Source organism: Hyperolius riggenbachi, chromosome 12 (assembly GCF_040937935.1).
Source record: "Hyperolius riggenbachi isolate aHypRig1 chromosome 12, aHypRig1.pri, whole genome shotgun sequence".
In the NCBI taxonomy this organism is placed as follows: domain Eukaryota; kingdom Metazoa; phylum Chordata; class Amphibia; order Anura; family Hyperoliidae; genus Hyperolius; species Hyperolius riggenbachi.
The window spans coordinates 21,437,333-21,581,511 of NC_090657.1; the positions used below are offsets into that span (position 1 = coordinate 21,437,333).

The 144,179-nt window shown below is 46.1% G+C and overlaps 2 protein-coding genes across 7 annotated transcripts; both read left to right on the top strand.

The window, feature by feature from the left end:
• Nucleotides 1–28,899: 28,899 nt before the first annotated feature.
• On the top strand, nucleotides 28,900–96,486 carry LOC137541331 (sterile alpha motif domain-containing protein 9-like). 2 transcript variants are annotated; one of them, XM_068262582.1, is made up of 3 exons: nucleotides 28,900–28,928; nucleotides 75,032–75,070; nucleotides 91,340–96,486. In XM_068262582.1, the coding sequence occupies exons 2-3, from the start codon at nucleotides 75,067–75,069 to the stop codon at nucleotides 96,094–96,096; spliced, it is 4,761 nt and encodes a 1,586-aa protein (XP_068118683.1). In that variant the 5' UTR covers nucleotides 28,900–28,928; nucleotides 75,032–75,066; the 3' UTR covers nucleotides 96,097–96,486. The 2 variants fall into 2 exon arrangements, with proteins under 2 accessions (XP_068118683.1, XP_068118682.1); XM_068262581.1 differs by lacking the exon at nucleotides 28,900–28,928 and adding an exon at nucleotides 69,398–69,482.
• Nucleotides 96,487–121,190: 24,704 nt separating this feature from the next.
• ZNF207 (zinc finger protein 207) lies at nucleotides 121,191–141,872 on the top strand. 5 transcript variants are annotated; one of them, XM_068262626.1, is made up of 12 exons: nucleotides 121,191–121,357; nucleotides 124,755–124,881; nucleotides 124,961–125,099; nucleotides 125,801–125,965; nucleotides 129,268–129,342; nucleotides 131,421–131,498; nucleotides 131,583–131,737; nucleotides 137,362–137,454; nucleotides 138,304–138,546; nucleotides 138,708–138,879; nucleotides 141,259–141,440; nucleotides 141,631–141,872. In XM_068262626.1, exons 1-11 carry the CDS (start codon nucleotides 121,317–121,319, stop codon nucleotides 141,417–141,419), a joined length of 1,449 nt encoding a protein of 482 aa, XP_068118727.1. In that variant the 5' UTR covers nucleotides 121,191–121,316; the 3' UTR covers nucleotides 141,420–141,440; nucleotides 141,631–141,872. The 5 variants fall into 5 exon arrangements, with proteins under 5 accessions (XP_068118727.1, XP_068118726.1, XP_068118728.1 ...); XM_068262625.1 differs by having other exon boundaries at nucleotides 121,193–121,357; nucleotides 141,259–141,872; XM_068262627.1 differs by having other exon boundaries at nucleotides 121,194–121,357; nucleotides 129,268–129,343; nucleotides 131,428–131,498; nucleotides 141,259–141,872.
• The last annotated feature ends 2,307 nt before the right edge of the window (nucleotides 141,873–144,179 follow it).

Sequence of the window (144,179 nt, forward strand, 5' to 3'; positions counted from 1 at the left end):
GGTGGGTGCTGCTTGGGGGTCAGGAGAGGTCACTGGGTGCTGCTGGGGGGGGGGGATCATGAGAGGTCATCAGGGTGCTGCTGGGTGGGCAGGAGTCAGGAGAGGTAACTGGGTGGGTGCTGCTTGGGGGTCAGGAGAGGTCACTGGGTGCTGCTGGGGGGGGGATCATGAGAGGTCATCATTGAGTGCTGCTGGGTGGGCAGGAGTCAGGAGAGGTAACTGGGTGGGTGCTGCTTGGGGGTCAGGAGAGGTCACTGGGTGCTGTTGGGGGTTGGGAAGAAGTCACGTGCTGCCTGGGGGGTGAGGGTCAGGAGAGGTCACTGGGTGATGCTGGCCTGGGGTGGTTCTGGTGGTGAGAAGTCATGGTCCTGCTGATGGAGTGGAGGCACCATCTTACCGGCTGCTGACAGCGTCCCAGTCTTCATTCCTGCCACCACTAGTATTTCTGTCACGGCCATAGTCGGATGGGGGCAGAGCTTCGATTCGGTGGGGGCGGAGCTTCCCATGGCCGTGGCTTCATCTGCGTGCAACTGAAGAACCTGGAACCAGGCCAATATCTCCTCCCCTTCCCTCTCTGTGAGTCGCAGCATGACCCGGGGAAACCTATGGTGGAGGATTCAGCAGTTTCTTCCCTTCTTCCTCCTCACGCTGGAGTCACGCTGCGAGGAGGGCGGGGCTCCTTTAGCTAAGCATGCTTGCCACCATGCCTCTCCACCTTCCGCTGCAAGACACACCCCACTCTCTTCCTAGCATTCTAAGTGGTCCATAGTGGTGGCAGAGAGATAACTTGCCCGCAGCTTTAAAGGGGCCATGCCGAGGGTAATTTTAATGACACGGAGCGCGCCCTGTGCTTTGTGGGCGCTCCAGGCAGTTGCCTGGAATGTCAGTGGCTAGAGGCGGCCCTGCTCCTAAGTAATATGACTGTAGCTCTAAACATTGCACTGCTATGGAACAGTAAATATCCCTAAATGAACTGACCAGCAAGCTTAAAGTTTTGCTTTAATTCGTAAGCTCAACACTAACTTTTCCATCCATGCCCAGCCAATGACGAGGCTCTCTGCTCACTTGGGTGTATAGGTTGAATGGGATGGGTAAGGATTAGCTTTCAAGTTGAAGGGAACCTGTAGTGAGGGCTGAGACACACTGCAGAGCGCTTTTTCAATCCATTTTCATTTTTTAAAACGCACTCCCATTTACTTTACCGCCATTTTAATGCAAGTCAGTGGGAGTGTGCTTTTAAAAATGAAAACGGATCGAAAAGCGCTCTTCAATGTGTCTCAGCCCTAAGAGGAATATGGAGGCTGCCATCTTCCTTCTCTAATTAAAAAAAGGCAGTTGCCTGCCTTCTGTGCTGATTCTCCACCTCTAATACTACAAGTCACTGGCCCAGAATGAGCCTGCAGATCAGATAGCTTTGACTCTGCTCTGACTCCGCTGGCTGCATGCTTGTTGCAGGCATGTGACTCAAAGAACAACTCAAGCTGAAAGCTCAGCATAAAACCTAGGCAAACAGCATGTTTATAGAGGAATGAAGATGGAAGCCTTCATGTCCCACTTACACGTATATACTTGAGTATAAGCCCACCCCCGACTTTTGCCTAAAAAAATAAATTAGAAAAAATGATTGACCCTAGTATAAGCCGAGGGCTGCAGGAGCTACTGAAGACCTCCTAGGGTTCTCTGATCACTATATGTCATTGGACTCTCCACTTAAGCCTATTCAGTTTCAATTTTCTTTATGCTTCCTTCCTTTTGCCCCATGATATTGGTCCTACTTTGTTTGGATATATCTCCTTAATATGTCCTGGCTTGCTGGAGGATATATGCTGATCTGTGTTTCACCTCGAGTGTCCCCCCGCCATGTGGCCCCTGGAGTGGTATGCACGAATCAGTGGTTTCCCCTCAAGTGTCCCCCGGCATGTGCCTTCTCCACTACCTCACCTGCCAGAGTGGTATGAGCAGGACAGGTTTTGCTGTTGTGTGTCTCGCGACATGTACCCCCCCAGAACTGTATGTTCTCACGGCATGTGCCCCCCGTTAGATTAGTAGTAGCAGAGCAGTTTTTGCCGCTGTGTATCTTCTGACACGTACCTCCCCAGAGCTGTATGTGCTGACCTGCGTTTGTCCTTAGGCTTTTTGTGTTCTCTGACATCTGCGGAGCTTCGCACAGTGGGCCAAATTTATCAAAGCATACCGACAGTTTTTTCTTCTTAAACTGTTCTAACCAGCAGGAAGTACAGTTCTGCATGATAATAACATTCCTAAATTCTACTTAATGGCAGCAGTTTAGTGTGATTTTCTAGAGCTTCACTACAGAAAAGTGCAAATTCTTAATAGCACTTCTACGCAGCTTGTGCAGTGCAGGCTAGACATGATTTGTGAAGGGCTCCTCTCCCCTGCTGCCAGGTGTCCTGTGAAGCTGTTCTGTGCTTAAAGGAGTTATCAGGTCAATTTTAAGAAAATAAGTGCTACTTACCCGGGGCCTCCTCCAGCCCCAATCTCCCAGCTTGTCCCTCGCCGCAGCTCTGCCGTCAGCCGTTCATCGCCGCTGCCACCCAGTCCCCGGCGATGACGTCAGGCCGACCTCCAGGTCGGCCTGTACTTCGCCTGTGTGAGCGGCGCTGTCAATCACTGCCACATGGACTGGATCGGACTGCGCCACGTCATCGTCAGGGACTGGGAGGCTGCGGCGACGAATGGCTGATGGTAGAGCTGCGGCGAGGGACATGCTGGGAGATTGGCGCTGGAGGAAGCCCCGGGTAAGTAGCACTTATTTTCTTAAAATTAGCCTTGATAACTCCTTTAATCCTCCCAGTGCTGGGCATTAATCATCTGTTTCAGTTCTAATACATTTATATTATATACTTATTTACATTACATCTTGTTAGTTAACCTAAAATCTACCGTAAATAATATATTTATGCTATTATAACTACTCTTTTCTGTATCAATGCAGCAGATGTATTGGTTACCACAGCAACAGTAATTTCCCGCACACACTACACTGTCTGAGAGACCTTCCTAACTCCTCCTGTTTATTTATTATTTATTTATTTATTGTATTTATAAAGCGCCAACATATTACGCAGCGCTGGACATTAATTTAGGTTACAGACAATATTTAGGGGTGACAAACAGCAATATGACAATACAGGAATACAAGAAAACCAGATCACACAGCACAGTATGAGTACAAGGTAATGCTTAGTCAGTCACTGGATGGGAGCATGGAGTTAGGCAAGTTAGGTTCACTCAAATGCATAGCATGGGTGCACAGTAATAGAGGTGCATGATCAGGTAGGACACAAAAGGAGTGAGGACCCTGCCCAAAGGCTTACAATCTAGAGGGAGAGGTAGGGACACGAGAGGTAGGGGACCAGAGTTCGGCTGTGGGTTTAGAGCAATTGTGAGGGGTGGTAGGCAAGAGTGAAAAGGTGAGTTTTGAGGGCCTTCTTGAAGGTGTTGAAGGAGGGGGCTGCCCTAATGGGTGGAGGTAGGGAGTTCCATAGTGTCGGAGCGGCTCTTGAGAAGTCTTGGAGGCGTGCATGGGACTGGGTGATGCGGGGGACGGTCAGGCGAAGTTCATTGGAGGAGCGGAGTGAGCGGCTTAATGTGTATCTCTGAGTAAGATCAGAAATGTAGGTTGGACAGGTTTTGTGGATGGATTTGTAGGTCAGACACAATATCTTGAATCTGATTCTGGACTGGATAGGAAGCCAGTGGAGGGATTCACGGAGGGGAGCCGCCCTGGTGGAGCGATGGGAGGAGTGGATAATTCTGGCAGCCGCATTCATGATGGACTGCAGTGGGGCTATTCGGGTCTTAGGGAGTCCAGACAGAAGGGCATTGCAGTAGTCGAGGCGGGAAATTATGAGGGTATGGATGAGGAGTTTGGTGGTGGCAGGGGTCAGGAAAGGGCGAATCTTACAGATGTTACGAAGGTGGAAGTTGCAGGACTTTGTGAGGTTTTGGATGTGGGGAGTGAAGGAGAGTGCGGAGTCCAGGGTGACACCCAGACAGCGGGCTTGAGAGGTAGGGTGAATAGTAGTGTGGTTAACAGTGACCTGCACATCTGGGAGGTCCAGGGATGACCGGGGTGGGAAGATCATAAATTCCGTTTTGTCTAGATTTAGTTTTAGGAACCTAGCGGACATCCAGGAGGAGATGGCAGATAGGCAGGAGGAGACCTTGTCCATGGTAGTGGTGGATATGTCAGGGGTGTGGAGATAGATTTGGGTGTCATCTGCATACAGATGATAGTTAAAACCCATGGAGGAGATAACCTTGCCAATGGAGGATGTGTATAGGGAGAACAGTAGGGGGCCAAGGACCGAGCCTTGGGGGACTCCCACTGAGAGGTGGTTGGGGGTGGACGAGGACTCATTGAAGGAGGTCGTGAAGGAGCGGTTGGAGAGGTAGGATGAAAGCCAGGTCAGGGCGAGATCGTGAATGCCCATGGATTGGAGGGACTGGAGGAGTAGGGGATGATCTACTGTATCAAAAGCTGCTGAAAGGTCAAGGAGGAGGAGAATGGTGTATTTACCTTCAGCTTTAGCTAAGGCAAGGTCATTGACCACTTTGGTGAGAGCCGTTTCGGTTGAGTGGGCAGGCCGAAATCCAGATTGCAGTGGGTCTAGTAGTGAGTTGGCATTGAGGTACTGGGTCAGGCGTTTGTGAACCAGACGCTCAAGGAGTTTTGAGGCGAAGGGGAGGAGGGAGATCGGGCGGTAGTTGGAGGGTAGCGAGGGGTCGAGGGAGGGTTTCTTGAGCAGAGGCAGTACAGTGGCCTGCTTGAAGTCTGAGGGGAAGGTGCCTGTGGATAGGGAGAGGTTAAACATGGTAGTGAGGACTGGGGCCAGATCCGTGAAGTGAGGCTGAAGTAGATCAGAAGGGATAGGGTCAAGGGGGGAGGTAGTGGTATGGGAAGTCTGCAGTAGGTGGTTGACCTCCTCAGTGGTAGTAGGAGTGAAGGAGGTGAGGGGAGGATAGGGTGGAGAAGGAGTAGGTTGTGAGCAGGTGGGAGGTGAAGATTGAAGATTGGATATTTCCTGACGGATGGAGACTATTTTGTTGGTGAAGTGGGTGGCTAAATCTGTGGCAGAGAGGGAGGAAACAGAAGGTGGGGGGGTGGGTTTAAGCAGGGAGTTGAAGGTGCTAAAAAGACGCCGGGGATTGGAAGCTTGTGCTCCGATGAGCTTGGTAAAGTATTCCTGCTTCGCATGAGCAAGGGCAGTGTGGAACTGCTGCAGGTTAGTCTTGTACTGTAGGAAATCCTGGTTTAGTCGAGTTTTCCGCCATTTTCGTTCAGTGGCGCGTGTTTCCCTCTGGAGGTTGCGAGTATGGGTAGTGCGCCAGGGCTGGGGGTTAGGGGGTCGGTTGCAGCGGAATATTGGTGGAGCAGCTTTCTCTAGGGCTGATGAGAGAATTTGGTGATACTTGTGACGCCGTCGATATGACATATCGAATGCGTCATGGAGTTACCAACGCTAGTTCTTCGCAAACCAACCAAACTGACAGTTTTTGGTTTAAATACACTTTTTTTTCCCTTCGCCAAAGGGCTGGAGACATCTTTTCAGGGTCAGGTAATTAGCCTCCTGTTGAAAAGATTCTCTGCCAGCACAGGGGACCCCCTGAGGTGTTTATGACCTCATCCATCAGGTGAAGGGTAGATATCAGTTGACAGAAGCTCATAAATTGTAGCTTTCTCCAGCCTGATCGGCACCGACACACCAGGAGTCCGACACCTAGCTGCCTTGTGGCCTGAGTTGAAAGGAGACAGGAATGATCCTTATCACGCCATCTGGGCACCCAAAGATTCAACAAAACTGTAGAAACTGTATTTAATAAATAGGCACAGTTTGGTAATATTTCTGGTGTTCCCAAGATCGCAGTTCCCTCAAATTCACGGAGTTTATTAGATTCCACATGACACTGGTCCTGAGAGATTTTCAGCCCTCTGGATCTTTCGGAACCAGTGCCAGTAAGGTGAAAGGGGGGGGTGGTGCTATTAGCGATCCAGACTCCTCGTGTTTGGTATTAGCAGATTCACACACTTACGCTGATTGTGAATATTCATTCGGGTTCTTGATATTACCTACGGGCATGCTGAGAGCGGGCAAAATATGAATTGGCCCAAAACCTCTCCCTGCCTAAGGGGGCATTGCCTTATTCAAATTGCAAGGCTGGACTTGTATGTGTCATAACTCCTCCCACCTACAGTGAGGAACAAAACTGACATGATCCAAAAGTCCAGGGTCCTTTACCTTTAATCTGACGCCTAGTAACATCCTGGCAGCCCGCAGGGACACGGGCCAACCTCCATCTTTGAACTTTCTAACAAAGGCCTGTTGGCCGCATGGCAACCGCCATTTTGGGACTTTCGCCAAAGACTTGCGATTGCCGCATGGACTACCAATAACGGTATTTGAACTGTATATAATCAGACATTCTGTTTCTCTTCCTCTCTTCTCTCTGTCAATCAATCTGTTCTAAAATAAGCTGTGTGTATGTAGTTTAGAAATAAACTAACGATTTTATCGTTCAGTCTTGTGCCTGTTCTGGTCATCTGATTGCTGCTATAACGAATCTGCCCTCTGAAGAGTCAGTCATACTACCGCATTGTTTTATGATTTGCTTATAAATTGTTGATTTGCTAGCTAGGTTGTAAATAACCGTTTCTTCCTTCTAGGATTAGCTAGTACCAGATTTCCTGTGCGAAATCGATAACTTCGTTTCTCGATTATAAATACAATTTGAGATTGCATCATATAGGGACCCAGTAACCTTTCTTTAACGTCACATTGCTCACAGTCTTTAAGCCGTCGGAAGTGACTATTCCCCGAACGGTGACTTGAGCGTGTTGAACGTGATTGGGCTGGCTACCGTATTATGATAGCGTTGGAGACTGTCCGCTCCATACAACCGGACAGTGGTGGCAGTGTATTTATCCGATTTCCAGCGCGAAATCGATATTTTTAGTTTACAGATTGTATATACAATCAAAATTGTACATGTATGGGCACCTCCAACCAATCTTAACCGTTTACTATGCACACAGTGAATTTGCCTCCAGCAGTCTCTAGTGCATGAGACCTGCATGGCAACAGTGGCCTAGTAATACGGGATTGGTGGATGTTTGTCCCATTACATATTGTCGGCAGCTGCGCGACCAATCTTTATTGTCAGTCTGTTCACCGTACTTCCTGCGTATGCTAACGGGAGCAGATTAGACGGGATTGGCACGCTCTGTCGCCTTTTCTTCTTACCTCTGACGATCCAGCAACCGGTCTCGTTGTCCGTCTGCGCCCGTACTTCCTACGTACGCTAACGGGAGCAGATCTCGACGGGATCGCGGGGGCTGGATTGTCACAATACTGAGATGCAGCAAGATTAGGACAGGTTAGGGTGGGGAGAGTGGAGGATAGGCCATGGAGGGAGTCAGCAAGGACGCCAGGGTTGAGCTTGCGTAGGTCTCGCTGCCATCGACCAGGTGGGTGGGCGGGTAGTTTGGAGGTGCCTTCCGTGAGGAGGTTGAAGGCGAGAAGGTAATAGTCTGAGGGTGGAAATGGTGCGATGTCGAGGTCTGCAATGGTGGTGGATTTAGTGAATATAAGGTCGAGAGTGTGACCTGCAGTGTGAGTGGGGGTGTTGGCGTGTTGTACTAGGCCATGTGAGTTGGCAATGGTGAGTAGCCGGGTCGCAACAGAGTTCTTGGGTTCATTGATGGGTATATTGAAATCCCAGAGGATGATGGTGGGGAGGTCAGAGGAGAGGATGTGTGGGAGCCAGGAGGCAAGGTTGTCGAGAAATTGTCGTGTGGAGCCCGGAGGGCGGTATAAGACTGCAACAATGGCTGGGAGGGGATTGTAGAGGCGGATAGTGTGGGCCTCAAATGATGTGAATTGTAGGGAGGAAGGTGGAGTGAGGACACGGAATGTGCAGGATGGGGAGAGGAGCAGACCCACCCCTCCCCCGGTCCTGTTGTCTGGTCTGGGGGTGTGACTGAGGTGAAGCCCCCCGTATGAGAGGGCAGCCTCTGCGGCAGAGTCAGAGGGGGTGAGCCATGTCTCAGTGAGTGCGAGGATGGTGAGGGATTTGGAGAGGAAGAGGTTGTGGACCTCTGTAAGTTTATTGCGGACGGATCTGGCATTCCAGAGACCGCAGGGTAGGGGGAGCATGTGCTTGTGAGTGGGATGGATGGAAATGAGGTTGGGGCGAGGATGGATGTTGAAGTTGTTTGTGGACAGAGAGCTGTGAAGCGGGTCAGCAGGGGATGCTTGTCTGGCAGCAGGCTGTGGCCCAGGGTTAGGCGATATATCACCAGCAGCAAGTAAGAGTAGGAGGGAGAGAGTAAGCAAATGTGAATGGGATTTAAATGTTTGTGAGGTTTTTGAGCTTTACAACAGTTTAAGAAGGAATCTGCACTGAATCTAGTGACCTCTTAACCACTTAAGGACCGCCTCCAGCCGATGGGTGGCGGCAAAGTCCGGGCCTAAACGACCGCAATACGCCCATTGGCGGTGGCGGCTGCGGGCGTGGTTATGCAGCGATCGCGTCATTCGTGACGCGATCAGCCGCCGGCGACTGGCTCCGCCCCCCTCGCGCTGTAACCCGCCGGCCGTTCGGAAACGCCGGCGGGTTACTAGCACCCGGATCGCCGCATGTAAACGGTATAATAGGCTTTGTAATGTATACAAAGCCTATTATACTGGCTGCCTCCTGCCCTGGTGGTCCCAGTGTCCGAGGGACCACCAGGGCAGGCTGCAGCCACCCTAGTCTGCACCAAGCACACTGATCCTGCCCCCCCTTCCCTCTGATCGCCCACAGCACCCCTCAGACTCCCCCTGCCCACCCCCCAGACCACTGTTTGCACCCAATAACCCCCCCAATCACCCATCAATCACTCCCTGTCACTTTCTGTCAACGCTATTTTTTTTAACCCTAAACTGCCCCCTGCTCCCTCCTGATCACCCCTCCACCCCTCAGATTCTCCCCAGACCCCCCCCCCCCTGTGTACTGTATGCATCTATCCCCCCTGATCACCTGCCAATCACCTGTCAATCACCGCCGTGTCACTGCCACCCATCAATCAGCCCCTAACCTGCCCCTTGCGGGCAATCTGATCACCCACCCACACCAATAGATCGCCTGCAGATCCGACATCAGATCACCTCCCAAGTGCAGTGTTTACATCTGTTCTCTACTCTAAACACCCACTAATTACCCATCAATCACCCATCAATCACCCCCTATCACCACCTGTCACTGTTACCCATCAGATCAGACCCTAATCTGCCCCTTGCGGGAACCCAATCACCCGCCCACACGCTCAGATTGCCCTCAGACCCCCCCTTATCAATTCGCCAGTGCAATATTTACATCTGTTCTTACCTGTAATAACCCACTGATCACCTGTCAATCACCCATCAATCACCCCCTGTCACTACCACCCATCAATCACCCCCTGTCACTGCCACCCATCAATCAGCCCCTAACCTGCCCCTTGCGGGCAATCTGATCACCAACCCAAACTAATAGATCGCCTGCAGATCCGACATCAGATCACCTCCCAAGTGCAGTGTTTACATCTGTTCTCTCCTCTAAACACCCACTAATTACCCATCAATCACCCCCTATCACCACCTGTCACTGTTACCCATCAGAATAGACCATAATCTGCACCTTGCGGGCACCCAATCACCCGCCCCACACGCTTAGATTGCCCTCAGACCCCCCCCCCCCCCCCCCTTAATTTGCCAGTGCAATATTTACATCTGTTCTTCCCTGTAATAACCCACTGATCACCTGTCAATCACCTATCAATCACCCCATCAATCACCCATCAATCACCTCCCTGTCACTGCCACCCATCAATCACCCCCTGTCACTGCCACCCATCAATCAGCCCCTAACCTGCCCTTTGAAGGCAATCTGATCACCCACCCACACCATCAGATTGCCCCACCCCTACCATTAGATCACCTCCAAAGTGCATTGTTTACATCTGTTCTGCCATCTAATCACCCACTGATCACCCATCAATCAGCCCTGTCACTGATACCCATCAGATTAGACCCTAATCTGCCCCTAGGGCACCCAATCACCCGCCCACACCCTCAGAACGCCCTTAGACCCCAGCCCTGATCACCTCGCCAGTGCATTGCTTGCATCTATTTCCCCCCACTAATCACACCTTGAGACACCCATCAATCACCTCCTGTCACCACCTGTCACCCCCTAGCACACTTACCCATCAGATCAGGCCCTAATTTTCCCCGTGTGGGCTCTTGATCACTCGGCCAAACCCTCAGACCCCCTTCCGATCACCTCCCCAGTGCATTGATTGTATCTATTTTACCCTCTAACCACCCCCTGAGACACCCATCAATCACCTCCTGTCACCCCCCTAGCACTCCTATCCATCAGATCAGGCCCAATACAACCTGTCATCTAAGAGGCCACCCTGCTTATGACCGGTTTCACAAAATTTGCCCCCTCATAGACCACCTGTCATCAAAATTTGCAGATGCTTATACCCCTGAACAGTCATTTTGAGAAATTTGGTTTCCCGACTACTCACGGTTTTGGGCCCGTAAAATGCCAGGGCAGTATAGGAACCCCACAAGTGACCCCATTTTAGAAAAAAGACACTCCAAGGTATTCTGTTAGGTGTATGACGAGTTCATAGAAGATTGTATTTTTTGTCAACAGTTCGCGGAAATTGATTTTTATTGTTTTTTTCACAAAGTGTCATTTTTCACTAATTGTGACAAAAAATAAAATCTTCTATGAACTCACCATACAATGTGTCATTTACAGAGATATTTCTCCCACCCAGCATTGTTATATGTAAAAATACACCACAAAACACATTATACTACTTCTCCTGAGTACGGCGATACCACATGTGTGACACTTTTTTGCACCCTAACTGCGCTAAGGGGCCCAAAGTCCAATGCGTACCTTTAGGATTTCAAGGGTCATTTTGCGGCATTTGGTTTCCAGACTACTCCTCACGGTTTAGGGCCCCTAAAATGCCAGGGCAGTATAGGAACCCCACAAGTGACTACATTTTAGAAAGAAGACACCCCAAGGTATTCTGTTAGGTGTATGATGAGTTCATAGAAGATTTTATTTTTTGTCACAAGTTAGCGGAAATTGATTTGTATTGTTTTTTTTTCACAAAGTGTCATTTTCCGCTAACTTATGACAAAAAGAAAATTCTATGAACTCACCATACTCCTAACAGAATACCTTGGGGTGTCTTCTTTCTAAAATGGGGTCACTTGTAGGGTTCCTATACTACCCTGGCATTTTAGGGGCCCTAAACCGTGAGGAGTCTAGAATCCAAATGCCTCAAAATGACCTGTGAATAGGACGTTAAGCCCCTTAGCGCACCTAGGTTGCTAAAAAGTGTCACACATGTGGTATCGCCGTACTCAGAAGAAGTAGTATAATGTGTTTTGGGGTGTATTTTTATACATACCCATGCTGGGTGGGAGAAATCTCTCTGTAAATGGACAATTGTGTGTAAAAAAAAATCAAACAATTGTCATTTACAGAGATATTTCTCCCACCCAGCATCTGTATGTGTAAAAATACACCACAAAACACATTATACTACTTCTCCTGAGTACGGCGGTACCACATGTGTGGCATTTTTTTGCACCCTAAGTGCGCTAAGGGGCCCAAAGTCCAATGAGTACCTTTAGGATTTCACAGGTCATTTTGCGACATTTGGTTTCAAGACTACTCCTCACGGTTTAGGGCCCCTAAAATGCCAGGGCAGTATAGGAACCCCACAAATGACCCCATTTTAGAAAGAAGACACGCCAAGGTATTCCGTTAGGAGTATGGTGAGGTCATAGACGATTTTATTTTTTGTCACAAAGTTGGTGAGTTCATAGACGATTTTATTTTTTGTCACAAGTTAGCGGAAAATGACACTTTGTGAAAAAACACAATTAAAATCAATTTCCGCTAACTTGTGACAAAAAAAAACAAAAAACGCACCTGTTTCTATGGAAACAGCCGCTCGTTCAAGCGGCTGTTTCCTGTCCGTTCACTCCGGGCGGCTCCGTGAACAGCCTGCGAGCCTCCATTAAAGCTGAATTTCATGCTTCTTGGTCAGCAATGCAGTTTAGGAGGCTTTTTAACATATTTTATGGAATCATCTTTACTTACACATCTTTCATACACTTCAGGTACTTCTTAAAGGAAAGTCAGATTTAGTCTATAGGTCACATCTGTTAAAGAACAACAATTCAAATTATGAGGCAAAGTTCCCTACAAGGAAGCTATTGAGCCCAAATATGATAGTAAATTTCCAGAATGAGCTCTAGCATATTCTAAGTGACATCACAATGATCAAAAGCTCTGCCCTGGCTCACTACTCCCTACTACTCTTTACTCACTACCCCAGCTGTGTTTGGGGGGAATCATGCTTGTGACCACAGAACATTTTTCTGATTTGATGCAGACTTTGTTCTTATTTGTATGTAGATTGAAACTGGACCAGTTAGAATCCACAGCAGTCTGCATACAAAATGTATCTACATTTATACCAATAGTCACCTCATCGTGATCCCTAACTTTTTACCCCCATATATTGTTCAATGGTAAAAACAGGCTCTGGCATACTAGATACGGTAGTCTGCTGCCACCCTAAATTTCCCAAAAATGTAGAGATTCACATTCATCTGAACACCATTGAAGTCTGTGGGGGAAGGGGGAGGGATTCTGGTGGTTTTCTGATGTCTGAAGAACAACGTCTACTTCATGAGGAGCCCACGATGGCCCATATTCAATTCATTTTTTCTCCCAAGTTTTCACTTTAGTGATCTTTTCACACCTTATCAATAAATGCCTTTTAAACCACCAAAAAGTAAGAAAATACTCAAAATTATTTTGATAGTACTTTTTTTCACTTACGTTTTTATAGATTTTAAATTAAAATGTGCTAAAAACGTGTCTTGAAGAGAAGATCAAAAATGATCTCCTAGGAGTACAGGCGGGAGAAAAAACAGATAGGATGGATAGAATAAACCGTAAAAGAAAATTATGGAGATTGACGGAAAAGTTCAAAATACTGTGTTTAGCTGAGTCCAATGAGCGGTAAAGTCTTTGTGCAGAATAATTCAAAGCATTGCATTTTGGCCAGTGTCCTGCTAGCCTGTCGGTAGATGGAGTTCAACAGTACAGTACAACAGAGATCTGTGGTACCAGAGTACCAGATCACTTAAAGGACTCGTCCTGATGGGAGGGGCTGATATGGGAGCTGATGCCCTCCCAGCAAGAATGGAAATGTCAGCCCCCTATCAGACAAGGGGAAATCTGGCAGAATATCTGTTATGCTAAGAACACATGATACAATTTTCAGACAGATTTACTGTCAAATTGACTATTTAGAACAGTTCCAATCTGATTTCCAATCGATTTTCCAGATAAGTGAAAGGAAAATCGATCGAAAATTTGTCAGGGATCAAATCAAAACTGTTGAAAATAGTTGATCTGAAAGTAAATCTGTCACAACATTGTATTTTGTGTACCTACACACTTTGCATTCAATAAAGTGTTATGAATTCACACATGTGAAAAATGAGTATTAAACAGTAACGCATTACCTTTATTAGTGGCTGGATGTGCAGTCCACCTGTAAGTCTCTCAGTATGGTGTTGATTCATTACAGTTATGTTGCAGTGCATGCCCAGCACACGACAATATTACCATTACTTCCGCATGTAAGTACAGCAAAAACGCTTGTAGTGTAACTCATGGAACTCCAGTAGCATGACCATTACTATGGTAATGCGTGAGCTACCGTAGTAGCGGGCGCACTACTGGAGTACCACTGGTCACGCTGTTAGCGTAACTCACAGTACATACACGCAGAAGTAATAGTAATATTGCCGTGCGTTGTGTGTGGTAATATTACTGTTGTTTAATGAATCATCCCCTATGTGAGTAATGGTTTGCCCAATGTTTCCTGTCACAACGGCGTGGCTAGTAGAGATGCCGCGAACCTCTGATTTTAGGTTTGCGAACCCTGTTCGCGAACTTTCGCGGAAGGTTCAGTTTACGCGAACTTTTGCGAACCGCAATGGACTTCAATGGGGAGGCGAACTTAAAAATTTTGAACATTTTCTGCTGACTAGAAAAATGATAGAAACGATATTTCAACGTGTCTAATACCTGGAGCTAGACATGGTTAATTGAAATACACATCAAAAGTCCCAGTAAAAATTCTGGATTTCATACTAAGCAGTGTTTTAAGGTCAGAAATCTCATTGAATGTTCACCTACCACACACTCAGACCTAGGTTCTATTCCCAGCCAAGGTATGTAAGCTGGCTTTTGAAATACTACAATTCCCTGGAAGATGAGACCCTCCTCCCTCCGGGAGGAGTGAGGGAGGAATAACAATCAGCTAGGAACAAACCTACAAGATCCTAACTAAACTCTCCCTAGCAGAGTCTGTCAGCAGCTGTCCCTTAACTAATTACTGTAGGCAGACGAGTGAGTAAAACGACAGGCGAACCTTGCCTTTTATAAGGGGGGGGGGGGGCTCCAGGAGTGAGTGTAGTCTGATTGGTGACAATATGGGTCAAAGTTCTGCTCAATGGAGCATTATGGGGCGAATCAAACTTCCGCAAAAGTTCGCCTTCGCCGGCGAATGCGAACCACCTAAAGTTCGCCTGGAACCATTCGCCGGCGAACCGTTCGGGACATCTCTAGTGGCTAGTATAACTGCTGTACCTACAAAACCATGAAATATGAATTCCAGGGTTACTGTAAGTTCAGCTGTCATGCTTTTAGGGAAACTTGTAGAACAGCTGTGTGGAACAACACAGATAGCATCATTGTGTCTCCCTTGAACTCTGGCAGAAGGTTTTACTACAGGCAATGGTGTGAATACTACTGCGGTTGGAGTTTTTTATTCTTAGGACAACAAATGTTTCTATCACACTACCGAATGGGAGGTAATGGTAATAAATCACAATTGCACAATGCCCAAACAGGGCTAGACCATAAGTACCAGAAACTTGGTCAATAGTAGACAACAACAATATGATCGCTGTAGTAATACATGGGAGGTTTCCTGTCTCAGGTAATGAGAGATAAAAGACTGTATATGGTCAGTATTGGTATGAACACTAAAGGGTGAGGAGGCCAGTAGAGTAAAAAAGGACCGTATTAAAATCGATAAAACACGGGGGGCAAGGGTGGACTTACCTCCCCAATTATTCAAACACAACCACTGTGATCAAATGTATGAAGAGCATTTAATCAGTACTCCAAAAACAAACAATTACAATTTTTTGGAGTACTGATTAAATGCTCTTCATACATTTGATCACAGTGGTTGTGTTTGAATAATTGGGCAGGTAAGACCACCCTTGCCGCCCCGTGTTTTATCGATTTTAATACGGTTCTTTTTTACTCTACTGGCGCCTCTGTTTCCTTATTACATATTGTTATCCACCTGGTGGATGGGTGTGGACACCCACTCTTTTTTTTTCCTACTACAGAGAGCGACTTTTTAACCTGAGTGGGGACAGGGTCAATATCCCCATATGTGCTTATAGTGGTTGCCTGAATCTTGGCAACCCATGTTTGTGAGTATATCTCTCATTATTTACTTTACCGTTCTCATCACCAATAATACACTATTGGGGGCTCCCGTCTCATTTTTTGTCTCCTTACATACTAAAGGGTGAGGGTCTTTGCTGATCCCCCCCCCCCCCCCCCCCACTGGTCAACTTGTATTCCCCGTGGGGTGTAGCTATCTCTGCCCCAGTGTCACCAATTGAGACCTACATCACAGTACAATTTCCTCTAAAAATTAATACCTATATAATGAGCACAATTGTGGCAGAAAAACACTGGGTGCAAGTTCCCCTAGTACTGGGGTGTGGTTTGCTCGCACACAGGTCAATGTAGATCAGCCACACTAGTTGCAAAGGACCCCATAGGGGTCAAGGATATAGGTAATCCTCCTTCACAGAAGGTAACTGGGGTAACACATATAAGTGGGAGCATGAGTGTCAATATTTACAGTGCTCTCAACAATTGTTTCACCCTAATACAGGGCGTCGTCAGGAGAAAATAGTGCACAACATAAAAAGCACAGTACAAAGATATCCCCACACCAAGTGTCAAAGTTTCCCCCAGCAATAGCCCAAGTCAGAGCTAATCGAGCTGTCAGCTGGATGTGCTTAAATAGCCACTACCCTGCCACACCCGATCTATCAGGTCCACCCCTTGCTTCTAAATTGTCATCAATGCAGGTTGGTGTGCGAATTCGCATGGGGGTTCGCATTGAGCCGCATGCGAGATTCGCATTCGCATGCGAATTTTTGCCGCAGCGATTCCCACCGCACAAGTGAAAATGCAGCCTCAGGTTACCAGCGTCCGCATTGGATATACGCGTTGCTATATACGCGTTGCTAGGGACGCATGGCAACCTGTTTGTACAATACCAGCGTCCGCATTGGATATACGCGTTGCTATATACGCGTTATATGCGCATGGCAACCTAAGGGATATGACATCACAGGATATGACACTAGCAGCCAGAATGAGGCTTGGAGAGCAGTGAGTAGATGTGTCATCACCGTTCTCTCATGCTGTGGATGGGGCGGCCCTGTGGGGAGGTTGTGCAAACAGGTAGGTTTACACAACAGGCAATATGGACAATTTAGAAGCAAGGGGTGGACCTGATAGATCGGGTGTGGCAGGGTAGTGGCTATTTAAGCACATCCAGCTGACAGCTCAATTAGCTCTGACTTGGGCTATTGCTGGGGGAAACTTTGACACTTGGTGTGGGGATATCTTTGTACTGTGCTTTTTATGTTGTGCACTATTTTCTCCTGACGACGCCCTGTATTAGGGTGAAACAATTGTTGAGAGCACTGTAAATATTGACACTCATGCACCCACTTATATGTGTTACCCCAGTTACCTTCTGTGAAGGAGGATTACCTATATCCTTGACCCCTATGGGGTCCTTTGCAACTAGTGTGGCTGATCTACATTGACCTGTGTGCGAGCAAACCACACCCCAGTACTAGGGGAACTTGCACCCAGTGTTTTTCTGCCACAATTGTGCTCATTATATAGGTATTAATTTTTAGAGGAAATTGTACTGTGATGTAGGTCTCAATTGGTGACACTGGGGCAGAGATAGCTACACCCCACGGGGAATACAAGTTGACCAGTGGGGGGGATCAGCAAAGACCCTCACCCTTTAGTGTTCATACCAATACTGACCATATACAGTCTTTTATCTCTCATTACCTGAGACAGGAAACCTCCCATGTATTACTACAGCGATCATATTGTTGTGTACATGGGATAGGTCTACTATTGACCAAGTTTCTGGTACTTATGGTCTAGCCCTGTTTGGGCATTGTGCAATTGACAACAAAAGTTTGCTTTCTTTAAACAGAAAGAATTTGCGATAATTCAGGTTTTAGTGAACTCTGAGATGTCTGCCAGTGCATCACTGCTGAAATATGCAAATCAACCATTGTTGTCCCTGGAAGCTAACCACACCCCCAGAACCGCTGCAATGCAATGATGTGTACCTGAATTATCGCAAATACTTTCTGTTTTAAGAAAGCAAACTTTTGTTTTCCATAGCATTTTAGTAAGGGGGCTTTTAGGACCATTGTAGCCCCTCACACACTCCTAGGAGCTCTGGTTCACTATGAGCTTGCTAGGTACTCTGTACCTCTGGGCCTTTTTATTAGTTTCCATCAGGCCCAATCCCAAATGGTTGGCTTGTTAGTCAGCAGGGAGCTTGGAAGCCCAGGAAGGCCTTTTGATCAGAGCTAAGAGCTAATTTTCATGGTTCCTCAACGTTGAACGCATTGTTACAGAATCTGTCAGGCTAGGTTCACAGTGGGACGCTGCGTTTTTCTTTAATAAAATAACCTATTTTATTTAGATCCATTCATTACAATCACCTCTCATAGGCAACTGCCTATGAGAGGGATTAGATTGTGAGCCACTCCAGGGGACAGCTAAGTGACAGAGCTGTCCCCCGTACAGCGCTGTACTAGATTGCCGTGCTGTACAAATGTAAATGGGCTGGCTTTTTTTTTAACAGCCTGCCAGCCGTGATCATGGATCCTCGCTCGCGCATCGCCAGAACACGCGCCGGTTTGTGCTGGAGGAACAAGGAAGCCGCTCTGCGGCCGCCATCCAGCGATAGGCGGTCAAGTTCTAGATTTTGGGGCTGGTGATTTTTTTTTTAATCCCTTCCAGGTGCATTCTGGCTTTGTCCACCTTCTCAAATTTTCATCACAATTTGAACCACCTCTCGATACCACCATTTGTGTCTATTAAAAATTTACAGCATGCCTGAAAAATAAAATGCTACCATATTAACCACTTCGGCACCATGGTACTGTATATCTACTCCCCTTTTTACTTCATTTCCCCACCCGGGGCGTAGATATACATTCCCCCTGCCGCTGACCGCGCTCCCGCTCGCTCGTGCGCGAGCTCCCATGCTCATGCACGCCGCCGTCCGCTTGCCTGGAGATCAATGAACGGGAAAACTGTTCCCGTTAGTTCACATGTGTTGAACTCCAGGCCTGGAGGGCCAGATCCATGCCAGTGTTTAGGATGGACTGAGAAAGAGAGGGATGTGTTCTACCTGATGGACCACAACTTTCCTGATTCAGACCCATCAATTAATTTGAGCTGTATCAAAAATGTGTGAGGATCTCGGCCCTCGTAGGACCGGTTTTACATACCTGCGTTAGTTGATCTATCTTCCCGCAGCAATGATCGGCATGTGAGAAGCTGCTCGATCATTGTGAAAAAAAGTTTCCCAGCCTCATTTCACTTCCTGTAAGCGTACTTCTTACGCTTACAGGACTCATTCAAAAAAATTACTGTGGCCATCTTGTGGCCAAATAGTAAAACTACATCCAAAAGCATTTTTCATATCTAAATGCATAGTTTTACATTATAAATCAATAACTCCCACACTTCCCAATTTTTTATTATTTTTTTTGTAATAAAAAAAGAAAAAATACAAGAAAATAAAATACAAAAATAGTTACCTTAGGGACTGAACTCTTTTTTTTCATATTTATGTCAAGAGGGTATAACACTGTTACTTTATAAACTATGGGCTTGTAATTAGGGATGGACGCAAAACTGAAAAAAATGTACCTTTATTTCCAAATAAAATATTGGTGCCAAAAATTTTGATAGGGACATAATTTAAATGGTGTAATAACCGGGACAAATGGGCAAATACATTTCATGGATTTTAATTACAGTAGCATGCATTATTTAAAAACTATAATGGGCGAAAACTGAGAAATGATTTTTTCCCCAATTTTTTTCCAATTTTCCCATTAAAACACATTTAGAATAAAATCACAGTGCCAGGGGGGTGCTTGGGGGTGCTCGAGCACCCCCTAGAATTGTCCAAGCACCCCCAAAGCACCCCCTGGAGTGAACTGACTTCAGGTGTCTAAAAGACGCCAAGTCAGTTCACACAGCGGCAGCCCGGAGCAGCAGGCAGGGCTACGGTAAGATGGCCGCCCGAAGCCCTGTTCTGCAGACTTTGAGTCTGCAGTGCATGGCTTCGGGCGGCCATTTTCCCGTAGCCCTGCTCTCAGCATGCAGGCAGGAAGTCTCGTGACATCGGGAAGAAAGAGGATCGTGGGCGCGCCACAAGGAGGTCGGGACAGGAGGTCGGGAAAGAAGGTCTTCTGGCTGTAGGTGAGTAAATGGGTTTTTCTTTTCTTTTTCAGGTGGTGCTGATTGTGGTCAAAACTGCTGAGGAAGGATTGTGCATATTGGGGTCATATCTGCTACGGATTGTGCATATTGGGGTCATATCTGCTACGGATTGTGCATATTGGGGTCATATCTAGTGATGCTCGGATACCCCTTTTTATTATTTGAGTTTGGTCGAATTCGAATAGTAAATTATTCGAATTCGGTGGAATATTCGAGTCGAATATTTTTTACTATTCGATTTGACCTCGGACTTCGAGCTCACTATTCGAGTCGGTATTCGAGCTCATTATTCGAGCTGACTATTCGAATTGGCCTTAAATAGCTTCCAACACTTGTTTTGAGGGTGAATGATGCAAGAAACATCTTTTTTTCCAAGTAACAACAGCAAGTGATTATGTGGGGATGTTCCTTTAAAAAAAAAAAAGGTGGAAGGAGAAGAGAAGTTGTGTCCAAAATTCTGTTCAGTAGTGTATAAACTTCTTCTTCTTCTTCTTCTTCTTCTTTATCTTCTATATCTTCTTCTTCTTCTTCTATATCTTCTTCTTCTTCTTCTTCTTCTTCTTCTTCTTCTATATCTTCTTCTTCTTCTTCTATATCTTCTTCTTCTTCTTTATTATCTTCTTCTTCTTCTATATCTTCTTCTTCTTCTATATCTTCTTCTTCTATATCATCTTCTTCTTATTCTATATCGTCTTCTTCTTCTTCTTCTTCTTCTTCTTCTTCATCTTCTTCATCTTCTTCATCTTCTTCATCATCTTCTTCTTCATCATCTTCTTCTTCTTCTTCTTTATCTTCTTTATCTTCTTCATCTTCTTCATCTTCTTCATCTTCTTTTTCTTCATCTTCTTCTTCATCTTCTTCTTCTATATCTTCTTTTTCTATATCTTCTTTTTCTATATCCTCTTCTTATTATTATTATTTTTCTATTTCGTCTTCTTCTTTTTCTATATCTTCTTCTTCTTCTCCTTCTTCTTCTTCTTTTTCTATATCTTCTTCTTCTTCTATATCGTCTTCTTCTTCTTCACTTATTTCTCTTTTATATATTTTTTTTAAAGAAATGCAGCTATTTTTGAGCGTAATAAATAGCTGGTGGCGCACGCATGTTGGAAGCGCCATTGTATGTGCTCCCTGGCAGTGGAAACACACAGACAGCAGGAGGTAAATTCAGCAGCAGCAGCAGGAGGAGGAGGATGATTGTGTGGCAGCAGGCAGTCAATGAGGCAAGCAGCGAGACATAATAGGCTGTGTGGTACCTAGCGGTGGTACCAGGCCGTAAATACACAGCATGAGGTTCCAAACAGCGGTCGTGAAGCCCACATCATGTCCAATACACAACTGGGACAACACAGTTTTCAACCCGGACACCTCTAAAAATAATATCACAAAGTATTAATAAAAAGTATATATATATATATTTTTTTGGTTTTTTTAAAGAAATGCAGCTATTTTGAGCGTAACAAATAGCTGGTGGTGCATGGTGGAAGCGCCATTGTATGTGCTCCCTGGCAGTGGAAACACACAGACAGCAGGAGGTAAATTCAGCAGCAGGCGGAGGAGGATGAGTGTGTGGCAGCAGGCAGTCAATGAGGCAGGCAGCGTGACATAATAGCCCTGGTACCTAGCGGTGATACCAGGGCTGTAAATAAACACAACAGGAGGTCCCAGACAGCGGTCGTGCAGCCCACATCGTGTTCAATACACAACTGGGACAACACAGTTTTCAACCCGGGCACCTCAGAAAAATTAAACCTTTTCTTTTTTTTTTTTAATGGTTTACTTTTTTTTTTTTACAGCAAATTACACAGATATAGCTATTGTTTGACGTAATAGCTGGTGGCAGAGTGGCAGCAGAAGGTAAAATCTGTGTACCCTTGGCAGTGGGAAACACAGACAGGCAGCAGCAGCAGCAGCAAGAGGAATGGAGGAGTAGTGTGAGTGTGGCAGCAGGTAGGTAGGCAGCGTGACATAATAGCCCTGGTACCTAGCGTTGATACCAGGGCTTTAAATAAATACAACAGGAGGTCCCAGACAGCGGTCGTGCAGCCCACATCGTGTCCAATACACAACTGGCACAACACAGTTTTCAACCCCGGCACCTCAAAAAAATTAAAAATTGTTTGTTTTTTTAATGGTTTACTTTTTTTTTTTTTTACAGCAAATTACACAGATATAGCTATTGTTTGACGTAATAGCTGGTGGCAGAGTGGCAGCAGAAGGTAAATCTGTGTACCCTGGCAGTGGGAAACACAGACAGACAGACAGACAGCAGAAGGGCAGTACACAGCAGCCCACTGTAGATGTAAAATGTGTGGCTGCAGGCGACGTAATAGTCAAAGTGAACCAGGCTGGCTTAGTGAGCAGGAGCCAGGAGGTGGTAAAGGGTGGTAAGGCACATTAACGATGGTTCTTCCGGCAGCCAGTTCATGTCCCCCTCTCGCCGACAACAGGGGCCAGGAACTCGCCTTCCACCCACGCCTCGTTCATCTTGAGAAACGTCAGTCTGTCCACAGACTTGTGAGACAGACATGAGCGTTTCTCGGTGACCACGCCACCAGCTGCACTGAAGCAGCGCTCGGACAGCACGCTGGAAGGGGGGCAGGACAGCACTTCCAGGGCGTACTGCGCCAGCTCGCTCCAGATCTCCAGGCGCTTGACCCAATACTCCATGGGATCAACAGGGGCAACGCTGTCAAGCCCGCTGTAGGACCCCATGTAGTCAGCCACCATGCGGGTCAGGTGCTGGCTGTGACCGGAGGAGGATGCTGCTGCATGCACCTCCTCTCTAGTCACTGCTGCCGGAGCCTCTACAGTCCTGTAGAGCTCGTTGCTGAGAGACAGCAGGTCTGTGGGGCGCTTGCTGCTGGATGCAGGCACCTGCTGCTGCCTCTGTGCTGACAGGACAGTGGGGGTGGAAGGCTGGGGGAAGGCTTCCTCCAAGCGCTCAACAAGGGCCTGCTGCAAGCTCCTTATTTGTTGCGCTGGGTCTCCTCCTGCAGGCGGCAGGAACTGGCTCAACTTCCCCTTGAGGCGTGGGTCCAACATCATGCTGATCCAGGATGTCCTCCCTCTGCTTCATCTGGATCACCCTGGGGTCCTTGCGCAGGCACGTCAGCATGTGCGCTGCCATTGGGAAGAGGCGGGCCACGTGTGCTGGCACATCGGCGGCAGTGCTGTCCTCATCCTCCTCCTCTGCCGCCTCATCCTCTCTCCACCCCCGCACCAACTCAGCTGCGCTGTGCTGATCCCCCTCATCAGCAGCAAGGTCAGGGACCTCCACCAAGTCCTCCTCCTCCTCCCCCTCAGAGGTGGACTGTGCAGCTGCTTGCCGCTCCTGCTGGTCCAAGGCTGCCGCTCCCTGTTCCAGCAAAACATCGAGGGCCCTGTTCAGCAGACAAACCAGGGGCACCCACTCGCAGACCATAGCATGGTCCCTGCTCACCATGTTAGTGGCCTGCAGAAAGGGAGCCAGCACTAAGCACACCTGCTGCATGTGTCTCCAGTCGTCATCGGGGACGATGGACGGGATGTTGCTGGTCTTGTCCCTTCTCTGAGCGGCGGAAACAGTGGCCAGGGCAAGGTACTGGTTGACAGCGTGCTTCTGTTCAACCAGACGCTCCAACATCGCCAGGGTGGAGTTCCAGCGAGTTGGAACGTCAAGGATCAGCCGATGGCGTGGCAGCTCCAGCTCCTTTTGCACGTCTTCCAGGCTCGCACAGGCTGCAGCCGAGCGCCGGAAGTGACGCACAACGTTCCTTGCCGTTTCCAGCAGTTCGCCCATCCCCTGGTAGGTGCGCAAGAACTTCTGGACCACCAGGTTCAGCACGTGGGCAAGACAGGGGATGTGGGTCAGGTTTCCCCTGTCAATTGCGGCAACCAGATTGTCCCCATTGTCGGCCACCACCTCTCCGACTCTGAGGCCTCTGGGGGTCAGCCAAATCCTCTCCTGCTCCTGGAGTTTGGCCAACACATGTGTTGCCGTCAGTTTGGTCTTCCCAAGGCTGACCAACTGCAGCAGCGCTTGGCAGTGGCGGGCCTTCACGCTGCTGCTGAGGCGGGGGGTTTGGCCAGGTGTGCCGGAGGATGGCAGAGGATCGGAGGAACCTGCTGCAGTTCCCCTGACCCTGCGGGGTGGCACCACCCACTGTGTTGCTGCTGCTGCTGTGCCCGCTGCTGCTCTCCCATCCTCACCCCCTTCCACCAAGCTGACCCAGTGGACAGTGAAGGACAGGTAGCGGCCTGTCCCGAAGCGGCTGCTCCAGGAGTCCATGGTGACGTGGACCCTTTCACCAACTGCGTGCTCCAGCCCTCGCTCCACATTGGCCATCACAAAGCGGTGCAGTGCAGGAATGGCCTTGCGGGCAAAGTAGTGTCTGCTGGGGAGCTGCCAGTCTGGGGCTGCACAAGCAAGCAGCGCACGCATGTCGCTCCCCTCCTGCACGAGCGTGTACGGCAGGAGTTGGGAGCACATGGCCCGTGCCAGCAAGCCATTCAGCTGACGCACGCAACGGCTGCTGGGAGGCAGAGCCCTAACCACCCCCTGGAAGGACTCGCTCAAAAGGCTCTGGCGTGGCCTTTTGCTAGCACGGGAATCAGCGGACAGAAGAGGCCACTGAGGACTGGCTGCCAGAACAGGCCTCAGTGTCGGCGGCAGGAGTTGCAGAGGGGGGAGGAGCAGTGCGTTTCCGCACTCCTGCTGGTGCTGCTGGAGGAGCAGGAGGGCGGGTGGCTGCTGTTGCTGCTGCTGAAGGCTGTGCAGTGATGGGTGTGGTGCCACTGCCAGCACCAGATGCCTTCAGCCTCTGGAACTCCTCATGCTGGTGGAAATGTTTAGCAGCAAGGTGGTTGATGAGCGAGCTGGTGCTGAACTTTAAGGGGTCTGCACCTCGGCTCAACTTCCGCTGACAGTGGTTGCAAGTGGCGTACTTGCTGTACACTGTGGGCATTGTGAAAAATCGCCAGATTGGTGACAAGAACAACCCCCTACGGCCTGGAGCCGCTGCTGCCTGTCTCCCTGTGGTGGTTGGGGGGGGGCTTGGGTGCGGCTGGTGGCGGTACTGTCAGATGTTGCTGCTGCTGAGCCTGAGACACCAGCAGGCTGTGGGACCTGCCTACTGCTGCCAATGCTTGCAATGATGCGCCTCCTTGCAAGGCCCACAAGCGCATCCTCCTCCTCCTCCTCAGAGCTGCTGACGACGACATCCCCAGGAGCTGGTGGCACCCAGTCTTTGTCTGTCACCGTGTCATCATCATCCTCCCCCTCCTGAAACATGTCCTGCTGGGATGATGACCCCCCCAAACTCCTCTCCTGATGCATGGATGGGCTGCTTGACTGTCGCCACAGTCTTGCTGTCCAATCCCTCCTCCCCCAAAGTGCCCATCAGCATCTCCTCCTCAAAATCGCCAACAACAGCAGACAATTTACTCATGATGCCTGGGGTCAAAAGACTGCTGAATGACAGATCGCCAAGTGACGGTGAACTGGCCTCCTCTCCAGGCCCTGCTGGGCGGCTGCTGCGAACAGGGGTGGTGGTGAGGGTGGAGGCCTCGGATGCAGAGCTGATGGCGGGCTGCTCTTCCTCCGTCATCAGTTGCACCACAGTGGCTGCATCCTTTTCCTCAATGGGACGTTTCCGACCCGGCTGGAGGAAAATAGGAGCAGGTACTACACGCTGCTGCTGCTGTGTCTCTGCAGTGTGAGTTGCAGATGCTCCTGCTGGGCGGCGCCCAAGGCGTCCACGGCCAGTGGCTAGAGGCGGAATGTTAGCCACTGACGCAGCTGCTGCTGCTGCGGAACTGTGCATGGTGGCGCGGCCGCGGCTTGCCACAATGCTGCTCCCTCTCCTCCTGATTCCCTTGCTGCCCTTCCCCTTGCCCAAACCGCGCTGGCTGCCACTTCCAGACATCTTTGATGTTTTGGGCGTAAACAAAAAAGTTTTTTAAAAGGGCGGGTGAAAAAGTGGGGTACTTTAATGGAGTGGGTTGGTGGGTGAGGTGACACTAATCACTAAGTGATTAGATCGCTAAGTGATTACTAGTACAGTACTAATACAAAATACAATAATTCAGTAATCAGTAAGTGTGAACAGTGAACAGTGAGTGTGTCCCCTAGTACACTAACTAGAAAATACAATAATCAGTAGTAATCAGATTCAGTAGAAGGAAATAGAGTGTGTGTAGTACACTACAGACAGTGCACGCACACACACACGCAGGAGCTAGCCTATGAACAGTGACTGAGTGTCCCTAGTACAGTAAGTAGTAACAGTAAGTACAACTAGAAATTACAATAATCAGTAGTAATCAGAAGGAAATAGAGTGTGTGTACTGTACAGACAGTGCACGCACGCACACACGCAGGAGCTAGCCTATGAACAGTGACTGAGTGTCCCTAGTACAGTAAGTAGTAACAGTAAGTACAACTAGAAATTACAATAATCAGTAGTAATCAGAAGGTAATAGAGTGTGTGTACTGTACAGACAGTGCACGCACGCACACACGCAGGAGCTAGCCTATGAACAGTGACTGAGTGTCCCTAGTACAGTAAGTAGTAACAGTAAGTACAACTAAAAATTACAATAATCAGTAGTAATCAGAAGGAAATAGAGCGTGTGTACTGTACAGACAGTGCACGCACACACGCAGGAGCTATGAACGAGCAAACAGTGACAGTGAGTGTCCTAGTACAGTTACAGTATACTACAAAATACAATCACTCAGTAGTAAAGGACAGCAGAAACACTGGTATAGATGAGAAATAAACTAAGAGAGGACAGGAGGACAGCTGTGCCCACACAGGCAAGGCCCTGAGGCCTAAAGCTGTGTAAGCTTGCCTGCAGCAGCTGGCTGTCTCTATGTAACACACAAGCTACTAACTAAAATACAATGTCTATCTAACTAACAACAATATAGGTGTATATAGGAGGTGTATGTGAGCAAAAACGCTAGGTGATTGACCACAATAAAGCTCTTGCTAAGCCAAAGCACAAAGGAGCAGATCTCTCTCTGTACAAAGTCAGGCAAGGACGGAAAAACCTAAAATGGCGGCCGCTATTTATCCTCTGTGATTGGCTGCCGTCAGAGGGCCTGGGAGCCCTCTGATTGGCTCTAAGGACATCAATCTGGGCTATGACGCTATTCGAGCTCGGTATTCGAGCTCGAATAGCGCTGTTTGCTCGAATAGCGCGAATAGTGAATGGGCTATTCGAATTAACTCGAATAGCCCATTCGAATAGCTGCAGCTATTCGAGCTCGGTATTCGAGCTCGAATAGCTGAAAAAGAGCTCGAATATTCGAGCTACTCGAATATTCGAGCTCTGCTGAGCACCCCTAGTCATATCTGCTATGGATTGTGCATATTGGGGTCATTTCTGCTACCGATTGTGCATATTGGGGTCATATCTGCTATGGATTGTGCATATTGGGGTCATTTCTGCTACGGATTGTGCATATTGGGGGTCATTTCTGCTACCGATTGTGCATATTGGGGTCATTTCTTTTTTTTTTTTTTTTTTTTTTTTTTTTTTTTAACTCAGATGCACACCACATGCAGAAAGCTTGTCAGCTAGAGGTTCATCAGCCTTAAGTGGCTGTGTGCCATCGCTGGGTAATGCTATCATCATCGTTCGGTTCCATTTTTTTGTAGCGCTTATAAATTTCTATACAAACTAAATAGATCGTTTAACTACCATTTCAGTGCCCAATCCTCCCCTCTCCAGCATGACTGCACTATTTCAATTGTCCCAGCTTGCTAACCTTCAGACGATGGGCAGAGGTTCTAGCTTCCGCATGTACGTATGCATATTCAACCCTCATCCATTCACTCTTAGTCCACAATCTTCCCACTCAGACTCACAAACACACAAAAACATACCGAAGCGCAATATATCCTGTTACCAGTCTCCACCACAGATTATCCACTCGCCTCAGGCTCCGTCTACCTTTGTCCCCAAAATGTGTGTATATTTATATTTTATTTATATATCTTTCTGTGATTTCTTGCCAGGTCTTACTGTACGGACTTGCCATTTCACATCCACCACAAACCATTTTGTCTTCCTTCGTATCTTGAACTACAGAGGCACTGCCACCACATAGCTGGTCCATTCTGCAGACCCATTCATCTAAGCTTGGGGGGGTTGATTCTTTCCACTTATCTACTATCATTTTTTTGGCAACCTTGGTACCTACTTCTTTAATTAAAATACTACCTTTACACCCACCCGTATCAGCAAATCCAAAAATAGCTTCTTCTGCAGATAGATCGAAGGTATCTCCTAGTAATTCTCTACAAAAATGGCTTATTTCATCCCAAAAGGTTTTAGCTATGGGGCATGTCCACCACATGTGCAGCTCTGTCCCGTCCTCCTGCCCACACCTCCAACATACTTCTCTATGGCCAGTGAATCTCTGAATGTGTGCTGGGGTAATATACCATTTAGCAGTAGTCTTGTACTGGATAAGTTGTAGTCCTGCATCCTGTATAGACCAGTTACTACGCCAGATCTTAGGCCATTTGCAACTGAGAGTAGGATTGATAGTTGTTTCCCATTTTGTACAGTACGTTGGGGTAGAATTATCTATCTCTCCTGGGCTATTAAGTCTATTTAGTTTAGATAGAGCCTTTTCCATTTTTTTATTAAGTAGGATGTGTTTTTCTAAAATATTCAGATCTTTCCTAATTTTAATAGATTTCGAGTGCACTTTTTGCAGGAAACTTCGGGCTTGAGTTAATCCCCAGGAGTTTTCCTGCCCATGATTACATAATAGGCTAGGTATTTTCAAAGTGTGGTCGCCCCTGAGGTTAATAATACGAGTTTCACTGCTTATTTTGTTCTTTATAAACCAAGACTTCTCCAAACCTGGAATAAAGTCTGGATTGTCTCTCAATGTGGTCAGAGGCGAGAGGCCTGTTTCTTTTTGCCATTTTAGAACAAACCAGTAAAATGAGCATGTTGGAGTGATAGTGTGAGGTCCGCCCCCCCGTATCGTCAGATGTCGCCACCTTCCTTCCGTATGTCTGTTTCCTGTTTCTGACTTCCGGTTGTCGGCATTCTGCTCTAGCGTGGAGAGACTGACAGCATGGCGTGGAGAGGCAGAAATCTGTAACATCTGAGAAGAGGAGAGGGCGATGAGTCGTAGAGAGTGACCCGTGGTTATCAGTCAGGTGACAGTGGTCAGCTTCGCTGAGACCCAGTTAAAGAGTTAAGGAGCTCTGTGGGGGAAGCCGCTGGATGGAGTCCTGGAATGCTTGGAATGCTTGACCCCTGGGCACTCCTGTGCATTTAATCTGCCATTCGTCCGCCTGAAAAGCCTCTGAAGTCTCTGAAATCCCTGAAGCTTCTGATCTGGTCTAAGTATTCTGTGTGATATACTGTGTGCTGCTGCGCTGACTGAATTGTTTATACTACTAGTGCTGCCCATGTTACATCTACTCTACCTATGCTGTGCTGTGCATTTCATCTGCAGATTTGCTGTGACACTTGCCTGTACTGCTCTGCTGCTCAGCTGCCTGTGCTACTGTACTGTGCCTGCCTGTGCTACTTGGTGCCTACCTGTACTGAACTGTACTGAACTGTACCTCTACCTGTACTGTACTGTACATATCTGTAGTCTTGCTGTGACGCTTACTGTATGTTGCTCTATGTTGCTCTTCTGCTTGAGTGGCCGGTATCTTGCCTGTGCTAGGCATATCCTCTTCATTTCTGCAGCTGTGCTGCGACATCTGCGTTGAGCTGATCATTTGTCTGTGCGGACTTTACTCTGTCTGTCTGATCGGTCTATGCTGTGCAGCTTTGCCCGGACACTTGCTATGTGCAGCTTTGCTGTTCTCGCTCTATAAGTGCCCGACAAGTGCCGCCACTTTTTTCAGTACTGCCGCTTCCACACCCACCACGGCATCTCTCTACATTTAATCATTTAAGCCGTAACAGTTAGTGGCAACGATCAGTGGTGTCAGTCATGTGTCAGTGAGTTACGATCTTGTGCTTTACCCACCCGCTGATTAACTGATTAATTAGTCTCTGCCGCTGCTACGCTAGCTAGTCGATCCTGTATTAAACAAGTGGTCTGTACAAACGCATTCCGACTTTCGCATAGATTACATTCACAAGTATAGGAAGGTAGGAGAAAAAGAAAAAGAGTGGGCTGTTTTTTTTTTTTTTTTTTTTTTTTTTTTTTAAAGCCCACTGTAGATGGCAACTGGGACAAGACAGAGACAGAGGGGGAGCCAGATAGACAAAGAAAAAAGCCTTATCAGCTTTGGTTTCCAATTATCTTCAGATACGTCTAAATCTATCAAGATGACTTCTGACAACTCACAGTCGGTATTAAGCCCATTGAAGCAAAACACAGGCATTTTGGGCCCGCAGGGGTCTGTAACCCCTAAAGACATAAACAAGCATATTAAAAAAATTTCAGAGTTTTGTGAGGCATCACAGCAAGCGGTCAAACACACAAAACCTAATGCTGCAGTGGCTGTAAGTAGCACACAGGCAATACAGCCGGAATCTAACCAAGTCATTGCTAGACCTGAAAATGACAATACTACTTATGACGAAAAAATAAAAAAAATGATGGAGGACTTCACGGTGAGGATTAAAGAAACTATAGTAGAAACAGTACAGGTTTCTATAAAAGAAGCAATGAGCAGCGAGCTCAAAGTGATCAAAGAAGAAATGCTACAGCTGTCAGAGAGAGTGAACAGTTTGGAAAAAGAGACAGACAATATTGTTAAACAGACAGATTTGCATAAAGAAGAAATAGGAGCGCATAAAAAGTGTTTGAAAGACCTTACACACAAGATAGACGACCTGGAGAATAGGAATCGAAGAAACAATATAAAAATTCGTGGACTACCTTCTAATATCCCTCCCAAAGATTTACAAGAAGTGGCTGGAAAAATGTTTAAAGAATTTACAGGCAACGATGCACCAGCTGGCATACTAATAGACAGAATCCACAGGATTGGCAAAGAAAAGAACTTTTCTGGCCTTAAAAGCACAGATGTGCTCTGTAGGGTGCATTTTTTTCATGAAAAAGAACAGATCTTGAGCAAAACTCGTACTTTAGGCGCTCTGAAATTTAATGGTTGGAGCATTGAGTTATTTCCAGATCTATCTAAGAGGACAATTGACCGCAGAAGGTTGCTGAAACCACTGCTGGAGAAAATTAAACAAAAAGGAGGAATTTATAAATGGGGTTTCCCCCTATCATTGAGAGCCACCATCGATGGGAAAACATGTGTTCTTAATGATGGCGAACCAATTCAGAAGTTCCTGTCTAACCTAGGTCTCCCCCCAATTGAGATTCCAGGCTGGGAAGATTTGTAGTCTGTGGGTTTTTTTTTTTTTTTTTGTTTTGTTTTTTTTTTGTTTTTTTTTTGTTGTTGTTTTGTTTTTCAAACACTTTACCGCTATATTTGCACGCAAAAGGAAGGTAGGCGGTAAATATCTGACATCGGGACTCTATTCCATTTGACGAGCATCAAGATGGAAATAGAGAAGTCCGACACATGTCGACAACATTTAGTTGTCAGTTCGGACAAGACCAATCTGATTGTGAAAAGAATGAGTGTATGTATGATTGAATTCCACCGATACCCACCTAGGTGTGCCCTGTTGCTGATGTCCCGTCCTCCTGCTCCGACACAGGCAGCAAATGGAGCGTCATGTAATGTTTTTTTTAATAATTATTTGATATGGCAGATAATTTGAGATTGCTTACACTTAATGTTAAAGGAGCAAATTCTGGATGTAAGCGTAGGAGAATTGTAGACGAACTAATAAAGAATAAAATTGATATAGCATTCATTCAGGAAACACATTTTAAAAAAGGGAAACTCCCCAAATTCTTTGATAAAAGGTATAAAGAGTGGATCGTTAATTTGAATGAGCAGAAAAAAGCCTGTGGAGTAGCTATTGTGATAAGATCAGGTCTGGACTTCACTATAGACCAAATTTACAAAGATAAAGCAGCAAGGGAGCTAATTGTGCTTGGGAAGGTCAATGGCATCCGTTTGACATTAGCAAATGTGTACGCGCCAAACAAAGGCCAAGTAGCCTTTCTAATTGATTTTTTTAAGAGAGTGAGAGAAAAAGCCAGAGGTAGGGTCCTTATTGGTGGAGATTTCAACCTAACGATTGACCCAAAACAAGATACCTCACAAGGCTTTTCGCACATTTGCAAACGTGATATTATAAAATTTAATAATGAACTTACAAATTATAAACTCGTAGACACATGGAGGATTAAAAACCTTGAAGAAAGAGATTACACCTTTTTTTCCAATGTACACCAAAATTACTCCAGACTAGACTATTTTCTTATCCCAGAAAACTTTATTACATCCATTATAGATGCCACAATTGGGCACATTACCTTCTCAGATCATGCCCCTGTCATATTAAGGATTAATCTTGGTTCAAAAATCCCGCAAAACAAATTCTGGAGATTAGATAAAACTATATTAGAGGAAGAAGAAACTAGACTTTTGATAACTAATGCGATAAAGGAATTTATTGAAATTAATTTACCAACGGCGACAACACCATCCATCCTTTGGGATACACTAAAATGTGTTGTAAGAGGAATTTTAATTAAACTGAGTAGCAGAAAAAAAAAAGATAAACAAAAAAAGATTACCGAGCTAATAAATAGTTTACACTTAGCAGAAACAGAACATAAATCTTGTCTATCGTCTAAAGCACTACTCAATTTATCAAAAATTAAGACAGAATTAAATGTACTGCTTGATAATAAATGCATAAAGGAGTATAAAGACTTTAAAAAACATTATATACAAGGAAAAAACAAACCGGGTAAAATATTAGCAGATTTACTAAAAAAGAAAACGCACACAACTAAATTTATTCAGCAAATCAAGAATACAGATGGCAGATTAGTCGAAGGTACGGAAAATATAGGTAAGGTGTTCTCTCTTTTTTATGAAAGATTATACAACATGGATATTCCAAGACTCCAGAATACAAGGGATTACTTGGAAAAAATCAATTTGCCCAAATTAGACACTATAGACCAAGAAATGCTTGGCTCATTAATAAAAGAAAGTGAATTTATAGATACTGTGTCCAAACTCCAGAAGGGAAAGAGCCCTGGTCCTGACGGTTATTGCGCAGAGTTTTATCAGTACTTCGCTCCAGTCTTGGCCCCTATCTTGTGTAATATGGTTAATAATGAGGAAGGAGCTGCTATCTTTTCTAAAGAGACTAACCGAGCAACCATAACGTTAATTCCAAAGGAAGGGAAATCTAACTTAGAATGTGCAAATTTCAGACCAATATCGCTTCTAAACTGTGATGTCAAGATTTATGCAAAAATCTTGGCAAATAGACTGGGCGGGGTTGCTGATGGAATTCTGGGCAAGCAGCAGGCCGGCTTTGTTAAAAATAAACAAACCCAAGATAATATTTATGCAGCAATAAATTTGATACATACATGCAGAAAAAGGGGGGTAGAAGCAATAATGATTGCTGTAGACGCAGAAAAAGCGTTTGACAGACTTTCGAGGGATTTTATATTCTTAATTCTCGAAAGGTTTGGCTTTGACTTCAATTTTATTAATAAAATTAAAAGACTGTATACGAATCAAAGTGCCGGAGTCAATGTTAATGGACATATATCTAGTAATTTTGACATAAAAAATGGAGTCAGACAGGGTTGCCCACTATCTTCTTGGCTATTCAATCTAAGTCTAGAAGCTGTTATCCAATTAATTCAGTTCGATAATCAGATAAAAGGTGTTAAAACAAATGAAGATGAGATCAAAGTGCTTGCCTATGCTGATGATCTGTTATTAATCCTGACTGACCCGATCCATTCTATTGCTAGGTGTGAGGAACTTTTTAATACATTCTCACTGTATTCCAACTTTAAGTTAAATCAAGACAAAACTACAATCTTGAATTTGGGGTGTTCAGTTGCTACTGTACAAAATATTAAACAAAAAAATAAATTTAAATGGAACGAGTGTGTAATTAATTATCTTGGAATCTCCCTCACTAAAGACCCTAAGGATCTGTTTAGAGCTAATTTCTCTAAAATTATAAAAGATTATAAGGAAAAACTTCAGTCATGGGATCGCCCTTGTTTTAACATCATTGGCAGGATTAGTATTATCAAAATGATTGTGCTACCCAAGCTCATCTTTTTATTGCGGAGTTTGCCGGTGACCATCCCAGGTTCATGGTTCCAAAGCTGGCATAAAATTTTTCAAAACTTTATATGGAGTAGGTCTAGACGTAGATTAAGCTACAAACTAATCTCTAGGGGGAAAGAGACGGGAGGCCTAGCGGCACCAAACATCCAGAATTACTACAGAAGTATACACTTGGCCAGAGTTCTGGACTGGAGGATAGAATCCTCTCCTAACAAAACAGGTAAAATATGGACGTTACTGGAAAAGGAGGAAGGTAAATTTAATTTAATTTTTTCATGGATACCAAGTAATATTTATAAAGTATATTCCACTACCTACCATCCGCTGATTAGCCCCACACTAAAAACCTTTTACTGGTTTGTTCTATATTGGGGTCATTTCTGCTACCGATTGTGCATATTGGGGTCATATCTGCTACGGATTGTGCATATTGGGGCCATATCTGCTACCGATTGTGCATATTGGGGCCATATCTGCTACCGATTGTGCATATTGGGGCCATATCTGCTACCGATTGTGTATATTGGGGCCATATCTGCTACTGATTGTGCATATTGGGGCCATATCTGCTACCGATTGTGCATATTGGGGCCATATCTGCTACCGATTGTGCATATTGGGGCAATATCTGCTACCGATTGTGCATATTGGGGCCATATCTGCTACTGATTGTGCATATTGGGGCCATATCTGCTACCGATTGTGCATATTGGGGCCATATCTGCTACCGATTGTGCATATTGGGGCCATATCTGCTACCGATTGTGCATATTGGGGCCATATCTGCTACCGATTGTGCATATTGGGGCCATATCTGCTACCTAGTTCAAACCTCACAAAAGAAATTTCTAAGACCGAAGGAAAATGGATCTATAATTTGAACACTCTCAATCCAGGAGGACTCAATATAGAGTTCGATTTAAATTGCGACATTTCCAATGACTAAAGTACAGTATATGCAGAGTAATGTAGTTCCAAACGAGAAAGAGAATCTTGGGAGTGGAGCTGCAGTGATGCTATGGCAGGATATTACACGGCTTTTGTATATTTATTGTCACATGAGGGGGTCGTTAGGCATGTTTCAGAACAGTAAACAGCCATATATATAATGACCACTAGATTGCAGGGGCACAGCACAGTACTAGACACAAGTTTTCTACACGGCCAGGTGAGGAGAAGTGTATAAACAATCCACTAGATGGGGTAATGCTTAATATCAATATAAGGATAATAATAATAATGGCAGTATTTGTATAGCGCCTTTCTCCTGTCGGACTCAAAGCGCTTGCGAGGCAGCCACTAGAGCGCACTCAGTAGGCAGTAGCAGTGTTAGGGAGTCTTGCCCAATGAACTCCTTACTGAAATAGGTGCTGGCTTACTGAACAGGCAGAGCCGAGATTTGAACCCAGGTCTCCTGGGATTCAGTATGAGGTTTTATCATTGCAACGATTTAGAATTAATGTCAAGATATGTAAACAATGCCCATTCGCCAGAGACGAGTGATTTAACCAATCACCAGCGAGCAGGCAGTATGTGAAGCGACGTTGCTAGTCGGGAGGCGGAGCCCCTGATGAGTCCGGAAGGGAGGACGAAACGTGCGTAGGGCGGAGCAAAGTGAGAACGTCGAGGCGTACACGCGAAAGTCAGCTGACCGGCCGGTCGGGAGTGAGGAGTACGCACCAGCGGCATACACCCTGCGACGAGAGGGAGGATCAGGAGCGGTTTCACGCGGACATCCTTCCCACACTACAGGCGAATGGGCACTGGCAAAGGATATTACTATATGCGATCTTAACACCGGGACGCGTAAGTGCAATCATAGATGCGCCCGGAGCTTCTGTATAACAGGATTACGCTATGTTATGTTTTTATGTCTTTTTATGGAGCTGTTTTTTATTGGAATAAATGAAGACTTGTGACGATTTGATGTTGTGGCAGTGACTGGCAGTGGGCCAAAAGTGTATCTTCCACCTGCAACTCGAGGTGGGCTACATCTGGTGAGCGTTTTGGCATACATAAGTTGGGGATTGTCACGGAATGAGCACTGATTGAGAGCACCTGACACGGATATGAATTGTCACTTGGTGGAACGTGCATGCAAAGTGAAGAGATTTATCTAAAGTTGTGGAACGGTATCACCCTATGTGAAGCTTGTATTGCAGGTCAAGGATAAAGTTTCTATTTTCAAAGTTGAAGGCACAGGTTTGAGGAGCGCAACAGCAATGTTATATTTGAATCTTCCTGAACTGGACTCTCTGTAGCGATCTCATATACTGGTGCAGTTAGTTACATGTTTAAAAATCCAACTGTGGCGCAGTGTTGTTCTATTGATATCTGCTACCGATTGTGCATATTGGGGCTAGAGTTGGGCCGAACGGTTCGCCTGCGAACGGTTCCATGCGAACTTCCATGGTTCGCGTTCGCGTCCCGCAGGCGAACCTTTGCGAAAGTTCGGTTCGCCCCATAATGCACCATGGAGGGTCAACTTTGACCCTCTACATCACAGTCAGCAGGCCCAGTGTAGCCAATTAGGCTACACTAGCCCCTGGAGCCCCACCCCCCTTATATAAGGCAGGCAGCGGCGGCCATTACGGTCACTCGTGTGCCTGCATTAGTGAGAGTAGGGCGAGCTGCTGCAGACTCTCATAGGGAAAGATTAGTTAGGCTTAGCTTGTTCCTGGCTGCATACCTGTTCTGTTCAGTGAGACCACTGCATACCTGTTCAGTGAACCTGCCACTGCATACCTGTTCTGTGAACCCACCACTGCATACCTGTTCTGTGAACCCACCACTGCATACCTGTACTGTGAACCCACCACTGCATACCTGTTCAGTGAACCCACCACTGCATACCTGTTCAGTGAACCCACCACTGCATACCTGTTCAGTGAACCTGCCACTGCATACCTGTTCTGTGAACCCACCACTGCATACCTGTTCTGTTCAGTGGACCCGCCACTGTATACCTGTTCTGTTCAGTGAACCCGCCACTGTATACCTGTTCAGTGAACCCGCCACTGCATACCTGTTGTGTTCAGTGAACCCGCCACTGTATACCTGTTCTGTTCAGTGAACCCGCCACTGCATACCTGTTGTGTTCAGTGAACCCGCCACTGTATACCTGTACTGTTCAGTGAACCCGCCACTGCATACCTGTTGTGTTCAGTGAACCCGCCACTGTATACCTGTTCAGTGAACCCGCCACTGCATACCTGTTGTGTTCAGTGAACCCGCCACTGTATACCTGCTCTGTTCAGTGAACCCGCCACTGTATACCTGTTCAGTGAACCCGCCACTGCATACCTGTTGTGTTCAGTGAACCCGCCACTGTATACCTGTTCTGTTCAGTGAACCCGCCACTGCATACCTGTTGTGTTCAGTGAACCCGCCACTGTATACCTGTACTGTTCAGTGAACCCGCCACTGCCTACCTGTTGTGTTCAGTGAACCCGCCACTGTATACCTGTTCCGTGAACCCGCCACTGCATACCTGTTGTGTTCAGTGAACCCGCCACTGTATACCTGTTCTGTTCAGTGAACCCGCCGCTGCATACCTGTTGTGTTCAGTGAACCCGCCACTGTATACCTGTTCTGTTCAGTGAACCCGCCACTGTATACCTGTTCAGTGAACCCGCCACTGCATACCTGTTGTGTTCAGTGAACCCGCCACTGTATACCTGTTCTGTTCAGTGAACCCGCCACTGCATACCTGTTGTGTTCAGTGAACCCGCCACTGTATACCTGTTCAGTGAACCCGCCACTGCATACCTGTTGTGTTCAGTGAACCCGCCACTGTATACCTGTTCTGTTCAGTGAACCCGCCACTGTATACCTGTTCAGTGAACCCGCCACTGCATACCTGTTGTGTTCAGTGAACCCGCCACTGTATACCTGTTCAGTGAACCCGCCACTGCATACCTGTTGTGTTCAGTGAACCCGCCACTGTATACCTGTTCTGTTCAGTGAACCCGCCACTGTATACCTGTTCAGTGAACCCGCCACTGCATACCTGTTGTGTTCAGTGAACCCGCCACTGTATACCTGTTCAGTGAACCCGCCACTGCAAACCTGTTGTGTTCAGTGAACCCGTCACTGTATACCTGTTCTGTTCAGTGAACCCGCCACTGTATACCTGTTCAGTGAACCCGCCACTGCATACCTGTTGTGTTCAGTGAACCCGCCACTGTATACCTGTTCTGTTCAGTGAACCCGCCACTGTATACCTGTTCAGTGAACCCGCCACTGCATACCTGTTGTGTTCAGTGAACCCGCCACTGTATACCTGTTGTGTTCAGTGAACCCGCCACTGCATACCTGTTGTGTTCAGTGAACCCGCCACTGTATACCTGTACTGTTCAGTGAGCCCGCCACTGCATACCTGTTCTGTTCAGTGAACCTGCCACTGCATACCTGTTCTGTGAACCCGCCACTGTATACCTGTTCTGTTCAGTGAACCCACCGCATCAGTGCGCATACCTGTGCAGTTAAGTGAACCCACCTACCTACGTGAGTGCACGCAGTGTGATATACCACTCCGTGCATACCCGATATGGACAAAACAGGTAGAGGAAGAGGTAGTGCCAGAGCCAGAGGAAGGCCACCCGGCAGGTCTGCGCGAGGTCGTGTAAATGTAATTTCGTGTGGACCTGGCCCACAGTACAGTGCTCGGAAGAAGGCACGTCCCATCACCTCCCAAGATTGTCAGGACGTGGTTGAGTATTTAGCGACACAGAACACCTCATCTTGCTCAGCCACCAGCGCTACTACTAGCACCACTTCCGCTGCATTTGACACTTCGCAAGAATTATTTAGTGTTGAAATCACTGATGCACAGCCATTGTTGTTACAGCCAGATGAATTTTCACCAGCTCATATGTCTGAGTTACGCGGCAACACTATGGGCTTGATTCACAAAGCGGTGATAACTCAGTTATCACGCCTAAAAGACTTTAGGCGTGATAAGCGGTGCAAAGCTGAGTTATCACCGATTTGTGCTGCTCTTCGCGCGAAGCTCCCGCGCGCAAAGTTTTGCGCGCGTAGCGCACCGCGCTGCGCGCGCAAAGTCCCATAGGGCTCAATGGACGCTGCGCGCGAAGCACGGCACACTGCGCGCGCAGCGCGGTGCGCTACGCGCGCAAAACTTTGCGCGCGGGAGATCGCGCGAGTTTCTTCTTATCACTCCTAAACTGAGTTTAGGCGTGATAAAGGGCTTTTCACAGGCGTGCAAACACTTTGCACCGCTTTGTGAATCAAGCCCTATGGATGTAACGTGTAAGGAGGATGAAGGACCTACTGATGATGGTGCATGTTTGGATTTATCTGAGGCAAGCGAAGCTGGGCAGGATGATTATGATGATGACGATGATAGGGATCCTCTGTATGTTCCCAATAGAGGAGATGAAGAGGGGGACAGTTCAGAGGGGGAGTCAGAGAGTAGTAGGAGGAGAGAAGTTGCTGAAAGAAGCTGGGGCAGCTCTTCGTCAGAAACAGCTGGTGGCAGTGTCCGGCACCATGTATCGCCACCTATGTACAGCCAGCCAACTTGCCCTTCAGCATCAGCTGCTGAGGTCCCCATAGTGCCCACATCCCAGGGTGGCTCAGCGGTGTGGAAATTTTTTAATGTGTGTGCCTCAGATTGGACCAAAGCCATCTGTTCGCTCTGCCAACAAAAATTGAGCCGTGGAAAGGCCAACACTCACGTAGGGACAAGTGCCTTACGAAGGCACCTGGAGAAAAGGCACAAACAGCAATGGGATGGCCACCTGGGCAAAAGCAGCAGCAGCACACAAAAGAAAAGTCACCCTCCTTCTCCTCTTCCTCCTTCAGGTGCATCATCTGCTTCTGCCGCTTTCTCCCTTCCACCTTCACAGGCACCCTCCTCCACTCCGCCTCTGCCCTTGAGCTCTTCCTGCTCCTCTGCCCACAGCAGCAGTCAGGTGTCCGTGAAGGAAATGTTTGAGCGGAAGAAGCCAATTTCGGCCAGTCACCCCCTTGCCCGGCGTCTGACAGCTGGCGTGGCTGAACTGTTAGCTCGCCAGCTGTTACCATACCGACTGGTGGACTCTGAGGCCTTCCGTAAATTTGTGGCCATCGGAACACCGCAGTGGAAGATGCCAGGCCGCACTTATTTTTCGAGAAAGGCCATACCCCAACTGCACCGTGAAGTTGAGAGGCAAGTGGTGTCATCTCTTGCAAAGAGCGTTGGGTCAAGGGTACACCTGACCACGGATGCCTGGTCTGCCAAGCACGGGCAGGGCCGCTACATTACGTACACAGCCCATTGGGTCAACCTGGTGGTGAACGATGGCAAGCAGGGCGCAGTGGACCAAATTGTGACACCTCCACGGCTTGCAGGCAGGCCTCCTGCCACCTCCTCTCCTCCTGCTACATGCTCTTCGCTGTCCTCCTCCTCCTTGGCTGAGTGGCAGTTCTCCTCTCCAGCTACACAGCCCCAGCTCCGCAGGGCCTATGCTGCATGCCAGGTACGACGGTGTCACGCCATCTTAGACATGTCTTGTCTCAAAGCAGAGAGTAACACTGGAGCAGCTCTCCTGGCTGCTCTTAAGAAACAGGTGGATGAGTGGCTGACCCCGCACCACCTGGAGATAGGCAACGTGGTGTGCGACAACGGCAGCAATCTGCTTGCCACTTTGCATATGGGGAAGCTGACACACATACCCTGCATGGCACATGTCATGAATCTAGTTGTTCAAAGATTTGTGGCAAAGTACCCTGGCTTAGCGGATGTCCTGAAGCAGGCCAGGAAGTTCTGTGGGCATTTGAGGCGGTCTTACACAGCCATCGCACGCTTTGCGGAAATTCAGCGGAAAAACAACATGCCGGTGAGACGCCTCATTTGCGATAGCCCGACTCGCTGGAATTCGACCCTGCTCATGTTCTCCCGCCTGCTAGAACAGAAGAAAGCCGTCACCCAGTACCTCTACAACTACAGTAGAATGAAACAGTCTGGGAAGATGGGGATGTTCTGGCCCGACAACTGGACACTGATGAAAAATGCATGCAGGCTCATGCGGCCGTTTGAGGAGGTGACCAACCTGGTGAGCCGCAGTGAGGGCACCATCAGCGACTTAATTCCCTACGCTTACTTCTTGGAGCGTGCTGTGCGTAGAGTGGCGGATGAAGCTGCGAATGAGCGTGACCAGGAACCGTTACGGCAGGAACAGGCATGGGACCAATTTTCATCAGACCCAGCTGTTTCCTCAACACTTGCGGCAGCACAGAGGGGGGAGGAGGAGGAAGAAGAGAAGTCATGTGCAGAAGACGAGTCAGACTCAGAGGATGATGAGCAAGGTGTTTCTTTGGGGGAGGAGGAGGAGGGAACGGCGGCAGGAGAACACCCGCAGCAGGCGTCGCAGGGGGCTTGTGCTGCTCAACCTTCCCGTGGTATTGTTCGCGGCTGGGGGGAGGAGGTTGACTTACGTGACGTCACTGAGGAAGAGCAAGAGGAGATGGAGGGTACTGGATCCGACTTTGTGCAGATGTCGTCTTTTATGCTGTCCTGCCTGTTGAGGGACCCCCGTATAAAAAACCTCAAGGGGAATGAGCTGTACTGGGTGGCCACACTACTAGACCCTCGGTACAGGCACAAAGTGGCGGACCTGTTACCAACTCACCTGAAGGTGGAAAGGATGCAGCACATGCAGAACCAGCTGTCAACTATGCTTTACAATGCCTTTAAGGGTGATGTGACAGCACAACGCCAGCAAGGTACCACTGCCACTAATCCTCCTCCCGTGTCCACGCAGTCAAAGACAGGACGCTCCAGCGATCTCATGGTGATGTCGGACATGCGGACGTTCTTTAGTCCAACGCCTCGCCGTAGCCCTTCCGGATCCACCCCCCACCAACGCCTGGAACGGCAGGTAGCCAACTACCTGGCCTTAAGTGTGGATGTAGACACTGCTGTGAACAGCGATGAGGAACCCTTGAACTACTGGGTGCGCAGGCTTGACCTGTGGCCAGAGCTGTCCCAATTTGCCATCCAACTTCTCTCCTGCCCTGCCGCAAGCGTCCTGTCAGAAAGGACCTTCAGTGCAGCTGGAGGCATTGTCACTGAGAAGAGAAGTCGCCTAAGTCAAAAAAGTGTTAAGTACCTCAACTTTATCAAAATTAATGAGGCATGGATCCCGGAGGGCTGCTGCCCGCCCCAAGATTAAGTCAGTCCCCGCACACACAGCATCTCTGCCTGCACGCCGTGTGACTGGCTGCCTGGCCTGCCCCAAGAAGACTAAGTCGCTCCCAGTCCCTCCACACAGCATGTCTGCCTGCAGGCCGCTTGACTACCTTCTCCACCACCACCAACAGGGTCCGGGACTCCAGGCAGATTGCTGAATTTTTTAGGCCGCTGCTAGCAGCGGCCGCTGTAATAATTTTTCTGGTGCGTGTACATGACTGCCTAATTTTTCTGGCTGCACTGCGGGCAGCTGCAACAACAAAAGAAAAGGCATGCACATGCGCCCATTCCCCTTCGTGATCATTACCTTGCCGTGGTGAAGGGGCTTGCGTACCACAATGAAGCAATGACCGGCGCTTAGATGAGTGTCTCGGGGGGCACACCCACGATAATAAGGTTGTTGCCTCATTGTGGTCAGACCAAATTTGATCAGCTGGACAGTCACTGTTCTGTCATTCAGCTACATCAGCCAGGCGACCATATGGACTGTAAAGCCACCAAAACCTGCACTCTCGCCATGGTGCGCACCAGTCCAGCACGGCCGTCACTACACAAACAGCTGTTTGCGGTGCGTTACACGGTGAGTTTGGTGTGTCAGTGTGAAGCAGTACCTTAATTACGCTACCTGATTGATGTATACACATGCAAGATGTTTTAAAGCACTTTAGGCCTGTCATTTAGCATTCAATGTGATTTCTGCCCTTAAAACGCTGCTTTGCGTCAAATCCAGATTTTTCCCGGGGACTTTTGGCGTGTATCCCACTCCGCCATGCCCCCCTCCAGGTGTTAGACCCCTTGAAACATCTTTTCCATCACTTTTGTGGCCAGCATAATTTTTTTTTTTTCAAAGTTCGCATCCCCATTGAAGTCTATTGCGGTTCGCGAACTTTAACGCGAACCGAACCTTCCGCGGAAGTTCGCGAACCCGATTCGCGAACCTAAAATCGGAGGTTCGGCCCACATTGAACATGTTTTTTGTTCAAATCTGCTCACATTACATGTATTTTCTTGAGAAAACCTGCACAATTATGTGAATTTTCTGGGGAAAGGGTCACCAAAACTTGGGCCCTCTGTCTTTGCGTTGCACTTTTAAAGGGAACCCGAGGTGAGAATAATATTGAGGCTGCCATATTTATCTCCTTTTAAGTAATACCAGCTGCCTGGCTGCCGTGTTGGTCCTCTGCCTCTAATTCTTTCAACCATAGACCCTGAACAAGCATGCAGCAGGTCAGGGGTTTCTGACAATATTGTCAGAACTGACAAGATTAGCTGCATGCTGGTTTCTGGTGTAATTCAGTTCACTACTACAGCCAAATAGATCAGCAGGGCTGCCAGGCAACTAGAATTGTTTAAAAGGAAATAAATATGGCAGCCACCATATCACTCTCACCCTGGGTTCACTTTAAATTACAGTTAGCCCCGCCCTCATCCGGTCATGACCACGCCCATTGTTTTGCCGCAGGTTGTAGCCACACCCATTTTTTGTCAAGGTCGTCAGCTCCCCCGGAAATTGCTCCAGCACCTGCATAGCACCCCCTAAAAAAAATTCCTGGAGCCGCCACTGATTCTTGGCATAATGTCCCACCAAAGAAAGCCTAATTGGTGGCAAAAAACAAGATATAGTTTATTTCATTGTGATAAGTAATGATAAAGTTATAGACAAATGAATGGAAGGAGCGCTGAAAGGTGAAAATTGCTCGGATGCTGAAGGGGTAAAACCCCTCAGTTGTGAAGTGGTTAACTACTCTAGGACCGCAGTGATTAAAATCTACATTATGTTTTGGTGGGCTCCAGGCTGGCAGGACGTAGATTTTAATCACCGTCTGCAGAGCGCATTCACCGTTTCCACTCAAACCCGACGTTTCTCCCCACAGCTAACAGGCTCTGCCCATCTCTATGACGGCAGAGCCATGTGAGCCGGTCAGGAGCCGATTTCCTTGACTCCTGGCCGTGTCTATCAAAGTAAGCCACTCCCATTGTTTTACATTGATAGACACGTTCAGGAGCCAATGAAAACGGCTCTTGACCGGCTCACATGACTCTGACGGCGGTTGCGGCGGGTTGCGCGGCGATTCGTTGGGATTCCTTCATTCTTGTACCAACGGTCTCTGGTCCTTAAAGAGAATCTGTATTGTTAAAATCGCACAAAAGTAAACATACCAGTGCGTTAGGGGACATCTACTATTACCCTCTGTCACAATTTCGCCGCTCCCCGCCGCATTAAAAGTAGTCAAAATCAGTTTTAAAAATTTTGTTTATAAACAAACAAAATGGTCACCAAAACAGGAAGTAGGTTGATGTACAGTATGTCCACACATAGAAAATACATCCATACACAAGCAGGCTGTATACAGCCTTCCTTTTGAATCTCAAGAGATCATTTGTGTGTTTACCTTCTGTCCCCTGCAGCTCTCATCCACTGAATACTAGTGACAGGCTGTGAGGCTGATCGTTTCTTCCTGTCTAATTCCTCAGTATGTATCAGCCAGCTCCTTTCATAGCCTAACAGAGGAAGATTTTTATCCAGCTCTCTTCTATCACTGATAAGATAGCAGAGATGCTGCTGGCTTATGGAAATAACACACACGCTGGAGTGTGCATAGAGGGGCCTGGAAAGGGGTGTGCATAAACAGACCAGCACTGAAGAGTTGGCAGTCTTCCAGACACAGGGCGACAAGTCTGATGGGAAAGATACATTGATTTATTACAGAGACAGTGATAGTAGAAAGTGCTGCAGTAAGCCAGAGCACATTAGAACAGGTTTAGGAACTTGTAGGATGGTAGAAAAAAACGTAATTTTTGTTACAGAGTCTCTTTAAGAGGGCAGGGACCGCTGGTACTTAAGTGGTTAAAATAAATGTTGAAACATTAACAATATGACATTGACTAAATATTGCTTAGCCATTTAAAAAAAAATTAGGACACCCGTTGGAAGCCTGTGTGTTGTTTTTGTAACCTCCTTAGACATATGGATATTTAATCTCAATTTTAGCAATGATCAGGATAAGAAAGTATACAAGGCACTAACCACTGCTTAGACAGTTTATTCAGCAAACCAGCACTGAAAAGACATTACGTCAAATGTTAAGGTGAGATACTGTACAATAAATATATAGAATATTAAGTGTTTGGTTTTTGTATGCAGGTACAAGCACTGGTATATATACTGAACGTGAGACACTGGTCTGACAGTGGTTTTGCAGGTAATCCTGCTTCCTTAGAGATCATACGTGTTGGTCTCCAAGAGAGCCTGTGAAATGGATGTCAGGCCAGTATCTCACCTTAAAGGGAACCTAAAGCAATTTCAATATTGTCATTTGACTAAATGCCAGTGTTCCTGGATCTTAGTAGGCAATTACCGTAGTGTCTGCAGTTTTTGAATCACCCTCTGTCACCCCCACTGCTATTGGCTCTGTTTTGCCCCATCAACTAGCCCAGTTGGCCAGTCTAAACAGGAAGTAGTATCTAGACCTTCCTTGGTCCTAGTACTGATCGCGTCTCTTTTCCATTGATGCACGCACGACTTGTTCTTGTGCTTGCGGTAGCTCATCTGGCGCGTTAGCGCATGCACACCAGCTGACTTAGCACTGCACAGCACTGGGCACGCCAGCTCCCCTCACTGTGCACTCTCGCTAGTACTGTATGGTGAAGATGGCCGGTGTAATCTCTGTTTGTGCTACCCGGAAGCTCCCTTCCACACTGAGTCGCACGCATGCTCAGTGTGAAGTTAATTATGCTGCTGGTGGTAGTATTTTACCACCAGCAGCATAATGAAATAGGAAATGTGACCGCAAAGTCTCCTACTGTGCATGCGTGGCAGCGCAAATTACAAGGCAGCACAATCAGACACAACACTGGCTGATGTTTCCTGCATATGTGTCTGCAAGCAGAAACACAGCTAGCCCCTTCAGAAGTCCTCAGGAGACAGTAAAATGTGTTTTTTATTTGGACGTTATTGATCTTTGTAGATGTTCAATAATCAATAAGGTACAGTTCTTTGGTACATCAAAATCAGTTACAAAAGATATAAAAACAGAATGATTAAATTGCTGTGTAATCTGTATATCGAATCTATTTGTTTATAGTAGTCTTCTTTGGGCTTATGTATGTGTGTATATGTGTCTGTCAGTAAAGAGAATGAATGAATGTGTGTGTGTGTGTCCAGACCATCCTGCTGGTTCTTATATATATGTTAGTTCTCAGTATTCCTACTGTTCTGCCTTTTGATTGGACCAACAATAATGCTATGATGTAACTTTTGAGTCTTCAACTACATATGGTAATATCATGAGCGAAGCCTCTTTTCCTAATTCAGAATAACCTAAGGTTGAATCACGTCACATAACAACCAGCTGTTGATTATGTAACCAAGATACAATTTCTGCACCCAGTAGAGTCGCTTGACAGAGATCTATTTTCTACACTATTAATGATGATTGGTCTTGACATCTGTGACCATAAATTCCACAAGGAAAGAAACATATGCTCAACAGACTTCTGAATGTTCATTCTAAACCAAGTTAGCATTATATACTGTATATCCATTGAACAATATTGTATAAGTATCACTATATTAAACAATAGCTTTGATATCTCAATCTCATGACATCGTACAGATATAATTTCTCATCCGGCAGGGCCCTTAGCCAAATGTAGAAATCAAAATCCGTCAATGATATATCATCCTTAAAAAGTTTGTATTATTGTTTGGAAATTTGCAATATTTTCTGTTTGTACTCTCAAACATATCCTTGACAATTATGTTTTTGCTCATTATTGATCAAAATTAAAAAAATATCATAAAAAATGTATCATTGAAGGACATGATACTGATGCCACTTTATATCATCTGATTTAAATTGACATAATTATGCTATCTATCTAGCCCTTTGCTTTCTGTTAAGGCCTTTGTTTTCAGATTTCAAAATCTCTAAATACAAACCATTAATTATAGAATTAATAAACCATTAATTATAAAATCAATAATTTTTACACTATCTCAAATGTGTTCATTAATGATTCCATCAACTTGCAAAATAACTTTGCATACAAAATATATTATCGAACTTTTCTCTATCAAAATATTCAATTTCCAAACAACAATAATCATAAATGTACCTTATTTAAAAATTATTGGATCTATATGTCAATTAAATGTAAAAACTTCCTTAAAAATGTTCACTATGAACCCTGTTCAATAACATAAACAAAACAAACAATTGAACATAAAACATCAATACAAAAATTCTTCTTCATATGAGTCAACTAAGTTGTATGTGTGTAGAGATATTACATTTCACTTCTCCAGTTCAGTTCATCTTCAATATATAAACTATGTAAAACTCAGTGTAACTCAGTTCATGAGGGAAAAAAAACTCTTCAAAGTTCTTCAGGACTAAGCCCTTCTGTTCCTTGCAAACTTCAGAAATGCCATTCATTCCTTCATCTCAATTGGCTCTTTAGCTTGTGTCTTGTGACCTTGCCACCTCTGCATGTCATCTCCAACCGTGAATGGATCATTAGAGATAAAATCTATAACAAGAAATGCAGTATCATAACTCTTGTCTCAAAAAATAACTTTAAACCTTTGTTCCACCTTTGAACAAACAAAATATTAAACTCCTATGACATTGTCTAAACAATTGCAATCCTTTGATGAGGACTCAAATTTTACCATGAACCTCAATACATCTTGTTTATCTAATAAACATAAGTTTCATAACCTTAGATAAACCTAATAAAAGTTCAATAAAAAAAACTACAATGTCATCTTAAAGCATCCCTCACACCTTATTGTGAGGACAACAAAGTTATATTTCCATAACATCATAATATATTGTAAATGTGTAATAGCATGTTAATTTGTGTGTGTGCGTTTACATAACATGCTAATCTCATGTGTATATATATATTTGCAATATCAAGTGTGACTACATCTTTTGTGTTTCTCACAGCATGAATCTTTTGTGTGTATTTATTATTTATTATTTATTTATTTATTGTATTTATAAAGCGCCAACATATTACGCAGCGCTGAACGTTAATTTAGGTTACAGACAATATTTAGGGGTGACATACAGCAATATGACAATACAGGAATACAAGAAAACCAGATCACACACCATAGTATGAGTACCAGGTAATGGTAAGTCAGTCACTGGATGGAGCATGGAGATTAGGCAAGTTAGGTTCACTCAGATGCATAGCATGGGTTCACAGTAATGGAGGTGCAAGATCAGGTAGGACACAAAAGGAGGAGGACCCTGCCCAAAGGCTTACAATCTAGAGGGAGAGGTAAGGACACGAATGCTAGGGGACCAGAGTTCAGCTGCGGTATTCTCATTTCTTTTATCAGGTGTGTGTGTGTGTGTGTGTGTGTGTGTGTGTGTGTGTGTGTGTGTGTGTGTGTGTGTGTGTGTGTTGCAAGTAAACTATATGTAACTCCTCTACCATAAAAATGACACCTTTGCATTTCTTACACAATAATATCTCAAAAATGATGAATACATCATTTCTATAAAGACTTTTCTGATGTATCTTGAAATAACTATTTTTAATTGTTCTTAAACTTTATTGTACTATTGCAGCTTAGATGACAACAGCTCAGATGATATAACTACAGCTGTCCCTTTAAATATACCTCATGACACTCCAAATATTTCATTACAACTGGGCGTTACTAAAGTACATAGAAACTGGACGTATTCAATTGCTAGTATCCAAAATAAACTGAATGAAACATGAAATCAACTTCTCTATAAGCAACTGATACTCTAATTATTCTAATGTCCCATTACTCAATTAATATCGTACCTTAGATTTAATCAATTTATTGAAAAGGGAGAAAAATTCACCACTACCTTTGATCTTCTTTACATATTTCTCAGGAAATGAAATTTAATAATTAAGGAGATAAAATACATGTATACAATAAATCACAAGTAAAAATAGTTTTTTTTTTATCACTTAAGCACATATAAAATAAACAAACAATTACTTTTATCAGAGTTTTCCTTTAACATGTTGTCCTTTTAGCTTAATTTTTAAACTTTCCTTTGAACTTAAATATTATATTGTGTACAGTTTAGGATATCAGTGCATACATTACTGTATTGATAGTTTAAAGTAATGAACAAAGTATACAATTTTATTTCAGATAGCTGATACACTAGCACAATGTTCACCTGTATAACAGTAATTAGAACTGGTACATCTGATTTCACACCTCTGACCGGAAAAAGACCATCAATTATTTTTTCATAAATTTCACCTTTCCTCCGGTAAGAAAAAGAGACCCATATGAAAATATATATAAGTACAAAGACATACTCATTCATGATCAACAACTTATGGGACTTTGCAATCAGAATATCATAACCTGCTTACATTAATCAAATCATTAAACACTGATCATATTAGACTGAACACACATATTGATTCTCAAAAATATTTTACCTTATAAAGTATCATAAATAATCTCAATTCTATAATGCATTTGATAAAAAACTTTTAACTATAGTCATGTGCTGCTAAATTTACCTTACACATTATTCCTTTTGATCAAATTCTTGGTGCAATCGTTACTTGCAACAATTCAAATTTATTTAGTCTAAATTAAACCAAATCATGTTATTTCACAGTAATATTACTAATAATAATAACTAATAATAATTTCCTGACTAAACCCACTAGTTTAAAACCTCCTATTAACAACTTTTATAAAAAAAAAAGATTGTTACAATATCTGTCTGTCTATGGTCACAAGCAATCACATCTTACTTATGAATGCTGACCCTTACCACAATATCCCCGTTAATTCACCTAATACAGAAACAGATATGTTTATAATCAAGCTATGATGCCTATCAATTCTATGCAATATTATTATAGGCTCAATTTTAATTAATTAAAATTTCTTAATATCGATTATAACATTCATGACTATATTTTATGCCCTTTATTAACCACTTAAGCCCGAAGGGTTGAAATTTTTTTACATCCGAGCAACTTTCACCCCCCATTCATTTGCCAATAACTTTATCACTACTCATCACAATTAATTGATCTATATCTTGTTTTTTCCGCCACCAATTTGGCTTTATGTGGGTGGTACATTTTGCTAAGAGCCACTTTACTGTAAATGCATTTTAACAGGAAGAATAAGAAAAAAATGGAAAAAATTCATTATTTCTCAGGTTTCAGCCATTATAGTTTTAAAATAATACATGCCTCCATAATTAAAACTCACGTATTGTATTTGCCCATATGCCCCGTGTATTTCACCGTTAAAATTATATCCCTATCACACTGTATGGCGACAATATTTTATTTGGAAATAAAGGTGCATTTTTTCCGTTTTGCGTCCATCACTGTTTAGAAGCCCATAATTTAGTAAATAATATTGATATACTCCTTTGACATGCATATTTAAAAAGTTCAGACCCTTAGGTAACTATTTATGTGTTTTGTTTTGTTTTTATTATTGTAATTTTTATTTTTTTTTAATTTAAACTTGTATGTGGGTATTTTTTGGTGTGGGAGGTAAACAGGGTTTTTTTTTTATATATTTATATGTTTATTTTTAAAACTGTTTTTTTTTTGGGTGTAATTTGCTATTTGGCCACAAGATGGTCAGAATCAAAAAGTCCTGGGAGTGATCGATCTCGCTCCCAGGCAGAAGAAAGGAGCCCAGAGCTCAGAAAAGCCGCAGCGTCTGAAGAGACGCTGTCTGCTTTTCTCCGGGGGGGTCCGATCAGCGAAAGGGATTTATAATCCCTTTCACTGATCGGTGGGCTAGCGGCCAGCAGCGGGGGCGCGCACGGGGGGGGGGCCCGCGGGAGCGCGTGCGACCCGCGGGAGTGCGCGCAGCCCAACTGGACGAGAAATCTCGTCCAGTTGGGCTTAAGTGGTTAATACTCAAATGAAAATTTAGGACAACACTTAAACTTGAATGAACTTTTTCATAACACATATAGCTTGCAATGCTAATACATTTAAGTGGCCTTATGCAATGATTTTATACTCCAATTTAAGTTTAATCAAAGAATAGCTGTAACATGAGACATGCTGCTGCAAAGAGATTATGTCATTTTTGGTAACCAATTCATAAAATACCAATTTTAAATACCCAGAAACATTTTTATTTTTCCTAGCTTTCAGGGTTGCAGGCTGCGCTTCTATTACATCAATATTACAGATATATTTCCTTTTTATATAAATTGTCACTTATACATGGTCTATACATTTTCTTTTTACTCAAGTGGCCAGTTAGACTATATATAAAACCCTTACTTTACTTAAAGAAGCTAGTATGTTAAGTTTGCTTCTATGATCCAATTACATTTTGATTACACTATCAAAAGCTAGCTAAGACTACTCCTGGGCTTTTCTTGTGGTTGAAGAGATGAGTGAACTGTGACACCACACTTACAAAATCCACACAGACAAAACTACAGGAAAGAACGTAACTGTAACAATTGGTGTCAGCACACAGAGAGAATCTGATTATTGGTTATCTGCAGTATCACCAACAATACAGATGTATACCTGATTATTGATGATCTGCAGAATCACCAATAATACAAGCATGACTAACCTCTGGGCACCTAATAAAGTGTAAGTGTTTTGGTGTAACAGTAAAAGGCTATCTCCCGTGGGGCGGGAGATACAGACACTACTGCAGCCAGTGGACACCTGAGGAGCAGGTGGCCTCCTGGCTGTGCAGATACTATCTATTTAAGAGGAGGAGATGGAGATAGTGAAGCAGCCAGGCATTCCTTGATAGTATAGGAATCAAACTGTACTGCAGCCAAAGAATCCCTGATGGTATAGGAATCAGACTGCACTGCAAAGAGGACTCTCTCAGGAACAGGTGGTCCTTGCAGCTAACAGACACTTGGTGGATTAGTGTCAAAGATAATACAGATAGACTGATCACTCGAGGAATGAGTGACAGCCAGAAGGGTCAGACAGGCCAGGTCGGCAACACATGAGCATATGAGGTACAGAGACAGAAGACTGATTCGGTAACCGGGTACAGCCAAGGTTTGGCAACTGGTAGACAGATAGGCAAAGGTACCGAATCAGAAAGCAAGAGAGAGATCAGGAAGGCCAGAGGTCATAACAGATAAACAACACAATCCTAGTCTGAGGTGTGAGGTCCTTGGTCTTGACACCCGGGAACTAGTCTGAAGAATAAGACAGTTTCCTAAGCTAGGGTGTGAGGTCCTTGGTCTCAACACCCGGGAACTGGTCTAAGATATAACACAGCAATGACACTGCAATCCTGATCTTGGGTGTGAGGTCCTTGGTCTCAACACCCTGGAACTGGTCTAAGATATAACACAGTAATGACACAGTAATCCTAATCTTGGGTGTGAGGTCCTTGGTCTCAACACCCTGGAACTGGTCTAAAGTATAACAGAGAATAACACACAAAGTAATCTGGCTAAGTGTGAATTCCCAGCTCCTGCTGGTTGTACACACTTTATGATCTGACTGTGGTCTTAGTGCTCACACATAAGTATTCGCAACGGCAGACAACCAGCAACTGAAAGGCAAGATCTATATATACCACAGCGCTCCTCAGCGCCGCCTCCAGCCACTCAGCCAATCAGGAGTTCCGCTGGAATCAGCTGATCGTCCAGATCAGCTGATACCTCTCCTACTGGCATAAAGGTCCTGTCCTCTAGCGCGCACGCGCGTAGCTCTCCATCTGTGTGCACTAGAAGGCCCAGGCAAACCAGACACATGTTGCTGTGCAGAAACCGCCGGTCTGAACGCGGAGACAGCCGCCCCGCCGCCAGACCGCGTGGCAGCATCTCCGCCATTCATTACAGTAACTAATAGCAACCACAGCCTATCAGTTATGTTCCCATAACTAGAGTAGCAGGAACACTGCTATTTACCAACGTGGTGATGGCAGAATCCAAACTATCAGGATAATGGACTTCACTGACCCACCGCGGATGCAGCGAACGTCCATCAGGCATGGAAACTAGGCAATGAACAATAATACAGAATAATAACAGGCTCAACTAATGGATAAATATATATTAGCAAGTCTGCGGATATATTTATCAAGAAACTAGCTTAAGCACAAGTAACAAGATCGCATTGAACTACAATAGCAGAACTATACAGAGTAGCACAGTGCCCAGCAGACAGTGTACTGACTGGTAATCATTCAATCCTGAGCTGGCTTGATTACCATTTGCTAGCTGGTTGTGAATGCAAAGGACTCCCATAGGAAATACATGCAGTATTATGTAACAACATGCCTGCAGGAAATCCAGGCCTATCTGGCAGTAGCTCAGCTGTAGCAAGCCATTGGTGGAATGATGACAGCATCCTGAGCTGCCCAGAACTGCAGAGCAATTGCAAATGACAATGGCTATCATTAATAAAAGCAGTGCGATAAAAAAAATCTGGGAGGGAAAATACTGCATTCGGTATTCTAAACTTCTGTGTGCTCATTCATAAAAATGTTTACAGTTGCGATATCAGTGCGGTGATCTCCCGAACTAGGCTGGCAGTGGGCTGGCAGTATGTTTGTGTAACATGAGAAGCTGACGAGTTGATACATTTTCTCCGTGAAGAGACAGCTTTACTATAAAAGAGACAGCCCCAGCTTCCCTTTAGATGTGCATTTTTTCTTAAACTGCCTCTGTTTGCTCTGAATCTTCTCTGAATCTGTCTATTAGTCTTTCTAAACAATCTATTTAATTGCCACAGCTTAGAAGAACTTCCAGAAATGTTACACATTCAGGCTTTCTGATGTGAAATTTATCAGAAAATAGGTACCCAATAGGTTAAAAAACACAGCCTGGGTATTCTGGAAATCCTTTTTTTGTTCTGCTCTCACTGCTGCTGCCTGGGAGATCTGTCTCCATTAACTTAGCTGTTATCCGCATGCTTATCGCCTCCTCCAAGCAATCGGTATTCTCCGTGCTGATACCGGCCTGCTCTAATCTTTATGAATAGACATTTAGTGACATGTGTTGAGATAAACACAATTGCTAACTTCCAGCTAGAGCAATATCCTGCCTCTATCCGGCCAGCAGACGCCAGTCAGCCAATCAGGTGTACTGTCATACACCCTTTGCCTGCCAGGGGAGGACTGGAACCCTTTGGCCTGGGGGGACAACACAACCTAGAGGCCCATTCACGGCAGCACCAGCCTGCGCACAAGCCCCCCCCTTAACTTCACTAGGACCCAATCCTGCACCCCTAACCCCAGCCTGCATTCCTCCCCCCCCCCCATTTCATTTCACTATGATCCACAGACTGCACATACTCATTCCTCCCAATACTATTTCGCTTCGCTATGACACCTCCACAACACACACAGGAATTGACAGGCGGCAGAAACATAGCCATTATGACAACCTGACCGGTGTCCAGCAGCAAGCAAGGGTCCCGCTTTCCACTTCCTCGCGTCTCTCAGCCAGGTCACAGCTGGTTGTCTCGTCTTACACACACAGGGGCGTAGGAATAGGCCCTGCAGCCCCTGCGCCCGCGGGGGGGCCCGGCCCCCCCCTGGGGCCCGCTTGGGGCCGTTTTGTGGGTGCTGGAGGGGTGGCAGCATGAGGGGAAAGCCTTGCCCACAGTCGGCGGGGAGAGGGGTAGTTCCCCCCTCTCCCTCACCTCGGGGCTCTCCCCTCTGTGCTCCCCTCCAGCTCGTAAGTGTCTGTGGGGCTGTGGTGGGCAGCGAGCGGCGGGCAGATACATACCTGCTTCCGTGCGTTCCATCGGAGACTTCTCCCTCTAGCGGCTGACGTCACTTCCGGAAGTGACGTCAGCCGCTAGAGGGAGAAGTCTCCAATGGAACGCACGGAAGCAGGTATGTATCTGCCCGCCGCTCGCTGCCCACCACAGCCCCACATTACTGCTGCCCTCATTACGATTTTCAGGTGTCTGCTGCCCTCATTACGATTTTCAGGTGTCTGCTGCCCACATTACGATTTTCAGGTGTCTGCTGCCCTCATTACGATTTTCAGGTGTCTGCTGCCCACATTACGATTTTCAGGTGTCTGCTGCCCACATTACGATTTTCAGGTGTCTGCTGCCCTCATTACGATTTTCAGGTGTCTGCTGCCCTCATTACGATTTTCAGGTGTCTGCTGCCCACATTGTGATTTTCAGGTGTCTGCTGCCCACATTACGATTTTCTGGTGTCTGCTGCCCTCATTACGATTTTCTGGTGTCTGCTGCCCTCATTACGATTTTCTGGTGTCTGCTGCCCACATTACGATTTTCAGGTGTCTGCTGCCCACATTACGATTTTCAGGTGTCTGCTGCCCTCATTACGATTTTCAGGTGTCTGCTGCCCTCATTACGATTTTCAGGTGTCTGCTGCCCACATTGTGATTTTCAGGTGTCTGCTGCCCACATTACGATTTTCTGGTGTCTGCTGCCCTCATTACGATTTTCTGGTGTCTGCTGCCCTCATTATGATTTTCTGGTGTCTGCTGCCCACATTACGATTTTCAGGTGTCTGCTGCCCACATTACGATTTTCAGGTGTCTGCTGCCCTCATTACGATTTTCAGGTGTCTGCTGCCCTCATTACGATTTTCAGGTGTCTGCTGCCCACATTACGATTTTCAGGTGTCTGCTGCCCACATTGCGATTTTCAGGTGTCTGCTGCCCACATTGCGATTTTCTGGTGTCTGCTGCCCACATTACGATTTTCTGGTGTATGCTGCCCACATTAGGATTTTCTGGTGACTGCTGCCCACATTGCGATTTTCTGGTGACTGCTGCCCACATTGCGATTTTCTGGTGACTGCTGCCCACATTGCGATTTTCTGGTGACTGCTGCCCACATTAGGATTTTCTGGTGTCTGCTGCCCACATTACGACATTCTGGTGACTGACTGCTGCCCACATTAGGATTTTCTGGTGACTGCTGCCCACATTACGATATTCTGGTGACTGCTGCCCACATTAGGATTTTCTGGTGACTGATGCCCACATTGCAATTTTCTGGTGACTGCTGCCCAGATGGCGATTTTCTGGTGACTGCTGCCCACATTGCGATTTTCTGGCCCACATTACGATTTTCTGGTGAACACTGCCCACGTTACGATTGTCTGGTGAATGCTGTCCACGTTACGATTTTCTGGTGAACGCTGCCCACATTACGATTTTCTGGCCCACATTACGATTTTCTGGTGAACACTGCCCAAGTTACGATTGTCTGGTGAATGCTGTCCATGTTACAATTTTCTGGTGAACTCTGCCCACATTACGATTTTCTGTCCCACATTACGATATTCTGGTGAACGCTGCCCACATTACGATTGTCTGGTAAATGCTGCCCACGTTACAATTTTCTGGTGACTGCTGCTCACGTTACTATTTTCTGGTGACTGGTGCCCACATTACGATTTTCTGGTGAACTCTGCCCACATTATGATTTTCTAAAGGCCCACATTACGATTTTCTGGTGAACTCTGCCCACATTACGATTTTCTGGCCCACATTACGATTGTCTGGTAAAATGCTGCCCACTTTACAATTAATTTACAGTGAAACGCTGCCCCATTACGATTATTTGGCACCTATGGGGGGGGCCCCATCCAAATATTCGCAGGGGGGCCCAGTGATTTCTAGTTACGCCCCTGTACACACACGTCCCAAATTTTGGAGCCATAAAAAAGGGACACCAACACCTGACCTATACCTTTAACCATGTCACAATTTAACAAGCTGCACACCCCCTCCTCTTTACAGTTCCCTGGTGTCTAGTGCTCCCCATGGGACTCTGTACCAATTTTTAAAAACTTTTTAAACTAAACTCTTCCTAAGGGAGGTTCGTTATAGGATACCTTAGCCCTAATTTAAAAATGATGCCCTGTGTGTATGGGGAGGGGCGCATAGGCTTACCACATCTCTTGTGGCCGTGCGTCTTCAACGGTTCACCCGCTGTGCCTCACGTTTCTGGTTGGCACCCTTTGACCTGGACATACTGTGCTGCACATGCGCAGTATGTCCTATTGGGCTTTCTGTGATGGCACTCGTCAGCACATGCCCGGTATGTGCTCCACCGGTGCCGTCACAGAAAGCCCAATAGGACATACTGCGCATGTGCAGGGCAGTATGTCATGGACAAAAGGTGCACCTCCCTACACACAGGGCATTATTTTTAGATTTAAATTAAGGCTAAGGTATCCTTTAATTGTGTGGGCTTTTGGGTGTGAGCAGGAGCTTAGTAGCCACCCCCCAGTCTATATGGAGGCCTCCATTTTGTCTCTCACCTTGCCAGAGAACCACAGTGATGTCCCTGACAGCTGTAATGCATACCTAGGAGGTGTAATACAAGCTGGGAGCTGTAACTGCATCAATTAACTACAATTCCCAGCATGCATTGTGGCTGCCAGGGACACAGAATGTCAATGTGGGAATTTCAACCTGCAGCACAGAGACCCATAAAATGGAGGCCTCCATATGGGGTGAGGGGGAAGGGGGGTACTAAGCAGCCCCCATAAGTATTTTACTTAGTAAATACACACGGCATCCAAAAGCCTACACAGGTAACAAACCTTGCTTAACATACTGAATATTCTGGTGATTAATGAAACAAACAGGTTGCTCACCAGTGTTAGTTGCTGATTTGATATGCAGAGCAAGCCTGTGCACCCTCAGGAAGGATCATCTACTTCTATAGGGATGCCTGCGTTCTCTCAGCTACTCCACGTCACAAAACTTCTCTCAATAAACATTCCTTTTAGCCTTGCAGGGTCGGGTGACAGCGATCTCTGCCTGTGCTGAATAGCACAGGAGACCTTGATGATAAGAGGACAGGACCAGAGAGTTGTGAGGCTGAGCTATAAAGTAGTAACGTATACAGCCTAACAGCCTAGAGACTCCAAGCTAAACAGAGCGCAGAGAGAGCAGAACAACTGCACAGCCAGAGTCAGCCTCACAACTCTTGGAGCACGCTCAGCCCATCACACAGATCTGCCACCAGAAAGAAGAGTGGCTGCGTGTGTTCAACTTTTAAACCTGTTCTGGCGCCTGGTACTGCAGCAATCGGAAGGCTGCTAGTCAGGGGGAGAGAGATCGTGGTCACTGCAGCTAGAGCCAGCCGGGTGTGTCTGCAGTACACTATTCCTGACAGCCAGGAGGACTGAGCCGGTGACCGGCCAAAGACAAACAGTAAGTCTGTGACGGGGGCGGGCCAGGCAGGGGGCTGGCTTTGAAGTGAGAGGCGCGGCTGCAGTAGTACACTAATTGCGAGGCTGCAGCTGCGCACACAGGCTCTCTGTCACTGCGATGCGGTCTGCATCTATCCTGCACAGCTCACCGGCCCTAATTACTTAGAACCAGGGCGGCCCGGGGGGCAATTGCCTCCCGTCCCCCCGGGCCAGTCCGCCCCTGTTGCCTGCCGTACCAAATCTAGCAGGAATTACATAAATTAGCATTCAGGTGGGAGGCTTCGGTTGGATGCAATCGTGAATTGCATCGTTTACAGGGACGCCCCGTGTAGGCACATCTCCCACACGGTCCCCTCCCTAACCACTCACCTGTCAACCGCATCCTAGAAGCTGCAAAAAAGAAATTTAAAATCACAAACACTGGTCCACATGACAGCCCAGGGGCCCCAGGTCTCTCTCACTCACTGGGGCCCCCAAACCACCATGCGACACCTAGAGGGAAGTGTGGGCAAGCCCTGGACCTCTCACCTCCAGGGAACTCACCCCACCACCTCTAAACTGAATGCCAACTGCAACAGACACAATTGCTAACTTCCAGCTAGAGCAATGTCCTGCCTCTATCCGGCCAGCAGACGCCAGTCAGCCAATCAGGTGAGAGGTCCAGGGCTTGCCCACACTTCCCTCTAGGTGTTGCATGGTGGTTTGGGGGCCCCAGCGGGTGAGAGAGACTTGGGGCCCCTGGGCTGTCATGTGGACCAGTGTTTGTGATTTTAAATTTCTTTTTTGCAGCTTCTAGGATGCGGTTGACAGGTGAGTGGTTAGGGAGGGGGCCGTGTGGGAGATGTGCCTACACGGGGCGTCCCTGTAAACGATGCAATTCACGATTGCATCCAACCGAAGCCTCCCACCTGAATGCTAATTTATGTAATTCCTGCTAGATTCGGTACAGCAGGCAAAGGGTGTATGACAGTACACTTGATTGGCTGACTGGCGTCTGCTGGCCAGATACAGGCAGGATATTGCTCTAGCTGGAAGTTAGCAATTGTGTTTGTTTGCAGTTGGCATTCAGTTTAGAGGTGGTGGGGTGAGTTCCCTGGAGGTGAGAGGTCCAGGGCTTGCCCACACTTCCCTCTAGGTGTCGCATGGTGGTTTGGGGGCCCCAGTGAGTGAGAGAGACCTGGGGCCCCTGGGCTGTCATGTGGACCAGTGTTTATGTGTTGAGATAATCACCGCACAAGGCGGTAATTTATCGCTCTGCTCTGGAATGTCAGCTTTTCATGAGGTAACGGCTTTTATGAATTGACATATTGCTAAGTGCTCAGGAAAGTCAGCTGTTTCCAGAATTACCGCATGCGGGAATGCTTTATGAATGATAGCCAATGTGACTCATTGTGAATGCACAACCGAATGCAGGCAGACAAGCCAGAACTTTCTGTTTGTGGCTCCACCGCAACGGACAGAACACGCCACAGCAGGAATCCTTACGCTATAATACAGTTCAAAATACCGTTATTGGAAGTCCTGGAAAACATCAAAGTCTCTGGTGATAAGTAATCTCAGATAGTGAAGGGCCCGTGTTCAGCGGGCGGGTCGTTGATGGGATTCAACCCTAGCTGAAGACAAAGTCTGTGGACGCTGTTTGCTGTGTGTCCCTTGCTTTTTGACTCCCTGCTGTAGCTGGGAGGGGTTATGACATGTACAAGTCCAGCCTTTTGAAATTGAAAGAGAGGCAAAAACTGGCAGGATTCTTGTTCTGCCAGTCTTTTGGTGCCCGTAGGGTCAATGAAAACCTAGATTGCATAATCATAATCCAGATAATTTTATGAATCATTTGATATGAAAGCCATTCAGGGTGCCCTCAAATTTTATTGGTTTATTTAGTGGGAATCCTGGATTTGCGCAGGGATTTCCCTGGACGTGTGTTAGAACATACTTAAAGAGAATCTGTACTCTAATATTCTTACACTAAAAAGCATACCATTCTATTCCTTATTTTCTCCTGTGCCCCTCTATGCTGTTTCTGCCACTCTCTGCTGCAATCCTGGCTTGTAATTAACAGTTTTAGGCAGTGTTTACAAACAAACTAACCAGCTTGTAATAGGCTCACATAAACAGAGTGTGTGAGTCATACAGAGTGTGCTGCAGGGGGCCTGCAGAGGGTGTGTTTCACTTCTATCCAATCACAAGCAGCCCTGCACATTCCACACATTCAAGCCTTAGCCTGACAGACATGACAGAGGAAAGGAGATAAGATTTATTACAGAGACAGTGCAATTAGGAAAGGCTGCAGTAAGCCAGAGCACATTAGAACAGGCATAGGAACTTATAGGATAGAAGAACTAAGGCTGAAAAATGTGTTACAGTCTCTTTAATGATGCCTGAAGAGTTTATTTCGTATCTTCCTCACCCATAAAATATTGCAAAAATATGATGATTTATTAAATATAGTTTTGGAGTTTGAACTGACCTTTTGTGAGCGGCCAGCTGTGTTGATAAGAGCGAGTCATGTTTCTTTTGAAGCCAGAGCAGTGGAACTAGGTGTCAAAATCCCTGCTGTGTCGGTTCCAGCCTAGCTGCTCAACCTTCCTGGCGGTAAGCCCGAGCTGAGCTCGGGCTATGCCGCGCAGGAAGATATCTCAGCCCCTGGTGGGGCGATTTGCTCACTTTAAAATGCTGTACGCGCAGCTAGCACTTTGCTAGCCGCGCGTACAGCCCCCCCCCCCCCCCCCCCGCCAGAGCCCTGCGCTGCCCGGACCAATGAGTTCCGGGCAGTGCTATGGGCTGGATCGGAGGCATCTGACGTCAGGACGTCGGCTGATGTCCATGACGTCATTCCGATCGTCGCCATGGCGACAGGAGAAGCCAAACAGGGGAGCGCGTTATATACACGTTCCCCTGTTTGCTTTTGATACTGGCGACGATCGCACTAGAGGGACACATGCGCCCTCTAGTGGTGTTTCATGTGGCTACCACTCTGGTAGCTTTACATGAAACAAAAAAAAATAAAAAAAAAGGATTTTTACCTAAGTGGCAAAAAAAATTAACCGCCAGGGAGGTTAAAGCTGCTTTTTATTAGGTTCTGTCCATCCATATCTGACCTGATCTGATGGATGGGGCTACGGCTACTAACCTTCCAGAGGGTCTTGTGGGAGCTAGGAGAAAGCCTTTTGATACCTATGTGGTTGGAAGGTCTGTTAATTAAAATTGTCATCTGGTTGCTGGCAGGGCCAGGGAGGAAAAACAACTTCAAATTGTCTGTTGGCTGTTTTAGACATTGCAAGGAAATGTGCACTGGGCAATCGCACAGCGTTTTTGAAAATCGTATGTCAACTGGGGACAGGCGTCACACTGCCAATCTTGTATCTGCTTTTACGAATTTTAACAACACTGGGAGATTCAAGTAATACAGTATAACAGAGCATTTAAAACTAAAGAAAATACTTTTCAAAATCTTTGGTAAAAAATAATTCTACACACAATTTCTGGTGAGTAATACATCAGGACATATTTATTCCAAACATTGCGTGATATACTTAACCTCCTTGCCGGTTATCCCAAGCTCAGCTCAGGGTAACCTGCGCAGGAGGATTTCTCAGGCCCCGCTGGGCCGATTTGCATAATTTTTTTTTCCTACACGCAGCTAGTACTTTGCTAGCTGCGTGTAGTACGCGATCGCCGCCGCTCGGCGCCGATTCACCGCTACCCGCCGTGCGAGCCGCCCCCCCCACCCCAGACCCCTGCGCAGCCTGGCCAATCAGTGCCAGGCAGCGCTGAGGGGCGGTTCGGGATTGCCTGTGACGTCCCGATGTCCATGACGTCGGTGACGTCATCCTGCCCCGTCGCCATGGCGACCGGGGAAGCCCTGCAGGAAATCCCGTTCTCAACGGGATTTCCTGCATACTCTGAACGCCGAAGGCGATCGGAGTGGGTGGGGGGATGCCGCCGCTCAGCGGCTATCATGTAGCGAGCCCTGGGCTCGCTACATGATTTAAAAAAAAAAAATTTTTTAAAGTGCGGCGCTGCCTCCTTGCTGGATTTTTTAGACCAGCAAGGAGGTTAAGTGGGTATGATCCGAATAAATCAACCAGCAAACTTATTTAGAATAAATCTATACAAAATCTTTATTAATCAATATTTATCAAATAAAATTTGCATTAAAAATGTGCATCCGTCCCGACTGCCCACCTCCCCACCTAGTGGACCGCCCCGCCCCCACATCCACTCCCTATCAGCCCTCCACACCCCAAAAAAACTGCAGAAAAAAGTATCAAAAATCATATGCATATGTTATTCTGCTGCTAGCAGCAAATGTAAAGCGTCCACCTGAGCTCAGAATAAAAAACATGTATAATGGACCACAAAGCTCTGTGCAGTTCATCAACAAGCAGTATGATCCATAAAAACACACTTGATCTTGATAGATATTAATTCCACACGTTTCACAGGTGTATACAATTTCAGAGGGAATGGATACAGTCCAGCATATGCAACAGATCAGAGAGACTTGGCAATTGATCAGCAATAGTAGCAGAGAACACCTCTCCAGACAGTCCTGCAAAGCAGCAAGCCATGCGATGAAGCACACACAGTGTAATGAAAGCAGTCAGCTCAAGCAAAGCTCAAAAGTAAATGATGAAAACAGCATTGGCTCAATGTAGCATAAGCATCCGTGCAGCCAGCATTAATGTAAATCACATGTACCAGTGTTCCTGCATGTGGCGTAGGGAGTCTTCCACCATTGATGCCCATAGGGCTGCTTACGTCTCCTGGTGCTGGAGTAAAGGTCTGGCAAACGCTGGTATCCAAGAAGGACTGGTTGGGCTGACAGCCCTGTGGATCGCCTAGGAAGACGGGATGCCTTGGCGGAGGCCGATGGCCAGGCAGGTCCACGGTGAGGGAGTGCTTCAGGTTGGGACGCAGCACATGCGTACCCTCGACCGGTTTTGCCGGACTTCCGGCTTCCTCTGGAGATACGTCAGTTCCCCGTGCTGTCTCCAATTTATTCCCCCCATCGGGCGGAGAGTGTGGCGCAAGCCACGCCCGCCCCCATCCGCGGCCAATGGCGGGCGGGAAGGCGAGGCCAGCCGACACAGCGGGGCGGCGTAATCCGCAACACACCCGATACGTCAGCACAGCCACGCACACCCGCCGGGCGGTGGGGCGGAGCAGGCAGACACCCCGAGAAAGCACAAAAGCAGCCATCCCGACGCGTCCGCCAGGCCCCGCCCCCACGCCCGGACCGCCGCCGAAGGGTCGGGCGAGACCAGACACCACAGCCCCCAGACCCCACCAGGGAGACAAGAGCATCGGGGACAGCCACTGGTAAGAAGTCCCATTTTCCATAACAGTATCATATATCAAAAAAAGCATCAAACTTGTAAATACAACCTCAACCATAGAACTATATAGGTGGCAGAAACAAATGCAAAATATAATTGTAATGAATATAGCCCAGGGGTTTCCTCATGAACACAACCCACGTTAGTGAGTATGTTGTTCAATCCCCCCGGGGAACAGGGGATCTATGCATAATACATCCACATAAAATTTGTGTCTGGCAGTGTGCGGTGGGACGGCCCTAAATTCCCACGAGCACCAGTATATTCTTATATCGGCAAAAACGAAGCATAGCTTACCTGCTCGTTCAAACCGGGGGGCTTTGTGGCCTCCAATTCAAAAATACATCGCGACTCTTTCTCTAACAATAGGCGGTCCATGTCCCCACCTCTGGCGGAGGCATGGATCCGATCTAGGCCAGCGAATCGCATTTTGTTGGGATTGCCCGCGTGCACTGTTTTAAAATGCCTAGCTACAGGGGTCAGACTGGATACGTTTTTACTCCTAATACTAGTGACATGATCTGAAATACGTGAACGTAGCTCACGTTTCGTTTTGCCTATGTAAAATGCACTACAGGGGCACACAAGAAGGTAAACGACTAGAATCGTGTTACAATTGGCATAATGAGCCAGCTCCCAATCTCTACCATCCGGCAGTCTGATGGATTTACCCACTTGTATGTACCTGCACATAGTGCAGCCACCACACGTATAAGTACCTGTGACTTTGCAATGTTTCCCGTTATCAACAGGGTCTACAAAATGGCTGCTTACCACCCTATCCCTCAAAGAGGGTGCTCGTCTAAAGGAGAATAGGGGTCTAGTGGGAATAAATCTATTCAATTTAGGATCGTTGGCTAGAATATGCCAATGCTTCTCAATGATGTTCACAATCTTGAAGTTTTGAGCTGAATATCTAGTGCAGAAACGCACCGTGGATTCCGTCTCCCGCGTAAATCGAGGGCCAGTCGAGAGCAAAGATGCTCTCGTACTGGCATCCGCCCTCCTAAACGCCTTCCTCAATGTGCCCTCCGGGTACCCACTTTCCCTAAACCTCCTCCTCAATTTATCTGCTTCTTCCATAAAAGATGAATCCTCCGAACAGTTGCGTATTACATGTAAATATTGACCAATGCGAATCCCACGTACAGTATGTGTGGGATGGAAGCTGTCCGCCCTCAAAAGGGAGTTAGTGGCAGTATCCTTTCTATATAGACAGGTCGATAATTGGCCATTTTTATCGATGAGGATAGAGATATCAAGGAAGGGGACCATGGAGGGACTACATTGCACAGTGAATTTCAAGTTCACACAGTTATCGTTTATTGTTTCCACAAACTGGTCCAAGAGAAACCGGGCTCCTGTCCAGAACATGATGATGTCATCGATGTACCTGTGCCACGCCAAGATGTGGCACAGGTACATCGAGAGACCATCATCTGCGAATAGATTGCGTTTCCACTCCCCCAGGTACAGGTTAGCATATGACGGGGCACACGTGGTCCCCATCGCCGCCCCCTGCCCCTGGAGGTAGTGGGATCCCTCAAACATGAAAATGTTCGTCAACAGAAACTCAAGTAAAGTCAATAGGAACCCACTGTGTGCAACACTCTGTATACCCAGCTCGCTCAGGAAGGTCCCCACAGCCCGCATTCCAAGTGCATGTGGAATGCTTGAATATAGGGCCTCCACATCCAGGGTCACTAACAACATCCCCGCAGGACGCTGTACTCCATCCAATACGCGCAATAAGTATGATGTATCACGGATATATGACGGCAAAGCCTGTACGTGTGGCTGCAAAAAACGGTCCACGTATATACTGATCTTCTCCGTTAAAGAGCTACGTCCGGAAGCTATCGGACGACCCGGTGGTCTGTCCAGCCTCTTATGCACCTTAGGTAGGGCATAAAAGGTCGGACAAATTGGATTACCATCTTTCAAAAATAGCGCAGTATTATCATCAATCACATTCCTCATGACTGCGTCTATAATCGAAAAAAGTTCCTGCTGGCATTGAGTGACCCTGGATGCGGGGACCCTCTGGTCGTTTTCTGAGAATATCGAGGCACATGCCTCTATACATATCTACCGACATGATAACCACGTTGCCCCCCTTGTCGGATGGTTTCACAATCCATTTTTTATTTTTGATTAATTCATCCAATGTCTCACTCTCCTCTGGTTTGAGATTGTCCACTGACGACTTACTGCCCCTTAGTTTAGACAGGTCTCTTTCCACCACGTTTATAAAAGTTTTCAGATTGGGACTTAAATTAAAGGGAGGAAATTTGTGTGACCTGTTTCTCAACCCGACATCATCCAGTCGAGGAAGGAAGAACCGGGGGCCCGGCCCAAAAGGAGCCATATCTGTGTCCTCGGTTGAAGCAGAGTTCTCCAGGGCTAGCTCATGTAGTGACTGTAGAGCTATCATATCCTCATCCGACCAAGGTCTGTCGTCCCGGGTTAGCATTAACTGCTTTCGAGAATTATCATACAGAAATTGCAGTAGGATCTTGCGACCAAAGAGGTGCAAGTCCACAACAGTCTCAAATATATCTGCATTATGCGTAGGACAAAAGCCCAACCCTATGGACAACAGCATAAGGTATGGATGGGGAATGATTTCTCCTGTTAGATTGATGACTTGTGAGTCATCTTCCTTCACAGATGGCTCCGATGGCCAGGAACTGGCCAGCTTACACTCATAGAATGCACCATTAATTCTACTGTGTATTAGCGGGTCAATGAGGAACACATGAGACCTTCTGTTAGGGTATAAAAAAACACCTGAAGTGAGAAGGATATGGAAGCTGCCATATTTATTTCATTTTAAACAATGCAATTTGCCTGGCTATCCTGCAGATCCTCTACGCCTTATACTTTATCCATAGGCCCTGAACAAGTATGCAGATCAGATGTTTCAGGCTGATGTTTGACTGGATGTGTCATATGTTTATTCAAAGTGGATTATTTAGACACTACTGATGCATGGAATGTTAGCAGGGCAGCCAGGCAACTGGTATTGTATAAAAGGAAATAAATATGGGATACAAGATAAAGAGTGGTGGGTAAACAGGACATACTCAAAATGGTAAACTATTGGCAGTGGGGTACCGAAAGGGTCAGTACTTGGTCCAATTCTTTTCAATGTATTAATGATTTAGTAGACTGAATACAGAGTAATGTAGCCATCTTTGAGGTGCTTATATACTATTCCCGCTGTATCAGTCCCTTTTGAGGCCACATCTGGATACAGTTTTGGGCACCACACTATAGAATGGACATTGACCTTCTAGAACGGGTACAAAGACGGGCAACTAAATTAAACAAATTGATGGATTATCTTACTAACCAAGTAATGTTAGCACAAACTGGGTTTATTTAGCTTGGAAAAAAGGCAACTGGGAGGTGACTTGATTAACATGTATAAATACATCAGAGGGCAAGACAAAAGCTTGGCAGATGAGCTTTTTGTCCCTAGGGTTGTAGGACAAGGGGCATGATCTGCATCTGGAGGAATTAAGTTTTTTTTCTCATCCATTTAGAAAGGGGTACTTCACAGTTAGGGCCTTTTTCCACTACACAGCTGAATCGCAAAATCGCAAATCGCTAGCGATTTTTTGATCGCTAGAGTTGCTACTTTATCATAGAAATCATGAGAAGTATTTTCCACTATAGTGATTTAATTTGTAAATTGCAATCGCTTTCTGGAGCGATTTTAAGAGGGATAATGCAATGCAAATGAAAAATCGCAATCACATAACAAAATTAATGAAAAATCGCAATCGCTGGCGTTTGTGATTTGTGATTGCGATTGCTAGTGAAAAAGGGCTTTAGCGGACCATTCACACTAGAAAATCGCGGTAAAAATCATGGAAAAATCGCCGTGATTTTCACGGTCGAAATCGCGGTGATTTTTCCGGGATTTTAATGAAAGTGAAGTTTTATAAAATGCTAGCCAATCGCAAAAAGGTTAGAAAAGCACTTCTAGTGTGAATGGGCCCTTTAGACCTTGTTCACATTGCGTTCTGTTCGTGTGGCCGTTAGCGGTGGGCGTTTTTTGACGCATATTTTTTTTTGATTCCTGGTGCTTGGGTAGGCGATTTGTTTTTGTGCTTAGCGGTTTTCTAAGCGGTATTTCTGAGTGGTTTTGTAATTCACCCCCTGACGCAAGTCAATGGCTAATTTGCATATATTCAGCAGTGTTGCTCTGGGAGACATCTCAAGCTCACTCCAACCTGAATTATCGCAAATTCTTTCTGTTTTAGGAAAGCAAACTTTTGTTTTTCTGACGCAAGTCAGGAAGTGAATTCTTTGACCCGGAAAATAATAAATACCATGTATTTATTCTTAAAAACGTGAACGCAATCGCTACACAAAGCGATTTTGTGAGCGTTTTGCGCACGACCTGCGCTAATATGAACCTTCTCATTGTCCACATGGTCGGGGGGCAATTTGAAAAAAAAACTAAACGAAAACGCCTGCAGTGTGAACAAGCCCATAAAATCTAGAATATCCTGCTGGCTAAAACAAAATTCAACTGTATAAACGCATAATATTTTGACCAATTTGGTTTTATATTCCACATTCCTGTCTTATGATATTAGGACCCCTTAATACTATACTTTATGTGATTTGCTGCATTTTTTGATCCGTTTTTGATAACATGCAAACCATGAACATCTTTAAAATGTTGAAAATCACTGTAACCCTTTTATACTAGTGCGATCCAATTGTGGTTCTATTTCGTCCGATTGCAAATGTCCTGCATGCTACAGGAAAATCCCAAAATGCAACTGCGGAAAAAACACATTTTGAAGTCTCTCAGGGCTTGTTCACTCCTAGGGCGTTTTGCGTTTTTTTTTTGAGCGCACCAAACACACAATTGGAGAAACTCACTCCCAAACAGTTCTCTGCTGCTTTATAAAGCCTGCAGGCTGCTTATAAGCCAATGAGAAGTGCACACATAATACACCTAGCTTGCAGTGATAATCAAGCAGAAGCTGAGCCAGTCAGCCAATTAGTTGGAGAGGGCTTCAGTTGCATATAGACAATGGCTATATGACCAGCAGGGGGCACCAGCGTGCAGGATATTCCCTCTCATCTGCCCCCCTCCTAACTAAACTGCATGGCTCATGCACCATTGTTTTTAATTTTTTTTGAGCGCAGGCGATTTTAAAAAACACCCTAAAATCGCTAGTGCAATGAATCCTTATGGGACAGTTCATATCACTGCGTTTCGTTTGCTTTCCGCTCAGCAAAGTGCTGCATGTACCATTTTTAGGGTGTTTTTGCTACAATGGAAGGTATAAGAAAAGCGCAAAAAGCCCACAAAATCGATCTGTGCAGCGATTTGCGCTTTGATTCATAAATGCATTGAAAGAGTTCACTTCCTGACTTGCGTCAGTAAGTGATAAAACAAATCGCTCTGCAAAATCGCTTTAAAAAGCGCTGTACACAAAATCTGAGCACGCAGTGGAGCGCCAGGAGGCGAAAAAAACATGCAAAAAATTTGAAAATCACTGGTGTTTGCGATTTTGATTTTAGATGTGAAGAAAGCCTCAAAGATATAGCATTGAGTTTGCGACTGCGTTTTGCAATTTTCAGTGTAAAACAACCCTTTTCATTGTTAAATTTACCAATGTAATACGTGACAACCAATCTTTGCTGTTGTTATCAACAGCATTCATGAAGCTTGCCTTAGTACGTGTTCCCTTTGCTCCACCCATACTTTCCAGCCAAAGCAAGAAAACGAAACTAGAAAAAGGAGGATCACAGTCAAGCCCAGAGTAGGAAGAGTCTCACATTACAAGGGGGACGCAGCTAAGATGGACGCAGCTGAATGAAATGTAAGTGACCAACACAGTGCATGTCACCAAAGTCGTATTATACTGCCAGATCAGACAGCACAAGACAATGTTGTGCAGATAAAAAAAAAGAGGTCAGCAATGGAATAATCTGCAGTATATACTATACAGTGTATGACAGGCGGTAGATAGGACAGAGCAATGTAGATCCAGGGCCGGTTTAAGCAATAATGGGGCCTCAGGGCAAAATAAACCTGGGGGGGCCTCAACATTAAGGGACCATTTTTGCAGCTGGTATAGTCAGGGTGTGAAGCCCCAATCGGTTACAGCTCCACATTCTGGCTATCCCAGCCTGCATGGGGACAAGGGGTTAAAAAGTTTTAGGAGGGGGGGCCCCACATAATTGAAAACAATTTTTTTCCCACACTCTAAACATAAAAAAAAAAAATTGGGAAAATAAGAAAAAATGCCAGGGATCTTCATACAGTCATATTGCGGCTGTGTAGCGATCCCTGGCCAAAGCGCTGCGTATAGACTCCCTGGAAACCCCGTCAGGAAATTTATTGCGCTTTCGTTTGATGTATGTAAAATTACACTACTGTTAGGTTTGCTACTAAAAGTGACATTTACCGCATTTAAAAGTATACTTTTTTCCTTCGAAACTTTGAAAAATCGATTTTCTCAAAAACTATAAGGTCTTTTTGAAAATTAGTTTTTTTCCTCTTATTCCTAATGATCTCCTTAACATATCCTGCAAATTTAGGGTTTCTAGCATTTAAGGTGGATTTGCTATTAACCGTTAAAGTCAGCGGGTTTTTAAATGTGTATTTTTTTTACTTTGAAACTTTAAAATCGATTTTCTCAAACTATAAGGTCTTTTTGAAAAAAATGTTTTTCCTCTTGTAGCCACTGGGGGTCCCTACAAGCTCTGGGGCCCTGGGGCAATTGCCTCCCCTGCCTCTATGGTAGCGCTGGCCCTGTGTAGATCTCTGGAAAGGTTAGTAATGAGATCACCTGAAGAATACACAGTGTATCTGTCAGGTAGTAGGAAGGTAGGTAGAAAGAGCAATGTTCTGCAGTTTTCTAGAGAGGCTTGCATTGGAATTGTCTGTAGAATACAGTATGTAACGGTCTAGAGGGAGATGGACAGCGTAATATTCTGCACATAGAAAGGTTACTTAAGTTTCGGCTCTGGTAAAAAAGCTTTACTGGGTAGGGGGGCATAATCAAATACTCACCGCGCCTCCCGCTCCCCTCCATCCCCCTCCATTCTCCTCCAGTCAATCCTGTTCTCCTGGGCGACTGGGGTGACTCCAAACTCAGACATACTGTGCCCCGTCCTTTCTGCTCACCTGTGGCTGTGTCGTGTCATGTCACAGGACAGGAGCGCGCGCGCTCCCCCCACGTCACGCCGGGATGCAGGAGTGAGTGCGCTCTTGTCCTGTGACATCACTACGCGGCCACAGGGGAGCGAGTGCATGTGCAGCGCAGTATGTCCGGGTTTGGAGTCACCCAGAACGGGACTTACTGGAGGAGAATGGTGGGAGACGGAGGGGAATGGAAGGCGAGGTGAGTATTTGATTAAGGCCTCCTACCCAGTACAGCTTCACTTTTTACAAGAGCTTTCAGCTCTGGTATCTCTTAACGTGCCCATACACACATCGATTTTCTCATTCGATTCCCTGCAGACTTGATCACTTTAAGGGCCCGTTTACACTATACACCAATTTGCGCGTTTCCCCGCGTGTGAGCTGCAAGGCGAAATGCTGCCTGTCTATAACATGGCTTGCCATACAAATCATACTTTGTTGCAAATGTGGATGGCATGCTGCAGATTTATGTAGCATGCAGCCAAATCCCTAAGCCGTGCGTGGCATGACTAGTGAATAAGGCTGCGGCTACACAGCAAAGCCTCCCAGTGGAAATCAGCGCTCATTGAATCGCATTGGAATTGATTCATTGTTAATTCAATCAATTTTGCCCAAAAATCAATGAAAAGTTTTGATTGGACAGGACGGAAAATCTAGGCCAATTGGGGCAGGGCAGGAGTGGTGGAGATGGTCGATAGGCCGAATCCCTGCTGGAATCTATTACAAATCGATGTGTGCAGTAGGAATAGATTCCTTTCTGAAAGGAATTGATTGTTTTGGAACATTGGTTTGAAATCTCTAATTGTATGGCCAGCTAGCAGTGACGGGAATGTTATCTGTATATCTGTCATTTATGTCCACAAACTGGTTATGCCTTCAGTGAGTGTCCACACCCTCAGCAGAATAAAGAATGTGTCGACAACAATACCCATGGAAAAAATGCATGCAAGTAAACCTAAGTAATCTCAGGGAACAATGTTTTGCTAATAATGCCAATCTCCCTTTTTACGCACAAAACAGTTATATTAGTTTTTATATTTTTGTTGTACAATAATAATTGTTTTGTACAGTTTTATTAGTGGGAAAGGGAGGAGGCATTGAGTATCTTGCCTAAGGCACCAAAATATTCAGAAACATCTCTGATACCACTATTGAACGGTATACTATGTGGCAATGTGCATGGTGCAGTTTTAAGGAGGGGATGTTTGCATATCACTATATACAGCATGTCTCCATGTATTGGTGGTATTTCATAAAAAGGAGCCTTGTCATTATACATAGGAGTAGTAACTAGTTTTAGGGTTAAATGGGCAGCACGGTGGCGTACTGATTAGCGCTCTTGAAGGGGCGTAACAATAGACCTTGCAAGGGATGCAGCCACAGGGGGCCCAGAAGCCGCAGGGAGCCCAGTAGAGGGAGAAGTTTATTTTCCCTGTCAACTGAGAGATTGACAACTAAGGGCATGGAGATAAAATAAACCTTTCTGTTCGCTGCACACTTGTTCTAATGACTGCATCTGCTCAGCCACTGATAAGGAATCACATAAGGGTCTTGTGTACAGCGCCGCTCCCCACCCAACCTCTCTACCCCTCCCCAAGTGCTATGTACTGTAGTGATGCTGGAGAAGTCTGCAGAGCCAGGAGGACAGAGTGAGTGTAATAAGCTGAGGCTGGGTTTTCTCTATGCTCTTTCTGCACACTGAGGGCTTGATTCACTAAAGTGAGATAACTGCTATCACAGCAGTTATCACATGATCTGCCGCGCGCAAAGGTTTTCACGCGCACAGTGTTACTTCCCGGGAATAAGCAAAGGTTTGTGCGCGATCACGTGCACGTTTCAAGTGAACCGCGTACGTGATCATGCACAAACCTTCGCTTATGATGTAAAGTAACGCTGTGCACGTGAAAAACTTTGCATGCGGCAGATCATGTGATAACTGCTGTGATAGCATTTATCACGGCTTTGTGAATCGAGCCCCCAGTGTGTCTGGATGTGTGAAAACATGCACTTTTTTTTACAGAAGCTAATGTAATTGATAGAGAAAATGCGTGCAGTGCTTCACTGCTGTCTGTATGGGGAACACACATTCACCTGTGCACTAGCCAACTGAATAACATTGGTTCTCAGTTTACCTGTGCAGAAAGCGAAGGGGGGGGCATCCAAAATTTTGCAGGGGGGGGGCAGTGATTTCTAGTTAAGCCCCTGCGTTCTTGCCTTTCAGCACTGGATTCCTGGTTCGAATCCCAGCCGGGGCAATGTCTGCAAGGTTTTATATGTTCTTCCTGTGTCTGTGTGGGTTTTCTCCGGGCACTCCAGTTTCCTCCCACATCCCCAAAACATGGAAAAGGTAATTGGCACAAGTTGAGACACCAGAATAACTGCAGGTATCCTGCAGTTCACAGCACCGCCCCCTTTATTTCCCTGCTACTGTTAACTTTGGATGGAGCAGTACTGTGTGTACAGAGCATGGAGCAGCAGCGTGTGTACAGAGCACGGAGCAGCAGCGTGTGTACAGAGCATGGAGCAGCAGCGTGTACAGAGCATGGAGCAGCAGCGTGTGTACAGAGCACGGAGCAGCAGCGTGTGTACAGAGCACGGAGCAGCAGCGTGTGTACAGAGCATGGAGCAGCAGCGTGTGCACAGAGCATGGAGCAGCAGTGTGTGCACAGAGCATGGAGCAGCAGCGTGTGTACAGAGCATGGAGCAGCAGTGTGTGTACACAGCATGGAGCAGCAGTGTGTGTACAGAGCATGGAGCAGCAGTGTGTGTACAGAGCATGGAGCAGCAGCGTGTGTACAGAGCATGGAGCAGCAGTGTGTGTACACAGCATGGAGCAGCAGTGTGTGTACAGAGCATGGATCAGCAGTGTGTGTATAGAGCATGGAGCAGCAGTGTGTGTATAGAGCATGGAGCAGCAGTGTGTGTACAGAGCATTGAGCAGCAGTGTGTGTACAGAGCATGGAGCAGCAGTGTGTGTACACAGCATGGAGCAGCAGTGTGTGTACACAGCATGGAGCAGCAGTGTGTGTACAGAGCATGGAGCAGCAGTGTGTGTACAGAGCATGGAGCAGCAGTGTGTGTACAGAGCATGGAGCAGCAGGGTGTGTGCAGAGCATGGAACAGCAGCAGTGTGTGTACAGAGCATTGAGCAGCAGTGTGTGTACAGAGCATGGAGCAGCAGTGTGTGTACACAGCATGGAGCAGCAGTGTGTGTACACAGCATGGAGCAGCAGCGTGTGTACAGAGCATGGAGCAGCAGTGTGTGTACAGAGCATGGAGCAGCAGTGTGTGTACAGAGCATGGAGCAGCAGTGTGTGTACAGAGCATGGAGCAGCAGTGTGTGAACAAAGCATTGAGCAGAAGTGTGTGTACAGAGCATGGAGCAGCAGTGTGTGTACAGAGCATGGAGCAGCAGTGTGTGTACAGAGCATGGAGCAGCAGTGTGTGTACAGAGCATGGAGCAGCAGCGTGTGTACAGAGCATGGAGCAGCAGTGTGTGTACAGAGCATGGAGCAGCAGTGTTTGTACAGAGCATGGAGCAGCAGTGTGTGCACAGAGCATGGAGCAGCAGTGTGTGCACAGAGCATGGAGCAGCAGTGTGTGCACAGAGCATGGAGCAGCAGTGTGTGCACAGAGCATGGAGCAGCAGTGTGTGCACAGAGCATGGAGCAGCAGTGTGTGCACAAAGCATGGAGCAGCAGTGTGTGTACAGAGCATGGAGCAGCAGTGTGTGTACAGAGCATGGAGCAGCAGCGTGTGTACAGAGCATGGAGCAGCAGTGTGTGTACAGAGCATGGAGCAGCAGTGTTTGTACAGAGCATGGAGCAGCAGTGTGTGTATAGAGCATGGAGCAGCTCTGGGGAACTTACAGAGTCGGGTATGAGCACAGCCCTGTGCCCTGCTGTGTGAATGCTTCACTTTCCCTTTCATTACCAATATCGGCTGTCATTATTATCTGTATCCAAACTGCTCCTGATCGATCCCGTTGTCGGATGGGAAATAGCATTATGTGTACCCAGCATTGTCCTACCATATTATTATACTGTATTGTGCGTGGCTGAGGGAGACTTTTCAGCAATACCCCTGCCCCCTTGAAAATCCTGGGTTTGCCCCTGAGTAGGAACCACAAACTGTCAGAATGCTTGAATACCACTGTGACAGTTTGTATTTCACATTTGTTCATTAATACATTTTATGCAATGTATTTTACATTTTTTGCAGATAAATGACAAGAAGACAAAATGAAAGAATGAATAATGGGTAAGTACCAATGGTTCATTACTCAGAATGTTCATTGTTATTAATCACAACCGGTTCTCTCATGAAGCAAGGTGAAGAGGTGCAGAGATTTACAGGGGCGGCATGATTGTACTGTGTGCTTACATTAACAGCATGTAGTCAGAGTAGGAAGAGAAGCGAGATGAAAGCGAGGTGAAGAGGTTATAATTGAGGAAAAGCAGCTTGTTGTGCTGTGTGAGGAGTCTGACCGTGAGTGAGGAGGGGGGAGGCAGGAGAGCAGCAGTGTTTCATTTGACTCACACAGCAGAAAGGAGGAGGTGGCACTGCTGTCCTGACTGTGGAGAAATGGAGGACGGCCAACTGGCTAAGGGTGAGCTGAGCAGCTTGTTTGTCACAGATTCTGCAGCATGTCATGTCTCAAGTTGTTGCATATGCTCCCTTGCTGACTGAGAACATTAAAGAGACACTGAAGCGAGAATAATTCTCGCTTCAGAGCTCTGCTAAAACGCCGCTATCCCGCGGCTAAACGGGGGTCCCTTCACCCCTAACCCCTTTGCAAAATCAACGACCAAATTGGTCGTAAATTTTGCTCTTCCTGGAGGCAAGGCTAACGGCTGCAGCCCTGCCTCCAGTCGCGTCTATCAGACGCGCATCGCCGCCTCTCCCCCGCCCCTCTCAGTGAAGGAAGACTGAAAGGGGCGGGGGAGAGGCGGAGGTACGCGTCTGATAGACGCGCGGGAGGCAGGGCTGCGGCGGTTAGCCCTGCCCCAATGCGGAGGAGATTCCGCGATGTACAGAGGGGATTTGGGGGTGAAGGGACCCCCGTTTAGCCGCGGGATAGCGGCGTTTTAGCAGGGGCACACATGCCCCTGCTAACTATGAGGTCTGAAGCGAGATTTATTCTCGCTTCAGACTCTCTTTAAATGAAGCAGAATAAATTGTCAGGTGCTGTGCTATCATTCCAAATCGAGAAGGGGGTGGGGGGTGGGGGGGCATCCTCACAAGTTTGCCTCAGGCAGCAAAAAGTCTAGAACCGGCCCTGTTATTAATAAATTAAAAGTTAAAGGAAGGAGAGCTTTGGGTTGTTTTTAAGGGTTCTCCTTTATTCATTTATTGATATTTTTCCCCCAAGAAGTATAATAACAATTCTCACTTTCAACCATGTAACTAGTACAGTTTTCTCCTGCATGCAATGATCTTTACTGAGAGTGGAGACACTTCTCCACCCCACCAATCATATACATGGGCATATGCTCTGCCTGTGTTCAGGCCCAGACATTCGCATAACTCCCAACTGCACGTTTTTCGGAGGGACAGTCCCTCTTTGGGAATCAAGTCCCACTCTTCCTCTTTCAGGACAGATGTACAGATCTCTGTAAATATATGTATTTTTCTACTGGAAAATTTGTTTAATTGACCCCAAACTTTATTCCAATAATTTAAAGGGAACTAAGCAACCTTTCTTTCACTGGAATTTCTCCTGGCACAGAAGCTGCCATGTCCCCCCTCTCCTTCATGCAGTCCTTATTTATAGAAGTCAGAAATGCTATCTTGACACATTCACTCTAGGTAATCTCTTTGAAGAAACTGTCGTAATTACCCACTTCTCTCTGTTGATGAAAAGGTATTGTTTACTTTTTGTTAATGACTACAATAAAACAATTAGCTTCCTGAAATCTCTGCGGCCGGGGACGGACAGGCAGGCCTGCTAAAGTAGGCTAATAAAACTACTTTGAATGTAAAATAAAAGGTAAAATGGAAGTTTATTTTAATAATGAGACATATTGTTGGCATGCATTTTTCATGTGCTATTGAAATGCCCTGGGTGCTAAAAATGGTGCTCAGTTCACTTTAAATTGATATATTTCTTACTTTCAAATGGTAATCTGAAGAAAAACTGATGACAGAAAGGATTAGTGTGGTTTGAATTCAAAAATGACATCTTTTGGTTATGATTTTTTTGTGGGATGTATGGCTAGGGGTGTGGTGGGTGTGTGATTAGAGGAGTGGCTGGGGCGTGTCTTAAAGCGACCCGCTTTCTCATCTGAAAAAGTTGGAAGGTATGCATTCAGATGGATAGAATGACTGTGACTGACTATAAATACTAAACAATAGTATCAAAAAATAGAGCAATTTGTAAAATTCCATGTCCATGGAAAATATAACACAATGTATAACCTAACTAAGTATCCATGGTCATCAAAAAACCAAGCAGCAACTGACTTAATATAGGCAAAGTATGTAATATTTATTAATTACGTATCCAAACAAATAAAAACAAATACAAATCTCCAGTGTGGCTGGGAGGGAACAAATAAGTAATCAGATGATAAATAAATGATGAACAGATATCGGGGGTGAGGAAGTAAGCAACAAATCACATATAAATGTACTGGTAAACTGAACAGCACCCACTCCTCAATATAATAATCCTAAGCATAGTGCATATCATACGCTGCCAGTATTGTGAAAATGAATGCCTCACCGTTCCAATAGCACAGACCCTCGCAGCCCCGCCGGAGAGAATCTCCGAAGAAGCACCGTAGGGGGTGCGATACATGTGAGGTCCCTTTGTCTCCGGCGGGGCTGCGAGGGTCTGTGCTATTGGAACGGTGAGGCATTCATTTTCACAATACTGGCAGCGTATGATATGCACTATGCTTAGGATTATTATATTGAGGAGTGGGTGCTGTTCAGTTTACCAGTACATTTATATGTGATTTGTTGCTTACTTCCTCACCCCCGATATCTGTTCATCATTTATTTATCATCTGATTACTTATTTGTTCCCTCCCAGCCACACTGGAGATTTGTATTTGTTTTTATTTGTTTGGATACGTAATTAATAAATATTACATACTTTGCCTATATTAAGTCAGTTGCTGCTTGGTTTTTTGATGACCATGGATACTTAGTTAGGTTATACATTGACTATAAATACTAGGGATGCCTTCATTTGAACTGAGAAAACCACTTGTAGTAGTGCTGAAACCGGGGCCGGATTTACCATAAGACACGGTAGGCACGTACCTACAGGCGCCTGATAATAGAAAGGTGACTCACTCTTCTCCCCAAGCTCCTCCCTCCTTCCCTATGCAGAGTCCTGAGCAGAGTGTAAATGAGAGGTTACTCACGTGGCTCTCTGCATTTCACGGACGAGATCTCCTTTCAGTCAGGGGCCCTCTAGATACTTAATACTGAGGTTCCTCTAGCTACCTAAAACCTGCTATTGTAATAGAGAAAACTCACACATAGGGCATGATTCACAAAGCTTTTTCACCTGTTTTCACCTTATCTCACCTTATCTACGTTACTTTTTTAAAGAGACACTGAAGCGAAAAAAAATATATATGATATAATGAATTGGTTGTGTACTATGAATAATTACTAGAAGATTAGCAGCAAAGAAAATATTCTCATATTTTTATTTTCAGGTATATAGTGTTTTTTCTAACATTGCATCATTCTATAATATGTGCAGATTACACAACACTCAGCATTCAAAATGAGTCTTTCAGAGCAGTCTGTGAAGTAATGACCTCTCCTCTAGCAGAGGAAAAGTAAACAGTTCAATTACAGTTGAGATAATAAAAGTCAGATAACAGCCCTCTCCACGACTATTAGTCGGAGAGCTTAATAGCTTTTTTGCATAGAGATAACAACTGGAGTTTCTCAACTCTTCCTGTACTGGAAACAATTAGACTGATGTATCTGATCTTAATGTTTTTTTTCTTAGCTGTACTACACATACAAATCATAATATCATCATTTTTTTTTCGCTTCAGTGTCTCTTTAAGCTCCCAAAGAGCAAAAATATAATATAATAAAGGTTAGAAAAGTAATATTGAAATGAAGTTAATCAGGAACAACTTACTTTGAGTGATCATTTTGCTTGTAAATTGTGAGAAAGCGCGGAGGAGCCGCCGCCATGAGCCGGCGGCGGGCGGCTCCTTCCGCACTCAGCCTTGTCTCGCACGGAGAGGCAGCCGCCTCCTCGCATCATGAGGCGGCTGCCTCCGTGCATGAGGCCGCAGAACGCGGCGAAACCGCCGCGTTGGGTGCGGCGAGTAGCCCGCAGGTCCCCGCTGCGGAGTCACCGCTGAGCGGGGCTGCGCTGGCTGGGACTCGTAGTCCCTCTAGTTTTAGAGTGACGCGCGCGCGCGCACTCAGGCAGGGGATATATGGCAGCAAGGAAGGGGTCAGCTGACCAGGCTGGTCAGCTGATCCTGGCTCCACACCTCATTGGTCCAGCACTTAGGGAGGTGCTGGAGAGAGGAGATGTATATATACTGCTAGCTGTTCATTTGTTCCTTGTCTGGCGTTGCGTTCACATACGTGGGAGCACCCAGATCCGTTAGTCAGATCCGTTAGTGTGCCGGGACCAGCTGGAGCTGTAATCCTACACTAAGCTAGATTTGTTGATAGCTTAAAGTACTAGTTTGATTGTGATTATTTGTTATGACCTTTGCCTGCCTCGACTATCCTTCTGAACCTTGACCTTGTACCTCGTTATCTCTGATACTCCGTTGCTGAACCCAGCCTGTACCTTGACTCCGCCTCTGCCTCCTGATTTTGTACTCCGATATTTCTGATACCCCTGTTGCCGAACCCTGCCTGTACCTTGACTCCGCCTCTGCCTCCTGATTTTGTACTTTATCTGTCTGTGTGTGTACGACCTGGCTTGTCCGACCTCGAGAACCGACCTCACCATTGGAGGAGGTTCCTCGTTCTGTTAGTAACCCTTCCGCCTGAGGGTGACTTTCAGAAGATACTTCCTGCTAGCAGTCTGACTCCTCCCGTCTTGGAGAGCTCAGGGTTGCGGAAGTAATCTGTACAGTACGTCTTACTGTACTGAGGCCTAGTCCTCTAAGTGTTACTGTTACACCTAAACACTACACTCTACTCCGGTGAACAGAGGTTAGCTAGTATATTGGATTATCGGTGATACTGCAGATCACATATAATCTAGTATACGTCTGTATTCCCCGTGACGCTGCAGGTCACCGGTAATCAGACCTCTCTGCGCCCACCGATCGTTACAGAACGCCAGACCCAAAAAATGCAAATGGACGCACATACTGACCGTCTGGGCGCACTTGCCACTTCGGTGGAAAACATCAACCAAGTGCTGGGTAGCCACAAGACTATGATTGATGTCCTGTCAGGCTCTGTGCAAACCCTCCAGACGTCAGTTGATTCAGTGCGATCCTCTCCTAGTACTGACATACGTATGCCTGTACCTGAAAAATTTTCCGGCCACAAGTCTGACTTCCGGAATTTCAGGAGTAGAGTGCTATCATATTTTGAATTGAGACCCCGATCCTCGGGACTGAGACCCAACGGGTCATTTTTATTAAAACGTTGCTGACTGGCGACTCCCAGTCCTGGGCATATAACCTACCCTCTACTGATATAGCTCTGACCTCAGTAGAAGAATTCTTTAAGGCCATGGCCGTAATTTACGACGACCCTGACCTTGCTGCGTCCTCTGAGCGGAAGCTCAAACTCCTGCGGCAAGGCAGAGGTTCGGTTGAGGATTATGCGGCAGAGTTCCGTAGGTGGTCAGTCACGGCTCGATTTGACAACTTTGCTTTAATGGATTACTTCTTGTCTGGGTTGTCGGAGGAGGTCTCCGACTTAATGTTAACAGTACCCGAGCCCAAGACAGTTGACGAGGCCATATCATCGGCCATCCAAATGGATCGCAGGTTGCGCCATCAGAGGCAGGCTAGGGGCAGTCACCGTGTCAGGGTGACATCATATGTGGCACCGTCCGCTACACCCCTAGTAACACCTTCTCCGCCTGTCTCTCCCTCCCCAGCCTTGCCGCCGCCCGAACCAATGCAGATTGGTCGGTCGAGACTGACCCAGGTAGAGCGAAGGCGAAGAATGACAGAACAGCTGTGCCTGTACTGTGCAGCAGCAGGGCATAGGGTGCGAAACTGTCCTAACAGGTCGGGAAACGAGTTTGCCTAGGAATAGTGGGGGGTGACACCCTAGGCACACAAACTGCACCCCTTAAGGAAAAGAAGTTACTGCTCCCTTGTACGGTTACATGGGAGAATAATTATCGTTTTTTGTATTGCACATGTCAACCTCCACTATCATCCTAGGCATGCCCTGGTTGCAACTCCACTCACCTCAAATAGACTGGGCCACAGGGCAGTTAACCACTTGGTCACCTCGTTGTTTTCAGCAGTGTTTGGGGAAGTTGACCCTGGGGCAAACCAGAATTCAGGTGGAGGGGGTACCCGACCAATATTCCGAGTATTCCGATGTGTTCTGTCCCAAGGCAGCAGACAAGTTGCCCCCACATCGCCCTTTCGATTGTCCCATTGACCTCCGTTCAGGATGTGTACCTCCCCGGGGTCATTTGTACAACCTGTCGGGACCCGAAAAAGTAGCCATGCAGGATTATATACGTGAAAACTTGGCCAAAGGTTTCATTCGGCCGTCTCGGTCACCTGCTGGAGCTGGTTTCTTTTTTGTTAAAAAGAAAGACGGAGGCCTGCGACCCTGCATTGATTATCGCGGCCTTAACAAAATTACAGTCAAGAACCGCTATCCCCTGCCACTGATAGACGATTTGTTCACACAAATTACAGACGCTAAAATCTTCTCTAAACTAGATTTGCGGGGCGCGTATAACTTGATACGCATAAGAAAGGGCGATGAGTGGAAGACGGCCTTTAATACACCAGACGGGCATTACGAGTACCTGGTGATGCCCTTTGGGCTCTGTAATGCCCCGGCCGTCTTCCAGGAACTCATTAACGAGGTATTTAGAGAGGTGTTGGGGAAATTTGTTTTAGTCTATCTTGATGATATTCTTATCTTCTCCAACAACCTCTCTGAACATAGAGACCATGTGAGGTTTGTTTTGAATCTGTTAAGGCAGAACTCCTTATATGCAAAACTTGAAAAATGTATCTTTGAAGTAACGTCCGTCGCCTTCTTGGGGTATATAATTTCCACCACAGGCCTGTCAATGGATCCTGCCAAGGTTTCGGCTGTGCTGGAGTGGCCACAGCCGGTGGGGTTGAAATCTCTGCAGCGCTTTCTTGGCTTTGCCAATTACTATAGACGGTTTATAAAGGGGTACTCCACAGTCATTTCTCCCCTTACAAGTCTCACCAAGAAAGGGGCAGATACAACTCACTGGTCTCCTGAGGCTTTACATGCTTTTTCCACTCTGAAGGGCCTATTCTGTTCAGCACCCATCCTCAGACATGTGGATACGTCCTTCCCGTTCATTGTGGAGGTGGATGCTTCAGAGGTAGGAGTGGGGGCTGTGCTGTCTCAGCGATCAGGCTTGCAGGGTAGAATGCACCCTTGCGCTTATTTCTCTCGCAGGTTTTCCCCTGCAGAGAAGAATTATGATATTGGTAATAGGGAGCTCCTGGCCATCAAATTAGCTTTCGAGGAATGGCGACATTGGTTAGAAGGAGCTGAGCATACCATTACGGTTTACACCGATCATAAGAACTTAGAATACATCGAGGGGGCTAAGAGGTTGAGCCCTCGTCAGGCTCGATGGTCGCTATTTTTCTCCAGGTTCACCTTCATCATTACATATACCCCGGGGAGCAAGAATGTTAAGGCAGATGCCTTGTCCAGATGCTTTGAGGCAGAGACAGCACAGCCCTCCGTTCCTGAGACCATTATTCCTCAGAGATTGATACTGGCAGCCACTGGTACTTGGGAGGATTGGAGGGAGACGCTGAGTCCCTTTCAGCAGGACATCCCGGAAGGGAAGCCCGCAGGGGTTCTGTTCGTTCCTCTGCCGTTTCGCCTTCAGGTTCTGGAGATGTTCCACGCACATAAGAATGCAGGGCATCCGGGGGCATCCAGAACACAAGATTTAGTAGCCAGATGCGCCTGGTGGCCTTCTCTGGCGGCGGATTGCAAGGAATATGTGAAGGAGTGTGTGACATGTGCCAAGAGTAAACCCTCCCGGCTGGCACCTGTCGGTACCTTGCAGTCATTGCACACCCCCGACTGAACCGTGGACCCACCTGTCCATGGATTTTGTAGGCGAACTTCCCAGGTCTGAGGGAATGGCGGTCATTTGGGTCGTGGTCGACCGGTTTAGCAAAATGGCCCATTTTGTACCTTTGAAAGGACTCCCCTCCGCTCAAGAACTGGCCGAGTTGTTCATTACGCATGTTTTTCGTTTGCACGGTATTCCCGAAAACATAGTTTCAGACAGGGGAGTTCAATTCGTCTCACGTTTTTGGAAAGCTTTTTGCCAGCTCATGGACATAAAACTGTCTTTCTCGTCTGGATATCACCCTCAGACCAACGGCCAGACTGAGAGAATAAATCAATCGTTAGAGCAGTTCTTAAGGTGTTATGTAGCTGAAGCACAGGACGATTGGGTCAGATTTCTGCCGTTTGCAGAATTTGCCCAAAATAATTTAAAAAACTCGTCCTCCGGTTTTTCGCCTTTTCAAGTAGTGACGGGAAGATCACCCAAATTTTCCCCATTGCCTATAGCCTCCACTCCATTTCCAGCCCTGGAGGTCTGGCAAAGGTCATTCAAGGACCTGTGGGGGACAGTAAGAAATAACCTGGAGAAGGCCTTCTTGAGTCAGAAGGGTCAAGCCGACAAGAGACGGTCGGTGGAGTGGAGATTCCAACCAGGAGACCCGGTTTGGGTATCCACACGTCACTTGGCCCTAAAACAACCTTCTAATAAGCTTGGTCCCAGGTTTGTGGGTCCATTTCCGATAACCAAAAAGATCAACAATGTTACTTATACTGTCGAACCTCCCACTAGCATGCGGGGGGTAAGGTCTTTTCATGTTTCCCTTCTTAAGCCAGCGGTCCAGGTGGGTCCCACTCCTCCCCCTCCTGTCTTGGTGGATGCCCAACCTGAATACGAGGTGGAAAAGATAATTGATTCACGTACTGTACAGAATTCGGTGCAATATCTCGTACATTGGAAGGGGTACGGCATTGAGGAGAGGCAATGGGTGCCTGGGAACCGCATGCATGCGGACGAGTTGGTGAGAGAGTTTCATGCGACACATCCAGGGAAACCTGGAAGGAGCTGTCCGGAGTCCACTCCTCGGGGGGGGGGGGTACTGTGAGAAAGCGCGGAGGAGCCGCCGCCATGAGCCGGCGGCGGGCGGCTCCTTCCGCACTCAGCCTTGTCTCGCACGGAGAGGCAGCCGCCTCCTCGCATCATGAGGCGGCTGCCTCCGTGCATGAGGCCGCAGAACGCGGCGAAACCGCCGCGTTGGGTGCGGCGAGTAGCCCGCAGGTCCCCGCTGCGGAGTCACCGCTGAGCGGGGCTGCGCTGGCTGGGACTCGTAGTCCCTCTAGTTTTAGAGTGACGCGCGCGCGCGCACTCAGGCAGGGGATATATGGCAGCAAGGAAGGGGTCAGCTGACCAGGCTGGTCAGCTGATCCTGGCTCCACACCTCATTGGTCCAGCACTTAGGGAGGTGCTGGAGAGAGGAGATGTATATATACTGCTAGCTGTTCATTTGTTCCTTGTCTGGCGTTGCGTTCACATACGTGGGAGCACCCAGATCCGTTAGTCAGATCCGTTAGTGTGCCGGGACCAGCTGGAGCTGTAATCCTACACTAAGCTAGATTTGTTGATAGCTTAAAGTACTAGTTTGATTGTGATTATTTGTTATGACCTTTGCCTGCCTCGACTATCCTTCTGAACCTTGACCTTGTACCTCGTTATCTCTGATACTCCGTTGCTGAACCCAGCCTGTACCTTGACTCCGCCTCTGCCTCCTGATTTTGTACTCCGATATTTCTGATACCCCTGTTGCCGAACCCTGCCTGTACCTTGACTCCGCCTCTGCCTCCTGATTTTGTACTTTATCTGTCTGTGTGTGTACGACCTGGCTTGTCCGACCTCGAGAACCGACCTCACCATTGGAGGAGGTTCCTCGTTTTGTTAGTAACCCTTCCGCCTGAGGGTGACTTTCAGAAGATACTTCCTGCTAGCAGTCTGACTCCTCCCGTCTTGGAGAGCTCAGGGTTGCGGAAGTAATCTGTACAGTACGTCTTACTGTACTGAGGCCTAGTCCTCTAAGTGTTACTGTTACACCTAAACACTAAACTCTACTCCGGTGAACAGAGGTTAGCTAGTATATTGGATTATCGGTGATACTGCAGATCACATATAATCTAGTATACGTCTGTATTCCCCGTGACGCTGCAGGTCACCGGTAATCAGACCTCTCTGCGCCCACCGATCGTTACATAAATGTGCTGAAAGATTATTTTTAGTAATTAGGTGATACATTAGTCATTTATGAGAAGTTTTGTGAATAGGGCCCAGTGTGCAGAATTATGATGATGGATGTCAGGTGTTTTTCTGCACACTCCATGACCCTGAATTAAAATGTTATTATCACTAAGAAGGATGTTTTTAGTGTTAGATCCTATAGAGGCAGAACCTCAATAGAGGACAACAGAGGATTTGCAATATTAATGAGAAGTCTTGTGACAGGAGATACAGTACATAGACAGAGCAACAGTGTATAGCACAAGCCCAGTATGGTCTGGGCCTGCGCAGTACACTCCTGGTGACATCAGCGGGAGTGAGGACACAGCAACGCAGGCGCAGTGGTTTTCTGACTTTAAAGTCTGAAATTCCAGAAGTGAGCCAGAGGCGGGGCTGGAGCATTGGGGAGTGGCTGCGCGGGCACAGGATGTCATCGGGGGACCATTAGAAGCCCCGGGTAACTTCAACTCATTTTCCCCCGACCCCCCTACAGTATCCCTTTAAAGGGAACCTAAACTGAGAAGGACATTTATTTCTCCTTTTAAAATAATACCAGTTGCCTGTCTCCCCTGCTGATCCTGTGTCTCTAATACTTTCAGCCACAACCCCTCAACAAGCATGCAGATCAGGTGCTCTGACTGAAGTCAGACTGGATTAGCTGCATGCTTGTTTCAGGTGTGTGATTCAGCCACAATTGCAGCCAAAGAGATCAGCAGGACTGCCAGGCAACTGGTATTGTTTAAAAGGAAACGTCCATATCCCTCTAAGTTTAGGTTCTCTTTAACTTGCCACAGATGAGTTGGCGTTTCCACTTAGTTCATCCTTTTTGTCACTCTTCCATGCAGAAAGAATCCAGGTTCCATATCATTAAACATTCCTGCTGAATGTTTATGTTCCTCTCAGAGGAGGCATAAAAAGCAAAGTCTTCTACCTTGCTTATAAACACATACATTGCAATCCACATTTGAGTCTGCTAGAAGTAATAAAGCTTAGAGCAAATCAGGACTGGCCATTTAGTGACCTAAAGCTAAAACAAAACTTTATAAATTATAATGTTCAATACCATGAAACCAGTGCAAATCCCAAAACTGTACTGCAGAATTTGGGTTCAGCACAGGGGGACTGGTAAAACTGTGTCCTTAAATTAAAACTAGAGATGGGATGAATCCCAAATTTCCTTGAATCTGAATCTAAAAAGATTCTCTATTTTCTCAAATCCTTTGAATCTACAATCTAACAAATCTTCAAAGTCTAACTGCTATTCTTACGGATCGCACAATTATTATGTACAGGATTTGTTAGATTCGAGATTCAAAGGAATCGAGAAACTTTTTGGATTCGGATTTGAGGTAAAACTTCCTAAAGCTGTGTACTTAATATTTAGGAGTTCTAGTTTCTGGTTGAAACCCGCACCCTCAAGCAGATTAAATGTGTTTACTCTCATACCTATATCCTATACAATAAAACACAAGTGTCACTGTGTTTGTCCCTGTATCAGTGCTTTGCGCTACTGCGCATGTCAAGCACTGACAGCCGTTGGGACAGGACGCAGGGCGGGCCTGCCGGCCAAGCGGGCGGACATGTGCACACGCGCACAAGCGCACTGATTGGCGGCGTGAAGAGACCTAGAGCCTGTGTTTAAACAGGCTTAGGTCAACTAGTCATATTATAATTGCAAAATATGGAACAACAAATGTTCATAGAAGTGAGTGGACCCAAACCTTTCTGTGACTTTCTGGATAAATGAAACCCTACCTGTGTTTTGCAAATCCCTGGACTAAAAGCTGAAAGGTGCTTCTACTTGTGTCATCTTGTTTCTCAGGGCCTGAGCCCATTGACGCAGTTGTATCCGCTTCTGTCCGCTTTTCAGCATCTCTAACATTGATGTGTAACTGAAAAGCGGACACAAACGGACAGAAGCGCATAGATGGAAACAAGGCCTCAGTGGGCTCAGGCCTGACTACTGTGAGTTGCCTTCCCGGGAACCAAAGAAACACTAACAACCTTGACTTGTCACAGTAACATTGTAAGCTTGCAAGGGTAGAGCTCTCCCACCCTTTTGTGTCTTGGAGTTTGTCATTTATTTTGTATCTTGCGATTTTTTTTTTTTACATTTTATTAAATCGTGTTACATTTTTCACTGTAATTACCAATTCTGTATTTTGTACGCCAAAAGCACACACACACACACACACACACACACACACACACACACACACACACACACACACACAGACACACACACACACACACACACACACACACACACACACACACACACACACACACACACACACACACACACACACACACACACACACACACACACACACACACACACACACAGACACACACACACACACACACACACACACACACACACACACACACACACACACACACACACACACACAGACACACACACACACACACACACACACACACACACACACACACACACACCAGACACACACACACACACACACACACACACCAGACACACACACACACACACACACACACACCAGACACACACACACACACACACACACAGACACACACACACACACACACACACACACACACACACACACACACACACACACACAGACACACACACACACACACACACACACACAGACACACACACACACAGACACACACACACACACACTATTGGGTAGCCAGCGAGTAACCCCAGGTAGTCCTTCAGTAGAGGTAGCCAGAGGTGCCTGCCAATATTAGAGCTCCTGATATAGGTGGGCAGAAGTAGCCCCCGCCCCCAGTATAGGTAACCTGTCAGTATGAGTTAGCATCACCAAGTATAGGTAGCCAGAGGGGCCCCATGTATTAGGTAGCACCCCCAGGAAGCCAAATTTGACTCCAGTATAACTAGACATGCCTTCCAGCATTAGGGAGTCCCTGGTAGCCCCTAGTATAGCTAGCCAGAGGTGCCTCCCACTATAGCTAGATGTTCCCTCCAGTATTAGGTGGTCTCAGTTGGCCCCCAGTATAGGTAGATAGAGGTGCATCCCAGTGTAAGTTACCCCCCCCCCCCCACCCAGTAGTTTGTTTCCAGAGGGACCCCCAGTATTATCTAGCCCCAGTATAGATAGCTAGAGGGGGCCCCAGTATAAAATCCCCAAGTACAGTTGTTTTCAAAATTGTTCAACCCCCAACTTTTTAAAAACCAAATGCAACTAAAATTATATCAAGTGTTTTTGTATTACAGTATTAAATGTTTTTTTGTGTGATTTCTTCATTGAGGCAGGGGTCACACTTACTGGCTTTCGTACGCGTTTTCTGCACAGAAAAACTGACTTCAACTGAGAACTCATGTTAATCAATGAGCTAGGTCACACTTTAGGCAGGGAACACACTTGTCTTTCAGTTTTCCGCGCGCTTTTTCCTGCATACTTTTTCTGCACACCAAGTGTGTCTCTATGCAGGAAAACGCGCACATTTTTTCATAGCAGCTGATGCAATTGATACAAAAAACTGACAAAATGTGCAGAGTCATGATGCAGAATGTCAGTTTTTTTTCTGCGCGCGAACAAAATATTAAGTGTGTACTAGCCCATTGATTAACATGAGTTCTCAGTTTTTATGTGCAGAAAACGCGTACGAAAACAGTCAAGTGTGTTCCCTGCCTTAATGCAGATTTCGCATGCAGAAAAAAAACTGACATCTTGCGCAATTTGTCAGTTTTCTCTATAAATTACATTAGCTGTTGTACGGTAGAGGTCACATTTGTCTTTTAGTTTTCTGAAAAGTGTAGAAACTGAAAGACAAGTGTGACCCCTGCCTGACACAATTATTCAACCCCTTAAAGACTACCACTCTTAAGAACAGAGCTTCATTCAAGTGTTTTTCGATCAGGTATTGAAAACACCTGTGGATGTTAACGATCAGCAATCAAGCATAATAAGCACCAATTAGGCAGATTTAAAATGACTGTGATACTCAGCTCCTTCTAGACATTTACTGGTGTGTTTACAAACATGGTAAAGTCAAGACAATGGTCCAGGAAGACAAGAGAAGAGGTGATTTCTCTTCACAGGAAGGGCAATGGCTAGAAGATTGCAAAGATGTTAAACATACCAAGAGACACCATAGGAAGCCTCATTCGCAAATTCAAGGCAAAGGGCGCTGTTGAAACGCTACCTGGTCGTGGTAGAAAGAAGATGCTGAATTCGACTGTTGTGCGCTATCTGAAGCGCAAAGTGGAGTGTGACTGCTGAGGAACTGAAAAAAGATTTGTCAGATGCGGGTACTGAAGTTTCAGCTCAGACAATAAGGCGCACACTGTGTAATGAAGACCTCCATGCCAGAACTGCCAGGCGCACCCCCTTGCTGTCTCCAAAAAATAAGAAGAGTCGACTGCAGTATGCCAAAAGTCATGTGAACAAACCACAAAAGTTTTGGGATAGTGTTCTGTGGACTAATGAAACAAAATTAGAACTGTTTGGGCCTATGGATTAATGCTATGTTTGGAGGAGGAAGAACAATGTCTATAAAGAGAAGAACACCTTACCTACTGTGAAGCATGGCGGTGGGGGGGGGGGTCAATCATGCTTTGGGGCTGTTTTGTTTCTGCAGGTACAGGGAGGCTACAGCGTGTGCAAGGTACCATGAATTCTCTTCAGTACCAGGAGATATTGGATGAAAATGTGATGCAGTCCGTCACAAACCTGAGGCTTGGGAGAAGTTGGACCTTTCAACAGGACAATGATCCCAAGCATACCTCCAAGTCCACTAGAGCATGGTTGCAGATTAAAGGCTGGAACATTTTGGAGTGGCCATCGCAGTCACCAGACTTAAATCCGATTGAGAACCTCTGGTGGGACTTAAAGAAAGCAGTTGCAGCGTGCAAGCCTAAGAATGTGACTGAACTGGAGGCTTTTGCCCATGAAGATACTAAGATACCCGTAGATCGCTGCAAGACACTTGTGTCAAGCTATGCTTCACATTTAAAAGCTGTTATAACTGAAATGATCGAAATCAATGTCAAACTGGCCAAAACACTTAATTTCAGTGGGGGTTGAATCATTTTGAACACAACTGTATATGTGACCCCCAGTATTAGTGGCTATAGATAGTCCCCTAGCACTAACAGATTGCATATAGACAAATCTTATTTTTATTCATTTTTAACCAATTCTAAGCACATTTTTGCACTATTTTATACACGGTCTGATTGAGTGTATGGGTGTATGCATGAGGGTGTTATTCTGTTGCAATATTTTATAGAGCATGTGTGCATAACCATTGCATTTCATTAGCATTTATTTTTGCTTTACTTAAATTTCCTTATTCATTTTATTGATCTTGTTCTACATTTTAATTTTGCACTAAATCAATTGTGTATTTATTGAATATTGATCTGAGGTGGTCTAATTTCACAGAGCGCTTGTTTGACAATTTTAGTTTATTTTCACAGTATTTTGGGAGAGAGAGCTAAGCTACTCTCAATCTCAAAGGAGCTGCCACTTTAAAGTAATCTCAGGCGCAACACTATCTAATTTTATTCCGATATAATGTCAGCATACCTATTTCATGTAGACCTTATTGAGAGTAATCCTTTATACCAGCGGTGGGCTGCATTACTCTCCTCTCCTTCCTCCTTCCCTCCCTGCAGAGTTGTGAGCGGTGCGGTAATTACAGGGTTAACTCATCTAATTGGCGCTTCCAGCACTGATCTCCATGGCCTACAATGGCGTCATGTGATACACGGTGAGCACATGCCATCGTGTCACGTGATGCCACTGTGGCCATGGAGATAAGGTGAGTTAACCCTGTAAATAAGTACTGCTCTGAACTCTGCAGGAAGTGAGGGAGGAGAGGGATCTGGCTTTCTAGTGGCAGGCCGGATTCGTAGTGCTTATGGCTGGATACAGCCCGCGGGCCGTAGTTTGCCCAGCGCTGCTTTATACTCCTACCTTCATTTAGCCTTGTGTAATTTCATTAAACTGACATATTGCTTTTTTCTTTTTCTTTTATTCCATATTTAAACCAGGTTTCTGTTTTTCTTATCATAGATTACAAAGCTACACCTCTGCAGCAGTGGACAGAGGACCACGTCCGAGAATGGCTGCGCTCCATATGTATAAAGAATGAATATATTGATAAGTTATATGAAGAGGAAGTAACTGGACCAGCTCTTAAAGAAATCAGTGATGACTTCCTCAGGACCTTTGGTATGAAACAAGGACAGATACAATTGTTGATAAAAAAGAGAAACGAGTTATTGAGAGAGCGGACTTCATTCCCAGATGTTGCTGATCCTAAAACTGTATCCTCAAGCTCACCACCTCTGAGTGTTCAAAGCAGAGAAGATGATCCAGCTGGGGAAACACCACAAGATTCAAGCAAAGTTCAAACTAGAGCTGATAGTGACTCAGAACCGCTTCAAACCTGTGTCCAGGAAGAATCACCGATGTCCCCTGCTAATGCTGAACTTACAAAATCTCTAGGAAAGTTATCCCTGGAGGACCAGAAAATACAACCAGATGCGAATTCAGCAAAAGCCTGTAAATTGGATCAAAACAAGCAGTCAGAACCAAAATCCACAGCTACATTCCGTCCATTTGACAAAGAGGTTGGAGAATTCAGATATGTGAAAGGCCATGTTCTTCCACCGGAAACAGGAGTGGAGGATTTAATTACACCTTGCCATGAATATAAATCACTTGTTATTGCATCAAAGCTGGATCGAGTAAGGTTGCAAACCAAATTTGCCTATGAGGTTATCAGATTTGCTTGTGCCTGCATGAATATGCGTTCCAATGGAACAATCCATTTTGGTGTGATGGACAGTAAAGAAGACAAGTCCTACAAACACGGAGAAATAATTGGCATTCTAGTAAATGACCCAGATTGGTACATTGATGCTTTGGATTGTATAGAGAAATGTTTTCCAAAAGTAACAAGCGATGCAGCAAGGCTTTGCATTCGCTCCCCAAAAGTGATTGAGGTCATTCAAGGTAGAGATTCTGAAGAACAAAAGTTTATAGTTGAAGTAGACATCGTGCCTCAATCCAACATTGTAAAAGGAAAAGTGTTTGAGGCTACTTTACCAAAGTTTAATGAGAAGACAAATAAAGTCATTCAGGAAAAGAAAGCAATGTATCGGAGAATTGGTGCCAAGTCTGAACCTGTGTCAGATGAAGATAAAGTTGAATTTATTCAAAGGCTCAAAGATTTGGATAAAATGAGAGCAAAAGCAGAATCAAATGTCAGCTCTAATACAACAGTAACAGAAGACTTGGGGAGAAAGCTATCAGTTCTGATGACTGATGATAAGAAGTACATAAATGACTCCTTGCGATATGTTCTTGTGACCAATGAATGCAATGAAAATCACTTACGTCACATTACATTTTTAACACGCTTGAATATTTTGTGTGTTTTTGACTTCGATCCAAATTCTGACATGACTGGATTATGTGCTAAATATAAAGAACACCATGCCATAAATATACATTCCTTAAACAGTTATAAAAATGAAGGCAAGATGAGTGCGAGTGAACTTTCAAAAAATCTCTCACTGTTTAATCAGACAAGCTGGATATTTTGCAATGGGCGTAACAGTTATCGAGGTGAAGACAAACCATGTGATGAAAGCACATGGGTTAAAACTAAGAGAAAACCTTTAAAAAAAGCAGTTTCTTTCATATGCGATGAAGTTCTTCCAAAGGGATATTTTATTGTTGTCTTCTTATTGTTATCTCCTGTGGAAAAACCCATAGTAGACACATTCCATGAGTTCTTCACAGATTTAAATGGCATGGACTATATATTGTGCATTGCTGAAAACCAAGACCATTACAAGAAATGGGCCAGCCAGGCTCAAGCCTCTTGTAGCATGGAGATCCTAGACCAGAGAAGTATTGTGGGGATGCAGCTGAGCCATGTTGATGCAACAGTCCAAAACCTTCTACCGTCATCATCATCTTCTAGGCAATTAAGCGTTTCCACAAAGGGAGTATGTGTCCTTGCCACACCAGATGAAGAGAAAATGCATTCACTTGATGTGTTATGTGAAAACGAATGTGACAATACAGGTCTGGAGGACCTAGGAAAAAATGAAATAGAAGAAATTGAGACTACCTTCTATCGGGGAGGAAAAGTAATCTGGAAGCACTTTTGGCTTGCTGAGAAAAATATATGTGACAGTTTCATTGAAAGAGAAGCTTGTGAAGAAGTTCAGAATATTTTAAATAAGATTATATATGAAAACCTGATAAGACTACCTGTTGCTAGAATAAAAATTGTTCATCAACCAGGAAGTGGTGGCAGCACTGTTGCCCGACAGATTCTGTGGAAGAAAAGAAAAGAATTAAGATGTGCTGTTGTGAAAACATCTTTTCCGGTAGCAAGAGTATGTGACCATGCTGTAAATTTCAGACAGTATGATGAAAAGGACTTAAACCAGTGCCTTCCTGTCCTTTTGCTCATAGAAGACTGTAATGATGAGTACATTGATGACCTGAGGGATGAATTATCTAAAGCAATGGTGTCTAGGAAAATTGCATCTTTGAAACCATGTTTCATTCTTTTTAGCTGTAAAAGATCAAATGCCCCTGAAAATCTCTCTCGGTTCTCAACTCGTGAAACAGTTACAATAACTCACAAACTTAATGCAGAAGAAAAGACAAAATTCACAAAAAGAGCAGAAAAGCTGAAGAAGCAGTTCTCACCAGAGTCCATAATCACATTCATTTTAATGAGCCAAGAATTTGTTGAACAATATGTGACAAACTTTGTGCATAACGTCATGCATAATGTTGACCACTCCTCAAATATAACAAGACTCATGCGTTATGTTGCTTTGTTAAATTGCTACGTCCAGAATTCCTACATTTCCATGTCACACTGTGAGGCTTTCCTGGGCCTTGAGCCACAAACAGCAGAACTAACCATTCAAAGACCATACAGCTTTAACTGTTTCAGTGAACATGAACAAGCAAGACTGATTTTTATTGAAAGAGTAGATCCTGTGACATTGATTAACTGTATAAATATCATACATCAACGTGTTGCACAGGAAGTTTTAAAACAGCTCCCTGCATATCCACAAAGCCAAATAGCTATGGATCTTCTTCGTGAAGATGTTTTGTTCCAACACAGATTCGGCAGAGATGAATTTCTTGGGTTTGTTAGGGACTTGCTTTTCCGGAGACATAAGATAAGTAGGGGGGACAGTGTTGACTCCTATATGTCTCCTCTGATTGAACATGTTTGTGACACTGAAAAAAAACAAGAGAAAGCAGTCAGTCTTTTGAAAGCTGCCTATGAACGGCTTGACAAAGATCCTTTTCTGGCCCAGCAGCTTTGTAGACTGCATTATAAATGTGGAGAGTTTGAAGAAGCCAAATATTGGATCGAAACTGCCAAATCACAATTGCCCAGCAGATCATGCATTCTGGACACAGAAGGCCGGTTATATAAAAAGTGGTTTACTGTTCTGTTAGAAAAAAAAAATAATGTTGTACCTTTAGATGAAATGGATGAATTCATTGAATATGCAACAAAAGCTATGCAGTGTTTTAGAGCAGCACAAAAAGCTGCAAAATCAGAAGTGGAGACAATGAACAATTCTGGTTATTTCGGAGAAGTTGAAATTGGCTGCCGTTTATTACAGCTCTTGGCAACACTTGATATCTTTCCTAAAAACAAAAATGGTGAAGGCTACGAACTCTTACAATATCTCTTAACAAACTATATTCCAGAAAGCATCAAGAAACCATGGTCCAAGTTTCACAATCATATCAAAGGTTTGCACAGAAACATTTACAACGCTCTGGACTGGATTTCTGAAGAACTGAGTTATTTTCAAACAGATAAAACGGATGAAGGAGAAAAGTCTTCTGAAGTGGAAGAACATATTAAGAGCCCTCGCAAGTGGCTGTTGCGAAAAATAGAAGTATTTGCAAAGTTTTTTACTTCAGAACTAGTATCAACTTGCAATCCAAGTACTGATGTGACTAACACCAAAGATTCAATCAACAAACTGGTTGAAAAAATGAGAATTTATAAATTAGGAGGAGGAAGTACGACAGCAATTCTTTTCGTGCTGTCTGATTATAAAGAGGACAGAGCAAGAGTTAAACTTTTAGCTATTGTAGAGCTTTACAAAAAATGTGCAGAGCACGAGGTACTTGATGATATAGACCTAATAAACTATATCATGAGCAACATAGCTTTGGGTTGTGTAGCACCAGGTTCTTCAAATCTAGTCTCTTTTCAAGAATTAAGAGAACTTAGCAAGCGATATCAAACACAGAGAAAGTCTTTTCCACCAAGTGCCTACTTACTGCTACTTCTTCTTTATTGGCCTGATGAGATTTTTGATAGACAGCCAGATGCTAAAAAAGACAATATCCTCAATTGTGCACTTGAGACTGCTCGTAGATTACATGAAATCAGGATAAAAAATATCCAGGTCCGAAAAAAAAGAAGCAATGTTCTCTTCTTCCTGGGACAAGGTCCTGGGCTTAAGAAATTTATGCATCGAAGTACAGTTGAAAAGCTCATGGAAGGACCTGTAAATGAGTGGAGACTGAAGTGGGACGATGGAGATATGGGAAAGTTAGTAAGTGTGCAACGGCTTCTTAAAACTGTTCCAGGATTTACTGAGAATGGAAGAATTTATGTAAGAGGACACTGCGAGAAGCAACGATTTGAAATAATTCCCATGAATAACTCATCAGTGCCTTATGGGAATGAAAATGTGACCTTTTACCTTGGATTTACGTATGCTGGACTTGTTGCATACAATATAAATGTGCAATAGAAAATCTTGAGAGAAAGCATGCATATCTTATGCATTGTCTTGTTCACTCTTCTTTTTTATTCCATCAGTAAATACATATTTTTCATAATTACTGTACTTGTTTTGAAATGTGGTCGTGTTCAAGATTATTTTTAGATTTGATAGACCTTCACTTAGTTGCCCTCTTCTACCTCGAGGCATCCTCAACTTTGACTTGATGTTGCCCTATCTTTTCAGTGTGACTATTGAACCTATTGAACAAGATACAGCATACATTTCAAACTCCAGCACATGGGCCAAATTTGGCTTGCAAATGTTTTCCCCCACATTGTATTATGTTTGGCCTACTCTAGACCACCAGGGAAGTTATTTTGAAGGCATAGATTACTAGGGAATCTATATGGGGAAAGGAAGGGGGAAAGCACGAGACAGCAGGGGACTGTATAGGGGAGGGAGGGCGGGGTCACTAGACACCAGGAAACCATTTAGGGAAGGGAGGAGGCATTAGACAGGAAGGAAAGGGGGAAAGCACTGTATGGGGTAAGAGGGGGGGCCACTAGACACCAGGGAGCTGTATAGGGGAAGGATGGGGGTCACCAGCAGTGATGCTCGGATACCCCTCAATCACGGATCCGCATGCGGGCGTTATTATTGGATCCGTATCAACCCGTGATCGCATCCCGGATTTTTTTCCGCAACCGGCTCCACCCGTCTTTCCCCGTGTTCAGCATGATAAAAATCCGCATTGACGTGTCGTGACTAGCCGTGACCAATAATTTTCCATGCGGATTGCCATGCCGCCATGCGTAGAAATGTACGTGGTAACAACTGAGGTTGCGCATGCGTATCAAGTAAGCCATGCGTACATAAAAATCCGCAGTCTTCAATGCGTACCGGCTATTCAGTACCCGTACTCTCTAACTGCGCATGCGTAACTTCAGCTCGTACACGTAAAAACGTACGTGTTCTTATGCGTGCACAGTAGCACAACAGCAGACACTAGCAGCACAGTACACTCACTGACAGTATAATCACTGCCTAGCTAATACAGTACAGTACAGAAACCTGTGTGCAGTGCCTGCCTGCACAGTAGGACAACAGCAGACACTAGCAGCACAGTACACTCTGAACTACACTCACTAACTGACAGTGTAATCACTAGCTAACTAAATAGAAGTAATATCAGCAATATGATTTCACTGTAATGAGCAAAAACGCTGTGTTTTTACACCAAAATGCCCTTTCTTGTGACAGAAATGGCCTGGAGATACTCTCTCAGACCACAGTCTCTTGCAAGGACTGAGTTTCTGAAAATGGCCGCTGGTTATATATAGGAGGGGAGGGCATAGCCTCCCCTCCTGTGATTGGTTGCTCTAGCCTGCGTCAGGGGCCTCTGACTGGCCCAGTGACATGTATTGGGAAAAATCCGCATCACGGCCGTGATTACGGGTCGTGACTCGTATTTTTGTATGTATGCCGTGATCCGGATTTGACGCGATGTCGTGATCCATGCGGATCACGGCCTTCGTGATGCGTAAAAATGGCCGTGAATCACGCGTACCCGTGATCACAACCATTCGTGAGAGCACCACTTGTCACCAGACACCAGGAACCTGGATAGAGGAAGGAGGTGGTCACTAGACATCAGGGAGCTGTATAGGGGGAGGTCTGCAGCCACTAAACACCAGGGAACTGTATAGGGGAGGGAGGAGGCATTAGACACCAGGGAACTATATAGAGGAGGGAGGGGGCCTGTAGACATTGAGGTTGGCCTGCCACGTGGTCTCAGTTTTCAATTTCGCCCCACTTTGTATTTGTTTGACACCCCTGCCCTAGAGAAACAAGAAATAATTATAATAAACAGACCCCTTTTGCTAATGATGTATTATTTTTATTAGACTCACAGTTACAAGTACCAGAAATTCAATGTTGGAAGTAAATTTAATTTTTGCTGGGCTTTTTTCTGGGATATATCACTTGCACCAATTTTATGGATGTATGTGAGTTGGTACTCACTCATGTAACTGATGAGCAGTGGTCAAAGTCATCAGCGCTGCACATCTTCAGTGGTGTGTGGTGACTGGCATCACAATGTAATGGGTCATCAAACAGCTATGGTAAAAATCTGCTATACATTTTTTTATCAATACATCTAATAACAGCTAACAGTTCACATTCACTGGGCAACCAATCAACAAGGGCTGATTTTTTTTTTGATTCATGTAAGCTGTTTGCTGTTGATTGAGGTACTAATAAAAATTTGAATTGTGGATTACTCCCATTACGTAAAAGTTGGGGCAGTCTTGGGGTCCTGCACCTTTGGGATTGTGTTTAGGGATGGTCAATGAGACAAAAATAATAATTCCGATTGGTGCAGGATTATGCAAATGTATGCACATTTATGTGAACCAATTAAAACCCCCCCAAGGTAGAATTTAATTGATCCATTTTCAAGCTGTATAAATTTACATACAAAATTTTCATAATACTGCATCAAATCAGAATGGTTCCCATCTATTGACCATCCTTAATTGTTAGTAGAGCGTTGCTAGGGTCATTCACCCGTGGCACTACCCAGAACCTATGGCTGGGGTGCCCCGGATGTCACCTGCCTCAGTGCCCAGTAGCGGACGCAGATGGTGGAAACTTCAGTTTAATTTGTCCTGGGACATTAGGTTCCATTTACACTTAATCAATTGCTCTCAGTTATAACGTAAAGGACAACTGATTTTCAAACTAATCCCCATGTTTCCCAATGGCTCAGTTCACACTAAACGTGTTTCAACTGAAAGAATTTTCATAATGCACTGCAATGGAGAAGAAAAAAAAAAAAAAAAAAAAAGAATACCAACTGATTAAGTGTAAATGGGGCCTTAGCCGTGGGACTCTGTCCCGCCTCTAATCCGCCCCTTAAGCGTGCAGCAATTTACACATACCTGCTGCCTTCTCACTCACTGCTGCCCTCTTTTGCTCTGCCCACTTCATATCTCCGAGGATCTTCGGGAGGACCGAAGCAAAGTGTAGGCTAAGCTCCGCCTCCCCAACAGACTAAGCCCTGGACATGAGAGAGGAGTATAGCAGATTTGATAGTTAAACTACAGTAGCTCTCATTTTCTACCTTCCTACCTTCTGCACCCTCAGAAAACTCTTGTCCTCAACCTACCTCACTCCCTGCCCTACAGACTCCCAGTAACCCCCTGTTCTCTACCTCAACTCACCTGCACCCTGACTCTCTGTCCTGTAGACCCCCAGTAATCCCACGTTCTCCATCTATCCTGCACCCACACTGCTTGCCCTGCAGACCCCCATAATCCCCTGTTATTGGCGGTCTGCAAAACAGAGAGTGAGGGTGCAGGGGAATCCCTGCACCCTCACTCTCTGTTTTGCAGACCCCCAATAACCACATATTCTCTATCCCCCCTGCTTCCTCACTCTGCTCTGAAGACCCCCAGTAATCCCCTGTTCTCTATCCCCCTGCACCCTCACTCTCTGTTTTGCAGACCCCCAATAACCACATATTCTCTATCCCCCCTGCTCTCTCACTTTGCTCTGCAGACGCCCAGTAATCCCCTGTTCTCTATCCCCCTGCACTCTCACTCTCTGCTCTGCAGACCCCCAGTAACCACATGTTCTCTATCCCCCCTGCTCTCTTACTCTGCTCTGCAGACGCCCAGTAATACCCTGTTCTCTATCCCCCTGCACTCTCACTCTCTGCTCTGCAGACGCCCAGTAATACCCTGTTCTTTTCTCCCCCTGCACCCTCACTCTCTTGCACTGCATACCCGTAATCCCCTGTTCTCCCCCCTGCACCCAAACTCTTTGCCCTGCAGACCCCCAATAATCCCCTGTTCTCTATCCCCCCTGCACCTCCACTCTCTTCTCTGCAGACCCCCAATAATCCCCTGTTCTCTATCCCCCCTGCACCTCCACTCTCTGCTCTGCAGACCCCCAGTAATCCCCTGTTCTCTATCCCCCCTGCACCTCCACTCTGCTCTGCAGACCCCCAGTAATCCCCTGTTCTCTATCCCCCCTGCACCTCCACTCTCTGCTCTGCAGACCCCCAGTAATCCCCTGTTCTCCATACCCTCTGCACCCTCACTCTTTGCCCTGCAGACCCCAGTAAACCCCTGTTCCCTATCCCCCTGCACCTCCACTCTCTGTTCTGAAGATCCCTAGTAAACCCCTGTTCTCTATCCCCCCTGCTTCCTCACTCTCTGCCCTGCAGACCCCCAGTAATCCCCTGTTCTCCATACCATGTGCACCCTCACTCTCTGCTCTGCAGACCCCCAGTAATCCCCTGTTCTCTATCCCCCCTGCACCTCCACTCTCTGCTCTGCAGACCCCCAGTAATCCCCTGTTCTCTATCCCCCCTGCACCTCCACTCTCTGCTCTGCAGACCCCCAGTAATCCCCTGTTCTCTATCCCCCCTGCTTCCTCACTCTCTGCTCTGCAGACCCCCAGTAATCCCCTGTTCTCCATACCCTCTGCACCCTCACTCTTTGCCCTGCAGACCCCAGTAAACCCCTGTTCCCTATCCCCCTGCACCTCCACTCTCTGCTCTGAAGATCCCTAGTAAACCCCTGTTCTCTATCCCCCCTGCTCCCTCACTCTCTGCCCTGCAGACCCCCAGTAATCCCCTGTTCTCCATACCCTCTGCACCCTCACTCTCTGCACTGCAGACCCCCAGTAATCCCCTATTCTCCATACTCTCTGCACCCTCACTCTTTGCCCTGCAGACCCCAGTAATCCCCTGTTCTCTAACTCTCTAACATTGTGGCTGTCGTTGGCAGGTATAAACGCTCCATATAAGTTGTTATGTATAGATTATTGATTGGATTTACAGCATATAGCGCCTGTGACAGATTCACCATTCGCACGAAAGTAAGCAATCAAACACTCCAGAGTTCCCCTTAAGTTTGAATTTTTCTGTCAGAAATTGCATTCCAAGCCTTTACATAGGAAATGGCTGTTTATTAGAGGCACAGCCCTGGTCAGCTAAATTGTGTTTATTTTTCAGCTGTAGAGGGTGCAATACAGCAATAAAGATCCTCTCCACCAGAGCAAGCACATTCCTAAATGCGTAATTCACAGGAAAGCTGATAAGAAGTCAGGAAACCAGGGCTTAACCAGGTCCTGACAAAAGGGAGATGGTATTTGATGTCACACTTAAGGTGGCCATACACTCGTTAGATTAGCAGCAGATAGATCATCAGATTTCTGATCTATCTGATGTGTTTAGGAACATTTTTTACTAGGAACAGATTTCCAATAGATTTCAGTATGAAATCTATTGAAAATCTAATGGCATTTTTTTGCCATCAGATTTCCATTAGGTCCAATGCAAAATGATAAGCAATCTCAACAGATCGACCTAGATTTTCCAGCATGTTAGATTGATCGAAATCAATCTAAATCGGCCGCAAATTGATCGATTGTCTGCTAATCGGCTCAGTGTATGGGCCCCTTTAATTAGACTAGATATAAAGAATATATTTCCTATTAAAATTTTATGTTTTCATGTATGTTAGCCATATGAAAAATAGGGAAATTGTTGCTGGATACAACATGAATGTGTCAAGGCGATAATCTTCATTATAGCACTTTTTGCTGCTGAGATGTGGATATCTCTGAAATACAACACCACTTACTCAGTGTTTGATACCTATGCACACCAGAGAACCTGATGGATCCATAATTATTCACATCTACACTGTCTGATGTGTCGCCTCAGAGACATGATATTTACAGACAATTCATATCTCTGCTCTAATGAAAGTGGTGGAGCTGTGTCAGCTGGCAGAGTCTGCCCATCTCTCATTACAATCTTGACCCCAGAAAAGAAGAGGTTAAAAACTCTGAACACACCGACTGTCCTTGGTCCTTAGATGCTAATCCCAGCCATCATGGATCTCTCCGCTGGCTGATTGGACCTGGCCCAGCTTCCTCTTACTTTGGTCTATTAACAAAGAACGTTCTATTATCATCTCGAACTTATATTTTCCAAAAGGACACGGTAATTATATCGACTGCTCAGACCTTTTTTTTCTTAAAGCCCCTGTTCCACTGTTGAGGCACCTTCATAAAACTCCAATATTCATTAGGTTAGATTAGACCTGGTCCTTGGAAGGAAAGGGGAAAGAGAAGAAAATGAAAGAAAAATGGGGAGTTGTCGACTTAATTCAGCCTTGCATTCATCAGTTTCCTTGAAAAGGACCCAACAAGACCAGGTTTTAACATATTGTTCTGCCCTGTCTTGCTAGTAAAGGATACTCTCCTCCATTTGAGCAATTCTGTCGACTCAGGCTCACCGTTGAGGAATAGTGGGGTGTTTCCACTGTTTCCATAACACAGGGATTGTTGCCCTGGCAGCATTAACCAAATGTACCAGAGTCATTTTCCTATAAGCCCTTCCACCACCCATCAGACTTGCTCCCTCTTTCAACACATTCAAGCAAGCCCTCAAAACCCACCTCTTTATGATGGCCTACCCACCCCCTACCACACAGTAACTCTCTACTGAATATTTCACAGCCCCACCTAGTGTTTCCACCCCACCCTTTAGATTGTAAGCCTCTGGCAGGGTTCTCCATTCCCTAGTGTAATCTACAGGATCATGTACTCCTGTCCTATGACAGCCTATACTTGTATTTCTGGGCCTACCTAACCAGCCCATATCGCACGATCATGTATTTTGTACAATTTGCATGTTTAACCACTTCACCACTGAGGGGTTTTACCCCCTGAGCACCAGAGCAATTTTCACCTTTCAGCGCTCCTTCCATTCATTCGTCTATAACTTTATCATTACTTATCGCAATGAAATGAACTATATCTTGTTTTTTCCGCCACCAATTAGGCTTTCTTTAGGTGGGACATTATGCCAAGAATTATTTTTTTCTAAATGTGTTTTAATGGGAAAATAGGAAAAATGTGGGGAAAAAAATAATTATTTTTCAGTTTTCGGTCATTATAGTTTTTAAATAATGCATGCTACTGTACTTAAAACCCATGAAATGTATTTGCCCTTTTGTCCTGGTTATAAAACCATTTAAATTATGTCCCTATCACAATGTTTGGCGCCAATATTTTATTTGGAAATAAAGGTGCATTTTTTTCAGTTTTGCGTCCATCCCTAATTACAAGCCCATAGTTTATAAAGTAACAGTGTTGTACCCTCTTGACATAAATATTTCAAAAGTTCAGTCCCTAAGGTAACTATTTATGTATTTTTTTTAATTGTAAATTTTTGAATTTTTTTTTAATTACAAAAAAAAAAAAAAAAAATGGGGAGTGTGGGAGGTAATGAGTTAATTTTTTGTGTAAAAATCATTTATTTGTATGTGAAAAATGTGTAGGGTGTAGTTTACTATTTGGCCACAAGATGGCCACAGTAACTTTTTGTTTTAATGCGACCTCCAAGCGTCCTTCCGGAAGCTTGGAGGAAGTATAAGGAGGCTGGGCACGTGAGTTTTTTCTCACAATGATCGCGCTGCCCATAGGAGAGCAGCGGATCATTGTGGGGCTTAGATCAACAAACGGGAATGGATTTTCCCGTTCATTGATCTCCGGGCGAGCGGGCGGCGGCGTGTTTACTAGCGGCGGGCGGCGTGTTTACGAGCGGGAGCGCGGACAGCGTCGGGAACGCGGAAAGTACGGATTTCTCCGTCCCTGGGGGTTAAAGGATGGAAAAAGGGACGGAGAAATTCGTACGGGCGGGGGTAAAGTGGTTAACTCTGCTCTGTGTTGTATAACCTTGTTATGTCTGTCATCCTTGTATCAGTGTATATATTTATTGTCCAGCACTGTGCTTTATAAATACAATAAATAATAATAATAATATAAGATTTTAGAAACATTAGGGGAACAATGAAGCAAGAAAAATTCTGGAGTAAAGGGAACCTTGATCGAAGAGATCACCTCCACCCAGCCATACACCCTTTTCTAAAAGTCTGTTAACACTAGGAAATGCCAAATGACATGTAACAGGTCCCCCCCCCCCCCCCCCCCGATGCCCCATGCGTCCAACAAGAATATGAGACTCCTGGGGCAAATTTACTTAGGATTGAGGGAGTTTTGTACTAGAATGTAAGAACTTTGAACCCCTGTTCTTGAGTTGAAACGTTCAATGACCCCTTACGTGTTAGGGCTAGCATGGCTTGCCACTGCTCATCTGTAAGGCTGGAGGGCATCCTAATTGTAATCAGCAGGTCATAAAGCAGAGAGATGGTGTGTCTGTGGGGGCCTGGTTGCATTAAAGCTTCAAAGGGTCAAGGCTCTAGAAAAGGGTATTCTAAAGGAGGAATCTCTTACCAAAACTTAAGTGTTGGCCCATTATGTGAATTTTCCTGATGTTGTGTTCTGGTTGAAGAGATCAAGACTTTTGACTGTGCTTCCTAAAATAAAGTCTCACATACTAGGAATGGAAGGTGCAGCCCAATCATGGGCAAAATATGAGAAGTGCCCCGGTGGGAAGAGAGGGTTACCTCTAACAGGTGTCAAAGGGCCAAGCAGGGAGGAGCCTTTGGACTGCTCAGACTTTATCCAGTTATTTCTACTTTATTTTTTCCCAATATGTATATCAATTCTAGGTCTATTGTTAGATAATTTTTGTCATTTTTTCTGTATTCGTTTTTATGCACTATTTTGTATTAAATAAATAATTAAAAATTGTCTAAGTGCTTGTTTTGAATATCCTCTGCAACAAATGTTGCCTTTTGGAAAGAATGTTACCATAAGGGCCGATTCATACTTGATCAGGAATCGTGCAAACCGCTGCATGTAACACATGGCAGTGTTCTTACTGCCGCATTTGTGGTTAGCGATAACTGAAAATGTGTTACATGCAGCGGTTTGCCGGCGATTCGTGATTAGCGTTTAGCGATCGCAATTAGCATGCATAGCACCGCTAATCACGATCATGTCAAAACCGCCGCATGCCCAGTGATTTTTCTGCGTTAATGGCGGGAAAATCACTCACGCAAACGCTGGCGGTAATCGCCTACGTTTTGCGTTTTTAGATGTGAATGGGGCCTAACTGTTTTGAATAATATATATTGTTATATCTAATGAGGTTGTTGAAATAACCCTTTTTGCTACAGGACTAGCTAGAGAGTATTGAGTCATCTCACCCTCAAGTGAGAAGTGGTGGCAGCTTACCGATCACTGAACGAGATCACAGATTGTACATACATTCGAAATTGTATTGTGCGTGAAATCACCAACCAATCCAAAAAGTTGCTTTGTCTGCAGTGTTGAACCCCTTCTTTAGGATTGAGGGAGTTTTGTACAAAGTGGTTGACCAGATGTAAGTGCGGAGTGGTTGACCAGATGTGTATCTGCTGACCAGGTCAGAGGTTGGCAGGACTTGTGTATAGATTTGTAGGCCAGGCATAGGATCTTAAAGGCTTATGGAGTGAGGTATTATGAAGTATACACCCTCTGTTATCACAGAGGGTTTAACAATATATGTTAAATTAAATATTTTGTTTTCCAAACCAGCTAAAGATAAACACACCAATTAAAACTTTATTTACGTTTGTTTTTTTTTGTCTGAACCATTCCTTCTCTGAGATAGAACCAACCATCTCTCTTCCACACTACACGTTGGGATGAAGCGTTTTCACTAGCTGGTGAAATCAATTGTTTGGAGGAGGGACCACGAAGAATTGCAAAGATACTAGAATCGACCATTTCAGTGGTAATAACATCACATTTACTAAATAATGCTGCTTAAGTTGCATTTATCTATAGAAGGCCATACGGTGGAGATCAAACTCGGATACCAGCTGGGCGAACGGTTTTATCACATTGCCCTACAAGAGCTGGTGTAAGTATTTTACCTCTTTATCAATCCAGAATCAGGAGTTCGTCAGCTTTTAAAATTCCACTAAACATTTGTTTTCCCATAGTTGGATGTGCTGGGACTTCAAGGTGTAACTGGGCGTGAGAACAATCCCACATAAGAAATATTTGCTTCTGAATAATCGACAGGGTTTGAAAAGTAGAGATACCCCCTTTGCCTTTCAAGACATTGTACATAGGGTACTTCACAGACAACTCAAGAAAGAGAAATACCTGCAGGGAATCTGTATCACCCTTGGATCTCTTGAACAGCAGATTGTAGCAGTATATATGTAACGATCGGTGTCAGCACGCAGAGAGAATCTGATTATTGGTGATCTGCAGTATCGCCAATAATACAGATGTCACCTGATCATTGATGATCTGCAGAATCACCAATAATACAAGTGTAACTAACCTCCGGACACCTAATACAGTAATAGACAATAACGGCAATAAATGATTCACACGATCGTGGAAAAATCCACCACACGGTGATTCCTCAGAGGTGTGGTTACCTCTGAATGGGAACCCCATGTGGGAGATCCTCAATCCAGGCAAAGAGAGGAATCTCGGCTCCTGGCAGTAATCGTCTGCTAGGGCAGGCGTCTCGGAGAGGCAAGCCTCAGAGATAACCCTACAGTGGGAGACGTTCCACTGAAGGGAGAAAGGTCAGACAAGCAGATGTTCGTCAACAGAGAAGGCGGCAGCAGTACAGAAACGGAAGGCTGATTCAGAGTCGGTAAACAGGCAGGGTCGGCAACTTGAATCAGATAGGCAGAAGTACAAGAGCGATTAGGGAAGAGAGTAGTCAGGGATAGCCAGAGTCAAAACACAGGTAAATATACAATTACAATCCTAATCTAAGGTGTGACGTCCTTGGTATCAACACCTAGGCAACTGGACTAAGGTCTGAGCGCTAACACGAATGTGTTCACGACAGCAGACAAGGAGCAACTGATGCCTAGCTCCTTATATGCTGGGAGCGCATCTACAGCGCCGCCCAGCCAATCCAAGAGCTAGTTGGAGTCAGCTGACCTGTAAGTCAGCTGACTCCCCGTCTAGCTGCATAAAGGTCCTGCCGCCGGGCGCGCGCACGCGTAATGCGTGCCCTGTTTGCAGCAGAAGGACCTGCGTGTGGCAGCGAGGTGGGGACCGCCGCCGGCTGACTCGTAGAGACGGCGTCCATGCCGCTCTCCGTCGCGGCGGTATCCCCGCCGGCTGTTATTATATAGTAATATGCATAGCAGTTTGGCAAGGCAGTTCCTCCTAGGTTTTTAGGGTTCTATAGTGTGGCCAGAGATAGCCTGTGTTTCTTTTTAGCACAGATAAATTGCATTAGGTGCTTGAAAACATATCGGGCACAAGGTATATGGAGGATTTCCAAGTGGTGTAGAGGATTTTGGGCAAATTGATCATTTTAAATAAATTGGAGCGACCGACAGTGTTCAGAGGAAGTTTCTCCCAGGCTCGCAATTTTTCCACAACTGCCTGCAATATGAGTGAAACATTCAAAGTTATGATTTCTGCTGGTGACCTTGATAATAATTCCCAAATACTTACAGGAGCTAACTTATTGTTGGCGAGAGCATACCTGGGCACTCATATGGGGTAATAACTCGCTTTAGATAAAAGGTTCTTCCATGTATACAGGTTCAGATCACCCAAAAGACAACCAAGGCAGCCACGGTGAGCCCAGAAGGTGTTCAGGCTACAGCCAACAAGCTACAGATTCCTGGTGAGGCCAGTACCAAATTTCCATTAGGTCTGTCTCTCGAACTGCCCTCTCGTGTCAGACCCTAATGTAAAGTAGTGAATAGAGCTTGGTGGAGTTCACCTAACTTGGTAGCACATCCATGATTTTTTTTTTCTGATTAGTGTGCCTGAGCTTCAGCTGTGTAGCTGCTATTATGATCTGCCAGTATGTGGAGTTGTCTTGAACATTCTGGGAGGAAATGGTCACATGTGACTGCCTTGACAAGGCCGGGAGCCATCAAGAGAGTTGGGCATATCAACTGGACTAAAGGAAAAAGTGTACCAACAGGACAGGGGAGTTAGCAGGTCTGCCGTGCCCCACTAGTTGCACAATTCTGTATTTAGGGGAGCAATGGCTGGGGAGAAGGCAGTGGCACCAGCATTTCTAAAAGTAACCACACAAATGATCCAATTTTACAGCATTTCGATAAAAACAATCAGTTGTACAGAAAAATTGAAAGCTGTTTATTTATTCCTTCAAGAAATCGTATTGAATTTCCTGTTCTTTTTTTTTCTTTTTAATTGTTTTTTTTTTTTTTTTGCTTTCCTGGTTTTTGTTGTTGTTTTTTTTCAACGTTTTTGAAAATTGAATGGTGTAGGGCAGATTGTCAGTTCCATGGTTACATAGACCCAAGCAGTTTTTGCAGAGTTCTCTATCATTTTCTTTTCATACTTGTGGATAAATTGAACATGTGATAAATTGAACACTTGTATGATACATTGGTTAGATTTTTGAAGCGTTAAAATCAATCAGAAAAATGTATTATAATTCTTAGTTTGAAAAGAAATGTAAAAAATTGTATTGTGTGTTTGACCACCTCTACAGTGAGCTGCAAGAATGGCACTGGCATATACCTAAAAATATGTGGCTTTCTAATTCTGATATTTGGGGCACGTGGCTAAATTCTGCTAAATTCTGATATGGGGTGGAGGGGGGAGTATGCTTAATTTGATATCTGGTCACACAGCTACTTAATTCTGGTATGTGGGGGAACAAAGTTTGGTTTCTGGGGGCACTTGGGTCTGCATAATTCTCCTGTGTGGGGGCACATGACTGCTTAATTTTGGCATCTCAGGACACATCACTACCTACTGCTGAAGGAGGGCAAAAAACTGCTGGTATCTGGGGGAACACAGTTGCTTGATTTTGATGTCTGGATATAAATGGACCAATTAACTACCTAACGACCGCGTCATGCTGATGGGCGTGACCGCGACGACAGCCCCAGGACTGCCTAACGCCAATTGCCATCAAGTCCTGGAGCTGCAGTTTAGCAGGGAACGCGTGCGCACATGTGCGATCGTTTCCTGCCAGTTCATGGAGCTCTGCTCCGTGAACAGCCTGCTGACCGCGACCGCGGCTAGCAGACTGTTCAGAGCTGAAAGGGGAAAGAATTCCCCTTTGTTTACATTTGTACAGCTGCTATCTCCTGCAGCGCTGTACGAGGGACACTCGGCTGTCCCTCATTGCGTTCCCAATGCGTGGCCGCTGATGCCTATGAATAGCAGGGATGAGCGTCAATCGCCATCCAATGGCGATTTAGGATGGCACAGGGGGGAGGGAGGGAGAGAGAGAAAGGAGGGAGGTAACAGCCTCCCTTTTCTCAATGAGAAAAAAAAAAAAAAAAAGATTGCAGTAGTGATCAGAGACCTCCGGCAGATTGTTCTATTAAGGACAATAAAAGGAGGCAAAATTCAGTTGTGTGCCGATGGGGGTGTAAGCCTGGGGTCCTGAAGTGGTTAATTTTTTTTTTTGGGGGGGGGGCACATGACTGCTTATGATATCTGATAGTACACAACTGTTTAAATACAATGCATAGCACAGACAAAAGCCAAGCTATTTCTTCAGCAATATAACACAATGATTCTAAAAGGCTATATTCAAAAATGAATGTAGTCATTTGATTGTACAGCATTTTTCATAATGTTCAATGTTTTTATTGCTAAAGACCGCTTAGGTCTATAAGGTGGCTTAACCTTCCTGGCGGTAAGCCCGAGCTGAGCTCGGGCTATGCCGCGCAGGAGGATTTCTCAGGCCCTGCATAATTTTTTTTTGGGGTACACGCAGGTAGCACTTTGCTAGCTGCGTGTACTGCCCGATCGCCGCACCGCGCCCCCCCCCCCCCCCTTAGGCTTGCTACTTGATTTAAAAAAAAAATGTAAAAAACAGTGCTGCGCTGCCCCCTGGCGGTTTCTAATAGACCGCCAGGAGGGTTAATATAATGCTAGCTACTTGTTCATGTTCCTGTTGTGGGCAAATCATCCAAAGTACAAGTTGCTACCAGCCAGACCAAGAGTCCAACAGAAGGACATCAGCACCAAACACCACGCCTGTCCGAACTGAGACAGCATGTGAAGTGTCAATTTCTCTTTGCTCTAATTTTTTTTTTTTTTTGGAGGGGGGTTAACAGTAATCATGTTACTGTGCCACAGTTGTAATCAGGCCCAGATTTGTACTTTCAAGTGCCCTAGGCCTGCTGTCCAGAGCCGGCCTTTGGGGGTGGCAAGTGGGGCAATCGCCCCAGGCCCCGCGCCTGAGGAGGCCCCGCACCCTCTGCAGTGCTGGGGAGAGCGGGCATAGTTGTTAAAACTCACGTGTCTTCACCGATGCTCACAGCCACCATCTATTTCCTCTCCCAGCATCTGTGCATTGGTAACAGCGCCCCCTGGGATGACGTGACTGCATGTCACCACAGGAGGGCACTGTTACCAATACACAGATGCTGGGAGAGGAACTAGATGGTAGCTGGGAGCATCGGTGAAGACACGTGAGTTTTAACAACTATGCCTGCTCTCCCCAGCACTGCAGCCACATTATCTAACCTGTACTGCAGGGCACCTACCTATCTAATCTATACTGCAGGGCACCTACCTATCTAATCTATACTGCAGGGCTTCTACCTATATAATCTATACTGCAGGGCATCTACCTATCTAATCTATACTGCAGGGCTTCTACCTATATAATCTATACTGCGGGGCACCTACCTATCTAACCTATACTGCAGGGCTTCTACCTATATAATCTATACTGCAGGGCACCTACCTATCTAATCTATACTGCAGGGCTTCTACCTATATAAGCTATACTGCGGGGCACCTACCTATCTAATCTATACTGCAGGGCTTCTACCTATATAATCTATACTGCGGGGCACCTACCTATCTAATCTATACTGCAGGCTGGCACCTATCTAATCTATACTGCAGGACACCTACCTACCTAATCTATACTGCAGGGCTTCTACCTATATAATCTATACTGCGGGGCACCTACCTATCTAATCTATACTGCAGGGCTTCTACCTATATAATCTATACTGCGGGGCACCTACCTATCTAATCTATACTGCAGGCTGGCACCTATCTAATCTATACTGCAGGACACCTACCTACCTAATCTATACTGCAGGGCTTCTACCTATATAATCTATACTGCAGGGCTTCTACCTATATAATCTATACTGCAGGGCACCTACCTATCTAATCTATACTGCAGGGCTTCTACCTATATAATCTATACTGCGGGGCACCTACCTATCTAACCTATACTGCAGGGCTTCTACCTATATAATCTATACTGCGGGGCACCTACCTATCTAATCTATACTGCAGGGCTTCTACCTATATAATCTATACTGCGGGGCACCTACCTATCTAACCTATACTGCAGGCTGGTACCTATCTAATCTATACTGCAGGCACCTATCTAACCTATGCTGCAGGCTGGCACCTATCTAATCTATACTGCATGCACCTATCTTATACTGCGGGGCACCTACCTGACTAATCTATACTGCAGGCACCTATCTAATCTATACTGCAGGGTACCTACCTACCTATCTAATCTGTACTGCAGGGCACCTACCTGTCTAATCTATACTGCAGGCACCTATCTAATCTGTACTGCAGGGCACCACCGTATCTAATCTATACTGCAGGCACCTATCTAATATATTCTGCGGGGTACCTACCTAACTAATCTATACTGCAGGCACCTATCTAATCTATACTGCAGGGTACCTACCTACCTATCTAATCTGTACTGCAGGGCACCTACCTGTCTAATCTATACTGCAGGGCACCTACCTATCTAATCTATACTGCGGGGCACCTACCTATCTAACCTATACTGGAGGCACCTACCTATCTAACCTATACAGAGTGTGTGCTTCCACAATGTGTATCCACAGCATATATCTCTAGGCCCCGCATATGACACTCGCCCCAGGCCCTGCGTACTCTAAGGCCACCTCTGCTGCTGTCACCAACGCAGAGGCAGCTGTGTGGGAGAGAAGCACAGATAGCATCAGGGTGTCTTATTTCAACTCTTACAGAAGTTTTTAGGACAGATAGAGGTGTAAATCTTGTAGCCACTCAGTCTAGAGAGGACAGCTAGTTTTATGAGGTTTTGTCAATAGAATACCAGATGGATGGCTTTTTAAACCTAATTTGTGGTGGGTAAAAACAAGATATAGATCACTTAGGTGTGATAATCAGTGATAAATTCAGGCCTGTGGAGTCGGACTCGGTACAAAAATCATCCGACTCCAACGCCGATGCCGCAGTTTATGATATCACCGACTCCAGGTTGTAATGCCTGGCAGATCTCTTGTTTTCCTTCAGCCGCTATACCCCAATCTAGTGCCGGAGCTCTGAGCTCGGCCCAGGTCTTCACCTATAGACAAGCCCCCGCTTGAACAGGACACTGAATATGTCTCCTGATTTCAGTTACCCCTAGGTCTTAACGTGCAAGGTATAGCAGCTAAGGCCGAGAAAACCAGAGTACCACCAGAGCAAGCAAGACTATGCAGCTGGGTGATACCAAGAAATAGATCTTATTGGCCTTGTGGAGGAGATTAGACAGATCACGTCAAGAGCTGTAAACAAGGGAGCTAGATTGCTCAGAGCGACTGCAGCTCTGACCTTCTGATAACTGCCACAATAAACAAAACACAATGGTTGCTCTGAGCATCTGATGTCCGCCACACTGAGTAAACAAGAACAGACAACAGACAGACAGATGGAATGCTTGCTAATCTAATCACTGCCCCAGTGTTAGCAAGCATCCACACTGGCACAGACAAGAAAAAAAGTAGGAGCGTAACTATTAGCAACTGCAGCCTATAGTTACGTCCACAGGAACAGACAGACAGATGGAATGCATGCCAATCGAATCGCTGCCCCAGCGATAGCAAGCATTCACACTGGCATGGGCAAGACAAACAGGAAGGAGCGTAACTAATAGCAACCACAGCTTATAGTTACATCTACTGGAACAGAACCAGCTGGAACACTAGCCAATCACCACCGTAGTGAGGCTGTGTCCAGGCTAGCAGAGCTGGATGGACTTCGCTGTACCCCTATTGGTACAGCAAACGTCCACAAGGAAAGGCAAGACAAGACAAGACAAAGTAATTCACAATTCAAACATTGACCCCGGTAGACAGCTTTGACAGAGTTGAACGCTATGATGGGCAAGGTGTGTGAGGAGAAGCAGGCTTTTTTATGGACATCAGCCAATGAGAGCAGACATGCAAATTCCCACACAGCTGAATGGTAATCACTCAATCCTGTGTTAGTCTGATTGAAGGCTGCAAGCTGAGAGCAGAAGGAAAGGATTCTCATTACAAATGCAAGCAATATTATCCAACAATATGCATGCAGAAAATTCAGAACTGCCTGGTTGCAGTGGAACTGCAACCAACAGGACAGGCTACAGAAGGGATTCTGAAGGCAGGGGCGTAGGAATAGGGGTTGCAGAGGTAGCTACCGCATCGGGGCCCTTGGGCCAGAGGGGCCCCTTGGGGCCCTTCCTAAACCAAAGTATAAGCTGTTTATTGGTCCTGTGCTGGTAATAATCACTTCTATAGATGCTTTGAATGGTAGTATTCATTAACACACTGTTCCCCATCCCATTCTTGTACCTCTTATACTGTAGATGACCTTTGGCAGGTTTTGGCGCACTGTATCAAGTGTTACGTATAGAGTGCTTGGGTGGCCACAATGTAAAACTCGCACCGGGGCCCCAAGCTCCATAGCTACGCCACTGCCTGAAGGGTACAGGTACCCAAAATGGCTCCGACTCCGATTCCTGGACTCAGACTCCTTAGTCTAATACTTACCAGGGCTGTGGATTTTTACAAAAATTCATCCGACTCTGACTCCATCCTCAAGTGCCTCCCTCCTTCCCTATGCAGAGCCCTGAGTAGAGCATAAATGAGAGGTTACTCACCCGCCTCTGGGCATTCCACTGATGAGATCTCCCTTCAGTCGGAGGCACCTCTGGCTACCTAATACCTGGGGGGGGGGGGGGGAAGCACCTCTAGTTACTTAATAAAGAGGTTCCTCTAGCTACCTAATGCTAAGGGACACCTGTACTGTAGCTACCAATGATGGGCAGGGGAAGTAAGAGAGAAGTGACAGCCTGGCCAGTCAGCACACTTGCGGTACGGTTCAGCGAGTATTTGTAGGTTAATGGAGGGCGGAGTCTAGGGTGCCAGGCCATTTGTGCCTATAGGCTCCTGTGATGTAAATCCGGGCCTGCAGTAATCTGAATTATGGCTACAGCAGTGCTCTGTGAGTAATTTGGGCTGCAGCAAAAGACGGAGCCCAAATTACGATAAAAACAGCGCAGTTCAGCCGTTAGCAATAGCAGGAGGCCAGATTGCATCTTACATCCACTGAACTGTTGGAGGGGGAATTGTGATAATGCCGCTGGGAAGGTCAACCTTTTTTTGGCTTCTCCCTGTGCCTGTGCCCAAATTTTCCGGTGCCCTTTTTACAAGTTTGCAACGACCTGTGCATACCTCCCAACATTTTTAAATTAGAAATTGGGACACTTAGGCCACACCCCTAACCACACACCCAACACACACCCTAGTCACACCTACCATAAAGATTTTTGAAGAAATGTTTTTTAATTAATATTCTCTCATGTTTTTTAATTAATATTCCCTCACATACCCTCCCCGTGGGTGGGGAGGAGGGTGAGGGTGCCCGTGGGTGGGGAGGAGGGTGCAACTGGAGAGAAGGAAAAAAAAAAATTACCAAGGCGCCAGCCGCACCAATGTGGCATGCGGGATGCCTGGTATGTCATACATTCCTCCCTCCCTCCCTTGGAATATGCCCCGTGTCCCCCCTGCTAGCAGAGTAAAGTGTGCGCAGCGGAGCGCGCTGTCATCTTACCGTTCATCCACGTGTACCCGGCATTTGGCTTCACTATGGTGACCAATGACTATACGTCCCGCTTTAGCCGGGACGCGTCCCGCCTTCGGGGTCCGCTGTCCCAGGATGCCTTGTGTCCCGGAAAACATCCCGCTTTAAGCAGCGGGACGTCCCGGCCTCAGGACTCTGGCCACCGTAATTGCAATTAGCAGCGGCGTCTATTAGACGCCACGCCAGTTCATAGCCCGCAGCCCCGCTCCAGCCTGCATAGTGTTCGGCAGGCGAGCAGGGCTACGGGAAGATGGCGTCCGAAGCCCTGTACTGGAGACTATTTGTGTCTCCAGTACAGGTCTTCGGGCGCCATCTTCCCGTAGCCCTGCTATTCCATCAGCGCGGGAGACTGCATGTAGTCTGAGGAAGATCTCGGGGGAGCTGCACACACACCAGAGGCCGGCCGCTTGAGGGGACTTCTGTCAGGTGAGTAAATTATTTTTTTTTGCAGGTGTTATGCTGCACACATTGCGTTATTTACTGCTGAAATGTTTCTCACATTGCATTTGTTTCCCACATTGCGTTATTTACTGCTGAAATGTTGCCCAAATTGCGTTATTTACTGCTGAAATGTTGCCCAAATTGCGTTATTTCCTGCTGAAATGTTGCCCAAATTGTGTTATTTACTGCTGAAATGTTGCCCAAATTGCTTTATTTCCTGCTGAAATGTTGCCCACATTGCGTTTTATTTTCTGGTGAATTGTTGCAAACATTGCGTTTTATTTACTGCTGAAATGTTGCCCACATTGCGTTATTTTCTGGTGAAATGCTGCCCACATTGCGTTTTATTTTCTGGTGTCTGTTGCTGCATTTATTATTTAATGGTCATAGTTGGCTATATTTGCTGCTTTGGGGTTACGGTATACTAATAAATAGCATCACACAGTTTCTGCACACCCATGATGCGAATCGTCCTTTCACCACATCATGGCGGAAACACTGCTTTCTTGTGCCTCGCTGTTACATCATTATGTTAGCTCCGCCCTCACAGTTATGACTCACAATGCATTTGCCTTTATGAGTCATAACTGTGGCTGTCAGACTCCTGCAGTGCATTGTGGGACTTGTAGTTCCTCAACAGCTGGTTGGCCAAGTTTGCCTATGCCTGCTCTAGCCTCACTCTGCTTCCTGCTTTCTCACAGGGAGCAGAGTGAATTTGAATGCCGGGTACGCATGGATGGACGGTAAGATGAGAGACAGCTCCACTCCGCTGCACGCTCTTCTAGCGGGCCACAGTCCGAGGGAGGGAGGGAGGGAGGGAGAAATGTGATGCCAGGCATCCCGCATCGGCGCGGCTGGCACCTTGATCATTTTTTTCACCCTCTCTGTCCACTGCCACCCGGGACACTGGGGGGAGTCATACTGGGATAGTGGGAGAGCCCCTGCAAATCGGGACAGTTGGGGGGCATGGCCTGTGGGTTGAAGTTGTTAAAAGTTTAGGTTCTGTCGACGGTAATTCTGCTTAACCCTCCTGGCGATTTGGCAAAATCCGCCAGGGGGCAGCAAATACGGTTTTTTTTAATTTTTTTCATGTAGCGAGACGAGGTCTCGCTACATGATAGCCGCTGCTCAGCGGCATCCCCCCAGCCCCTCCGATCGCCGCCGGCGATCGGAGATCAGGAGATCCCGTTCAAAGAACGGGATCTCCTGGAGGGCTTCCCCCGTCGCCATGGCGACGGGGCGGGATGACGTCACCGACGGCACTGATTGGCCAGGCAGCGCACGGGGTCTGGGGGGGGGGGCGGCTGCGGCGACGCGTATAGCGGCGGATCGGCGGGTAGCGGCGGCGATTGGGCACTGCACGCAGCTAGCAAAGTGCTAGCTGCGTGCAGCAAAAAAAAAATTATGCAAATCGGCCCAGCGGGGCCTGAGCGGTGCCTCCCAGCGGCATAGCCCGTGCTCAGCACGGGCTTACCGCCAGGGAGGTTAAAGGGACACTTAAGTCTCTGAAAAAAATGGGTTTTACTCACCTGGGGCTTCCAGCAACCCCCTGCAGCTGTATCGTGCCCACGTCGACTCCATCAGATACTCCTGGCCCCGCCGGCAGCCACTTCCTGTTTTGGCGACAGGAGCCGACAGGCCGGGAACGCGAGTGATTTTTCGCGTTCCCAGCCACAACAGCGCCTCTATGCTACTATAACATATAGCATATATATAGCATATAGCAGCATAGAGGGCGCTATTGTGGTCAGGAACGCGAAGAATCACTCGCGTTCCCGGCCTGTCGGCTCCTGTCGCCGAAACAAGAAGTGGCTGCCAGCGGGGCCAGGAGCATATGATGGAGTCGGCGTGGGAACGATACAGCTGCAGGGGGCTGCTGGAAGCCCTAGGTGAGTTAAACTCATTTTTTTTCAGAGACTTAAGTGTCCCTTTAAGGTGGCCACTAATGATCCAATCTTTTTCATCCAATCTTACCATTTCTATGTAATATAAGGTAACTGCCTAAATTATCCATTTAATATATTCACTCAATTTATCATTATACTACATAGACATGGTAAAATTGGATGAAAAAGATTGGATCATTAGTGGCCACCAAGTTACACTTGTGCAGAAAAAAAAGAATTTTCAGATCCTCGTTACGTTGTGTCCCTTTTGCCCTTTCCTGACAGCGATATCATACCTCCCAACATTTTGAGATGAGAAAGAGGGACACTTAAGCCACGCCTCTAGTCACGCATACCATAAAGATTTCCTAAGAAAAATATGTGGTTTTATAATTCAAACCACACTGGTCCTTTCTATCCTGGTTCATTTTCTTTCATATTAACATTTTAAAATTAGTAATATATCAATTTAAAGTATCTCCCCAGTATATGCAGCCAGGTGTATAGGTCTCCCCAGTATAGCCAGGTTTATAGGTCTCCCCAGTATATGCAGCCAGGTGTATAGGTCTCCCCAGTATATGCAGCCAGGTGTATAGGTCTCCCCAGTATAGCCAGGTGTATAGGTCTCCCCAGTATATGTAGCCAGGTGTATAGGTGTCCCCAGTATATGTAGCCAGGTGTATAGGTGTCCCCAGTATATGTAGCCAGGTGTATAGGTCTCCCCAGTATATGTAGCCAGGTGTATAGGTGTCCCCAGTATATGTAGCCAGGTGTATAGGTGTCCCCAGTATATGTAGCCAGGTGTATAGGTCTCCCCAGTATATGTAGCCAGGTGTATAGGTGTCCCCAGTATATGTAGCCAGGTGTATAGGTGTCCCCAGTATATGTAGCCAGGTGTATAGGTCTCCCCAGTATATGCAGCCAGGTGTATAGGTCTCCCCAGTATATGTAGCCAGGTGTATAGGTGTCCCCAGTATATGTAGCCAGGTGTATAGGTGTCCCCAGTATATGTAGCCAGGTGTATAGGTCTCCCCAGTATATGCAGCCAGGTGTATAGGTCTCCCCAGTATATGTAGCCAGGTGTATAGGTTCCCCAGTATATGCAGCCAGATGTATAGGTGTCCCCAGTATATGTAGCCAGGTGTATAGGTCTCCCCAGTATATGTAGCCAGCTGTATAGGTGTCCCCAGTATATGTAGCCAGCTGTATAGGTGTCCCCAGTATATGTAGCCAGGGGTATATGTCCCCAGTATATGTAGCCAGGTGTATAGGTGTCCCCAGTATATGTAGCCAGGTGTATAGGTGTCCCCAGTATATGTAGCCAGGGGTATATGTCCCCAGTATATGTAGCCAGGTGTATAGGTGTCCCCAGTATATGTAGCCAGGTGTATAGGTGTCCCCAGTATATGTAGCCAGGTGTATAGGTGTCCCCAGTATATGTAGCCAGGTGTATAAGTGCCCCCAGTATATGTAGCCAGGTGTATAGGTCTTCCCAATATAACCAGGTGTATAGGTGCCCCCAGTATATGTAGCCAGGTGTATAGGTCTCCCCAGTACATGCAGCCAGGTGTATAGGTGCCCCCAGTATATGCAGCCAGGTGTATAGGTGTCCCCAGTATATGTAGTCAGGTGTATAGGTCTCCCCAGTATATGCAGGCAGGTGTATAGGTGTCCCCAGTATATGTAGTCAGGTGTATAGGTCTCCCCAGTATATGCAGGCAGGTGTATAGGTGCCCCAAGGAAGGGAGGCAGCCAGTGAAAGGGAGCTGGTGGCAAAGCGGCGGAGAAGGGGGGGAAGTCTCCCCCCCTTACCTCACCTTGGGGCTCCCTTTCCTGGCTCTCCCTTTCAGATTAATGTGTCTCCTCCTGCCGCAGCGGCTGACAGCGGGCGGGGAGGACTTACCGCTGTTGCGCAGACGCCGGCAGAGGGAGCTGTGATCTGTGCGCCGCTAGTCTGGTCTTGAGTAGATCAGACTTGCGGCGCACAGATCACAGCTCTCTCCGGCGGCTGCGTAACAGCGGTAAGTCCACTCCGCCCGCTGTCAGCCGCTGCGCCATCGGAGGAGACGCATAAATCCGGAAGGGAGAGCCAGGAAATGGAGCCCTAAGGTGAGGGAAGGGGGGGGAGACTTCCCCCCTTCTCCGCCGCTTTGCCACCAGCTCCCTTTCACTGGCTGCCTCCCTTCCTTCCTGCCCCAATAGTGAGTCCGCTCCTGCATCTGACCCCCCAGCCAGCCGGGACACTGGGTGGTCATAGCGGGATAGCGGGAGAGCCCTCCCAAATCGGGTCAGTCCCGACGGGACGGTTGGGGACTATGCGATATGCAACGGCGCTCAGGCAGGTATTATGTGTAGGAGGATCCGGAATACTATCGCTGAGGAAAGCAGTGTGAGTAGGAGGAGTATGGATAGGCGGGGCCTTGCCAGCCTCTCACTATCGCCGAAGGGTGCAGTGTGAGTAGGAGGAGCCGGTATAGGGATAGGCGGGGCCTTGCCAGCCGCTCAATATCGCTGAGGGAAGCAGTGGGAGTAGGAGGAGCCGGTATAGGGATAGGCGGGCCTGGCCAGCCTCTCACTATCGCTGAGGGAAGCAGTGTGCGTTAGAGATGCGAAGTTCGGATCTTTTCAATGATCCGGATGATTCGAATCGGATCATTGAAAAGATCCGGATGTTTGATCCGAATCTCGGATCATTTTACAAGGGAAGCATTCGGGGTGAAATGACTAGCAGGACAGGAGAAGGGGAGGGGGGTGGACACACAGAGAAGGGGAGAAGATGGACAGAGGGCAGGGAGTGGACAGAGAAGGGAGGAGGGACGAGCAGAGAGCAGAAATGTTTGTTTGCACGTAATACCCACATGCTGCAATCATTATGCTTTACATATATTTCACCTATATGTGCATCTGTATACTCCCAACTCCCATTCCCCAAAGCATTCCCAGAAGTGAAGTGCAGCTGTTTAGAAGCAGTGCAGGAGGATCATATTGCACAGCAATCACAGTGCCTGCCCTGTCCTAGCCCAGCATGCTGCCTGTAACGTTACTGAGCTGTGCCAAGTTTCCAATGTGTTCACTGTGCACAACTACGGAACAGACAGCCTATAATGAGCAGCACATTTCAGCCAGTATGCAGTGGCGTAGCTAAGGAGCTGTGGGCCCCTCTGGGCCAAGGGCCCGATGCGGTCGCAACCCCTGCAACCCCTATTGCTACGCCACTGCCAGTATGTGTGCTCTACACATATCTGGCAGTGGCACCGATGTCCCCTCTCTCTCATCTACTTGTGGCTGTGCAAGGCTGACTCCCCTTCAACAGAGCGATCCATCTCTGCTCTGCTTCTAGGACCCCGCTGCCCGCTGAAAGGGGGCGTGTCGCTCCTGCCCCCGCCCCCTTTGCGATCCGAATCACTCATTTTGATGATTCGGATGATTCGACTCACAAAATAGATCCGGATCGTTCATGATCCGGACAACACTAGTGTGAGTAGGAGGAGCCGGTGCAATGTCAGATATTGCAGGCCGGAAGCAGTCTTTCTCACTGAGTATCGCGCATGCTCAGTGGGAAGTTAGACATTATTTACCTGAAATATCTCCGCTTCCGCACCACGTACACTCCCGAAATTTTCAGGGGAGGAAGGGGAGCCCCAGATCTAGCTCTGTGTCGAATTGCAGCCCCCGAGCCCTGCTAGTTCCCGAGATAGGTTTGCTGCAATCAGTCTCGCGAACCAGCGGGGCTCGGGGGCTGCAATTCGGCACAGAGCTAGATTTGGGGGTCCCCTCCCTCCCCTGAAATTTTCGGGAGTGTAGATGGTGCGGAAGCGGAGATATTTAAGACGTTTTATGTGGCTGCACAGGCTCCTACTGCGCATGCGGGGCTGCACACAACGTGCGAGGCTGCAATAGCTGACATTACACCGTTATAGGGATAGGCGGGGTCGTCGCTGCGGTGAAATCTACATTGGGAGGAGCGTGAACGGCGGCGCCTGGCATTGTGGGAGAGGCGGGGCACTTGCTACCAGGAGGCGGGGAGAGTAGCAGGGCGCCATCTTGTCGTGTCTTTGTGGCGGTTGGTTGCAGTGGGATTAGTGGTGTCGGAGAGGAGACATGGGCAGGAAAAAGAAGAAGCAGCTGAAGCCTTGGTGCTGGTATCCTTCTTATATGTGTGTATATAGAGGGGAGGCCTGTGTGCTGCGGACTGTACCATGTGTGTATGGAGGGGAGGCCTGTGTGTATGGAGGGGAGGCCTGTGTGTATGGAGGGGAGGCCTGTGTGTTGTGCCTCGTCGAGTATGTAGCTATGTGTAGGGAAAGGCTTGTGTGCGACGGCATGTACCATGTACATATTTATAGGGGGGGGGGGGGGGGGCGCTGTGTTGCTGCCCGTACAGTATATGCATGTGTGGAGGGCAAGTCTATGTGCTGCGGCCTGTCCTGTGTGAATGTATGCATGGAGGGGGGAGGCATGTGTGCTTCAGTTTAAGCGCTTTGAGTCCACCAGAAGAAAAGCGCTTTTATTTCACTGCATTATGTATGGAGGGGGAGCCCTGCGTGCCTTGACCAGTCCTGTGTGTACATGGAGGGGAGGCCTCAGTATTGCAGCCTGTCCTGTGTTTACGTGAATGGAGGGAAGGCATGTGTGCTGCAGCCAGTCCTGTGCAGGGCTTTGGAGTTACAAGTTTGGGTACCTGGAGTTGGTGGTTTCATAAACTGGGTTGGATGATTATCTCCACAGCTGTGTTAGGTATTATTAAGGAGGCTAAGGAGTTGGAGTAATTTTGTGTACCTGGAATCAGTCAGCAGTTTCATAAACTGAGAAGTCCTAGTTGGAGTCTAATGACTCCACATCCCTGGTCCTGTGTTTACATTTATAGAGGGAAGCCCTGTGTGCCGTGAGCAGTCCTGTGTTTACATGTATGGAGGGGGATGCCTGCATGCTGCGGCCAGTCCTATGTGTATATGAATATAATGTATGCATATGCTGCGGCCTTTCTGGTCGATTTTTAGGGAAATCGGATTTGCTTTAATCTAATTGCTGTCAAATGGGATAATTTTATTGTATCGTGTCGCCACCTTTAGAGGGACTTGCTGTCTTATTCCTACCATAGATAGATGTATCCTCCACACTAAGGAACCAGTCAGTTTACAATTGTTTTTTAACGTGGGAGGAAAAAGGAGTGTTTAGAGAAAAATTATGCAAACATTACAAACTCCGTATAGATAACAACCTTGCCCAGATTTGAACTTGAGACTCCAGTGCTACATGTTGAATGCTACACACTATGCCTCCGTGTTGCCACAGCACCATTTAGTTTGATTTGAAAGGAAAAAGCCTCAAAATTTGTGCAATGTGGGATTGTTTTTATTTTGTTTGTGTTGGAAGGAGTGGGGGCAATACGTTTGTATTACATGGCTTGTCTAACAATAAGTGACTAAGGTCGGGGTGTTTAGGAGGATGTGGTGGGTAATGTTCTTGGGGCTGGAAGTATGAGTATATTTAGGGACACCCAACAAGGAGAGGGCTGTGATGGGGAGTCTTGTACAACATGACTGGAGAAGCTGAATGTATTCACAGTATTGGGAAAGGTGTACTGAGCAACTGCAATTTGTAAATGTTGATGTCCGTGGCTCTGTAGGGGAGCCAGCGCTGGAAACAAGCTGGTTGAGGACATGGGAAGCCTCATTAAGATACAGACGGAGGTAAGTATCCCCAGGGGCACTTTTTTCCTTACATGTTTACTTTTAAAGTACACCAGAGAACTCCAAATGTAAAGATAATTTTACTTACCCGGGGAATCCTCCAGCCCCAGAAGCACGGATGTGTCTCTTGCTGTCCTCCCGCAGTCCTCCATTTAGCGGCAATCTTCCCTAGTAACTGGCTCAGTCGCGATAGTCTGGGTCTACAGCGCATATGCAGGAGGTCTGTGCACGTGCCGAAGACCCAGGCTGGACCTGACTGAGCCAGTCACTGGGTATGATTGTGGGCGAATGGAGGCTGGCGAGGGACACATCTGTGCTTATGGGGCTGGAGAAAGCCCCGAGGAAGTAAAATTATCTTTACATTTGCAGGTCTCAACTGAAATGAGAGAGATACTCTATCAGCCTCTAATACATTTCGCCATAGACCCTTAACAAACATTCAGCAGATCAGGTGTTAATGACATTCTCATTTCCTCTTCCTGATTTACATTCTGACATCTCACATGTTGACATATTTACTGCTGACAGGTGATGTCTGTGGAAGTAGCTGCTCCTTTATTTTTGGCAGTTGTAAACAGCTATTTCCCACAATGCAACAAGGTTCACAGACAGGAAACTGCCAGGACCATGGTCTTCACAGTTTCCCGTGGGAGGGGATTCACAACAATGTGAAAAATCAATTTCTCATGGTAAAGGGGGTATCTGCTACTGATTGGGATGCAGTTCAATTCTTGGTTACGGTTTCTCTGTCAAAAGGAGCGGGATCGTACAGAGGCTTCCCCTGTCCCTCCATTCCAGCACTGGAACTGTCAAAGTTCCACGGAGCTCATGTGCACTGTGCAGATGGCTTGTGCCCGTGTAGTAGCACTGAGCTGCAGCTTGTTTAGTTCCATGCTATTGCACAGATGCAAGCTGCCTGCGCAGTACAGGTGAACTCCTGTCTTGCCGGGGGGGGGGGGGGGGGTGTTAAATTGGGATGGCAAGGAGAAGACCGATGAGGGGGAGCATCTGAAGTCTTCTGTTAACCTTTAAAATTTGATTCTATCGATTGGACAGGATGGCAAATCTAGGTCAATTGGAGGCGGGCAGGAGAGACAGACATTCAATAGGCCATAGTGTTGCATGGAATGGAACAGACTGCTGTTGACTTGGTTTATCAATAGATTCCTTGCTAGAGGAATTCAGTCACATGTGATGTGCGCCCTTACTAGGAAACTAAGTGGGGCGTGTGTGTATGCAGAGGGGGAAGCAGTGGAGACCGAGAACAGGTAATGTATACCTTGCACTGGGGGTAATTTATCCGTAGGGGTGACAGCACGCGTTTAATCGTTGCGACATTGCACGCCGTGCCCCCAATCAAGTCGGCCCAACATCTTGCAGCATTTGTGATTGACAATGCAACCAGTTTTCGCACCAAAATAGGTAGCTTTGTCAGTGATGGACTTGGCGGCACCGATTTTCATCCGATTTGATTATAAAATAGAATCGGATGGTCGATTGGCTTCCAAGTCGCCTGATGTGTGGCCACCGTAATTATATCCACTCAATAAGGTTCCCAGTCAGGAAATGTTTTGCCTGGTAATGTGGGGCGACCCTTGTCCGGTGTTTTCCACCTAATTACCACACAGAGTTGGAATGAGGGAGGGGCCTATGCTGGTGAAGATTTCGGGAGTGTGGCCTATGCAGGCATATATGGCCAGATGATGGGAGTGTTTGGCTTGTGCAGGCATTTATGCAAAGATGTCAGTCAGCATGTTGCATGTGCTGTGTATCAGGAATTGACCCTCATTTAAAGATTGGGGAGGCAGAGGAATTTTTTTTCTGTAAAGCCCTTAACCAACTCCAGGTATTGTAACCGAGACTTTGACGATGAGAAGATCCTTATCCAGCACCAAAAGGCCAAACATTTCAAGTGTCACATTTGTCACAAGAAGCTGTACACCGGACCTGGCCTGGCCATCCATTGTATGCAGGTACGTCACAGGGTGCTCAGTTCTGATAGCTACTGGCTCGTGTTTTTCTGGAGTCTGCCCTAATTAACGCTTTCCATAGGTGCATAAAGAGACCATTGATGCTGTACCGAATGCCATCCCAGGCCGTACGGACATTGAACTGGAAATTTATGGCATGGAAGGTATCCCTGAGAAGGACATGGAGGAGAGGAGGCGAATGCTAGAACAGAAATCGCAAGGTATGTTTCATCACCCTGCTGGATTTACACGATACACTGCTTCCATACTGCCTGTGCCCCCTCCCCCCCCCCCCCCCCCTCCCATACATCTCCATAGAGCAGTACGCAGTGCTGGGCTTGGAAGAGCAAGTGTCTACAATGATCAGTGTTCAACTCTTTATCCAAGCACTACACCTGCTTAATAGGCGAGAGCCCGGCAAAGACAAGTGTCAGTTTATCTGATTTTAGTTGAATTAGCCGTGGCTGCTGTCCTTGGGCCTCCAACCCAGAAGGATGAAATGGAGGTCTGTGGTCCTTGGGCCACGGTGCCATGCTGCAGAGGCCCAGGGTGGCAGCCTTTGGCTGTTCTTTTAGTGCAGTCCTCCACCCTTATCAAAAAGTAAGATGCTGAACCACTAAGGAGGGCAGCACACAGTGGGATGCTATGCTAGTTAGCAACATTTGCTCAGGGGAGTGCGGGGGCTGAAGTCACATGGGGGATGGGCGAGTGCAGCAGAATGGGCACGCACCCGCATGCGCCACATCCATGAAGTGTCATACCACCTGGCATATCTTTTTGGGGAGATGAGGACTATCCTTTCAAAACTGCCACCCATAACATTCTTCGCAGTTAGTATTGTTTTTTGAGTAACACCCTTTGTTACAGGTTTTAGTCTCTGTACTCACCATGCACTCACTGTACATGTCATGCTTTTCTGCAGTAGACGGAGGAAAGAAGCGTCAGGACGATTCAGATTATGAAGACGATGATGAATCTGGCCCATCTTCTTCGTTTCCAGCACAGATGCAGCCGCAACAGGGATACATGCCGGCTATGGCTCAGCCAGGCCTCCATGGTCTACCAGGTGCTCCAGGCTTACCGCCAGGTAATGATCAGGGGATTAGATATGAGGTAGAAGTGTAATCGCTAGCTTTTCTAGGCTTGGCTATATGGTGTGCTTTTCTTGTTTGTGTGGATCGTAGTGCCTGTTGTTGTTGGTGACGGTGCACTGCCTCCCGCTTGCTTGTTTCCGCTGCGGATCGTTAGATTAATGAATAGGACATTGTTCCCATTCATTCTTCCTTCTAGTCCACCGCGATTGCATGCATGAATGAATGGATGCCTGCGTCACTTCCATAGTGTGACGTATTTTCTATGTAGTGTACATTGTATGCTTATAGGAAGTAATGCGCGAGGATATCTTGTGGCCCAATAGTAAAATTACACCTACTGACTTAACCTCTTGACGACCATCTAACGCCGATTGGCGTAAACTGGTTGTCTGCGGGTTTACATGGAAAAGGCCGTGAACTGCCTGCGAGCCTCCGATCGCGGCTCGCAGGCGAAATGTAAACACACGGGGAGGAAATCCCCGGTGTTTACTCTGTACGGCGCTGCAGCAGCAGAGTGGCGGCGATCAGATCCCCCCCCCAGCAGGATATCCCCCTAGTGGGGAAAAAAAGGGGGGGGGGGGGGAGTCTGATCGCCCTGCCTGCAACACGATCTGTGCTGGGGGTTGAAGAGCCCACCCAGCACAGATCAATGGGAAATCACTTGGTCGGCAAGTGGTTAAAGGGACACTGTAGGGGGTCGGGGGAAAATGAGCTGAACTTACCTGGGGCTTCTAATGGTCCCCCGCAGACATTCTGTGTTGGCGCAGCCACTCCCCGATGCTCCACCCCGCCTCCGTTTCACTTCTGGAATTTCTGACTTTACAGTCAGAAAACCACTGCGCCTGCGTTGCCATGTCCTCGCTCCTGCTGATGTCACCAGGAGTGTACTGCGCAGACACAGACCATACTGGGCCTGCGCTGTGCGCTCTTGATGACATCAGCGGGATCAAGGACACGGCAACGCAGGCGCAGTGGTTTTCTGACTTTAAAGTCAGAAATTCCAGAAGTGAACCGGAGGCGGGGCCGGAGCATCGGTGAGCGGCTGCGCGGGCACAGGATGCCTGGCTGGGACCATTAGAAGCCCCGGGTAAGTTCAGCTCATTTACCCCGCCCTACAGTATCCCTTTAAGGAGATAAACATTTTTTTAATGTGAAAACACAAATTTTAAAACCAAGCGCAAGGGGCTTAAATCCTATTGGTCAGCTGCGCGTTCGTAAGGGGATCCCTCGTACCCCTGGAGATAGAAAGCCGTATTCAAAGTTATTCAACACGCGCTATAGAAGTACTTGTTTTATTCGAAAACCACACTATATCGCAATACTCTTATAATCCCCAAAAAGGCCACTCATCCGCTCACTCATTCGCACTACACATATGTAGTCTGTTTGAAGGGCCCTTCAATATCTCACAAAAAGGCGTTTTGCATAAAATATTAAAATTATAAAATGTATATCAAAAATTGAAAAACTTCAGTAGATGAATGATCTTCTTAATTTCAATACCACGGATTAGCGATAATCCCATAAAGTGATGCTAATACTTTATCTCTATGGTGGTGTTGTATTCCGTGTTCTCCACCAACCAGAGTAACAACTCACGTGTCCTTATGTCCACCAGGCCAAAGAGGATCTTTTATCCCGCATAGGACCAGACTCCACGCTGCTCTGTTCGCTTACAGCACACAAGTGTAGTATCACGGCAATACTCCGAGCGCTTCCACCCGCCGGCTCCTTCGTGCCGCCTGCGTCACTTCCGCCCGGCAGTCACAGCAGATAGTTCCCTCTACTTCCGCCCGGCTGGTCTCTCTGAGTTCAATTCGGTGACGTCACCTTAAGCAGGATCTTTGGGACTTTGTTGCGTGGGTAGTCGCTGTGCGCATCAACGGCTCACCCAGTCCCAAGCCTGCAAATTGCCACTTCTATTGAACGTAACCTCAACGCGATTTGGCCAATTAGCGTTGATCAAGAGGTTTTTTGAATAATTTTTTTAATGTGTATGTCAAGAGGGTGAGCATATTAAATTATGGGCTAGAAATTAGTGATGCATTTAAAACTGAAAAAAAACACCCTTTTTATTTCCAAATAAAACAATGTCACCCCACATTGTACTAGGGATATAATTTTAACATTAAAATACCGGCACAAATGGGCAAATGAAGTGTGTATTTTAATTACGATAGCATTTATTACTTTAAAACTATAATGGTTAAAAACTGAAAAATGAATTTCCTTTTCCTTTTTTTTTTTCCCATCAATGCCTGTGGAAAAAGTCTTAGTATAATGTACCACCCAAATAAAGCCTAATTGTTGTCGGAAAAACAAGTTATAGATATTTTTTGTTGTGATAGTTATTGGGGAATGGAAGGGAGGAGCACTAAAATGTGAAAATCCCTCTCCTCCATAAGGTAAAAAATACGCGCGGGCTGAAATGGCTCCTGAGCGTTACGCCACCCAGGTTTTGCTGTCCTCAGGAGTCCACCGCTATAAAACTGTTTCTACTGATAAATAAGTTGTTAGCTAGGCTAGGAGGTTAAACATTGTGCTCACCACCATAGAAGTGAAAATTCAAACGTATGAGGAGATTGTAGAGGGCAGGGCACCAGTGAGTGTAATGCTCAATTCAAAGTTTAATCCAGCATGTACATCAAACAAAATTCAGCACACAGGAGTGTAAGCAGCCTGAAAGCAATTTCACATGTTCCCTCCACTTTGTTAGAGGAGGAAGGGGGGGGGGGGGAGAGAACCTGTGAAATTGCGGTCATGCTGCTTACACTCCTGTATGCTGAATTTTGTTTGATGTACCTGCTGGATTAAACTTTGAATTGAGCATTAAGGTCCGTACACACGCCGGACTGGAGGCAACGACTGGTCCGTCGTCACCTCCCGCTGGGTGGGCGTTCCAGCGGCAGTCCGGCGTGTGTACAGTCTGTCTGCAGACTGATACGGCTGTTTCTGAGCGATCCGCCCGGCCTTTACACCCACTGGTGCCCTGCCCTCTACAATCTCCCCATACGTTTCAGTAGTTCCTGTTGTGTTTGGAATTACTCTGTACTCAAGATGTGGTGTACGTCTGTGTGCTGTTATTTTTGCAGTCTTTTATGAGATGGTGTGTGGCAAAATTGTGGTGCCACTTGTGGCCATTGTGCAGGATGCATATTGCATGACTTTTCTGCTACCATAAACTGCACTGACATTTTCTAATGTACTTACTGTTAGCAGTTCAACTTGTACATTAATTTGGGAGTAGCTTTGTACTGCAACAGTACATTTCTGATCATTTTGTCTCTCTCCTCAGGAATACCACCATTAATGCCAACCGTGCCGTCACTTATGCCTGGGATCCCACCAGTGATGGCAGGAATGCCTCATGGGTTAGTATAGCATTATGAACTGCTCAGATTTGGCTACTGCAATGTATGCGTGTTGTGGAGTGAACTGGTAAAGTATTTCATTTGACTAGGAATAGGAAATGTATAATTTATGTATAACCATTTTCTTTTAACCACTTGATGACCCACCCTTTACCCCCCCTTAAGGACCAGCGCTGTGTTTAGTGATCTGTGCTGGGTGGGCTCTGCAGCCCCCAGCACAGATCAGGTAGCAGGCAGAGAGATCAGATTGCCCCCCTTTTTTTCCCCACTAGGGGGATGATGTGCTGGGGGGGTCCGATCTCTCCTGCCTGCGTGTGGCTGGCGGGAGGGGGGGGCACCTCAAAGCCCCACTCCGCGGCGAAATTACCCCCTCCCTCTCCTACCTGCTCCCCCCCCCGGAGATCGGGGCTGCACAGGACGCTATCCTTCCTGTGCAGCCAGTGAAAGGCTGTCACATGGCGGCGATCCCCGGCCGCTGATTGGCCGGGGATCGCCGATCTGCCTTACGGCGCTGCTGCGCAGCAGCGCCGTACAATGTAAACAAAGCGGATTAGTTCCGCTTGTGTTTACATTTAGCCTGCGAGCCGCGATCGGCGGCCCGCAGGCTATTCACGATGCCCCCCGCCGTGAATTGACAGGAAGCAGCCGCTCACGCGAGCTTCCTGATTAATCAGCCTGCAGCTGGCGACGCAGTACTGCGTCGCTGGTCCTGCAGCTGCCACTTTGCCGACGCGCGTTATGAGTGCGCGGTCGGCAAGTGGTTAAGTCTGCTGTTGGGTCAAAGAAATGGCTCGACATAAGCTGCATAGAAACACATAAATAGTGTTACCTGCTAGGATCCAACTTGATCCTGTGAGTGACTCTGTAGAGCTTCTGTGCTGTACGGGAGGCATCGCTAGCCAGCAGTTGGGTGATACATTCTCTGTGGAGGGTTGAGGTGAAACGATGGCACAGGGCACGATGACATGACTTCCTCAGATGGGGTAACGAGGGGAAAAATGGACTTGGCTACTAATTGTTGCTTAACCTCCTTGGCGGTATGGACGAGCTTAGCTCGTCCATGTACGCCAAGGAGGATTGCTCAGCCCCTGGAGGGTCGCTTTACTTTTTTTCAGAACATGTAGCTAGCACTTTGCTAGCTATATGTTCTGTCCGATCGCCGCGATGTGTCGCTAAAGGGGCTGTCCCACCCCCGAAACGCCTGGCGAATCACCACCAGGCTGCGCAATGGGAAAGATTGGAGCTCCCCATGATCTCATGACGTCACGTCTGATCACCATGCCGACGGGAGAAGCGACGATAGTAAGTCATGCTTCTCGTGGGATCTCGGACGCGTAAGTATGGCCGGCGGGGATTGAGAGGGTTGATGCGGATGGCATGGCGCACTGCTGTAGCTAGCAATACGCTAGCTACAGCAAGCGGGAAAAAAAATTTAACAAAAAGGGTAATGCGTACTTATGTACGCATTACCCAGAACGCCATGGAGGTTAAAGTGAAGCTAAGAAAGTTTAACTTATCTGGGGCTTTTACCAGCCCCCTGCAGCCAACCAGTGTCAATGCTGTGACAAAGCAATCCTCTGTATCAACTCGGGTTAACGTTCCATCACGCGTGGTAGATGGTTCCAGCATGGGCACAGCAGCCCCCCTCTTGATGCGTTTGCAAGCGATATGCCTGGCAGATCTACTTGCCAGGGCATTGTACTCCTATTCGCTCTGCCCACTCTGTGCTTCTATGTCTTTTGCCTCGCTGTGGGGTTGAGTCCTAATCCTGGTGGATGATAATTTGAAGGTGTACAACTACCCTTCATACCTGCCACCAATACTTAGCTTATGGAAGTTTGTTAGCTCTGCATGTTATTTAGGAATAACTTTTGGTATTTTACATTGAACTAGGTCAAGACACACTAAAGTGATCTTTCAAAGTGCGTTATAAATGAGGGGGAAAATATTTGCAATATGTCACTTGGAGGATATTCTTATTTAGCGGCTTTATATGAACCATGAATACAATTGCTATAGGTAGGTGAAATGTTGCTTTGTGCTTTTGGCTTTACCTTGTTTTTGGTTTACGTTTTTTGTTTTAGGATGTTGCCAATGGGTGGCATGATGCACCCGGGACCAGGAATCCCCCCAATGATGGCTGGCTTACCTCCAGGTCAGTTGTGTAATGTTATGCCTCCTGTGGAAGCTCTGACATCTTGCTGTGGCTATAGTTCTAGTAACAGTTTTTCTTCTGTAGGTGTTCCTCCACCCGTTGGACCCCGACCTGCAATGCCAGCTGTCACGTCGGCTCAGCAAGTCTCTGCACCAGGTGCAAGTAGGCTTCCTACTCCTAGTACGTCAGCCCCTGCTGGGCAGTCTGTGCCCAAACCGCTTTTCCCCAGTGCTGGACAGGTAATGGCTGTGATCTGTGGTATTAATGGTTCATGCTTTTTGTAAGACCTAATTCCAGGTGATGCATGGAGTTGACTGTAAGTTGCTGGAACAATCGAGACTGATATGAACAATTGCTCTAGTGCTGCTGGGCATTGTCTCCTGATGAGTGCAATCTTAAGGACCAGTGTGAGTGCTGGACCCCACATTTTGGGTCGTGATCAGAAAGCACAATCCCTATTGCTTGAGTTACTAATTAGAATGTGGAGAGTTCATTTTGTAATTTCTCTTTTGGGTTAAGGGCACAGCAATAGGCCTTTCATTTGTATTGTAGGTTAGTGTGAATGAACATGGGTGTAATGAAATATCTTTTTTTATGGGGAGGTCAATAGAATGCTAATGTGATTTCTACTAGTAGGACTAGTAAGTTACATAGCAACATAAGCCTGACAACCCCTTAGTTAAAATCTTACAGTAGGTCACACTTATTGTATTAATCGCCAACATATTACGCAGCACTGTACATTAGTTAAGGTTACAGACAATATTTAGCGGTGACATACAGAAATAAGACAAAGTAATACATGCAAACCAGATCACGCAGCACAGTAGGAGTACAAGGTAATGCTTAGCCACTGGATGGGAGCATGGAGATCACACAGCACAGTATGAGTACAAGGTAATGCTTAGCCACTGGATGGGAGCATGGAGATCACACAGCACAGTATGAGTACAAGGTAATGCTTAGTCACTGGATGGGAGCATGGAGATCACACAGCACAGTATGAGTACAAGGTAATGCTTAGTCACTGGATGGGAGCATGGAGATCACACAGCACAGTATGAGTACAAGGTAATGCTTAGCCACTGGATGGGAGCATGGAGATCACACAGCACAGTATGAGTACAAGGTAATGCTTAGTCACTGGATGGGAGCATGGAGATCACACAGCACAGTATGAGTACAAGGTAATGCTTAGTCAGTCACTGGAGGGGAGCATGGAGATCACACAGCACAGTATGAGTACAAGGTAATGCTTAGTCAGTCACTGGATGGGAGCATGGAGATCACACAGCACAGTATGAGTACAAGGTAATGCTTAGTCACTGGATGGGAGCATGGAGATCACACAGCACAGTATGAGTACAAGGTAATGCTTAGCCACTGGATGGGAGCATGGAGATCACACAGCACAGTATGAGTACAAGGTAATGCTTAGCCACTGGATGGGAGCATGGAGATCACACAGCACAGTATGAGTACAAGGTAATGCTTAGTCACTGGATGGGAGCATGGAGATCACACAGCACAGTATGAGTACAAGGTAATGCTTAGTCACTGGATGGTAGCATGGAGATCACACAGCACAGTATGAGTACAAGGTAATGCTTAGCCACTGGATGGGAGCATGGAGATCACACAGCACAGTATGAGTACAAGGTAATGCTTAGTCACTGGATGGGAGCATGGAGATCACACAGCACAGTATGAGTACAAGGTAATGCTTAGTCACTGGATGGGAGCATGGGGATTAGGCAAGTCAAGTTCATTGAAGGCGTTCACTCTTATCCATAGGATGGGAGTACGGAGATAAAGGTGTGTGAAGAGGCAGAAGACATGAGGACCCTCTCGAAGGCTCACAATCTAGAGTCTTAAGTTTAAAAAAAAAAAAATTATTTAAAGATAGAACAATGCATTCTGTTGCAGAATTGGAAAAATCCAGTACTAAATCAGTAAGTTAGAAGTAAGTGTATTAATGCATTAAGGGTAAAGACAAGCACGCCGGAAAATTATACCACAGTGACTGTTGGCAAAATAAACCATGTAAAGCCTGAAAAAGAACTTAAAAGTATCAATCTTGCAATACAGTGGGAGGCCACTGTACATACACCAATTAATGGCAAACTCTTCTATGGATCTGAATTCATCCAGTTGTTTCCCCCATACTTTATCAAATCAGAGGAAGGTCTCCTCAAATTTGATAAACTACCTTAACCATTTCACATCCAGACCTTCTTTTCCCCTTATGGACCAGAGCAGTTGTGACGCTTTAGCCATGTCCCTATTAAACAGCCATAACTTTATCCCCAGTGCTGCGTAATATGTCGGCGCTATAAATACATAAATAAATCCCTCCTCACACCTAAATGATCTAGGAATCATTTTTTCAGGACATACTAGACTTTCATAGGGGGGGGTATTTTGACACAAGAAAAATACTATGCATTTTAATTGGAAAAAGAGGGGGGGGGGATGAAAAATTGCGTTAACCCTGAGGTTTCACCAATTCTAGCAAAAAATGCTACAGTAGATAACATGCCACCAGTATTATGTCCCCCCAAGGATAGCCAGGTGTCCCCAGTATCAGCCCCCCAGTATAGCCAGGTGTCTCCCATATTTGTTAGCCCCCTATATAGACAAATGTGCCCCTCTCCCGGAATAGGACCCATCATTATAGCAAGATGTGTCCCCGGGATCAATGCTCCCTATTGTAGCCAGTTGTGCCCCCAGTGTTAGGTTATGGCCCCCAGGACCATCAGATGTGCCCTCATTATTAATTCCCCCTCCCCCAGTTACCTAGATGTGCCCCAAAATACAATCAACACCCCCTTTCAGAACTTTTCCCCCACCCTCCGTTATGGGTAGCCGGATGTGCGCCCCCCCTCCTCATACCACTCTGCCCCCTCTGTCTCAATCGATTAAAAAATGCCCCTGCAAGCACAATCTCACCTTACCTGGTTCCTGCGATCATCCTTCAGCCCCAGCTTCCATTCACCACAGTGCACGCAGCCCTGTGATAGCGAACACCAGGTACCGGTGACGCCATCAAACCGGGACCCGGATATTCAGCATCACCGCGGTGAATGGCCACTTGGCTGAGTGCAAGTCTGTCTTACCTGGGGTTGTGAGAACTGTTAGTGCAAGCCTTGGAAGTTTTGGAAACGCGTGCAGGTGGCCAACACGCACGACATCAGACATTGCATAGAGTGCAATGTCTGATGTTCACACTGCATGCGGTCCGAGAACGCATGCTGCACGCATTTTTTGTAAAAACGCGTGGCTGTCCCATTCACTTTTCAGTGATGGGATCAGCCACGCAATGTACACAAACGCAGATGGCGTGCGTTCGTAAGCGTTGCGTTCCGCATGCGTGGCCATCCGCATTTGTGATGTGAACGGATTACAGGTCCTTCTCAAAAAAATTAGCATATTGTGATCATTATTTTCTGTAATTTACTGATTAAACATTAGACTTTTATATATTTTAGATTCATTGCACACAACTGAAGTAGTTCAAGCCTTTTATTGTTTTAATATTGATGATTTTGACATACAGCTCATGAAAACACAAAATTGCTATCTCAAAAAATTAGCATATTTCATCCGACCAATAAAAGTGTTAATAAAATAAAAAAAGTCAACCTTAAAATAATTATGTTCAGTTATGCTCTCAATACTTGGTCGGGAATCCTTTTGCAGAAATGACTGCTTCAATGCAGCGTGGCATGGAGGCAATCAGCCTGTGGCACTGCTCAGGTGTTATGGAGGCCCAGGATGCTTCGATAGCGGCCTTAAAGAGACTCCGTAACAAAAATTGCATCCTGTTTTTAATCATCCTACAAGTTCCAAAAGCTATCCTAATGTGTTCTGGCTTACTGCAGCACTTTCTACTATGACAGTCTCTGTAATAAATCAATGTATCTTTCCCCTGTCAGACTTGTCGGCCTGTGTCTGGAAGGCTGCCAAGTTCTTCAGTGTTGTGGTTCTGCTATGAACTCACCCTTTCTGGCCCCTCTATGCATACTGCCTGTGTGTTATTTAGATAAGAGAGAAGAGAGAAGCTGCTCTAATCAGCTGGATAAATCATCCTCTGAGCTGGCTGGGCTTTCACATACTGAGGAATTACAAACAAGGGCAAAGCTGTTTGCAAGAAGAAAAGAGCAGCCTGAAACTTCAGTGCATGGGGGAAAGAAACACACAAATGATCTCTTGAGATTCAAAAGGAATGCTGTATACAGCCTGCTTATGTATGGATGTATTTTCTATGTGTAGACATACTGTACATCAACCTACTTCCTGTTTTGGTGGCCATTTTGTTTGTTTACAAACAAACTTTTTAAAACTGTTTTTAACCACTTTTAATGCGGCGAGGAGCGGCGAAATTGTGACAGAGGGTAATAGGAGATGTCCCCTAACGCACTGGTATGTTTACTTTTGAGCGATTTTAACAATACAGATTCTCTTTAAGCTCATCCAGAGTGTTGGGTCTTGCGTCTCTCAACTTTCTCTTCACAATATCCCACAGATTCACTATGGGGATCAGGTCAGGAGAGTTGGCAGGCCAATTGAGCACAGTAATACCATGGTCAGTAAACCATTTACCAGTGGTTTTGGCACTGTGAGCAGGTGCCAGGTCGTGCTGAAAAATGAAATCTTCATCTCCATAAAGTCTTTCAGCAGATGGAAGCATGAAGTGCTCCAAAATCTCCTGATAGCTAGCTGCATTGACCCTGCCCTTGATAAAACACAGTGGACCAACACCAGCAGCAGACATGGCACCCCAGACCATCACTGAGTGTGGGTACTTGACACTGGACTTCAGGCATTTTGGCATTTCCCTCTCCCCAGTCTTCCTCCAGACTCTGGCACCTTGATTTCCAAATGACATGCAAAAGTTGCTTTCATCCGAAAAAAAGTACTTTAAACTTTATCTGTAGCCCAGGTCAGGTGCTTCTGACGCTGTTTCTGGTTCAAAAGTGGCTTGACCTGGGGAATGCGGCACCTGTAGACCATTTCCTGCACACGCCTGTACACGGTGGCTCTGGATGTTTCTACTCCAGACTCAGTCCACTGCTTCCGCAGGTTCCCCCAAGGTCTGGAATCGGTCCTTCTCCACAATCTTCCTCAGGGTCCGGTCACCTCTTCTCGTTGTGCAGCGTTTTCTGCCACACTTTTTCCTTCCCACAGACTTCCCACTGAGGTGCCTTGATACAGCACTCTGGGAACAGCCTATTTGTTCAGAAATTTCTTTGCATCTTACCCTCTTGCTTGAGGGTGTCAATGATGGCATTCTGGACAGCAGTCAGGTCAGCAGTCTTACCCATGATTGCGGTTTTGAGTAATGAACCAGGCTGGGAGTTTTTAAGCCTCAGGAATCTTTTGCCGGTTTTTAGAGTTAATTGATTCAGATGATTAGGTTAATAGCTCGTTTAGAGAACCTTTTCATGATATGCTAATTTTTTTATAGGAATTTTGGGTTTTCATGAGCTGTATGCCAAAATCATCAATATTAAAACAATAAAAGGCTTGAACTACTTCAGTTGTGTGTAATGAATCTAAAATATATGAAAGTCTGTTTATCAGTGCATTACAGAAAATAACAAACTTTCTCACAATATGCTAATTTTTTTTAGAAGGACCTGTAGATTGAACTTTAGGTTAGCTTGTTTCTTGGGTCAGTGTGTGCGGACCAGTACCTTGTTAGGTCAGTGTGTGTACCTGTAGCTCGAGTGAAGGTCTCTAGCTTGCCTGTGTGAGTGCGGCCCTGTGGCTTGCCTGTGTGAGTGCAGACCTTGTCTGTTGGGTTGGGGGGTGAGAGCTTTCACCTGTGGTCTCTTCACTGTTTCCTCTCTTTGTGCTGCAGATGGGATCACCTGTCACAAGTTCATCTACAGCGATCTCCAATTCAGAGGCCCTCTCTGCGCCTGCTAAAGCCCTGTTCCCTAGTGCTGCACAAGTATGCAGAATATTGCAGTGTTTAGTATGTTCTAAGCTAGGTTAACCCTTTAGATGCCATTGTCCCTACTATTTCCCGAGCATTAAATAGCACGTTGAATGGCAAATTAGAAACCTTAATATTCTGTATTGTAATTTTCTCATCCACAAGTCTAAAGGGTTAATGCATGCCAAAAGCAATGCATTGAGTGAGCAGATATTGGCTTATTGCATGAATGTGGAGGAAATCTCACGTAATCTGCACTTCTCCAATATTCAGCAGCACACAGTGATGCTGATAAAGCAGAGGAGTTGAGATTACTTGAGATGTGAGTGTCTCCTTAAAGAATACATCTGGCAAAGTAAGAAAAATTTAACTTGCTTACCTGGGGCTTCCTCCAGCCCCTGGAAGCCTGTGTCCCTCACCACAGCTCCGTTCTCAGCAGCCGCCCCTCCGTAGCAGCTGCTAACCCGGCCAGGTCGTGGGCCTCTGCGCCCAGCCGCACCACTCGCCATCTTGTCAGGAGCGTTCTGTGCAGGTGCTATGGAGGGAACCCCTGGAAGACTGCCTGAAAATGGAGTTGCGGTGAGGGACGCCTAGGCTTCTAAGGGCGGAAGCAATCCCCGGATAAGTCTGATTTTTATTTCTTTGCCGGATTTATCCTTTAATAGAGTAATGGCCCACCATCCTCCAGTGGAGTGGCTGTTTGATTGAGGGCCCTGCATGTTGGTTGCTGCTGTGAGTTGGGGCAAACCCTTGTTTTAGAATATGGGATTATCTCTAGACTATGGTGGTGTGCGGCTTTGTCTTGTGAGCTTTCTTTTGATGCCAGTTGTCCATTGCTTCTAGTGACTGTCTATTTCTCCTCAGGCCCCTGCAGCAGTGTCGGGCCCAGTGGGAACAGACTTCAAGCCGTTGAACAGTTCGACAGCCTCCACGTCTGAGCCACCAAAGCCAACGTTCCCTGCTTATACCCAATCCACCATGACAACCACTAGCACCACTAATAGCACTGCTGCTAAACAGTCTCCTTCCATAACAAGTAAGCCTGCTACCCTCACCACTACTAGTGCCACTAGTAAGTTGATTCATCCCGATGAGGATATCTCGCTGGTAAGTGTGACCTGCTCTTATGTCTTTGCAGTGACACAGCACTATCACCCTGTATTGTGCCCTCCCCCCCCCCTCTGTCTAGTGCATATTTTGGATGTCAATTTGCATTATGACTCCTCAGATGTAACACAAGTCTCTTGGTGTTTGTGCTTTGCCCACAGGAAGAAAAGCGTGCCCAGCATCCTAAATATCAGCGTAATCTTCCCCGACCAGGCCAACTACCCCTCGGTGGTATGGGTAATGCAGGTGTGGGACACCTGGGAGCTATGATGGCACCACAGCCTGGAATTCCACCGCAGCAGCCTGGCATGAGGCACCCCATGCCACATCATGGTGAGTTTTTTTTTTTTTTTTTTTGCAACAGTAACATTTTTGTTCGCTTGACAAGTTTACTGGTACTAACAAGGGAGTAACGTGCGTTACCATGGTGACACATAAATTGCTTTTAACACTTGATTTCTGCCTGATGCGGCTTAGTTTGACTAATGCTGGGAATACACGGCAGTGTTCTCCCCAGGCTCTTTTAGCCGGGTGCTCCACCCGGCTAGATTTGGTGACCACCCGGCTGTCATCGGCTCGCCTCCTCACCTCCTCCTATGCTGTAAGCAGAGTTGCCCTGCATTTTCATCTCTCCCCACCCGGCTACTTTTTCATGCCACCCGGCTACTATTTCATGCCACCCGGCTGGAAAAAATGTCTGGGGAGAACACTGCACGGTTCGTTTTCTAGGTGATTAGGTGGTTCGAAAGATAATTTCCGACCTGTCCGAACTCCCTTTTGATCCTTTCGTCGCTTGGTTTTGTTTTTTTTTTATTTTTTTTTGATAGAAGTGAATGGAAAAAGATAAGAAAAATGAGCGGAAGATAAGAGAATCGACTGCAGAATCGAGAGGAGAAACGCACGGCAGAAACCACGGCTGTGGAGTCTGAGCCATTTTGGGTACCTGTAGTTGGAGTCGGTGGCTTCATAAACTGAGGAGTTGGCGTCAGAAGATTTTTGTACCGATTCCACAGCCCTGGCAGAAACTAACCGTGTATTCCCCGCATAACATTTTGAGCCCTATACACTCCCCATCACACGTATGAGATTGTTGGGGAGCTGCTAAGGCCTTGTTCACATTATAATTGGCAAGCGCCGAGCAATTGAGCGATTATGAAAGCGCTTTTCTGAGTGATTTTTCGCATTGAAAGGAGCTTTAAGCGCTTTTGTGTAGCTTTTTTTTTTCACTTCCTGATGTCAGTTGGAAAATGAACTCTTGCCCCAGAAATGAATACAATGTATTCATTAAAATCTTTTTGCTTTTCGAAGTGCTTAGCGATTTCCCTATCCGTTCTACTGAATCGCAAACATTCAGAAAATGGTGCAGAAGCCGCATTTGCGATTGGATAGAAAGTTCATCGCTTATGTGAGAACACTCACAGCTAACGCTGCACAAGCGCTATTAAGGTGAATTTTAAAATTGCCAGTGCTTTAAAAAAAAAAAAAATAATAATAAAAATAAATAAATGCCCCTAATGTGAACGAACCTTAAAGAGAACCAGAGCTGTTGAAGAAAAAAGTTATACATACCTGGGGCTTCCTCCAGCTCCATAAGCCTGATCGCTCCCACGCCGCCATCCTCCGCTTCCTCTATCCGCCGGTACCGGGTCCCGTACTTTCGGCCAGTCTGGCCAGTCGACGTAAGCGTAGTGCGTCACTGCCGGCGGACGCGGCCAATTTTCCGCATCACAGGGGCTCCCTCCATATACTTACGCATGCGCCTCCATACTGCGCATGCGTAAGGATATGGAGGGAGCCCTGTTCATGCAGAAAATTGGCCGCGTCCGCTGGAAGTGACTGGACCCGGTACCGGCAATAGAGGCAGCGGAGGACGGCGGCGTGGAAGCGATCCAGGCTTATGGGGCTGAAGGAAGCCCCAGGTATGTATAAAAGCTTTTCCTTTCAATATAGGTCGTCTCTGGTTCCCTTTAAAGAGAACCTGAACTGAAAATAGTCAAAATAACCATACACAGGTCATACTTGCCTCCTGTGTAGTCTACGCCTCAATCTTTCTCCTCTTCTGCATCCCATTTGTCCACTGTGATCAATAGAATTCTCTGTCCTCCATTCTAAAAATGGCCATTACCTCCTAACAGCTTCCTGACTGTAATATCAGCCACTTGAGCCATAGGGAAACGCAGACATTACCTGGCAGATTCAGTTGTAACTGACAGCAGCTGGTATTTCAGTTCTGACAAAATATTGTCAGAACTGGAAGGGATCACTGTAAGAAGAAAATGGTGAGCTTCTGAGAGGAACTGATGGTGAGGTTAGTATGTAATCATTTGCGGCTACATCGTGTGTTTTAAATTTACTCGCTTTAGGTTCCCTTCGAGAGCGCACCAGCCGCAAGACTGCACTTGGGCTATAAAGTCTGTTTACATTTAAAGTGTTCATGCATGGCAAAGCGCTGCTCATATAGTCTGCACCCATTCACTCTGCCCTAGTAGTCTTTCTCTACATGAGCACTATAGAAGTGGCCACAGGTAGACCTAAATGCGTGTGCTACAATTTTTTTTCAGTTCTTTCAGAAATGAAGTGACCTTGTCTGAGATAAACAGAAATAGAACCTTGTTAACTTGTCAGTTTGGATTATGGTTGCATTGAAGTACCGTTTTCTTCTGTGCATACACTGCTGTTGAGTCTTACAATTTCCTTTCTGTGTCTCCTCAGGTCAGTTTGGCACACCACACCAGGGCATGCCTGGTTTCCATCCGGGAGCAATGCCACCCTTCGGACAAGCACCTCCTATGGTTCCCCCTTACCAGGGTGGCCCCCCTCGGCCTCTGATGGGCATGCGACCTCCTGTAATGTCCCAAGGTGGCCGTTACTGACCATGCTGCACTTATGACTAGGTTTGGAGCTTTCTTCTCACCTTGTGCTGTGTATATAGGCGTGCTCCGTGTCTTCACATACCAGGAACTGCTGGACAATTCTTTTACATTGGGGAGGGCATTTTTATTTTGGGGAGGTTGGTTCAGGGGCATAAGAGCGGACATTTTCATGATGATTCAATTTATACTGTATGGCTTCTTTTCCATCTAGGTTTTTAGAAGTGGCGTATAGTAAATATGGTTCGTTTAAATGTTGAAGGCGCCATAAACCAGGCAAAAGGCAAGTCCTGTAATGTTATTTTGCTCTTTGTGAGGCCTTCACAGCTCCTCTGGGGCTGTTGGACTTCTGGTCCCCAACTGTGGTTGGTGAGGGCAGTAACTGTGTATTGTATCTTCATGTCCTGACTGACCTCCATGTACTGTTCACTAAGATGTAATAAAATGAAAGATAATCTTGTGACCTATCATTCCTCAGTAGCTGTACAGCAGCTCTGAGCTTTGTACACTTGCATGTCACAGCTGGCATTCCACCTGGGATGGGGGAGATTTACCAGCCCTGTGAGGGCCTCTGCTTGTCATACATGTCCTGTGTGCATTGTACCCATCAGATTGTCCTCTAGTGCCCATGATGCAATTACCGCTCCCATCCACTCCAGTGACAGAAGGCAACAACAAAAAGGAAGACACGGCACTCAGGAGCTGTGTGCAGCAACAAGCTGTATTGAAGCAGACAGTACACTACATGTTTCGGGCGGAGCCCTTCATCACCTGATGAAGGGCTCCGCCCGAAACATGTAGTGTGTACTGTCTTCTTCAATACAGCTTGCTGCATACAGCTCCTGAGTGCCGTGTCTTCCTTTTTGTTGCCCGTTTCCTGGCAGGTGTGGTGGACCTGCATGACACTGAGCACTGGCTGGCCGACTTATTGTTGGTTATACCCGAGGTGAGGTGATTTCCCTTTTTCCCAGTGACAGAAGGCTAGGAACTTGGAAAAACTGTAGACTTTGCTTTTCCCAGATTAAAGGGCCATGATAAGAAATCTGTACCTTTTGAAATACAGTTGTGCACATACTTGTAGGAAGTACACTTACCAGAGTAAAATCCACTGTAAATTTACTCCTATTGACAGGTTTTGGACTAGTCCGCATGCATCCTCACGTGAGATGTGCAGTATTCTTTACAAAAGTATTCTCTGCAAAGGCTCTATTGAAAAATGCCTGCCAACTTCCCTATTCAATTAAGTTTTCTGGTAGTAGGACTGAGCAACTGCCATTCAGTAGTGCTTTTAAAAATAACCTTGACTACCCCATGAGGAGATGGGGCTAGTCCAAAACCTGTCAGATCTGTGATTTTTCTTCCTCTTGTGATGGCAACATAGGAAAAAGTTAATTTATAGTTCATTTTACATGGAGTAATGTGCTTATAATTATGTGTATGCATTTTACATTTTCTAGTTTTACACGATGGTGGGCCCAATACACTACTTTTATATAATCAATAATTACATGGAATCGCGTGAATAATCCTGTATTTGTCTTGTGCTGGGCTTAATAGGACAGGAGAGTTACTGCACAGAGTGGAAGACAAGTAGCCAGTCAGGCAATGCTTGGTAAATCTCCCCCATAGGGGCAGCTGCATGATTAGTGTAGTTACTGCCTGTTAGACCTGTACAGCAGCCAGTCCAGTACTAGTTTGTCACCAAGCTCCTCCTGCACTCTGTCCTGCTAGTGATGACTCTGGGAAACTCTCCATACGATCTGCACCATCCAAATAGTATCTTTATTATAGCTCAGTTAAAACATAATAAACCAGTTTAAAAGTCCACAGGCGTTTGGGGCCGTAACAGGTCCTTTTTCAAATCATGACCAGCCCACAAGGTCATGATTTGAAAAAGGACCTGTTACGGCACGAAACGCCTGTGCGTCATCACTTTGCACAGACCCACAGATGGCCTTTTAAACTTGTTTATTATGTTTTAACTGAGCTATAATAAAGATACTTTTTGGATGGTGCGGATCGTATGGAGCGTTTTGCAATTCACTTGTGACTCCAGAGGTGATTATAGCACATCCTGGCTTTACCATTGGTGCAGTGGCATTCACAACTACAGTGATGACTCTGGGAACATGGAATACCCTGGACACATCGGAGCTCCTTCAGCACCCTTCTCCTAGTGAATGCATTTGGCACATGTATAACACAATAGATGCCCCTCCCCTTATGTGGCTGAGTTATCCTAACCCTTGGAAATTACACCGTACAGAGGTTCCCATACCTTAGAGACACTGACGCGAAAAAAAATGATGTAATGAATTGGTTGTGTAGTACAGATAATTACTAGATTAGTAGCAGAGAACATATTCTCATATTTTTATTCTCAGTTATATAGTGTTTTATAACATTGCATCATTCTTTAATATTTGCAGTTTACACACTACTCAGCATTCTAAATGATTTTTTCAGAACAGTCTTGTGAACTATTGACCTGTCTGGCAGAGAAAAAGAAAATTCTTCACTGACAGTTGAGATAATAAACTTCAGAAGACAGACCTCTCTGCGACTTTGAAAGTAGTAGAGCTTAATGGCGCTTTTGCATAGAGCTAACTGGAGTTTCTTAACTCTTCCTGTGCTGGAAACAATTAGACTTGTGTATCTGCTCCTTATGTTTTATTTCTTAGCTGTACTACATATACACATCATTATAATTTTTTTTTTTTTTTGCTTCAGTCTCTTTAAAAGGTATGAGCTCCTCCCACAAAC

Excerpts from the sequence above, each read along its gene's own strand:
- ZNF207 (XM_068262626.1), top strand. The coding sequence starts at position 121,317 with ATGGGCAGGAAAAAGAAGAAGCAGCTGAAGCCTTGGTGCTG. Across the intron at positions 125,100-125,800 it reads GCTAGAACAGAAATCGCAAG|TAGACGGAGGAAAGAAGCGT; the intron begins GTATGTTTCATC and ends GCTTTTCTGCAG. Across the intron at positions 138,880-141,258 it reads GCACCCCATGCCACATCATG|GTCAGTTTGGCACACCACAC; the intron begins GTGAGTTTTTTT and ends GTGTCTCCTCAG.